The sequence below is a fragment of the Anopheles arabiensis genome, chromosome 2 (assembly GCF_016920715.1).
Source record: "Anopheles arabiensis isolate DONGOLA chromosome 2, AaraD3, whole genome shotgun sequence".
NCBI lineage: Eukaryota > Metazoa > Arthropoda > Insecta > Diptera > Culicidae > Anopheles > Anopheles arabiensis.
In genome coordinates this window covers 38,194,448-38,323,068 of record NC_053517.1, presented here as the reverse complement: position 1 = coordinate 38,323,068, position 128,621 = coordinate 38,194,448, and the positions used below count along the sequence as shown (strand labels likewise).

At 45.4% G+C, this 128,621-nt stretch overlaps 11 protein-coding genes across 14 annotated transcripts; 7 read left to right on the top strand and 4 right to left on the bottom strand.

Moving 5' to 3' along the window:
• The first annotated feature begins 54,976 nt into the window (after positions 1-54,976).
• LOC120896766 (protein tramtrack, beta isoform) lies at positions 54,977-74,347 on the top strand. The gene is made up of 4 exons (XM_040301188.1): positions 54,977-57,144; positions 65,512-65,927; positions 66,075-67,224; positions 69,527-74,347. The coding sequence occupies exons 2-4, from the start codon at positions 65,790-65,792 to the stop codon at positions 70,894-70,896; spliced, it is 2,658 nt and encodes an 885-aa protein (XP_040157122.1). The 5' UTR covers positions 54,977-57,144; positions 65,512-65,789; the 3' UTR covers positions 70,897-74,347.
• Positions 74,348-74,775: 428 nt separating this feature from the next.
• On the top strand, positions 74,776-77,414 carry LOC120896768 (protein tramtrack, alpha isoform-like). Its single transcript, XM_040301190.1, has one exon. It carries the CDS (start codon positions 74,797-74,799, stop codon positions 76,117-76,119), a length of 1,323 nt encoding a protein of 440 aa, XP_040157124.1. The 5' UTR covers positions 74,776-74,796; the 3' UTR covers positions 76,120-77,414.
• A 3,220-nt stretch (positions 77,415-80,634) lies between these two features.
• LOC120896769 (S-adenosylmethionine mitochondrial carrier protein homolog) lies at positions 80,635-82,208 on the top strand. The gene is given in 3 exon segments (XM_040301191.1): positions 80,635-81,159; positions 81,234-81,842; positions 81,844-82,208. Coding segments are annotated over 3 exon segments (873 nt in total). The 5' UTR covers positions 80,635-81,084; the 3' UTR covers positions 82,033-82,208.
• On the bottom strand, positions 82,141-83,402 carry LOC120896771. Of its 2 annotated transcripts, XM_040301194.1 has the most exons (3): positions 83,170-83,402; positions 82,814-83,010; positions 82,141-82,753 (listed from the first exon to the last, which is right to left on the bottom strand). In XM_040301194.1, the coding sequence occupies exons 2-3, from the start codon at positions 82,982-82,984 to the stop codon at positions 82,526-82,528; spliced, it is 399 nt and encodes a 132-aa protein (XP_040157128.1). In that variant the 5' UTR covers positions 82,985-83,010; positions 83,170-83,402; the 3' UTR covers positions 82,141-82,525. The 2 variants fall into 2 exon arrangements, with proteins under 2 accessions (XP_040157128.1, XP_040157127.1); XM_040301193.1 differs by having other exon boundaries at positions 82,814-83,399.
• A 155-nt stretch (positions 83,403-83,557) lies between these two features.
• On the bottom strand, positions 83,558-84,456 carry LOC120896774 (single-pass membrane and coiled-coil domain-containing protein 4 homolog). The gene is made up of 2 exons (XM_040301196.1): positions 84,251-84,456; positions 83,558-84,021 (listed from the first exon to the last, which is right to left on the bottom strand). Exon 2 carries the CDS (start codon positions 83,976-83,978, stop codon positions 83,796-83,798), a length of 183 nt encoding a protein of 60 aa, XP_040157130.1. The 5' UTR covers positions 83,979-84,021; positions 84,251-84,456; the 3' UTR covers positions 83,558-83,795.
• Positions 84,457-84,707: 251 nt separating this feature from the next.
• LOC120896772 (mitochondrial import inner membrane translocase subunit TIM14) lies at positions 84,708-85,421 on the bottom strand. The gene is made up of 3 exons (XM_040301195.1): positions 85,295-85,421; positions 84,981-85,220; positions 84,708-84,909 (listed from the first exon to the last, which is right to left on the bottom strand). The coding sequence occupies exons 1-3, from the start codon at positions 85,295-85,297 to the stop codon at positions 84,796-84,798; spliced, it is 357 nt and encodes a 118-aa protein (XP_040157129.1). The 5' UTR covers positions 85,298-85,421; the 3' UTR covers positions 84,708-84,795.
• A 70-nt stretch (positions 85,422-85,491) lies between these two features.
• Positions 85,492-86,906, top strand: LOC120896770 (40S ribosomal protein S3a). Its single transcript, XM_040301192.1, has 3 exons — positions 85,492-85,868; positions 86,101-86,410; positions 86,546-86,906. Exons 1-3 carry the CDS (start codon positions 85,528-85,530, stop codon positions 86,702-86,704), a joined length of 810 nt encoding a protein of 269 aa, XP_040157126.1. The 5' UTR covers positions 85,492-85,527; the 3' UTR covers positions 86,705-86,906.
• A 3,246-nt stretch (positions 86,907-90,152) lies between these two features.
• LOC120896767 lies at positions 90,153-92,687 on the top strand. The gene is made up of 5 exons (XM_040301189.1): positions 90,153-90,573; positions 90,655-90,817; positions 90,886-91,145; positions 91,221-91,353; positions 91,435-92,687. The coding sequence occupies exons 1-5, from the start codon at positions 90,322-90,324 to the stop codon at positions 92,604-92,606; spliced, it is 1,980 nt and encodes a 659-aa protein (XP_040157123.1). The 5' UTR covers positions 90,153-90,321; the 3' UTR covers positions 92,607-92,687.
• A 2,538-nt stretch (positions 92,688-95,225) lies between these two features.
• Positions 95,226-98,583, top strand: LOC120896644. Its single transcript, XM_040300912.1, has 5 exons — positions 95,226-95,927; positions 95,999-96,119; positions 96,201-97,129; positions 97,195-98,367; positions 98,516-98,583. Exons 1-4 carry the CDS (start codon positions 95,568-95,570, stop codon positions 97,393-97,395), a joined length of 1,611 nt encoding a protein of 536 aa, XP_040156846.1. The 5' UTR covers positions 95,226-95,567; the 3' UTR covers positions 97,396-98,367; positions 98,516-98,583.
• Positions 98,584-98,592: 9 nt separating this feature from the next.
• On the top strand, positions 98,593-99,466 carry LOC120896645 (general odorant-binding protein 72-like). The gene is made up of 4 exons (XM_040300913.1): positions 98,593-98,870; positions 98,963-99,015; positions 99,094-99,129; positions 99,204-99,466. The coding sequence occupies exons 1-4, from the start codon at positions 98,687-98,689 to the stop codon at positions 99,396-99,398; spliced, it is 468 nt and encodes a 155-aa protein (XP_040156847.1). The 5' UTR covers positions 98,593-98,686; the 3' UTR covers positions 99,399-99,466.
• Positions 99,467-102,883: 3,417 nt separating this feature from the next.
• On the bottom strand, positions 102,884-123,790 carry LOC120897235 (putative mediator of RNA polymerase II transcription subunit 12). Of its 3 annotated transcripts, none has more exons than XM_040301932.1 (3): positions 123,274-123,790; positions 113,822-113,892; positions 102,884-105,688 (listed from the first exon to the last, which is right to left on the bottom strand). In XM_040301932.1, exon 3 carries the CDS (start codon positions 105,043-105,045, stop codon positions 104,104-104,106), a length of 942 nt encoding a protein of 313 aa, XP_040157866.1. In that variant the 5' UTR covers positions 105,046-105,688; positions 113,822-113,892; positions 123,274-123,790; the 3' UTR covers positions 102,884-104,103. The 3 variants fall into 3 exon arrangements, with proteins under 3 accessions (XP_040157866.1, XP_040157865.1, XP_040157867.1); XM_040301931.1 differs by lacking the exon at positions 123,274-123,790 and adding an exon at positions 118,479-119,201; XM_040301933.1 differs by lacking the exons at positions 113,822-113,892; positions 123,274-123,790 and adding an exon at positions 105,799-105,902.
• Between the last annotated feature and the right edge of the window lie 4,831 nt (positions 123,791-128,621).

Genomic DNA, 128,621 nt, shown 5'->3' with positions numbered 1-128,621 from the left:
GCGGATGGTCCGAGCGTCTAACGGAATGCACAATAAGGAGCACAGGTGGACACACACTGGCCAGTCCGGGCAGGACCGGGTGCCATATGTGAAAGCACCCTAACCAGTTTCACCTGTCCAGCCCGGTCCGGCAGGGGTGCGGAAATCGCGCGCGCCGGTTTGTCCGAGTGGGCCGACAACAATCGCCACGTTTGGGACGGTTCGTTTTCCGGTCGACGGCTGAAAACGGTGCCACTCTGCGGTCTAGCCTTCGCCCGTCTCCGGCCTAACTGCATCCGTAATTGCACCGCGCGTGGCTGCAATCGTGCCTGCAAATGCAAAGGGTATCCTCGTTCTCTTTCTCTCTTTCTCTTCTTCTCTCTATGTATCTCGACGTAACGGCTCAGGTAGCTGACACACAAAGTTATTACCATCAACACGCACACTCCCACATACCTACATCGGTGGGCTGCTGGGTGGTACCGTTGCTGGCGAGAACAATAGACAGAACAGTGTCTAGCGATCACCAATCACCGGGCAAAGACGACGTTGGGCCAAGGTCTTGCGTTTGCCTACCGCCGTAGCATATTAATCAGTAGCGAGATGTAAGCCACCATTATGTAAGGCTTATCGGTAGCCGATGGAACGTTCAGGCGATAGAACGGTCGATAACGAAGAACGCGAACAGATTCCTCATGGCGATGAGAGTGAAAGTAGGCCAATGTGTAAGCATCGTGAGGGAGTGTAAATAGCACTAATGGGTAGGAATTAGCTTATTAACAGGGTTTGAAGTACTGTAATATTAAAATCCAAAAAAAAAAACGATTTAACGATCATGCATAGCAAACTTTGAGCAAGACTCAATTCGAATGTGTCTAAATATTGTCTTAAATCAGGAGATTTATAACAATATCCAATCGAAAATAATTTTAATAAAGAATATTTCCTTTAATCATATCCTCGAGTGTAAAATTATATTTTTAGACTGTAGCCTAAATTTAATTAAGCTTCAAAATTGCATTCAAGAAGATCAGCTACTGCATCCCTACCAACGATAGACGAAAAAAGGAACTCCTACAACGAACCATGGGAAAACCGTGAAAATTGAATCCTGTTCCCAGGACCTGAACCTGGACCCGATGGGAACAAGTGCCTTCCTTATGCAGGTGCAAAATTCTTCGAGCGCATAATGTATTCATTTTCAATTCGTATCCCGGAAATCGGAACGCGATTGTTACGACCCCATGTACGGAAGGATCGCCCTCAAAACGTACTGCGTTTGTTATCCCCGGGTCATCCAACCGGCAAAAACCTCGCAAGGTCCTGGGAAATTTTCCCCAGCCATTCCTTAAAATGAACCTGTTCACTCGGGTGCAACCTCGATTCTCACATACATTTGCATTCATTTGTCGACGTTCACTACACTTCTTGTGAGGCGGATTAAAACATCCTCTGTTACGGTAGAAAGATCTTACAAGGACCTCACCAGAGAATGACCGGAGCTTGAAAACCCCCCTCCTCTGCTCGCCAGGAAGGAAACACAAAGGACGATGGCTGCGACGACTTTCTGACGCTTAATGGTCAATTAACTTTTGACTACCTTTCGTTAAAACGCACACTCACGTGTAATCATCAAACTTCCCCTGTTTTTTCAATGAACTTTACTTCCCCCTGTGAGTATCCTTTCGCACTTGCACCGCTCCTTTCCGGACAGACAGGATGAAAAAAGAACAACATCAATAAAACAATCAAAAAGCCAAAAAAACAGCAACCTGTTGTTATTGTGATTGTAGTGATCGTGGCTGTCCGTTCCGGTGGCTTCCTTCCTGCGAAGGCATCCAATGCTAACCCCTCAATTAAAAGGCTTGCCGGGATTTGATATTCCCCCTTTTATTTTAGATTTCCTTTTTTTGTTCGGTTGAGTTTAACCAACTCCATTCTAGGATCTTGATGATAGGGTGCGCAAGAGAATGGAACCACAAAAGGAATAACACACACACACTCATATCAAAGGACAGACAGCATTGAGGGCGAGGATCCTTTTTTTCTTCACATCCAAACAGGAAGGATGACTTTCCTTCACTCTCTCTCTCTCTCTGTCCCCTCTGTGTGTGTCGACGCTTTCCGGTTGGAAAACGCTCACACCCAAAAACAACATTATGCCCATGGTTCGACGATCACGCTGCCTAGCCAAGCGTCAAATTAATTCCATTTTCAGATACAAATGAAATCTACGCTCTACCACAACCACACCCGTTCTTCATCATTTTGTCCCTTTATTTTCCCTTCCACACCCAGCAAGTGGATGTATGTATGTGTGTGTCACAATAAGGATGTAATAATTGGAAAACGAATTAACACACTTCCCTTCGCGATCGATCGTGCTCGATTGTCCTTTTCCGTGGTTCGTCAAGACGTCATTCGCGTCACACATCCTTTGTACATCCTTTGGCTGTGAGCAAAGCAACAACTTACACACAATATTGTGCACACAGGTACCATTCGAAGGGACGCAAATTCTTCCCTCTCTGAAACGTTTCGTGTTGATACATAATTTATGAATCATGTTCCCTTCACCTACAAAGCACTAACCGGCAAGCGATTTTGTGCGTTTTTTGTGTGTGTCTGCCAGATCACTGTAGGGTTGGGTTGGACTATGGGAAACAGAACCGTAGCTCGCAGCTTTTATGAACAATCTTTTATTTTCATCCCCCCATTGCCCGTTGTTTGTTGGCAGAAGGGTGAAAAAAAGGCAAACCATCGAAATGGTAATTCACCTGCCGCGCCACACACAGCAAAAAGCGACAATCTGCTACGGGGCCGAAGCGCTGCAAGTGCATGGGAAAAGGCTACATTGCATGCAGCGTGCCGCGTCACGGTGTGAGCATTCCGCTATGGGTATGGGAATTGGATGGTAATGTGGTGGTATTGTTCGCACGAATTACTAAAGAGTAGATAGCGCTGAAACCGGGTGAAGGAATTTTCTCGATTACACACACTACCCGAGCGCTCTCTTTGGTAGAGGCTAGGTTTTGAGGAGCAAAATGCGCTGAACTGTACAAATAATTTTACACCGATGCACGCTTATGTACAATAGTGGATGTACAAATAGAAAATATAATTGAAATAAATTTGGAAAATTATTAAGACTCTAAATATATGCTCAGGATCGGATAACTAGCATTACGAAATGCCTTACGAAGAAGAATGCACGTATTGGATATTACAAATGAAATTTAAAATCATGTCGAATGGTAAGTAAACAGCTAAAACTAAAGGAACTTTAAATAGTGTCAAAAATACGAAAACAACATCTTTCAATTGGGCTAGCGATCGGCAAACTTATCGAGCGAAAGAGCCAACTCTTATAAAATGTTTGTAGAGTTACAGGTGAAGAGCCAACTAGATAAACCAAAATAGAAAATGTATGAATGGTATAGAGCCGCCACCTAGACAGCGAACCGTACTTTACCTACTGGCAAACCAATTACAAACATCAGGTTCATGATAGTTTTATTAAAATTCATTAAAAAATTAATCAAAATAACATATTAAAAATCAAGCAATGTTCATTTAATGTTCTTCAAATCAGTAAATGATGCATTCAAACGATTCCTTATATTCAACGTCCCACCGTACAGTACCATTATCGTGTTGGCAAATAACTAGCCATATGACACCAAAGTACGACATGGCAGTTGCGGGGACCCATTGCGCGAATAATCATTTTTTTATAGCGACAACAGAAAAATCAAAGCTCATTCTAACGTTCATACTGCCCTGCTGTGCATGCAAAAGCAACATTTAAGCGGAACGAATAACTCCACCTGCCCCGGAACCATTCGCCCCTACCAGCACCCACTCAGGTGCATCGACCCAGTGGCCTATTGTTGCAGCGCTACCACCGTCCCGGCCCGTGCCGTATCGTCCGAAGGCCTTCCGGATGTGGCCGATGGCGATCAGACGCAACGGACGCCGGTCGGTACCTGGTGGTCGGGAAACGCGAGGCAGGGGTAAAAAACGGCAAAAATCTTCCTTGGACCACCCTCCCCTCCCCCCTTCCATCTCCACACATCAACCCTTTCCTTCACTTGTTTGCTTGTTGGTGGTGGGATGAAAAATCGTAAATTTTCCGCTGTCACGCTTGACGGACAAATTCCCTCAGTCCGCGCTTCAGCTCGCAGGCCAGCGTAACAAAAAATCCAGCCAGTTCGAAGGAGGCAGGGAGAGGCCGTTAGGGGATGATGATAATTTTGATTGAGTCAAACCCATACGTCCACCCAGCTCTAAGCTATCCACCCACTTCCTGTCGAACGGCCTGTGCTGCCCTGTCCAACGATCTACCCCCCCACTTTTCCCGCCACTTCCCACGCTCTCTATTTTGCGATAGTTAGATGCGGCCGAAACGATTCCAGCCAAGAGGAGAGCCCTTCATTAAATGGGCATGACAATGGTGATTACGTGAGTGGATTTTTTGTTCCTATACGTGTCTGTGTTTGTTGTTTTATACTCGATCGTGGTAGTATTTGAGCCCTGGTGGACTGATCGTTTGCATCGTAACAATGTGTTGATTTTTGGTTTTGTTTTATAAACAAAGCAAGAAAGTAATTTAAGCGTGCACAAGGGGAAAATTCATTTGAAAAAGGATCATGATTTTACAAAAACAGGTCATTTCAATTTTACTGACTCATTTTTTGAATAATAAGAATTTTGAAAAATAAGCTCATTTTTCATTTCTTAATCTACTCTGAAGTACGGAGAACTTCTACAGGATCTACATTCATCAACAGCTGTATCTTAGAGCTTTAACTAATTATTAAATACTTTTTATTATTCTACAAAGCCTCGTAAAACACTAAACCCTACAAAGGTTCATTTTATAACCACTCAAAACGTCACACCATACTTTTTAACGACCCTCAGCCCCACTCCAATGCAGTAAGGAATAACGATACATTCCCATCACGTCATCAGCTCAGGGGGACACCATCATGATGGACGTTTCCTTCGATTTCCTTACGAGCTGAAGCTTCCGAGTGGGTTTACGGCGTACCGCACCGAGTGCTGCATCATGTTGGGTCCCACCCACGCGAAACACACACACACACACACGGGCGCGGTATGTCGGCACTTTGACGGAAGCATATCTCGGTCATAAAATCAGTGTCATTGCGTAACGGCCCCCGTTAGCAGCTGACGACGACACAGATGAGCGGGTTAGATTTGTGTGGAGTGCAATCGCCACAGCAAAAATCACACACACACACACACACACACACAGGGATGGCAAGCAAAAAGTAGCTAGAGAAACGTCCGATCTGCAAACAGTTCGCATACGGGGCAATACATGATGCATGGTGAGTGAGTTGCTGTATGACAATGCTTGCTAATCGTTGTCCATGCCCGGGTCGATCGGGCTGCCTAATGCCGGGCTTCTCTAATGTTTTCCGTATCAGATGCCGTTTTGGTAGTGGTAGTGTGTACGATTCGGTGTAAGAGACACACAGAAGCACCATTAGAACACCCGTTAGTGCATACATGACAAATCGAGGACAGCCCGACATGGGTCAGCTGATGTGTTTGTAAGTGGGAGGATGCATGTTACGTGGCCAGAGGGCGTACAAGCGTGATGATTAGTCATTACAAAGACAACATCGCGCTTAAGCCCGTAGAAAATTATAGAACCTTACTGCAAAATATATGCCAAAGAAAGAAAACTCCATCGGAATATGTTCATTTTGCTCACTTAATAGTTTATTAGAGCATTTAAACAGTTTACTTCACTAACTGCAATTCTTACTATTCCCGAAAGTCATCCTGCAACTGCCATGATCAAACCAGCATAACGAACAAGAAATATCGCTTATCATGGAACCACCAAATAAACATAGAGAAAACAGTGGCTACTCCAGCATAAAGCCGTAGTAGTGCAAAGCAATACATCCTCTGTACGACCCTTCTTTACGACGAAAGTCCAACGGAAATATTCACTGGGACCCTCCGCTCCGGAAAGGACCTACGTAGATATTTCCTGCATGAGATGCTCCCCGATAATAGTGTTTACTTTTGAGGTAACGTCACACAGCGTCACCTTCCGGTGATCGCGTCCCTAATTACAGACGCCCAGCGACGTGCAAGATGCGCACTTCCGGCGTCTAAAAGGACGAGCACGGCACCTATCGGAGAAATAGCCAGGTCCTCGCGTAAGGTGATGATATTCTAGCACTCCCCCTTGCACCCTTACGTAGCCAGCCTTGAAAGTGTGTAACGTTTACTTCCACCTTCAACTGTGTCTGCATGAAAGTTGTATCCGCTTCGAAGAGTTCCTTCCATACCTTTTTCGCAGGAAAGTAAAATATATCCTTGATAACCGAGGGCCAAACCCCTCGTGCAAGAAAACAGAGCTTCCGTCTACCGTTAGGGAAAGATTCCGGAACACTTTCCTGTTCGTTGCCCTTTCCCTTCATCGTTGCAAGCGTTCCAGACGGGTTCGTCTGTCGAAGCATCTTCCTTAGCAACGGCCAACGCATACTACCCCACGGAGAGTGGGTACAGTAAACCAAGGTGATAATAATTTATTCCTTGAAGCGGAAACGTATCCCTACGTCCCTACGGTTGGAAGCATCATGCAACGAACCCTTCTTCCTTTCGAGGAAGAGTAAGTTTCCGTTCCCGATCGTTCCGCAGTCTGGCGTAACGTGGTGCACAGACAACACGCAGTGACTGTGGGCAGTAAAGTACCATAACGTTTCTTCCTCAAGGAGGATATCCATCCTTCTGAGGGCGTTTGCTTTTTTTATAAGAAGATCACTACATTAACATTCCAATTATTCACCCCTCGCTAAAGATTGCTGTCTGGAAACGACACACACAAAAAAAACAACCAAACTACTCGATCAAGAGTTTCAGCGGCATGCTTGTGCTCTTTACTTCTCGCAGTGTGGCATGATCTTGAGGCAAAATTATCATACTGATCCACCGTTGAGTGTCTGTGCAACCTGCGCACGGAACCGAATCCGGACTGAGGAGGATTCACGTTCCGCTACGGTGCATTTCGTTTCAGGTTGGTTTCAGGTGTGTGCCGTGGTCGGATGTTTGCGTGATTTTTGTGGGGAAAAAGGATAGCCAGCGTACGCTCGAGCAATCCTCGTCACGGTTGCACAATCTGCGAGGGTAGTCATCGAGGAGGTTTTAAATTTTAAAAGGCTTCAAGAAGCGCAGGTAAGGCATCTTTTTGCCATCCTATTTATTATTATGACTTTCATCTATCCAAGTTTGACTTTAAAATATGATTTAAACGCTTTCTTATTCGCCAATTTGAACAAAGTTATTTATTATAACAGACATTTTTTTTTTAAATACATTCGGTAAGGGAAATAGCATGAAACACATAGTTTCACCATCATCACAAATAATACGAAATCAACAAATAGAGCGCGAAACCGTAGAACAAGGAGCAAGAACCTCATAAACTAATCATATGCCTTTCTTTACCCTGTTCAGCAACACATAACTGTACGCGTATTAGTCTCAAATGTTTCACATTAACGCTTCTTTCCTTTCCTTACTTTTCTCGCTTCTCGGTTTCACATAACGCAAGCACGTAGTACGTCTGCGTCTTATCACGTACCCAACATCGCGGGTTGGGCACGTCGCTGCGACTATCAGGTTCATGTGCATGTGTGAGTGTGAGTGTGTGTGTGGGCATGTGTATGCGCGCAATGTTAAGTAAACAAGCGTGTGGAAATAACGTCGTACCACTTCCAATCCTGACGAGGTCCCGAGACGATCGGGAACCAAAGCAACGCTCGTTTCATATTGTACCACATTTACTTCCATCCCAAGCTTATCGCCATGTCCAATGGATGTCGGAGTCGTTGGCCCTTTTGATATACCAGGAATAGCGTCCTGCTCCTGTTGATTTTTAAACCGATGCAAACGAATTTCACACAAACAGTGGAGGCCTTTCATGCAATTTCCCTTCCCAAACAAATCGCCCGAGCTAAGAACGCGGCTGGACTTTTTTTTATAGTTGCTTTTCGCCCTCCACTGCAGCTTTGTGCTCTAATTCTGGGACCCTCTTAAGGCACTCATGGGCGTTTCGGAAACAAAGAACGTCTTTGTTGTACGACACTTAACATAGCAACATAGCAATGTTTTCACAGCTCTGCAGAACAGGACTTGCCGTTGAATTGTGTGATCATAAAATTGTTGTTCAAGTGCTAGAATTTATTGCAAGTGCGGATAACAATTGCTAAGAAAGTAAGAGATTTTCTTTAATAAAGATGGTTCAATTTGTTTAGACCACTTAAGTGTCTAACCATTGAGTATTTTGAGCGAGCAGGCTTCGTATTTTCTATTTATTGTATTTATCTGGCGTATATTTATCTGACTTTGAACGTTTCAAGCATGTCTATTAATCTTATCATATAGTCAACCTTTTATGCTCCCGAACCGAATCGCCTCCGTGCAGTGTAAGGATGTTCCTACCGATTACTCAAATAATTTTGCTCGTTATCATCCAAGCGGAAGTTCAGACCCTTCTATCAGACCAAAATGAGAATTTGAACATTACTCCCCTCTTTTTCATGTTTGGTTCGCATCCTGTGCTACATGAACCTTAACCAACGTACCACAACCAACCAACGGCAAACATCATCCTCGATCCTCGCACACAAGCAATGCTTTGGCGTAGGGAACTACCCAACACCATTCGGGCGGTTGGTTCTGATCTGATGACGTTTGGCCTCTTTTTGTGTATTCCTCTTCCGTGACCTCCCGTGAACTCCTTACCCTAGAGTCGGGCATATTTAACTTCCTGTGCATTTACAGCAGCAAAACCATTGGGGGTAACGTATGGGTTTTGCTAGCATCGAAATTTAAGTGTTGCGGCTGAAAGACTCGCCCAAAATCACGCACTGTTGCACATCCTGCCTTTTCAAAGAGCGTTGGGCAAGTGGAATAAGCTTTACATATGAGTATGTCATTTTTGGGAGTCTTGTATACAGCAATACTTCAATTAAACATGGCATCAACATTTTATTATCAAACACAATAGAATGTTGATGCTCTAAGCTTTATTTCTTCAGGGGTCTCAAATGAATTAGCAACCGTATTACAGATGAAAAAAGTGATTTGCGATTTTCAGGAATAGCATATAACTTATTCATACAAGAAATTACCGTTAACGATAGATCGGTCATAATTGATGATGATCTACCAAAGCCGATTAGAAGCGTTGGTCGCGATCGTCTGAAACGGTGAACAGTTGTGTAGAAGCGGAGCTCACAAAAAAACCAACTATCGTCAATGCCTAGAGATTGCTACTTTCAGTAGAGTTTGATGAACGATGCTTGAGTAAACGATAGAGCACAAATTTATTATTTTCTTCAAATGCACCCGAGAAGTCTGAGTACAATTTGGGACATCTCGGCAAACGGTAAACGAAGCTAAGCGGAACGCTACAAAGAACAGAGCGAAAAGAGCAACAACAAAAATGCGACCCAATCACCTGACGTGTATCGAGAATCAACATAAAACTAGTGCCAATCAAGTGCTGTTTGTTGAGATTTAGAGAGTGAAAAAGCGTGTGGAAAATGATCCACTTCACTACATCGCTAATTTCGTACAGTTCAACAACACCGGCGGGTAGCAAGGAGATTCTCCACAAACGTAGAGAAAAAAGTTCCTCCGATTTTCATCTTGATCTTTGTCTGTTTTCAGATTGGAACAAAATCCCATCCCCCAACCACCAAATCCACCCAGCGAGCGGAAGTAAAATCGGAAGCAATGGGAATGGAAAGCGAAAAGCGATAGAAACCAGAGAGAATGGAAAATAAGAATGAACGTAACTTCGGAAGAGAGGCTGAGACGGCGATTGAAAGCAAAAAAGTAGAAAAAAGGCAGAGATACATCCTCCAGGGCACCGTGACGCCCTCGGAACGAATCGGATCGGCACGCGGAAGATGAATTAAATTAGAGACGATTTGATTCCCCCCTCCGTTTGCCTGCCTGGTAAGCCTTCAGTTCGTTTCGTTCCAGTGTTCCCCAGTCATGGCTTGGGGTCCATTTTTCACCGTTGTTCCAGTTTTCCGAGCAAAATTTTGTCCCGAAAAAGAAGTAACTTTTTTCCCACTTCAAGCAATTCTTTTACCTTTACTTCTGTGCACGCGAACGTTTCGTGGACGTTGGGGAGCTTCAAAACAGCACGCACCAGTAATGCGGCCAACAAGAAGAATCTAATGAATTTAATTCTTGGGTAGGGAATTTCATCATCGCAGCAGACTCCCAAGATGTCCCCAGGAAAAAGGGCATCTTCGCGTTATGAGGACGGGCGGGTGATCATGGACAAGGCGGACATTTTTGATCTAGTTTCATTCGTAGATCCAATCGTCATCCATCTGTTTGGAACACTTTCCTATGTCCCATCATGGCCTGGTCGCGTTAGTTTTTAGCTCTCACTGCATTTACCGTTAATTGTAGCGCGGAGTGTGGGGTGCAACCAGATAAACCCTTCCCAGGAGTCCGAACGTATGGGAAAGGGGGAATCGAAGCCGCATGAGACGAGTATCTTAACATGGAACAACCACTTGTCGACTTGGGTGTTACACAAGTCCGATTTTTTGCCCTTTCAGTGTGTGTTGTAGCTAAGACGCAAGGAACGGTGTAGGAAACAATGGGGTGCCGTGTCATAAAAAGGGCAAAACCCTAGAACGATGACGATCGCCTCCGGAGAGGGCCCGATCGCACGCGGATCGCAGGAAGTTAACCTCAATTAACGGCCTGTACCATACGATCTTTATTCCCTTTGCCTACTGGGGATACATTCTCACCGACACAGCGAGCGGCAAGGCAATGGTAGTGTGCGACTTGTGAAGGCATCTCTCATAATCAGAGGTTTGCTTAGGGGATGCTACGAGGAAATAAATAGTTCAAGAATAGTGACATACAGTATGGAAGAGAGGGATTTTGAGAACTGAATTATTTTTTTACATAAAGGTATTGAACTCGAAAGATATTTAGCACCATTTACATGGACTTTCATGTTAACTGTGATTTATGTATTATAATTTGATCAAGATGTTAACCTCCATTCCTTCGAATTAAAGATCATTCAGAACCATTTTCCTTCGCCGCACGATTTCAAAAGAGCTCAAAAACAGTCCCTGCACGCACTGCAAAGCGCAATGCTCATGCGCGAGGAGATATACGCTTCCTACGAAACCAGAAAAGAATTCTCCTTTTCATTAAGATGGTTCATTCACCTCGTCCGTCGGGATTTTCTTTGACCTTCATTTAAGAAAGTATCTATTCATTCCTCCTTCTGTCGGGGTGAGGGATGTTCTCGTTGAATCGTTTTCATTTTTCCACGACTTAACTTCCCTTTCTAGCTCTTCCTCGCGGGGCTTTGGAGAGTTAGGGAATCGAAATATTTTTCTATGTTTTGTTAGGGAAAGAGCAGACACCTCTTTCCGTCATTCAAGGTGCTGATGGAAATAATGTAAGCAGGAGTATGTGCTGCTGCATATTAAATAAATCATGTCCTTTCAGAAAGACAGCTAAGAGACAGTCTTAATAATACAGTACTGTATAAAAGATCTTAAATAGGAAAGAAAAATAAAGATGAAGTTTTAAAACAGAATAATAGCTTGACGACGCTAAACCAATGACGATGTAGATAAAAGAATGGATCTTTGTCCCTGCAACAGACAAAACGAATCTTCGCATCTCTAACGAAGGAAACGACAGCTATGACGACAAAAACAAATCAAAATCCTTGTCAATTTATGAAACTACCGAAAAACCATTGAACAGTCGGATAAGGGCTTCAGCATTGAAATATTCAAAGCTATACTTTCAACAGCATTTAAAACAGCTAAATGCAATAGGTTCATGGTACTGTGTAGCTCTACCTCAAACATAAGTGGAAAACACTTCAAACTGAATGATTTGAAGAAACAACCCTAAAACCATCCACGCTCAATTTTTTATCCTTTCTCAAGCCGTGCTTCGATCAAATCAAAGAAAGATGCATTCAATACCCACTTGCATCCCCCCTCTTTACACCTTGCATCCATTGTCTTTAAGCTCAACAATTAATGATGCTTTTTGACTGCCCCCTTTCGTCCTGATCGAAAGCAGAAGCATAAAAAAGTAACGATCCCGAAAGGAGAAAACGTTTCGAGTAATTAAAAATCATGTCAAGTCATCCCTGCCGCGGACCAAACGACAGGTTCAGGATTGGACTTTAGTATCGAAACGTTCCTCTCCTTTTGGGAGTGATTCTTCATCATATTATTTCACTTCTTTTCGTGAACGGATGTTCGAAGGAACCTGAGCGCATTCCCACCTCAAGTGTGTACGCAAACCATCCCCAGAAACTAGAAATCCCGACCTGTCCGGTAGAGTCCACTTGTTATTGCCGGACTTGGTTTTCTCGCCTGAGCTAGTGTAGAGGTCATTGGCACGAAGCTATTCGGTAAGAAAAGGGTTTGAAAGGAAAAGGGTTACGAGTTACGGGATGCCTTTCTTTGGGATTTAGGGCTTGGTCCAGCAACGTTTAAGTTAGATCACCCTACGATAGGGCGTAGAGAGAAATAGACACAGAGAGTGAGTGTGTGTGTGAGAGAGAGAAAGAGAGAGAGAGAGAGAGAAAGAGAGGCAGGGAAAGGGAGGAGAAAAAATAACTAAAATAACCAAAGGATCGTAAATCGCTTCCACGGGGGAACAGGATTTCCGAGCCCCTTTTAACTTGTACAAAGTGGAAAGTGGTTATTGGGTTGAAAATAAAAGGGATCGTGACATGCATATTTTGAGTCCTTTCGAAATCGTGGGAAGGCTCCAGCAATCCCGCATGATTTCAATCTAGGTCCTGACCAAGCATCCGTCTTCACTTTCTCCCCAAACACACGGCTCTGGGCATATATTTATATGCTAATTTGCGTATCCTTTCAAATGCTCTAATGTTCCATTGAACCAATGGAGGTTTTTACCTGCATTCAGCTGCGAGCGCAAACGATCATTTTTCGAATGCGTGCAACTTCAATATTTTAAGGATCTTTATTTTCATTCTTCAGAAGTCTTTACCCCCTGAAACTATCTTCAAAATAAGAAGGTATTGTATTTTTAGCTCATAAGATGCCTCCCCCAATGAACCTAGCCTTGGATCGAACCATCTTCCACGAAAAGAGAGAGTGAGCAAAAACATTCTATTTTACTCGCAATGCTCCGAGGTCCTTGACATGGGCCATGCAGTCAAACCAATCACCCAAGGAAGTTCCAGCTCCGTAAGTGTGCATTGGGAAAGCGACGGGAGGAAGCAAAAGGCTGACGAGCAGCGCTGGAGGTTCAGAAACCGATCATAGTCGTAGCGGTCGTCGAAAAAAGGAAGAAGTTAAGAAGGAACAAAAATCAAAACACGCATCTAAACACCAACACATTAACACACACACACGCCCTCGGTGCTAGTGCGCGGGGACGTGCGTCCGCGCTCATACGCAACACGCAAGTTGAATGACCCCGCGCGACCGCGATCGTTGCTCAAAGTGTTTTCGACTTTAGCCTTTCCTGCTTGCGCCTGCCTGTGCTGCCCGTGTGTCCTGCCGTGTGCTGTCGGCCAAGATTTGGAGTTTCTTTTCTATCCATTCCACCTCTCTCTCGCTCCCTCTCTCTCTCTTTCTTTCACTCCGTCCCACCCAACAAACCCCACACTGTCCCTTTTTTGCTTCTAGCGTGTATCGTTTTTGTATCGCGCTTCTTTCTTCGCCTGCGTCGTCGTCGTCGGCGGTAAAGGAAGAGATTAGATTGGATGCCTCAGCGCACGCATCCCGCCACTCCGCGTTTATAGCATTAGCTTCTTTTGTGGTCTTTTTCGTAGAGCGCGTCTTCACCCGTACGATTCGTTTCTATTTGACTCTCGCTCTTCCCAAACCTTCCCCCAGACCCCGGAGTCAACGTGTTCCATTCCCGGTTCCCGGTTTTATGTGTTTCCTTTTGTGCTGTGCTCGGTGTAACGCTGTTTCTTCCGCTGCTACACGCCGCGGACGATCGTTAGCGCATCCTTCACCATTCCTGCGCGGTGGATTCAGCTCTATTCCTGCGTACCGGTACGTACAGTTCGGTTTTCTATTCCCACTACCTTTGCCTTGTGCTCCAATGCACGTTACCGTGGAGAATTCCAATCCCACACGGAGTTGAAAATAGATTTCTCCCAGGATAGCTCGGTACCCCTTTTAGGACACGGGCACGGGTGTTTGGTTGCGATTAGTATGAACAGCTAAGCGAGTGACGAGTGTTTTGTTACGATCCTCTCACAGTTGACCTTTTTTGAATGTTGATTTTTGACGCCGTGTGAAGAGGGTGAACAGTTGACTTATATTGTTTTAAATACTACACTGTTTTTTCTTGATATTAAACCAACACATTACAGATTTACCTACGAATACATCACACAAATCGATCACGAGGAATCTAGATTTATTTTTCAACTTTTAAATGTTCATGAACACAATGTATTTTTTTTATTGTTTATCAATGTTCAAAATAGGTCAAACATTAAACACCAGCGAAAGATAAGTTAAGAAAGCGATAAAAATGTCTTTTCTTGTCTAAGCTCGATTTGAAATTTGATCCCTGTTTCTTCGGGAACGTCTACGGTACCAAAGACCACAAGCAAAAACAAAAAAAAACAACAAGAAACATGAACATTCGCAAATTCGCGTGATCGCGAAGGATGAAACCCCAAAACGAAGATTGAAGATCGCTACCGTAAAAACACCTTCAAGCATTAAACTAACCCTCCCTTCCTTCCCTCAAAAAAGGGGATCGCTCTGTTCGTTGCAAAAGTCCGGTACGGATGTTGCCTTTTTTTCGTCGAATCCCCACTAACAGAAAACACGATGAGATAATCCTTTCAGTTTTGTATGATTTGTTGCTACGATTTGGTTTTCCTTCACCCTACTGTCACCACCAGTAGCTGCTAATGATTGCTTGTTGCGTCGGTTTTTGCGAAACCGGATTGGGACCGTTGAGTAGCGGGGGAGGGGGAGGGGGGTGACTTCCGGGGCCTTATTATTTGCCATTCGCGTACCTTCCGGTAATGGATCGCATGTAGAACCACCTTCCGTGTGCTTAAATATCGTTACATTCACGCTAGAGAATGATTCCCCTACGTTCCAGCTTCATGGCTCATTCACGCGAACGAGAGGGAGGCTAGCTGCGGCGGTGGGGATCATGAATGAAAAGCGTTTCAGAGCGGTCAGAAGGAACTCCAACATGAACCACCGTCGACATAAACGTCTGCCGTGCGAGGACGGAGCAGCAGATGGATGCGGATGAAGGATTTAAAAAATTGATTTCTGCAATTAGCCTCAGGAAACCGAACACGATTTCGATGGAAATGTGATACAGCGGCCGGATGGGGATCGTTTTTTTTGTGGGGGTTTTGTTAATACTATTCGCACAACCACATCAATTAACACCGTCATTGAGAAGCCTTTTTTGTTGCTTCAAGCTATGATACGTTTTGTATCATTCGGATGTCTTCGACTCCGAATGTGTTACTCTAAAACGATAACTTATATGAACATTTATCCTTCTACGAGAGAAATAAGCTATAAAAAAGAAACAAATCAATGAAAACGTGTAGATCGATCTGTAGGAATCTTTTTGTTTCCTTTTCCAACACACACTGCTTGATCCGGCTCATCTTGAATCAGCATCACATAACGGTGGCGGAAACGTGGCCATGCAATAAGTTCCGTTCCTAATTTCCTTCGGTACACCTTTTCACTCCCAAACTAACCCATTTCGTTTCACCGTTCCTTTTACACTATACTGCTAAAGAAGCTTCAGCGACTGTACTTAAGCTTTCCCTCTGATTTGTCTGGAGATTTGTTCATTTGGTGTGGAAACTGTGGAAACATTTTCAAAAAAAAAACGGTATGACTTATGACAAAAATCGCCCCTTGACTCGTCCGTTCAGTTCAATAAATTTGTTTGAATATTTTTAATTCAAAAACACAACAATGACAAATAAAATGTCTGTCTATGTTTGGATTTAGCTTCTTATATAGATTGTTCTCTTTTTCATCATTTCCTAATGTGTTTTAAATACTTCCTAAAAACTATAATTATTTTAATTGTCAGATTTTACAGTAATTGTACAAGAACAAGACAAGAAATGATAAAACCTTCAAAATATATTAAAATATTTTAAATCAAAATTAGAATTATCTCTCAAGTCAAGGATTTCTTTCTTTCCAGGGGTTTCCAAGTCACTTTCGAATGTAAACATTGTTATTCATCGCATGCAAAATGTTGTTCCACATCGATCTGACATTTCATTTCCATCATGATAATTTTTAAAATCTACAGCATGATTTTCAGCATGTCTCAAGCTGGATTGAGTTTGTCAGTTCTTTGTTATGTATTGAAAATCATGTGTTGAAACTGAAATTTCATTTTGATACACATAAACCCTTTGACAGCTGTTGAAAAACATTTTGAATACGGTGAATAACAATGTTTACATTCGAAACTGACTTGGAAAACCCTGTATTGCTTCAACTATGTAGAAAATAATTTTAAAAATAATTTTAAATCTAAAACACTAACTAATCAATACAACGGAGATAATCTCCTTGCATTGATATAACTATTTTTTCTTTTAGTTGATTTGGCTCTGTGCTCTCTTTTTATCTCCTGTGTCTCTTAAACACTTGCCCTCAGTCCTCCAGCTCGTCCAGTACCAAGTCTCCAAAAGTCTCATTCATCACACACAAACACACAAAAAAATAAACCTCACCATAGCTAAACACTCACCGATGGATGGGATTTACATTTTACAGTTACGCAAAATGCGAGGAAAAAAGTAAGGAAACCCCAAAACGAAAACGGAACAACCTCGACGAAATGTCCCGCGCCTGCTTTGGCGGTACCCGTGGAAAGGAAAAACTGCGCCACTGGTTAATACACGCGCCAAGGAATGGACGGTAGGGAAAGGAAACGCACGAAACGATGGCAACGTGCAACGCAAACCAGCAAACCCGCAGCAACAAATGAACATAATTCCCATCGGTATCAGTTCAGCGGTGGATTTTTTGGAGGGGTGGAGATGCCTTTCCCACTCTTTTCGGCAACGGTTTCGTTTTGCTAGTTTCTCTAGCCCGTTCGCTCATGACTTGCATGCCGCCATGGCCGTGGCCATTTTCATAGACAGGAAGTGTCGGTTCCGTTTCTTTCCTTTCGCTCGATTGAACCTTTTCATTTTTTTTTTTTGTTGGCGTCCGTTTCTTCCGGAGTAGACATCCGATTCTTAGCTTCGTTGGGCGTATTTGCTATCACCCACATATTTGTTTGTAAAGTTGAATTGATGAGCAACATCCGTGAGTTTGGTACAGTAAGAGGTAAAGACATAGATTATGAAAAAAAAAATAGTCAAGCGTATTCCTGTAGATATATTGTATTTTTACCCTGAATCCTATTCTCTAGAATAACTATCGTAACATATACAGAAAACTTTCATAGAAAGACGCATTTATCAGCAAATAAATCCCCCTCGCCATCAGAAGCCAGAACCAGATCTTCCACTAATTTCACTCAACTCATCTAGCAGATAACGACCCTTGAATAAACGGTACGCTCTCAACGCTCGCAAATGATGCCGCGCTGGTTTCCAAATATATCTCCCTCCTTACGATCAGGGCATTACCCTTCGTGCCACCAGGATCACCTCATTAATGGAAAGGACATTCTCTCAGGCTGCGTCGTCGCGTCACAAATCCAGCCAAGTCAATGTTTAAATACCCATGCATGACGCACGGCGGGCCAAATACCGTGCCAGCAGATGGAAGCTAAATTTAAATGCCCTCATCGTCTGCCAGACCTCGCAAGGAACATCCCACAACACAGGGGTGCACATTTCGGTGAGAAACCAGACCAAAGCAAACACACACGCGCATGCTACTCGTGCAGCGGTTTGCTCTTTAAACATCGATTTGTTCGGTTAGGTTCTGAGTGTGTGTGTGTTTTTTTTTATCGCTGCAGTTGCGATGGCTGCATTTGCGCACCCTCCCCGGTATCCTGTTGCTGAGCAGAGTCCTGGTCGACCCGCAGGGAGCCAGAAAACCCTCGTCTAATTGCCCTTTAAATTGAGCGAACGCATGCCTCGTCCCATCCATGCAGGCGGTGCGAAAGCGTATCCTTAGCAGGAGTTATGCTGCGTGCGTGTCGACACACTCGACAAACATGCTGCATCTGCTGGTACCTGCGCTTTAACTTTTCTAGCGTGGTTAAAATAACTTCCTCGCCGTGAAGGGTCGGAAGTGAAAGCATTTTTTTAAACACAAATCTCATATGACTGCAGAGAGAGAGAGCGGGAGTGGCTCACACTACGAGTGCAATTAAATCAATCTTCATTTAGTGTAGCACATGAGAGGGTGTTTTTCTGCTTTTAAATCACAATACTATACTGGTCATACACATTCAAGAAATACTCCCAACAAGAATGATACTTCCTTTTGCCATCATTTCATTTGAAATCTTCGTTCCAAGGAAAACGAAAAAAAAACGGCATCCAAACATTCTCACGAAATCATATTTCTGTACGAGTAAGAGAAAAAAGCAATAACAATCCTTCCTCAAATAATAAAAATCTGGCAAGTCTCATGTTCGACGAGGTTCGCATCAGCAACGAACAATATTACACGCCAAGCCACATGTGACCGGGACCGGTTCCCAACTCTTGCCCACTTTCCCACTCAAGCCGGATGGCTGGGATTTGACGATCGTTTCCCGTCGCTTTCCCAGAGCCATTTCCCATCCGATGCAAATAGAGCACTTCTCGCCAGCAACCTGCAACCGCTGCCAAATGTGGATTTTCCTTTCCCGCTAGCTCCACAGTGAACCATGCGCTCGGCGTTCGTTTAAGTGGAAAAACAGATGGGGTTCCGCGTTCGATCGCTGGTCTGCCGAAGGAAGCAAAGGAAACTAATTTCACTGCTGTTGTTGTTTTTTCTCTCCCTTTCAATGAACAAAAAAAATGGTGACAAAATCCGAAACGAACGAAATCACTTGCCGGGACCGTACGTTATGGAGTTTGGGCGCTGAGTGATGTCTTTTTCCTCTGTGCAGCAAGCAGCATTGGAGGATTGGGAAAAGTCCCCAACACATTTCCCATCAACAGGGCAAGGAAATTGTTTGTCATGTCACGACAATTACTAAGCACTGCAACTAATTGGTTGGGGTTTAGCGATAAATTCTAATTTGAATTTCCTGCCCTTTTTTCTACACCGCATGCAACAATAATAAGTTGAAGTTTAGATAGGATAGGGTAAATATCATCCGCCTGAATACGCTATACAATATGTTGCTGACCCGAAACCATGTTAAAGATCACGATCTTTCGATCAACCAACATCAAACGTATCACCACCACGCTGCGGAATAGGTGTAGGTAACCATCGGGAATAGGGAATACGTAACCATCGGAATAGGTAACGGCACGCGTAAGGATCTGAATCTCACGAAATCCCTAAATTAATGGTCACAAGATGCTGGAACATTTGGGTAAAAAAATTGAGCCAAAGAAGAACACAAGGTGGAAGGCCAATACGCCGCGGCAGAGTGTCCTCACGATCGAAACACCAGCGCTCTAAAATCCCGATACTTTCCGCTCTTTCTAACCAACAGCAATGTTGGTGCTCCACTCCAAACCACCCCAATGCCCTACCACCCGTTCCTTCTAACGGTATCCCACGGGGAGCAAGTGAACGAACGTGGATCGAGCGAAGCTTGGCTTGGACCTCCATGAAGGAAGCGTGTTTTCTATTTCTATTCCGTCATCTACCACCATTCAGCACCCTACTTCACCCTGCCTGAAACAACCGCTCGCCCGAGGATCGTAAAGAAATTGTTGACCCCAACACAAACCGTACAGCCTGGGTCGACTCACCTCACGTCCCACAGTGCAGAATGGAACCGCTCGGGAACGAATATCCTCTTCTTAACTGCGGGCCCGCGGTCAATTCTCTTCCGTGCTCACTGAACCGGAGGATGCGAACGATCGTCCGAGGCGTGATTTTGTTGGCGAGCGCGCTCTCTCTCTCTCTCCCTATCTTTTGCTTTCTCTCACGAACTTTGCTGTCTTGGCGTAAAGGAGTTGAATCTTTTTAGAGCGTAAAGTATTTTAAAACTGAGACACCCCGTTTTAGACCACCCCGTTCCTATCTCATGAAAGATTGGAATATCTTTGCTAATAATCTGGATTAAATATACATTGTTAATAAGTTCTCCTCTGAAACACGAACACTTTTTTCCTTCAAAGTAACTTTGAATCCATCATGTTTGTAGCGTAAACAAGTGAATTGAGCGTAATTTTGCATATTGACGTAGCATGACAAACAGCGCCGTGGCAGTGGCAATATTTCAGCTCATTTTATCCCCATTCTCTAGTTCATAAACATCTCACACCTCACACAAACCAAGTCGCGAACCGGTTAAAATGAACCGTTCCTTTTTCCATGAGTGGATGATGAAAATCAATATTTAATCCTCGTCGGAATTTCATCTTCAAACTCTCTCAGATTCTTCATTGTGTACATCGAGGAGCGCAAAGCACCATGCTCATCTCAATGACAAGGGGCCCATAAGACACCTATCATTTTCTTCTCAGATGCCTTCCAGCTTCGGTAACTAACTCATTAAACTTAAATATTTTTTATAAAACTTGTTTGATCGATTCAGTATAATGTTTTCATCTGATATCACTTCATGCTCATCTTCTTAAATACGTTCAAATTGTGTCCCAATTAGCGAATGTGTTTTAGGCTTTTAGCTCGTTGACAACACCATTAGAACATTTCGGTTGGTTATAGAATGCCTGTGAGATCGTAAAACATGTTTCCAATTATTCAATTACTATTCTAACCCACCTGTGCTCGGCGACTGATGGCAATTCTAGTTGGCAAATGACGCTCTGCATAAATTGTAAAACACACGCCATCAAAAGCCTTTAGCCCTTCATTCTAACACTGAAGGATAATTATAACTAGAACCCTTTGCTAGGATCAATCCCTTGCAAAGTCCCCCAGCAGGTATCTAGCCCAATCGAAAGTTCTTTGACCTTCTACATATTTTACCATCCTAAAGGATGGTTCTGAAATGCTGAAATGGCTAAAGCCTGCGATAATTCTTTGCTCAATTATTGTAAACGATCAAACCCTCAAACCAACTATTTCGATATTTGTGCGCTCTGATGAATGATAAGTTACGCTTCCTCAAAACACCTGAACTAGAATTCTAGGTTTCCTGAAATAAAAAAAGGATCGATTTGAGCAAAATCTGCTGATCTACCTAAAAGATAGCAATCCTTTTCCAGGAGGCACCGACAGGTTTTGTTTCACATACAAAAAAAAACACAAAACATTCCCCAACACCTGCCTAGAACAAAGTAGAAAAGGCTCCACCTGAATGTGGTTTGAGTGGTGTCCTATAGACGGATGTTCCTTGTCACCTGAAATGCTAGGATACAGCAGACCGATAATTAAACAAGTTACAGGGCTAGAGAAAAGGGTCAACTTATGGATATAATTTGATAGAGCAACAAAGTGATATGCCGCTTGAGAAAACTAGGTCCGTAATATTCAGGACTCTAGCGAAGCTAGTTTGCCTTCCACCTTATCTTGATCCGGACCACAACCATAGGCTGCAAACTCATCCATCATCAGGTAGTCTCATCTTGGGGAGGGAAAAACACCGCGTGCTGCGTAAAATTAATGACCAGCAACGGGTATTCGCGAACCCAGCGTACGATTTACAGGTGCGCATAGATGAGAGAGCATTTAGAAGGGATCTCTTTCGGCGAACGTTTCATGCCAGTCCGAGTTTTTTTACGTCATTTCAAACCATCCAGTGTGCGCTTTATGGTTATTTGATGGGCAGCGGTCTGTATAAGCCGGACAGGAGAACAAACAGGAAACCAAAACAAACGCTAACAACTGATCGGGAGCAATTCGATTTCTTCCAGGTTTTTTTAATATCCACAGAAAGGTTCTCCAGATAGTGTAGAATACACTATCCAGGGATTACATTCTTTAAATAATTGTATTATTTCTACCAGCGTATTGTTTATTTGTTTTAACATAACAATATACCGGCAGTTACTGAAAGCTACTGCATATTTCTTCCTTGCGATAAAAAACTCTAATTGCGATTTAGGATTCAGTTGAAAGTTGTATCCGATCGCAATCGCCGTCTTTCGTAACATCTCAAATTGATCGCAGGATTGATATTTTTTTCTCTCTCCCTTTCTCTCTCTCTCTCTCTCTCTCTCTCTCTCTCTCTCCATCTTTATACAGGTGGCTCTGTTGGCACAGGTGCCATACACCTAACGCGCCTGCAACAAACAGAGTGAATGAATGATCGCGAAGAAGAGTGAAGCGTTGACCGCGAAGCGATTGAAAAGGAGAGCAAAACAACGACAACGGGCCACTGCTGAACAACAACAAAAAAAGAGAGCCAAACCGAAAAGGCATTAACCATAAGCGATATGAATTTCTTCACACATTTTAGGTGGAAAAAAAGAAGGTGGCAAGCGAATGTAAACAGAAGCCCAACGTTTGATGTTTTTCTGCTCCACCTTTTTCGCTTCCTTTCCTCTCGTTCCGCACCTTCTTTCGTTGCTTACGTGTATACGATGCTTTGTTGTTTTTTTTAGCGTCAGTCAACATTAAACCGCGTGTCGATATTAATGCGTTATAGGGAACCGAACGGATGCTGTTGGTGTGTTGCGGTCCAAACGGCAAGCGTCATGTTTTGTCTGTATTTTGAAACATCGACCCATACCTGAAGGATGTCAGATCGAATTTTATATTACAAATATTTTTATTACCATCTGTTGAAACTTGCAGTTTCTGACATCATATTCAAACAACAAACAAACGTAACAATAAACATGTTTGAACAAATAAAGCAATTTTGTCTATAAAATCTATAGCGCAGCGCTGTGTCTTAAATTCACCCAAACAAGCCTCTCGTTACTCATTTGTCCATCCGTCCACAAACCCCGTGGCGGAAACGCCTTTCTACGCACAGCATCTGAGGACCGCGGAACCCCACCCCAACTCCCCACGTGGAACAAATCGTGGAACCAGCAAGTGGGAAATTAAAAAAGGTAGCAGAAAAAAAAGTTTTCTCATCAAAGCACCGACCGAACAAGTGGCGGAAAAATGCAAAAGCAAAATAGAGCAATGGTGGTGTGTGAAAAAGAGTGAAAATAGGCAGCGAAACAGACGAACAGCGCGCGGCCCACCACCAACACCACCAACAGCGCCAGCAAGCGGACGGAGGGATACTCTCCCGAGGATTGTTTGGTGGACACCCGTGAGCACAGTGGCAAACGGCAGAACAACAGCAAAAAGTGCAACCAACTCACACCAACTCCACACCAGCAGCAGCAACAGCGGCGCATCGCCATTGTGACCCTATTAAAGTTCATGTACCCGTTTGTTGTTTTTTTGTTGTTCCACTCCAAGCGCCACACGGGTGTTTCCCAGCATAGGCCCCCCTATTATGCTTGGTTGGCATGCTCTCCTCGCGGGATGCCGGCCACCAACACCAACAGCCAGCATTGCATTAGAAAGGCTATAGGGGTAGTGCTTTCGGTGCCGTTCTTTTTTTTGCGGGCCTTGCTCTCTCGTCATACTCCGGGGGCTGGTGAGAATTGTTTTGTGAAGTTTGTCGCTGTGCGCCTATGGTCGCTACGGAAGAGGAGGAACCGTTCCGATCCGGGTTTTCGGGACGGAGGGGTTCGTCGCCACCCGAGCGCCCCGCGTTTGGCTGTGTGGGAATCCAGCGACTCTCGTGGCAATCGCTAGCGCTGTGTGTGCATTAGTCGTGGTGTGTCTCGTGTCTATTGCGTCTATTGCAGGCCGCCGGGATGAGAGCTATGGGAGTGTTGGGTGTGGAACAAAACCGAAAAAAAATAGGAAAGGAAATCGAATGGAGCGCCCCTAACGACGGGCGGAGTATAACGATCTTCACCATGGCGTAACAGCTTCATCAGAAGTGGAGCATCACCTATCGCGCGCAGGAAGCTTGGGAGAGGAAATGAATGGTACCCTAGCCTCCCCGAAAAATCATTTCCTAGCTTATTTGTGTAGTCTTTTCTGGGGTGGGATGGGGGATCATTTTCGCGCTCCAGCTCGATTGAAGCACAAATTTTCTCAGCCCCTGGTGTCGTGGAGTGTTTCGAGCACAAGTACAAACTACAACATTCCTTATTGCTCCGCAACTACCGATCGTGACCAATTTTGAAACCATTGCGCTCGCCCGGTAGCCCCGGCAGGAACTGATCCCATGTGGACCGGCGGATAGGATACACCACTGCCAGAGCAGGATGACATATTCATCAAGGGAAGCGATCGTACCAAACGGATACTTGTGCTGCCAACGGGGCCCATGACTCGGCACGCTGCTCGCACGTCAAATTCAGTAGAAAGAAGGGAAGCATTTTTCATCATACTTGCAACTCGTTTTCCAACCGATTTCTCCTCCCCAACAAAGGGGTGGCCAAGGAAACTCTTCCGGAGCAGGCAATGAGCGAGCGCTGGCTCCAAATCGTTTCGTGAGAACAGGAAGAGACGAGACCATGGTTGGTACAGTGGTGGGAAAGGAGTGTTGTGAAGGGGAAGATGGAGGGCAATAAAAACGATCAAGATGCGCTTGAATCTTGGAGAGAGGGAAACGCAGATGAAGCACGGGTGAATAGACAAAACCGAAACAAAATAGCAACAACAACAAAAAAGGGCAGCCGTGAATACATAGATAAAGCGGAACGAGAAGCACAGACTCCCAACCGAACAACCGAACCGGCGAAGAGACGTTTTGCCTGATTTGGGATGGGTGTTTGGGTGTTGGGGGCCGAAGCGCTCTGCACAAGCTCCAAACGATTCCTCGGCCCTAATGATAAAGTAGGTTGATCATATTCCTGCTTGCCCTCGAAAGCTCTTCCCAACCGACCAGCCACGGTCGTAAGGAGCATCGAGAGGTATGCTTGCGAGTCGCACAAGCACAAGGAGCACTACAGACACCTCGAAAGCAGCCGTTACAGTAATAAATGCAGGAGTAAATTTGCCCCCGCTCCACCCCTACAGCGCTACAGCGCCCCGGGAGGGAAAGCGGACACGAAAAAGGAAGCTTGGAAAGACAACAAGTACATCTAAGCGTACATCCATCCGGGGAGGTTGGATGGGGAAGCCAAACACCGTGGAACCTGGTCTATTCGTTTCAGTTGAATCTTGTTCCTTTTTTCTATCGCTCTTGCTTTTCTCATCCATCGTCACTGCTTCGAAGCTCCTGAAGCAGTGAATAGGCCGAGAGAGAGAGAGAGAAAAGAGATAGAAAGGGAAAGAAAATGATGTACAGAGAGATTTCAAGCATGAACGCCAAGGAGCTGACCCCAAATCGAGTTTCTTACTGCTGGCCAGCTCCTTGATTGTTCCTACTACTAACACCACCATCTAGCCAGCAAGCCTTTTTACCCCCATTCCGTGTGCTAGCTATATTGCTAGCGAGCGTCTGCAACTTGCTCTTGGGGATGTTGTTTCTTTTATTTTTTGTTGTATCGCTTCTTTCTTCATCAAAAGGAATAGTGGGAAACAGTGCAACAAACAAGAAAATGTGAGAAATGGGAAAGGCTTATGCTAGGCAGGAATGAAACAGAAAAGGCACGAAGCAATTGAAAACGCAACGCCGTTCATGCGTTGAGCACAATCACTCTGGGTAATATCCTATGGAATACTTTTCCTCGTTCGCGATCGAGCTATAGGCACGATTGTAGAGAATTGTTTAGAAGTAGCAAATCAACAGCCTAACATGTTATTGCAAACATTACTAGAAGGAGCTGATGTTTCTTTTTGAGATCCAAGTGATTGCCATCACGTTCGATGCCGAAAGCCGTCTAAAAATTGAACTTCCAATAAGTATATATCCAAACACGTCACTTCAACCGAGCCACATTTGATCGTAGGAACTTCACAGCCTTGAAATAACTTCTAATCATGTGTTTAGGTATCATTCCTTTCAGATTCCTTCAACCTTTTAACTTTCAGTTTCTCCTCTCTAAACACATACACTCACTCAGGAGTACAGTTTCGTAATCAAACCTCGATACGTAACGTGAGACGTCTTTCGTCCGACCTTCGGCAGCGACCCCGAGCAGCGAAGTGCTCCTTGGAACTGCCCGAGCAAACAAACTCATGCACAACAAGTGCGGACTGCTTAAACACACGGTCAAAGATTCAAATTTCATCACACTTGTTACCGGCGTGTGGAACACAAAATTCCTCGAACGAAGAATTGATCCTCCGAGATCGTATGAACTAAGACAAAACCATTGACAGCATGCCCAACATCTCTCGCTCCACTCGCTTTACGGAGGTGTCACGAGCCAACTGGGTACACCCCGTTCCGCCATTGCTCTGTTTGCTTCAAGTCCTGCTCCTGCGCTGACGATGGACCTTCCTCAGCGTGTGGTCTGTTGTCCTAGGTCCTAAAGTCCTCGTACGCATCACCCTGCTGCACCTGAACCGTAAGGCTTCGTGTGCCCTTTTCCTTGCTTTAGTTTTTCGGTTTCGATTTTCCCGCACCCGCGTGCAAGTTCGTTCACCTTTCGAATGGTTACGCTCTGTCAAAAAAACGACGGGATTTTGAAACAGAAGGAACTCAACTCCGCGAAGAAGCGAAGAATACATTCCTTCCCCAAACCGGGCGCATCCTACGCGCAGGGACCAGAGCTTACCCGTAGACCATCCCAACACACACAAAGGAATCACTGGCCGCGTTGGTGAATAGAATAAACCCCATGGGGAGGCAGAAAATCTGTTTCTCTCCCTCCCTTTTGCTAGTAAAAGACCACCAATTGCTTTCCCATGGTTGGTGCGTCGTCTTGCTGCACGCTTTGCCGCAGCAGCGAAGCGCAAGGAATGGATGATGATCATCACAGTTGCTTTCAAGTTTCTGTACCGCGCTCGGTTCGGAAACTCGTAACACGACTGGGATGGCGACGTCGAGAGGGTCGAAGAACCCATCGGGATTTTTGGGGTGAATTTTTCTATGCGCTCCTCGCCGTTGCTCTGCCCTGTTTTTTTTTCATTGTTGTACCCTGCCACAACCACCGCGCTACGGAGCAGCGTTCAGGTGATTCAGGTGCGTTTCCACCTGAACGAACAAAACCAACTGGCTTGGGCGGAGGTGTAAGGATCGTGACCGTGGAACGGGGTAGCGAAGATTCATCGTTGCGCCTTGAGAGCGGAAAGAAAAACAAATAATAACAATTATGACGTTAGCTTTTCTTCGCTTTTCCTCTTTTCTTTTTCATCCTTTTTTTTAAGCGATCGCACTTGCCGTGATCGTACGATGATGAACGATTTCTCGCCGGCTTGGAAGTGATGGCCACAGGAATAAATGTATCATAATGAACTAATTCGTGCTCGTGCATAGGTGATTTCGACTGTCGGCACATATGAAAAGGTTTATGAACTGCCGATTGTAGGTTTTCGTTTGAAGCGCCTTTGTATTATGCGTTTTTATTGCTCAAATATGATGAATTTTACTCAACAGTGCTTCATAAATTATACCACTGTGTACGCTTTATTTTTTATGTAAGCTTTTTCAGTAAGATTTCAGGTTTTACTGTCATCAAATCAAATGTCAAATGGCCATCACAATATAATATTCAAATTCTTAGTTTCGTTCAAATCGCATCATGAATTTCATTCCCGCGACGATCGATAGGAGGTCTGGCTCAAAACTCAACTCCAAACAACTGATGCCCATCAAACAACTGGAACTCCTTAGCTTCTTGCTGAAAGGATCTTCCCAGCGTCACAAAATACCCCCAACCCCAGAGCACAAACATAAACTACCAGATTTCACTCTCCCTCGCGCGTAAGTAAATCTCGGCTTGTGAGCCACGACATTGAAAAAGTCGCATCGTAAAATCTTTCCAAACGCGCCGAGATTCCTTTCAACGGCACGAGCGCGCCCGTCCCAAAGGGAAGCACAAGCAAATCTCGGCAAACGGGTACGGGAAAAGACCGGTTTTTGAGTCGTTGGTCCTCCCGTGGTGGAGCGCACACCAAACAACCGATCCTCACTAGTCGTCGTCCGCGTCAACGCCGTACGAACTTTTGTTGTGGCGTACATGGCTGGCAAAGGAAAGGAACGAGGAGGAAGATGGAAAGTGAAAAGAGAGGACAAAAAAACATAAAAACCCATTCCAAAGGATCTTCCAAACCAGCAGCCCGACGAAACAGGGAATCATAAAAACGCCCTTTGCATCGAGGCATCAAGTTTCTGCCGGGGCAGAGGAAATGTTCAAGGATAAGGTCACTGACATCGTGACTTCTCGCGCTGATTGTTGCCCGCTTGCCTTTTCTGCTGCTGACAGTATCACGCTTCGTGAGCGCGCGCCCCGGAGGACTCGCGGCGCGTAGGACGTGCTGGCCAAGGATGCCGTTCGCGCAGCGCATTGCATTGTTCCCTTCGCCGGTACGCGCGTACATGAGCTCTTTTGTAAGCGCTGTACCCGCTGCGGTTATGATGAGCTCCGCTGGCAGTGAGATGAATCCACCCAAGCGAGCAGACAATAAACAATGCAAGCAGGAACGGAAAGGAAAAACTTCTCCGATCGGATGCGAACACACCCTTGCCCGGAGGTTGGCCGCCCGGGTGGAGATGGACCGCCAGGAACCTGTTCGAATGGAGAAGAAGTGAAAAGAAAAGAAACATACCGCGATTTTTACAGGGCGGGGGGGGGCGGGTGGAAAAGTAAGACCAAAAAAGGGATATGCAGGGCGGATTTGGGTCGCCGGTAGGAGGAAGAAAAAAAAGGACGATCGCGTCTCGGGGGATGAGGCATGGCGGGGTGGCGGTTAAAACAGGATTTTAAATTGATGCTCTTTTCGGAACGGGTATCTCGTAGAGGACATCGATGAGCCAGCAATTTTTACTGTTTCTGCTCCTTCCAGCACATCCTTATATTACAATCAGTTGAAATAAGAACTATAGAGGGATGGGTGCAGCACATTAGCCTCCCAGTTTCCTCTTGATTCATTCACATGACATAATTGCCAAATTTTTGGACCATTTAAAGATATTTTGTTAACCCCAACTATTTCAATTTCAATATTTTTGGGCAAAATCTTATAAAATTGTTACTTATTATGTGTTTCAACTATTAAGGCATGATGGAAACTCGAAAATAAGAATCAGTAAAAATAATCATGCATTAAACAAATTTATTAAAAGAAATATGTTTTTTAGTGTTTATCAAAAACTGCATATTAAACACTCATAGAAAAATGCTTTTGATTTTGATTTGTTTTAAATTTTTGTTTTTGTCTAATAAAAACAGTCCTAAAATTTTTGGTTCGTTTGTTTAAAAAAATCCTTACTGATCGACCAGTCAACCAACTCACACAAATAAAAAGAATAAAACAACTCAAACATCGAACCGGTTTTGGGGATCAAACCCAAGATAGCCTCGCGAGCAAACCTGTTTCTAGGAATGGGGTGAAGAGAGCTTTTAAATCAGAAGAAGTCCTTCGCCTGACGCCACCCTGCTTGAGATTGAAGCTCGATAGCAGAGCACAATTACAGGACATGATTAAACCCGTTTGCTTGGTTCTGTCTTGTTCATTACACCACGAATGTTTTGTTCATACACCTATGAGCAAAACGGGTTAAAACAGGGGCTTTGTAAAATTTGTGAAGCTTGTTGCTTTAAAGCATGTTTCACTAGCGTTGCTTCTAAGAAATGCCACATACGCTATCCTTTTCAGAACTTCATCAATCATTCGACCCTTTTACGCTAGCTGGGGGCTGACATTACATAGTGCAAGCAAGAACCGTCCATTTCAATATTACTTCTATTCGAATCCTTCAACACCATCACGAAACTTTCAAATCCTTGACGACACACGAAAAGATTTCGTGGTGGATCCAGTTTATCAATTTAGCTTCCAACTCAACCAAAAAGAGAGGACGCGTATAAAGAAGAACACTAACTAACCGCGCGGTTTGGGAATGGAGCATTGGAAATGGGAAAAAAGGAAGCCTTTCGTAACGAACTTTTGACTTCTTCTTGTCGGTGTCCGCTTCGTGCGGTTTCGATCCCTGTGCGCGCGGTGGTGACTGTCTTCAACCCAAACCTGATCTGTGTGCCTGAAGTCCTCGAGCGCGCGATCGAACGCGATCGTTATGTTGGTTGCCGGATCCTTCCGCCCGGGAGAACGAGTGGATGAAAGGATTGAGGTTGCTTGTGGCGTGTGTGCGTGTGTGTCTGTTTTATATTGCTTCGTTTAATCTGTTTGCAGGATAAAGATGCGTGGAATGTAAAGGAAACCGAGCTCAAAGCGAGCGAGATTTCAAGGTTAGGAAAAGAAAAAATGTTGAAGAGTTATTCCATGTGTTTGCTTATCCTTGTGCAGGAAATTTGAGAAAAGCAGCACTGACAGGAACTGAGCAATTTGGGTGCCCGTTGAAAGGATAATTTCCCAGTATGTACGTCAGGCTACATTGCCTGAAAGATATTTTGTGTAGATGGATAATTTGAAAAGAAGTTTATTTGAATTTATTCCTCATTCGAATTAAACAATTAAAAATATCCTCAAACTTATCGAAATTATAAGTAAACTTACAAAAATCTGAAACAATCGTATTCCTGCTCATGTTGACAACTCCAAACGACCTTAGGACGTACGGTCCCATTAAAATAACATCGCAGGTTTATGGGTGATGCCCATGAAGGATGCAAATAAGCGAAGCGGAACGATAGAAGAAGCTCGCACCGGCTAGATCTCAACCACCCAACCAAAACAACAATGCCTAAAGCACCTCGCTCACACCGGTACCGAGAGCATAGGGGTGCGATATGTGTGCCGTGTATGTACGGAAGGCATCATCATCGTCATCGCCAGCGCAGCACCAACAACATCAAGAACAACGGCAAACATGATGGAGATGCGGCGCCTTCTTCACAGCCTACTCCGTTTGAGATTGCGCCCCATCGCACACACACACACATACACAGACTCGCAAGAACCTCCTGCGCATAGCAGCGCGATCGGCCGGGTCGCGTAGAACCGTGCGGTGTTGCGTAACGCGTAGAGAAAAGAGGCGTTATGAAGAAGCAGTAAGGTAGGGGTAGGTTTGCAGAAGGCGAAAGGGAAGCTCCCAGCGGGCTAAGAACGCGTGAGTGAGAACGCGATGCCTACACGCGTTCTCCGACCGTACCGCGTGCTCGCGTGGGTGTGTAGGTGCGGCGGCCCCAAGTGAAGCTCTGTGAGGGTTGCGTACGCGCGCCTCTGTGTGAGTGTGTGTGTGGAGAGCAACAAGTGGAGTCTTGTCGATTGCATAATCCCTGGCACCGCGCGGCTATACTTCACGTCACGGCCCGTAATCATTACAGCAGACGCTGGAGCTAGCGCAGGGGCTCCATATCTAGTCCCCGCTTAGCTTACGCTCTCGCCTCTCGTTCTTTTCGATTCTCCCATTCTCATTCTGTCACACTTGCGGAAACGGGTTCCATCCGTCATCCATCTCCCTCTCCCTATTCGATTCACGAGCACACTCTCTCACTCTCTCTCTCGCTTTCTGTCTCTTTTTCTGAGCGGATGATACGATCGTGAGGGTTGTAGCGAGAGGGCAAAAAGCTGACGAACGGCCCGCATGGAAGTAATTAAATAAAAACACCCCATCATAACACCACCTACCCCCGGCACGACAAAGACCACCTCTTCGCAAGACGAAACTCGGCCCGAATTGGCAGTCCGAACAGGTTGCGAACAATTAGCCACACATCCCCCATCGTGTTCGAGGCTTGTTCTTTCCGGAGAGAGCTACCGCTTACGTCTTTGCATTCAGCATAAACACTCTGGCTTGTCCAAGGATCGAACTGGAGACGGCATCGCTTTTGCGACAATTCGACCACATCTAGACCAGCAAATAGTCAGCCCGGCAGAAGCGGAGGAAGCAAGTGCGGTGACGGTACTTTCCCTCCCGGGGAACCTGTATGCATGTATTAGTCGACGTTGCTCCTTTAGTGCACCAGGAAACGGATGGGAGAAGCATGGAGTAAAAGGGGTGGAAAAGGGGACCATTTCGTTCCACATTTGCCGCACACAACGCTTCTAACAATGTTCTCACTCACTGCCTCTCGATCACTTCACAGCGATGTGCCGCACAGAGCGAGTGTGAGAGAAAGAGAGAGAGCAAATGAAAGAGAGCCAACGCTACCGCATTTGTTTCACTCGTTTATTCCATGTTTGCTCCCCTTCTCACTATCTATATGTTCCCTCGCCAGCTCCAGTGCGACAAAGTGAACCAGATGAGGATGGCACTGCCACCCCACGGTTTGTCCCGTAGCGGGGGATTGGGGGATGGGATGGGATGGGTAGTACTCCCCTAGGTTAAACATACGAGCAAGTGACGGCATTGTTGAGGACGAACACTTTTACGCCCAGAAGGAATCCGCAGCTCCCGATGCCGGCACAAGTGGAAACAAACCCGGGCACGGCCGCAGCCCGTCCAAACGCCATTAGTGTCACCACCATAATAAACAGTCGGGCGCAAGTGTGTTCGTGTGCGCACGCTATTGTACGCCTGTAAGGGTTGTTTTGTACATGAGTGGTGGATGGAGCTGTGGAAGGAATGGGAAGGGTGGTTAGCAACGTTCCGGAGCCGGACGGAACTAACGCTGTACGCCGCGCGCTTCCTTTATTTGGATAACTGCGGGCAGCATAACCTCAATTTCGGTTACTTTTTTCCAACGCTGCTTTCTTATTTCCCCTCTCATTTGCTCATTTGCCTGCCCGCCACTTTCCCCACCTCCCCGTCTGTGGCCTCTGCCTAGGCATAATCAAGTGGCACACCATGCTCCTTCGCGTACGGCTAGTGGCAACACTGCCACGGCGTGAAGGAGCCGAAGAATTGGGACGGGTTTCTTGTGACAGCACCGATGGCCTTACGCGACGTGTTTGGCTTTTCCTTGGCTAGTTGCGCTGTAGTTTGGGTGTGCGTGTTTCGATGAATCTTCTTTGTTTAACCTGTTCATTCCTCTAACTCTAAGCTGACCTAGGGGCCTAGGTCTAGCCTATCAAGGGTGCAGAAAACATACTGACAGTCGCGAAAACGATACCGAACTGTGTAACAAGTCAATTTTGAGTATAACAGTCTTTTCAAAATCAATGAAATAGTTATGAGTAGTTGTACAACTTAGAACAGATCCCAAAACAAAAGTATCCTTCCCAACAAATATAAACACAGAAAGCAAACACGCCATGTACCACAAACTCTTTAATTGTTTCTTTAACTTAATCTTTTGTTGTTAATACTGGACCAAACTAATAGTAATATTAAATGAGACATCCCATATTTAAAATAGATACAAATAATATATACCACCAAAAGTAAAATGAACTGGTACATACTATGTTGAACAACTTACTCAATATTTTCTTGTTCCCAAAAGTTGCTCTAGAGCATAAGGATAAGGAGAAGGCACCACACTGGAACTGGAAGTGGGATGGGCAGGAATGTCATCATCGCCATCGTGAGTGCACCGTTATCTTATCTGAAAGCAGCTCACTTGTAGTTCCTATCAACTCGTGCCAGTGTCCACGGCACGACACAAAACAGGATCTCTCAGATAACAGTGCAACAGGCCGACGTAGCTGGACGAATGTTGAACCATAGCATGGCCGTACATTTCTATCGCCACATCGTGTGCCAGATAGAGGATTTTGACGAATAAAAGCACAATTCTAATGATGGGACGTTTGAGTGCAAGTGTGAGTGTAATTATCACACATCGTAAGAGCCTGGAATAATAGCAATAGCGATTGTAGCTCGAATGTACGAAACATATCCCTTGACGCAATGTTAGCAGTTCGGGCCACACACGCTATACCGCACCCTATCCTTCTTTAACGAAGAAGTGAGCAAGTCTGCTGTTGTCTTGCCTTTCCAATCATTGATCCTGTCACGCCTTATCTATTGATTAGAGGCAACGTGAGTTTCGTAGCGTGAGAACAACTCTAGCACCCGCTCCTGCCGTGACTGCCACTCGAGCCGACCGACCGATAACGCACCCCAAGGAACGCCGTACCCTGTCGGTAGGAACTCGGCCATATCGGCGACACAACCTGTTCAAACGACCAAGGTTCAACGTACCGGCGATTCGTCATCCCGCACGCCCATCTACATACGCATATATGGGAGCAGTAAAAAATCACTCTACACATACACACACACACACTCACACACAGGCACACATACGCCAAACGTCCCTGTATAGTTTCCATATCTTTCGCGCCTTTCTGTGCGATTGTGGGTCTGGTGTTGTCGCGGCCCCGCCGTATGTAGTGCTGTGCGCGATTGCTCAACCACGCCGCGGTGTGAAAGAGGTGATAAGAGGACAAACACGTTTACTTTAATTTTCAAGTCGCTCTGCTACCCGCCGTGCTGCCGAGGGGTCCACACCCGCCGCTCCCTGCGCCCTGGGCGCTATAAAAACACACAATCTACACTTGTTCGGTGTGGAGCAACAGTCCTTCCTAGACCAATCCCTTCCTCGCGCTCACGTGGTGGTGGCACATTTTTTTGTTGTTCAAACCTGCGGTTCATCTGTTCACAGCCGCGCGAGGAATAACACAACGGTTGGAGAGTGGGTGAGTCCGCATTCATCGGTCCATAGGTCCTCTGTACCGGTACCGCTGTTCACTTGTTTCAATATTTTCCTAGCCGATAGAAATGGTCCCCCGGCTTTACATTTGCCGCTCGAGTAAGGTGCAGTAGCAACGCTCCTGCGAGAATGCCCCGGAAAGGGTATGTGGTATGGTGATGCTATCGCTAGCAGGAGTTGGTACCTTCTTCGATCGGGAGACTGTTGCCTTATCGTTCCCCTCGCAAACAGTCTTTAGTGTTGGTTTGAAGCACAAATTTGTACATCGCATCGAATGAGCACTGAGACAACGCCATTCGTAGGAGGATCGCAAAAAATGTAAACAGCATAGATATACTGTAATTGAACAGAGTTTTACACTACGTTTAATATCACAACACAAAAACGTATCAATTGCTCGCTTAAGAAGCAGTACAACAAAGAGTGCATGGATTATATTGTACATCACTCACAACCATCGATTAAACCCAAATTAATGTACCACGCCAGAATGCCTTTTCCAAATTCGCTCCCAAACTACATTCGAAAGCAATTCCCAACAAGTACAAAGTACCCTCTCCTTTTGCACTGTAAATGAAAAATCACATCCCCCCGGGGAGTAGAAGCCTACGACAGAGTTTCGGATGTCAACTCAATTTGTCCACATCATACCAAACCACAGGACCATACCGTCACGGATACGAATACGCTTGTAACAATTTTCCCAGAAACACATACTGCCCGTGTCTTGGCCGACAAGTTGGAGGGCAATCTCCGAAAGATGACCCAGAAGAAGGGGTACTGTACCACCACCACCACCATCGCCACCAGATGACCCATTGGAAGGGCTATTAATATACCCCAGCTGGACTTGGTGGATCCATCCCATCGTCCTGCCATTACTCATTCGATAAAAAGGAACTCCGAACTGGAGCGCTGTGCGGAAAGGCTCGTGCACTGTTTAAATGTGAAATCATGTCTTGTTCATCGTCCACTCCAGTTCCTCGGCTTCGCAGCAACTCGTCTCGTACATGGCGTCATATTTCTTTGCCTCTCAAGCACCAGAGACACACACACACACTGCGACGAGGCCAATTTCTTGCGCGCGGCATTCGGGACACTGCAAAACATCCCCTGGCAGTGAGTGTCCGTGACGAGGGGACTACTTGGAGCTTGGACAGTTAAAACCGAAAACACTGTCGTTGCCCCATCGGTAACAGCGACATGCAAAAAAAAGCTGAAGCTTAACGGCTTAACCGTCTACTTCACCCCGCATACTGCCGCACCGAGACGGTTTACACCGAGAACGGCCCAGCAGTGTTGTATGGATGTGTGTGCGCTATGGGGAAGTTAGCGAGAACCTGGCAAAAAGCCACGCCGACCCCGGGAGCCGTATGCGTAAAGTTGCTTAATTTGCATTCCATTCCCTTGCTTACCCGTCCCACTCGGCACGTTGTGCACAAAACCAACTCATCCAACCAAGTGTGGGCCAGTGGGAAGTGTGCGTACGTTTCAGCGGCTCTCCCGAGTGCGGTTTACAGCTACAGCTAAGCGCCGCTTATTCAAGTTCGCTCTTTCTGTTCAAATTTTCTTCGAAAAAAAAAGTCCCCCGACTTTGCGACTTTACACCAAAGGACGAAGATTTGCATAATGTAAAACTAAAATTGCCTAGACATGTCAACGACACACACAGACGCGCTTTTGGCGAGCTTTAACATCACATAAAAATCGTATTTGCTTTTAAATCATTTCAGAGCCAGCTCCACCTTGCCCTTAGTTCCTGGTACGCTAGAAACGAAGGAAAATTTACACAACCTTCAAACACGCCCAGAAGCAGTGAAACCTACAGCACATAATTCGATGGAAACCATGATGAGTTCCGGAGGAACACCAACACGTAACTACGTGACGCTCGGTACGCCAGGTCGAATGCGCTAGCTCACCCACCCCGGGCACAAAGACTGACATGAAAATGACCTCGTTTATGGGCCAAGTCAGTGATACGTGGTACTGGGGCGTACCACGAATCACCCAGCCGTTCCCGGTCGGTGTATACAAAACACAATCCCGATGGTTACGATTCCTTTAGAAGGTGCTTCGTTACGGAGCTGCGGTGGGCCAAAGGCCAATACGACCAAGTCCGGCGTACTCTTGGCTCTTGGGGTAGCTGATATAGCTTGCACAAAACAAAACACAGTGAGCAACAAGAGACATGGCGAGGTCAAACTGGTAAAACTCTAACCACGGGTGCTGGGGTTCATAAACTGGCGACAGTTGTGGTTCGCTGTCCTTCTAAATATTTTTGCTGAATTTCTTGCAAAACCTCTCGTGACAGGCATTCTTCTCTGGGAATTGCTGCAGGATTCTGGTTCTCTTTTTACATACCTGCCCCCCTACCACTGCTGTGGAAACAAACAAATCCCATCCCCAGTGTGAACGACCGTTTCGTCGTCCACTTCCATTTATCATCCATTAGAATCTTCCCAAAACGAACGGCGTGACGATGTGTCGCTCATTCGTACCCATGTGCATGAGTGCGTGCTTACTATACACCGAACTAGGGGAAACGCTTCTCGATTTAATTAGCTCCTCACCTCTATTGCCAATCACTATCCTGAGATGATCTTTGCTGATCTTCTTGCTCTGCGATGTGTTTGGTGCTTCTCCTTCAGTAAGCACTTCCATCGTTCGGCAGGCTCCCGTCAAAAATCAACAAAGACTCCACACCCTGACCGCACCTGTCCCGAAGGAATAGGCGAGCTGACAACATGTTTGTCCAATTTCATCATCGTAGCACTTCGCCCACCCACGTCGCCGTTTTGTTTCCTTGACACGCACCAAGCGCCCAAGAGGAGCTCATAGGTTTGGCATTTATAGTGCCGAGAGGTGCGTACGGAATAGACGTAAGATAGTCACATCACTGACCACCGTAAAGCCTCTGCCATCGTCTAAAGGTAGAGGAGGATGTAAATGAGCAAACAAAGCTACGGACTAGAAGCTGGATGGAACGTAACAACCTAGAAATATATGTGTTTAGTTTACAAGGCCCTAAATTTGTTTTTTCATTGATTTAGATTTCGCTCTTGATTGAGTAATATTACAGTATCCAGAGATAGCATGGTTTGGTGGAATAGGAATAATAAAGAAATAAACAATAAACAAGAATTAAACAGAAATTATATACAAATCCTTCCTCATGGCCAATCTTGCCGCCTAACACGATCATCCTCTATATTGACCAAGGTTTCGGGGTTAAACTGAGTCTCAATTAATATCTGGGTAGGGTTCATAAGGAAAAGAGACTACGCTCATGTTAAAGTTTAAATTACTTTTGAAATAACGAAAATGTAACTCATTTATTGACGTTGTATATTTAATGTGTATAACACTTTTCCAGGATCTCAACCAATTGACAATTGTGGCACCAAGGAACACATGCGGGCTCTGCCTAGAAAGCACCCCGAACCGGGTAATCATCCTTTCAATATGCTGATAGTGTGCGTATGGAAATACATCCTCCCCTTTCGGCTAGCTTCCCACTGCCTGCCGATCCTGTCAATTTCCTCTAGAAATGCAATTTCCATCGGGGCGTTTGACGGCACCATTTCGGTCGGATAAGAGTAAACTCCTCCTCTACCTACTCTACTGCCACAGCAAAGGGCTTACACGCTGATAAGCAAGGAGTGGGTAGAAGGCAACAACTGCACAAAAGTACAAAAATAAAACACACTCGCACATGGGATGTATCCATTGCAACGGGACCGATAACGGGAATAAGGCGGGTTGTGGTTGCACTGTACTGGTGCTGGTAGCCCCCCCGGGCATGTGTTATCTTCCTACTTTTACCATGGTAGCGGTCCATCCATCGTTTTCCATCGTCCCAGATGGTTTGGTTTCCTGTGAAATGCACACACACATGCGCCGTTATGCGTGTTGTGTGCGGCGTTATCGGTTGTATAATAAAATGTGTGACCAGCATTTCGCACACTTATGGAACATTTTGTATTGAGCGCCATTCAAAGGAAGCGGCTGCCGAATAGCATTTGCTTTCAAATGCATAAACTGCTGGCGCATTACTGCTAAGTTTATAACGAGTTTATCTAATACTTATAAAACACAAAAAACCCTACATTTGTACGAAATTTAACTAATATTTTGTATTTTGGCCATTTCATAAAGCATGTTCGTGAAAGGGCATTTCATCTTTCAAAGGCAATAGCCATAGAATTTCTTAAGCCAACAGATAAACAGGATCATACCCACTCATGTTCACTGTATCGATCAATTATCTATATCCAAAGTGGTAACAACCATTCACTTCGGCCTCTGCAGAAATACCCTGCAACCGCCGGCATTTGCCAGCCTGACGCTCCTAAAATTTCCATCCTTTCTCAGTCCTTCTTCGTTCCCCTCCACCTCTACCTCCCAAACAAACACGCGCGACGAGCATTTCCCGCAGCCGTCGTGTTGAGAGAGGCTGTTGATTTTGATTAAAATTAATTAATTCGAATTCGAAAAAATAAAACTGGAACGAACAGCAGTTGGAAATGGTGCTGCCCCGCCCCGCGGGTACGGGGTTTTAGTTTTTCTTGCTCTCCCCCTACACCCCATCACAACACACACGTGCTCTAGGCCCACATTTTCGCTATATAGCGACCGCGTGGCGTATCAAAGCGTGCGTAGCCCAGCTGCCAGCATGAATCTGCTGACAGCTTTTATACATTTATTTATAGCTTGCCTTTACGTTTAGCCGCTACTTTACGACTTCTTTTTCGCTGTGCAGGGTCCTGCTTTGATCTCGTGACGCTCCTCGTAGCCCGGCCGCGTGACAAAGATTTGCTGAGGACAATGGAGGACATGAATTGCTGGTCCTTTTAGTAGATTGCTTCTAATTGGTGGTAGGTACCAATTTAGGGCCCAGATATCCTTAAACACACGTATCCCGCATGTGCAGTAACAGATTTGAGTGAAAAATGGATAGAAGTATAATAAGACCATACACCATATTTCATTGTGAAAAATAAGCTTCTAATAAAATAAGTACTATTTTAACAAAGTGTGTAAATTCTCATTTAAATTCAAATTCAGAGAATAATATATCTTTTGATAATGCCATAGTATTTAACAAAAAAACGCTTCCTTTTGCGGTATTTTGTAGGAGCAAAAAAAAGACAGCTAAACACACTGCAAGGCGCAAGCGCGGGACTAACAACAAGCCAGAGGGATCGAAAAAAAGGGGTGTCTATTATTAGACCAATAATCTTTGCGCCATCCTTCGTCGTCATCCGGTGCGGTAGAAGGGTACAATGACTAAAACCAGGATCGGTCGAGGGAGCTTCGTGTTGCTGGTGGTTGGTGCATGCGCCCTTCATTATCTCCTATCCGAATTGAAACTCATTCCTCCGTTGGCTAAGGGCAGAAGACGCCGATGGTGCTGTTATCAAACACTGCCTCTAGCTGCTGGTATAGCTACCACCATCATTGTTCACCACCAACGTCCAAATCAACTCCGGATGGGGTCAGAATCGGTCGGTGATGCTCACTAAAGAGTGGCGGTACAAGAAATCAAAGCAATAGATGCAGGAACGACCAAGCCGAAAGGACAAGGCGGCTCTGTACAGAAACTCCCGCATCGATTGACACACACACAAAAAACCATCCACCCATAGACCGCATGGGAACTGTGTTTTTTTTCCTTTCCGCGCTCTCCTGCCGAGGTCGTTGACAGCTCCTGCTGCGCGTAAGGCAGCGCGCTCTTTGCGAACAGACCCGGACGATCGACATTCCTTCGCCCCGCCGAAAGAGGCAGGGTGGTGCTGAAGTAGTAAAGATTCAATATAAAAATGACATCATGACCACAAAAGCAATAGCAACCACTCCACTCCAACAGGATGTCACCGAGACTGGAAGCAAAACACAAGAGTTCTTTCGGTGATCGGTTCTATTTTTGCCGATGCCGGGGAAAATAACATACGACCGGATACGGCTTCCCGTGTGTTTCCTTCGCGCAGGAAAAACACGGACGGAACGTGCTATAGGTGTGTGGGTATGTTGTGTGTATTTGTTTTTTTGGTCTTTTCCCACTCTACCAGCCATTCCCGTGGCCCTGTCGTTTCCGTAGATTGTAGATATGTTGCGCATCCTCGAGTGGGAGTTTTAAATATAGAACACCTGCACACATTTCCCCCAGTCTGTTGGCGAGGGGTGATGATGTTGTTTTTTTCTACTTCGTGAAAATGTGTGCCTTCAACCGGCAGCCGGTACCAGGAATAGAAAAGCCAAATCGATCATGTGGGAAGTGGGGCTTGTAGGTTTTGCTGTGTGCTGTTTCGTTGCAGCAAGGACATTGACACGATGACGATAACAAGGAGAGGCGCATAGGATTCAAGTTACAAAACGTTACAAAACGTTACAAAAACATTGCTTTTAAGGATGACATATTTTCATTACAAAATAGTAAAATTAACATTACATCAAACGAGTTTTTTAATCAGCTCAACAACAACCTCTACAAGTTTCGTTTGCAATACAATAAAATATTTGGAATACAATAAAATCCCGTTTGAACATTGTCAAATATTTATCAAATGTAATCCAAGAATGAGTTTGCAATATTGGCAATCTATTTCAAAAATCATATGTAAAAAAGTCTTACCAATAATATACGTAATTTAAGTAAAGATAAACTACGATCTGTATGTCTTTATCTGATTTGAATAAATATTAAGCTGTTGTGTTTGTGTATAAAAAAATGATTATTTTCTATGACACATATTTTTCCGAAATGAACAAATGTTTTATCAATTTTTTATCACTTTTCCAATCATCTCGCATGCGCATTGTTCAATATGCTGTGGTTGTTGCAAACCCTCCAACACAACAACTCCAATCATAAACCTTTCCACGGTGACGCCATTAAGAGTCGTTTGATGTGACGCCCACATGTATCCCGAAGGAAATTGGTCTGCCATTCCTCGCACATGCGCAGTATGAGAGCATATTTTGAGGGCACTAAAATCCCATCACATATAGCCACCCAGGCTGCTAAGGATCGCCGAGACAGAGAAAGAAGCAAATCAGATTAGAATGTTCGACATCTTGCTACACCAGTGACAATAATTCTGCTGTGGGGTCTCAAAATCCTTTTCTCTGCTGTAAGATGCATAACAGACCGAAAAAGAAACACATATTCTTTTGGCTGCTTTCTGTCCCACGAGCGTCCCCACAGCGCACACGCAGAGTTCAAGGACTGTAAATTAGACAGAAGTTGAAACCGACCGAAAGCTGTCCCCTCCACCCGCGATTCGTCAGGAATGACCGCAAACTTGAGCCGCAAAGTGGCAGTGGACGGTACACAGCGACACGAGGAGGCGGCCCAGGAGCGTGAAGCACATTTTGGCGGAAATGGAATATGCGTTGGCGGCAGGAACGAGCGAACGAAAATGAACGAAATGAATGAACAAACGCGCGCGCGCGTTTGCAAGGAGAAGCTGACGGTGACGGTTTTGTTTTATTATTTGCTTCCCTATTCCAGCCCAATATGGCGAGTGAATCGTTTTCAACATTTGAAGGTGCCCGCTCGGTGGACGATGGCCCTCTTTCCGCCCCGTGTGGAAGTGCGCTCCGATCCTCGCGGGCCAGGAGTGGGATTTGTGCGGAGTCGCCGGCGCGATGATGGGTTTTGATTGGGGACTTTTGCGTTAGCTCGTCGCGACAAAACGCGAGGGGTAGAGGATGGCGATAAAACGTTAGCAAAGCAAAGGCATAAAACGCCAACCACTGGTTGTGGCGCACAGCTCCCAAAAAAGGCAGCAGGACTGGCCGCGGGATGAATATTGAAATGCCAAGCGTACTGTCCCGCCACGCACCGCAAAAGGATATGTTATCGGCTTTCGGGCCTGGTCGGCCGAGCGTGAATGTGCGGGGAATAACGAATTCTAACAAACACTCTCTAACCTCAGTGGTAACACACCTTGGGGCCATCCCCCAAAAAAAAACACTACGCCAAAGTCAACGAAAGACACGGCTGGCGGGGAACCCGAAATCGGATCACCGGAACGGAGTCCCCCGTTGGATGTGTTGGGCGTGGGAGGCCAAAACGACCGAAGATGCAAAGTGAGTAAGCAAATGACAAACAAACGAACGAACGAACGAAAAAAAAGCCACGCACACACTCGAAAAAATAAACGCACCGGCAGGAAATGGTGCCCGAAACAAAGCGCAAAACCCACACGCACACGGGGCGTAGGGAGTCAAAACGACACAAAAGAAGAGGCAGAAGAAAAAGAGCAAAACAGCGTAAGAACCTCCTCCACAACGTACGATGGGGCTCGATCCTTGCGCCGAAAAGGCAATCCCTACTCGCTGGGTTGGGGAGTTCTGCTTGACATTAATTTATTCAAATCTTCAATCCTTTTGCGGAGCATCCGGCAGGCAGCAGCACCGCAAGGAAGGAATTATTCATTCGCTGCACAGCCGTTTTTGGACGTCCACAGGTCATCTTGCTGCTCTCGGGTGTCTAGCGATATCTGGCAGTGCTTTTGGTTCGCAATAAATCACGTGCTCAATGCTGGACGGACAAGGATATTTTAGTCATTTCCGTTGAGGCGTCAGCATTATTGCTTATTTTTAGTATTTTACCACACCCCCAAAAACCCAGATTATTCTGCCAGCATTCCTAGAAATGTGGTTCATCGCAATTTGCATCAAGCAGAAGCAACGGAATTCACAATAAAAACAACACGCCCTCATCGGGAGGACTGCAACGGACAAGAAGATGGGAGTTTCTCCGTAGCACTCGCAAGTGCAACTCATCATCTTCTGGATTTTTTTAACCTTCGCTTGACATTGTCCCTACCCCATGCGCAGTGTTCGAAGTATCCTCCTGCATGTCGGGACGGAACGGAGTGGAACGAACACTCACACACAACGACCCGGTCGGTCACAGTGAAGTTGCCATTTTTGCGTCATCGCTCCTTACTTTTCTGAGTAGAATGTACTACCCCCATGGAACCCAAAACGCATGCAAGCTTCCTTCCACCAGCGTGACCTTTCCAACCGAGGGACGACAGTGGAGATCACGTGCGCACACCATGGTAACGTTCGTTGAGCTGAGATTACCAACACATCGACATACACGCCCAGCCCAGCAAGGCAACAAGAAAGGAGGAGGAAGAATGCGTTCCACTCGACGGATCCACTCCATTCCAACGCATCAAGGGGTTGTTGGATACACACTTCTCTCTCTCTTTCCTTTTCTCGTTCCTCCCTGTCCATTCTCTCTCTCTCACACACACACATACACTTGTACGCCCTTCCTTTCGAGCTGTGTAGCGCATGCTCGAAACAACGGCAACGGGGTATCATTTTACCCCCCACTGGTATACCAACTTGGCCGAAGAGGATCGAGAGGATGCCAGGGCACACTGTTCGAAGGGGGGGGGGGGTTTAGTCGACCGATTTTTCTCATCACCAATCTCTGCTGGTATGTGTGTCCGCCGTCTGTTTGTTTGCGGTTGCAATTTGGCAGTGGGAGGGATGAGGATAAAGATTGCGTGTGATCATACACACGCGCGCTCGCAGGAAGCAAAGGAATCATCAGTAACGCTGGCAAATAATACTCCGGACGTTTCCCTTGTCCTTCCCGTCCATCCTCTTGGGATGGACAAGTGTGCCACAGAGCGTTTGCGATGGAGCACGGCTTGTGAATCGAATTTTCGCATTCGTCACGGTCTGGCCGGTTCCTTTTTTGCTCTAATTTTCTCGTTTTGCGCACCGATGATTCCTCAATTTGTCCTGCTGTCCCGCTGGCTGGAGAGAGCAAGAGCAACTCAGAAACAAAATCTTTACTTGGTTTCAACATTTAATCTATTGTTATCTGGCTTACTTCTTGTAAGGCTCAACTCATTCCTTTCTTATATTAATGTTTTATAGTCTTCATTCGGATCTTACGTCTCACGTCATCCCTTTCATAGCACAATACAGTATCATCTTTTTTGCATGCCTTACTCTCTCTCTCCCTTCCTCTCTCTCTATAATGTTTCATCTCGATCCTTTAAAGGTACGGTTAGCATCATCCATCTTGTGTTCATCCTCTTTTTGCTGTAAACAAAAAAAAACAGAAAAGACAAACCATCTCGAGCCAAACTGAAACAACGTTCAACCATAATAATAATTCTCCTTTCCGCCGCGCACACACTAGCAACCGCGCACACACACATACAAGATGAAATCCTTCAAAACGACGCCAAAAGACACGCGAGCGCGACCGTTGCGATTGCGCCGTGGTGGTGCTGCTTGGGGCGCGCACCGTTTGCATTGGCTGTGTTTTGCTTACTCATCCGTTTCGTGGTCGTTGGTTGCCTTTTTCGAGATTGCCCTCCTGTTCACTCTACTGGGTACCGATTTGCCGCAGTTTGCCATTTCGGTTGGTTGGCCAAACCGTTTCCCCGACACCCCGCACTTCCGTCCTGCCATGGGGAGGATGATGGGGGAGGGGGAGGGGGGGATTGCTTTTCAGGAGTCATATTCATCGCGTTTTGCAATGCTGGCGTTTTTTGTTGTTGTTGTTTTGCTCTCCCTGTTGCTCTTCGGATGTATTTTGGTTTTTGCTCTGTTTTATTTGCTCTCTGTTGGAGCTACTTTTTTTATTCGTTCTCTTTCCTGATCGACTCTGCGCCGTGCCTGTTTTCGCTACATTCTCACTGGTTCCTTTTTTCATCCTTTCTGCGTTATTTTATATATTTTTATAACCTCCTCAGCGTTCTTCATTTTTGTCCCATGGCTTGGTGGTGTGTTCTTCTATCTTCCTCCATACTGAGGATATGTTTTTTTTTTCGCTTCTTGCACAGATCGCGCACACTTTTATTACTTTGTTGGTACTTTTTCTGTTAGCTGTACTGTGAGGAATTGCTATCCAAAGTGATCATATCCAGTGTTTTGAACATTTTACGATCAATGAAGTTTTTATCACTTAAGCTCTCCAATAAAAGCCGAGCAGCGTTTGAATTATTGTATCAATTATATCATACATTAATGCAACAACTTATGAGGTTTAAAAACATTTTTTCTTGTATTTAAAAAACAACACTGTTGGTGCAAAAGGTTGTGCTAATTTTCGGATCATCCGTTTGTCGCATTAAAGTTCATTAGTATCGCCCTGTTTCTCGACCGCTTGATCTTTCGCACCACGAAACACGATGATGTACCCGCGTGAGATTTGGAATGAAAACATTCATTTGTTCTCCCCACGGATGGGGAGAGAGTATCATTTTTCATCATCAGCAATGAGCAACGGTGAAAATATAAAGGCAACGCACCAGGGTATGATTTTCGTTTCGTTTTCGTACAAGCAAAACAATGCATTCGACCGCCGAAGAAATGGAGTCTCTTGCGGTGTGTGTGTGTGTGTGTTGCCCTTTGTTTGCGAATCCTTCCAAAAATAACTTTTGCCTTTTTCGGTACCACCGATGACGCCAGCACCACACACTGCCACTGGGATCGGGTGAAAATTTGAGGGGAAAAGAAATGAGAAGGAAAATCGCCAGCAGAAACCTTCCCAGAGCCGACACAATTCAAAAGCAAGTCTTGTCGGTGCTCCTTTTTTTATTCAATCTTCTTCTGTTATTTAATTTTGTTTTCGCTCGTTCCAACTCAACCTTCAGCCGTTCGGCATCCCCCACTCGGCATCGTCAAGGATGGCAGAGAGGCTCCTTTCTGTTGTTCGCCATTACTGGCAACGCTTGCTCTGGCCCGTACCTCTTCTCCCGGCAACCCCCAAGGACTTGACTGAATCGTACCGGGCGGGGCAGGACGGGATCGTGCAGACTCCTTTTGCTGGTGGTGGAGCCATCGGCTTTTGTCCTTTTGGAAAGCGGAACGGATCCCTTTTGGAAAGCAAAACGGGTATTTCGTGCATGCTGTCCCACGCTGCGACAGGCCCTTGTTGCGATGCCGATCATTCGCTTTGCTGTGGGTCCTTTTGTGTTGGTCTTTTATTATTATTTTTTATTTGTCGAACATTCGCAGCAGGAACCGGCGTTGATAAAAATAACCCAAAACGTTCAATCATGTGGCCAGTGTCTTGGTGTAGTCGGTATGCGAACAGTTTGAGAAAGGTGCAATGGGTTCCGATCGATATTGTTTTGGGGAGACATTTTCGTTTTAAAAAATGTGCCAATTTTTAGATAAACGAATGTTTAGTACATAGTTAATAGAGTATAAAAAAATTTCAATAATAACTCCTTTGTATTTACCTACTATTTAAACCCTAAAAGGTGTAGTTAAGATAACGTGAATAGATTAAATATTTTTAAAAATATATAACATTGGTCACGTCCTGGATGACAACTGTCTGGAAGACAAAAACACTTTAAATCAACGGAGATGCGCGTCTCATTGTCGTCTCGAATGCTTCCCTATGATAATTTAAATTTAAAACTCCAATCCCCGCTCCCGTCCCACCGCTCCCCACAGACCGTAGCTCTAACAGGACATGCACACATGCGCAAAGAACTCGCGCTTGAGAAGCGAAAAAAAACCCAGACCACCAACCCTTGTGCGTCCGTATGTGTGTGTGTGTGAGCACACTCTCGTGCACTCCGATAGCAATATTGGTACGAAGATGATTGGGTAGGATTCATGCCTTCTACAAACCGCCAGCGCGCCCGAACTAGATTGCTTATCAGGAATGTGCGCAAGCGCAGACTATTACAAACACGGCACGACCATCACACAAAGGCAAGACGAAGAGCGGAGAGCACACGACGATCGTTTAAACAGATGCCGAGATGGATGCTGAGCAAAAGGCGCGATGACGAAGACGGTGGGGGGGGGGGGGGGGTGAGGGGCATTGTAAATAAGCGGCCACGCTTTCCTTTCCTTCGAATCGCACGGACGGGACACGGGACGGGCAGCGCTGTGCGTACGAAATCTTGCGCGTGAAACGACAGGAAGCCGGGATCGTCGCTCGGAGCGAACCGTGAGATGAAGACGACTACGACGACGACGACGACGACGGGACGATCAAATTAAACACAAACCACTACGAAAAACGTTCGCGTCTCTCGCTTCCCGCGATAAGCCGCCTAGTTCCGGGGTGGCAGGGAAGATGCTGCGGTCGGCCCCACGGCAGGAGATTCGTTGTACGTGAGACTGTTCGTAGTACCGATAGCACTACTACTACCACCACAGGACAAAACGACCCTCCGGACCGTGGATACGTACGGGTGTATGTTTATTTTATTCTTGCTGTCCTGTGTCCCACGGAGATGCTTCACGAGGAACACTGTTGCCGGGTGGCCGAGAATGTTTATCTGTGTCCTTCAAGGACAAGGGAGGGGGCATTGATATAATGGAGGCGAATAAGGGCTAAGAATTGCAACATAAAAAGAGTCCAGTCGATTTTGGAAAGATCATTGCCTCTTCAAATGACGAACGCGTTGGCAATCCTCTTTGTGGGTACTAGTAGCAGGAGGTTCCATTTCAGTGTTCGAAACCAATTCCGAAGTCTATTGCGGAATCGGTTCCGGAGTTAGAATCGCCTACAGAATCGGAATTGACCCCGAAATCGCAATCACCTCAATCAGAATATCAGATCAATCAGATAGCTCCGCAATCAGAGTCAGTTATATGATTAAAATCAGCTGTTTTAGAAACAAAATCAGTCGGAATGTCCATTGAGAATGGATCGTTTACAAGTAAACTTGGGCTCTTGACGGCTATTGATACAATCGTAGCTGCATAGGACCCAAACGCCTATTGTCATGGAGATATTTAAATCGAATTTGATTCCAGAGCCGATTCTGATTGCGGAGCCGATTCCAGAAGCGGTTCCTGAGCCGATGCCGATTCCCGAGTCGATTCCGATTTCGGAGCCGATTTCGATTTCGGAGCCGATTCCGGAAACGGATTCCAGATTTACTATCCGGAATCGAATCCACAAAAATTCTGAGCTAGTCGGAATCGACTCCGACCAAAACTTCATTTTTCCTGGCGTGTTAATGCACATTTTGACGAATTCAATTTTCCCAGAAGGATTGCGATGCGATTCGTCAGTTTAAGCAGTCACTATTTTTATACCACCCTCGTATCTCGTTTTATCGTGTCCGGTCTAATACGAAGTTCACCAAACGAAAGGATGAGTCACTTACATATGTCCTCCCGCCACATCCAATCCCAAAGCAAGCGTCATGCTGTATGGCATTTGGACGATGGATTTATACGCTTTCGTCTGTGTGTGCAAAGATGATGAAATCATGCCCAAATTAGTGCGCAAATACGGACGCACGACCGAGAACGTGCTAAGGAACGATTCCCCCTGATAAACGGTTGAACGCACTGATGTGTTTATCCCCGTGCACCGCAAACATTTGCATTCGCCAGCCTTTAAAATCACATTAGTCATGCGCCCATCCCGTGTAGACGTTTGCAATATCGTTAGCTTTGCCTTGGGATGGACATGATACGGACGAAGCAATGGTTCCGGTTCAGCCAAGGGCAGTTGCAAACAGCAGAAAAGGATATTAATCGTTTCATTGGCGCTGTGTTACGACGACCTCCAACGGGCAGGTAATGAGGGCAATTAGGAAGCCTATGTCGGCCACCGGGTAGCCGTAATGAGGATGACGTTTGTTTGCAGAACTTGTTACGAGCGAGGAAAGCATAGCTTGTTGGAGGTAATTTATTTTTAAATGAATTTTCACACATTCGTAGGGTAGTCTAGGACACAGATCCTAAGATTCAGTCGATAAGTTATCAATCAATCAAGGGCTCCAAGGGCGCCTAATATCCAAGCATATACTGACATCAGTTTTATTCTCCAATAAACACATTTTTAATACAAGAAGTACCAAGCTAAACATGAAGCATTAAGCATTAATTGTTGTTCCATTTGGCACCAATTTGTGTGTTCCAAACGGCTGAACTTTACCGGATTTTCAAGCGTCAGAGCGTCCCATCAACAAAACCCGACCACACAATCGATCCCATTCATGGCCGCTTCCAATCACTCCAGCACGATGGCGGAACGGGACCGCGAAGGAAAAACATCCTTCCTCCCTATTCCCCCGCCCTTCTCCTGCCATCCGCTCCGTGCAGTACGGCCGAACACTTGGCACATTCCGAAGCAACCCCTCCCAAGCCTCCTTCCCGGCAACACAAACACACACACACACATGCACACATCTGGAAATCGTTCCGACAATGCGGCTGTGGCAAATCGTTCGTTTTCCTTGCACCACCACAGCCCACACCCACCACAGAAAGAGGAGCAACAGAAAAACAGCAGCCGACCCCCCCCCCCCTTCCCCGCCGTGCGATCTTCATTTCCTGGGGCTTCCTGCCAGCGTGGTGAGGCGAACGGCCATGCGGGACATGCGAAGCAGTGAAAGCGAGCTAGCGATAAATAGAAAATCAATCTGCTGCCATCCCGCCAACCGTCCCCTTTGGGCCCTGTGCTTCTGTGCACGTCCGTCCGTTCCCCATTCCGCTTGCGTTCATCTTAATGCCCCCTGTTACACACACACACACAGACATAAAAAGGCGATCATCCAAAGGGAGCTGGAAAAGTGGTAGAAAAAATGTGAGAAAACCACTCAGCCTGCTCTGCTCCCCCCTCTCCCCGGGCCCAACAACACCCAACGCGCTGTTTTCAGCCCTCAAACGCTTTCCAGGGAGTGTGAGGGGGGCGATTGGGGAGGGTGAAACAGTTTGGAGGAAGTGGAGTTGCGATCGAGGATTTCTAATTCCCCTCGGCCCTCGGCACGGAAGATCAGTTCATTTATGTGTGTGTGTGAATGCGCGTTGCTCGGTGTGTTTCTCCCCCCTAGTCCATTTTTCCTATTCCGTGCGTGCCGTTTCCCAACAGCGCGAGAAACAGCATCGGACATGTGCGAGAGAGAGGGAGCGAGAAAGTGCGCGTGTGAGTGCGACGCACGAGCGGCTACAAATGGGGAGCAGCACGGTTCGAAACGCGCAAGACAGAGCGAGAGAGAGAGAGAGAGCGCGCGTGCAACGAAAACAGCAGCAGCACAGCTCCCACGGCCCTTCCAGCGGTCTAGCGATTCGCTTCGCGCAAGCATTTTCTAGCTCCAACGCCGCGCGCTTCTTCTATTAGCTCGATCGTGGCGCTCTCCGAACGCTCTCCAACACATGCTCACGTACCGTTGACACTGGGATACCGTCGTCGTCTCTCTCTCTCTCCCTCACACAACTCGCACCCGTTTCAACCCCGTTCTCTAATGCGCCACGGGTGTGCTGGCTCATGACCACTCCAACTCCACCGTACACTGCATTCTCTATGGAAAATGAATCAAGCCCACACACACACACACTCATACAAACGAGCGCAGCCCGAGAAGTTTGCCCGCGATGACGCCCAGGGGGGAGGTAAATTTCATCCGTCTCCTAGAACTCACCCCCATTTCCGAAACCTCAACACAATCACAGCAACGCTCCATCCTGTTCCTATCAAATTGTCTCCCTCTCTCTCTCTCTTGTTCTCCCTCTCGCTCGTTCTGCCACGAATGGAACGGAGCAAGGGGGGATGGAAAAAGCATCCCCAACCTCCCCACCGAGGAAGGGCTGTGGGTATACACATGGAAGTACGCTGACGCATACACTCACCCAAAACACCCAATTCAACCTCGCTCGATCTATTCCAACACCATCAAAGGATGCTCTCTCTCTGTGAGGAGGAAGCGCGTTGTTTACCGTTTTGTTTCTTTTTTTATTCTCGTTTTGTTGCTTTCCTTCCATTTTTTGCTGTTGCTGTTGTTGTTGCTGCTGCTGGCCGTTGACTGTTGCCCGTCGTAGTTGCCTCTCCTTTTGCTCCCTTTATGCGTCGTTAGACACAAACAATAAGCGGTGCTGTGTGTCCACTTTCCGGTCTCGGGCTGGATTTGTGGGTGGTGGAGGAAGGGAGAGTGAGGGGGGGGGAGAGCGCGTTCGAGTGTTGGTGGGAATGGGAGGTCGGACAAGTCACTGCCGCGATTCGAGTGGAGCTTCTAGCTGGCTGGCTGGCTGGCGCAACCCCTAGCCAGCCAGCTAGTATGTGTGTGTGTCTGTGTCCCAGTCGGCGGTTTCTCTCTCTCGCTCTCTCTCTGTGTAGTACGCAGTGGCAGTGTGTGCGCGAGCGTTTGCGCTTACGTGGGCAAAACAATTTATTCTCGTCCCATGCCTGCGCTGCTGCCCCTCCGCTACTAGCGAGAGATCCCATCTTGGTGCGGGAAATAGGACATGAGGGAAAGGAACTGCGGCGTAATAACGGCAGCAGGAAGCGAGGAAGAGCGAGGAACGAGGGGCAGGGTCGGTGTCTCCACGGTTCTGGTACGTGGCGCGCTCGCGGAAGGTTTCGTTCGGGTGCCCCCAGGAACGGGCCAACACCCGCCACCCCGTGCCTATACATCGCGATCGCCTTTTTGGCTGGTGGTGGTGGGACGAGGAAAAATATCACAAACGCACTATATAGTGCCCTTTTGAGGAGGGAGCATGCACGGCCTCGCATAGCCAGTGTTGTATGTGTATGCGTGGGAAATGACGATGCAGCCTACGATAGACGGACGTGCGCTAGTGTGTTCCTCAATAGGAACACACACACACACTTGCTGCTAGTAGTAGAGTGGAGGGCAAGAAGCTGAGAATGGGGTTGATGGGGAGCTCCCAGTCCGCGCTCCCGGTGGATCCTAGTGTGGCAACAATGCACCACTGTGCAAGCGGGTTGGTGTTGTACCCAAGGCTCCTACACCCCTGCTCCTAGACCTGTCGCGCTGAACCGTGAAACAATTGGATGCGGAGTTAGCAGTTAAGATGCAAATTGCCGTGCTCTGGAGTAGGATGTGAACCAGCGAGACCCAGAGAATGCGGAGAAACTCAAACAAGAAGAACCGGAGCAAAAGACATCCGAGACCGAACGAGGACTCCATTGTGTCCCCCCAAGGAAAGAGGTTACATTCCCAACAGGAAGAATGTTTTCGCAAACGATCGTTGGCAGTGTAAACGTGGCAAGCACACACTCTTCCTGCGCGGCGACTTGCCACGGCGTCATTCTCCAGCGGCAAAGCTAGGCGCTAGAACTGCGTCGTCTAGCGACGCTGGGGCCGCAATTAGTGAACTTCCCCCCAGTGTGTATACATTGCGGAGGGGAAGAGGGGGAAGGGACGATGGTGGAGAGAGCGTTACGATCACACGGTCATCACAGATGAGCTAGACGCGTCAGAGCAGGATAAAATTCTGCAAAAAAAAAGCACGAGAGCACAATTTGATGATTTTATCGCACGTACACATCCTCCCGGCTCAGTTCATCAGTCCAGTGTGCCGCCGACGTGGAAAAGGCCAATTCTCCACCCTGCTGGGAGCAAAATGGGCGCTTCTGTAGCTGTGGGAGGGGGGAGGTGGTGAGCATGGGGAGTTGGGAAAACTCTAGCGAGAAAAGTCATAAAAGCCATGGCGTGTAGCGCACGAGTTTCTACACCACCGGGTGTGGCCGCGCGATGGAAGGGACGGGAGAGGAAAGGGCACCCTGGGTGGGGGTTCATGAGAAGCGGGTCGTAAGCCACCGAATTCCCTCGTTCGCTTGCTCTCTTGCCGCGCTCGAGACCGCAGTTTGTGCTGCCGAACGCCTTTGGGGACGCTTGCAAAGAGCATGCGGGAGAGAGAGAGAGAGAGAGCAAGCTAATCCGAATGCGACGACGACGATTCATTTGCCACGGCATGGGGCTGCCTTTGGAGGGTTGGGAGGGGGTGCGTTTTTCTGAGTCTGTAGGGTGGTGGTGGTGGTGACGGGAGCCCTACGCGGATAGGAAACACAATCAACAGCGCACACACAACGCTGTTGTACACGTCCCATCCACATACACTAACCCAAAAACACACACACATTCACACGTACACGTTAAAAACGCATCGTCACAATGGGGATCGAGAACTCTGTCCTCGGATGCGGATTGTGTCGAAAGAAGCGCGGCCACGCTGCTGTGTATATATCCCCTGAGTGTGCAAACGATGCGCACTGACGAAGCTCCCCTCGAAGGTGGTTCAGTATGTGCGCGAACGTATTTGTGTGTGTGTGTGTGCGTTGGCGATTAAGTGGATAGCTTCACAGGGCGTTGCGTTGCATGAATGGGCGGAATGAGGGGGCAGTAAATAGTACAGGCGAAATAAAAACAGTACTGCCGGACGGATGAAGGAAATGTACTGAAAATCCTCAGAATGATTTGTTTCTTGAACTTGGTTACCTACGCAAAGAGTACTCGCCTTAAACGGATCAGGATGATGACTTATTAGAAATGAAATGAATAGAGTTAGTAGGAATTCCCCCAACCGAGTCCCAGAACAAAAAAACCATCGGTTTTTCCATCGGTTCTGCTTTGCGCCACGTTGGTCGTCCGAAGTCCTCTTTCCGACATCGTCAAATCTCAGAAAACCACACACTCCTGTTGCGTGCTCCCCTTTTCATCCCCACCACCGCCGCTGACAAAACACAAAACCCACCCTGCCTCCCTGCCTGCCTGCCACACTACTCTACTACTCCTTACCCACACACAGCCGCAATCTACCCCTTGCACGTACAAAACGATGATTTCAAGCGCAGGGACTATTCGTGTCGCGACAAGTCAAAACTGTTGTGTACGGAAGCTTCAAGGAATTCTCCCCACCGCTTACTCCCTTGCTGGAGTGAGCGGGAGAGCACTAGCCGTTCCGCGCGCGCCCTCAAACCGTGCGCTAGCGCGAGAGCGAGAGCACACGTATCCGTGCAGCGAACACAAACACACACGCGCGCAAGGAATGAGCGAGAAGCCGATGTGATGGTATGCAGCGCTCACTCGCTCGCACAGCGCTGTATCGCAATGTGCGTGGTCGGCTCAAGTCCGTCCAACAAAAAGGAGCGCGCGCTCGGATACTGTTGCGCGCTGTAGTGTGTGCGTTTGGGTGTGGGCGCGCTTGTGTGCGTGCGTGTCGCGATACGAATCGAAGCCGGCGCAGCCAGTCGCGGTGCTGTGTTGGTGCATGCGGGCTCTCTCTCTCACTCGCTCGCTCGCTCGCTCTCGCTGTGTGTTGATTGCGGCCGCTACAGGAGAGGGGGCTGCACACACCCAGAAGATCCCTGCGCCTGTGGTCGGTGCTGGTGGGAAAGGAGAGCGCGGACGGTGCGGCGGGCGGAGCGAGGGCTACAGGGTGTGTAGGGGTGAGCAAAGGAGCCGAGCCGAATTGAGCGGAGCGCGCGCGTGGAGAGCAGTGCCGGGGATAGCTAAAATTAACACACACCCCTATTCATTCGAACTTGCGTCGCGGACTCGACAACACGTTCGCAGCGACACAGCACCGTGCAAGGCAGACAGTCCGTGTGTGCCTCTCTCTCGCGACTGTGGAGAGGCTCAGGAAAAAGGGAAAGAAAATCAAACAAATTCCGGACAGACCGAGAGCGCCCGTACAGCGAATAGATACATACCGTCGTTGTCGTCGTCGTCACCAGGACATACAGTGTGTGGGTTGGGACCGTGTCATAATCATCATCGCGGCCAGTACCGTACACTCCTGCAAGTGGAGATAACCGTTCTTCTGTCCTCTGCGTTGGCCACTCTGTGGCCAAAGTGTGTGCTAGTGTACGGGATTGAAGGAAAAAAAGGGTTCACTTTTTTACTATTCCTGCGACATCGCAGTGTGTGTTTTAGTTTCGTGTTGAATTGTCAGCCATCGATATCGCACACGGCCGTGTGTGCTGTGTGTGTTGTTCCTCCGTGTGGCCAACCAGTTGCTATCGTGGGAGCGACCGGTGTGATAATAGTGCGGTGTGTGTGGAAACACATACATATAGTGCGGCGATAAGGCACAACCCCCTTTGGCCAGTGCGTAGCTAAAAGTGCTTTGCCTGAAGTTCACCCAATGTGGTGAATAAAATCCTGAAGCAAAAGCTTCGTGTGCTTGTGTGTCTCCTGCGCTAAGTGACAAAAAGTGAAGCAACAAATAGAACGTACATTCCTTAGAATCGTGGAAAAAAGAGCGATCCTCCGACTCCCATCCACCACCTCCCTGCTGCCCATCATTGCTCGAGGGTGTGTTGGGTGCGGTTTTGCCGTTCTCGATCGAGACTGTGTGTGCGTGTTTGTGTGAGATAGTGCGTGATTTTTCTGTTCCGTGTCTCCTCCGCGCTGCGTGGTGGGGTAAGCGGCAGACTCGTGGCAGTTTCTGTGCGTTATTTACTGGATTTTTCAGTAGTAGTCGGGTCGAAAATTTCCCGTTTCTCCATTTTCCACACCCTCCCCGCGTCGTGACGTGAGATTGATCGATCGGTCCATTAAACCATGATAATGGATATGACATAAAGTGACGTCATACTGTCAAATAGCAACAACAGCAACAAAACCCACCCGTGTGTGTCGTGTCCTGTGTGCTGGATGTCAGAATCGTTCTTCCAACCACACAAACACGCTTCATTCATGCACAATTAGCACACAGTCATCACTACTGATCTCTGCTGATGGGGCCCACCACGATGATGCTGCCGTTCGCTCCTCCGTGTCGCAGTGGTGAGTGTTGCGTCGCCGTCGCTGTGTGTGCTACCGCTTAGTGTTGCGTTTCCACTGTGGAAAAAAACGCAAAGCGCCACTGATTGTGCGGTGCTAGTAGAAGTAAAAAGAAACGGAAGGTCCAGTGTGTTGCGGCTGCTGCAATATTTATACATTTTTTGCGTGAATTGCCTCATAAAAAGAGGGCCAGTGCGTGCTGCGAAAGTGTGCGCTTTAGTAGTGTGCTGTTGTATACCCACACACACACTAAAAACCGCGAATGTGACGAGTGTGTGCTTGCGACGAAAGGCAACATTCTTTCACACACCACACCGCCGATTCTAGACGTGAGGATCATCCCTTGAGTGCGTTGTGTGTGCGTGTGTGTGTATCTCTGCTGTGCTGTGAAAGAAAGAGCATCCGTTGTCTCTTCCCTCCCCCTCCCAGCACAAGAGAAAAGTGTGTCGCGCCAGGCCCCTCACTCACAAGAAGCAAAAGAGGAAGAAAGGGTGTTCAAATTTTTGGCGCGCTGATTACTGCGATTGATTGTGAGAGGAAAGAAGATTTTTGATCGTGTGTGTGTGTCTGTTACTACGAGCACTACTAGTGTGTGTGTGTGTGTGTGTGTAGCGTGGTGGGAAAAGGAAAAACGAAACGTATCGTAGTGTGGCGGGTTTTATGTGTCAAAAGGGTGGAAGTGAAGTGAAGGAAAAGCACAATTTATTGGTGGGTGTGTTGTACTTGTCGGCGGTCGGCAGCTTAGAGAAGTTTCGCCGAAAGACGTGTTCAAAAAAAGAGCAAAGTGCGTGACACAAAGAAAAGCGCGTGTTTCGGGAAGCATCTCGTCAGCAGCAGTATCTCGAAGGAATCACCGAACGAGGAACACCAAACCGTCATCTCAGCCCCCCAATCTCCTGTCGTCGCCGGTGTTAGAAAGTATAGGTACGTGGCAGTCTTCTTTTTGCTGGCCGGGGAGATTCACTTTCGTTACGCGACTTTCGCGCGAACGCGCTTCACTGCCAAGGATGAACAGTGTAATTTTTCTTAAGATTCAAGGAAATTCTTTTGCTACAAATGCGCAACATAAAGAGAGGAGAGAGGGGCGGTTGTAATGATAATTTTAGCTCGTGCGCTTGTCATATACTTTTCAGTGGGTGAAACTGCTGGGAAATGACAGGCGGTGGCGATCCTTTTCGATCCATTTGCATCTGCATTTCATTTAAATGGAAAGAAAACGGTCACAGCGTGCATTTCCACGTGGCTGTAATATCGACAACCCTCGCTCGCCCTTCCTCCAACAGCCATTCCTTTTCTGATGAGACAGTATGCGAATGTTTTCGGGAAACTGTACCTCCCCCCCCATAGCTTGCCCTCCCCATTTGCTTTACATGGTCGGTCCGGTTCGAGATTTCTTTATAACTTTCTTTTTCTTCAGCGCTCACACAGACACACACACACAAACAGGCCGTCCTCGTCGCACTCGGGGGGGTTGGTAACCTCTTTCGCTGGAAAACGGCCGCTAGCTCGTACGAAAAACCAAAAACATCGTGCGGTTGTTGATTTTCTATGCAGCGCCATTACCCTTCCGTCTCTCTTTCGGTTTTTGTTTTTGTTATGCCAAATGGTGGGAAGGAATCTTTTGCCACGTCGTAGTGTGTTTGTTTGTTTGGTGATTTTCATTATTTTTATGTATAACTAATAGGTAAAATAGCTAAGATTTGCTGTTGTGGCACTGTTAGAAACGGAGAAAATATTTTAAAGAGCTTCCCTTTCTCGTCTTCGAGAACGTTCCTTCACTTTCTAAGCAAACTTTTCAATGTTTGTGTTGTTGTTTTTTCCCTCTGTTTCATGGAAAAGTAATTGCCAGTGCTCCAAACGTCACACCTTGTCCGCAATCCCTCTCTACCTCTGATAGTGTTTCCTGTGTCAAGGATATTAATTTTCCTACTGCACATACACAAACACACTCCCAAACACTCTGTGTGTTGTATAAGAGAGCCCCCACATGAGTCCAAATAGGATTTGTTAGAAGCCATACCAAAACGGGATGGCACAGGATGATGATGGTTGGACAGCAGGACGGCAGGATGGACGACAACCGTGCGCAAAGGATGCGTGTGACGCAAAGACGTGAGGTGGAGTGGTGGATGCCCGAGCGGAAAAGGATAACTATCGAATGACATTTGGCTGCTTCTGTGTGGGAAACTCCGGTGACGGCTGTGTCTGGAAGCCTTTCAAGGACTCGTCCATTGCCTTGCTTCCCAGCACGGCGGAGACGGGACAGGTACACGTAGTACGTTGGCTTCGGTAATCAACCAGCGTCTGGACACGTGCGCGCAGGTAGTGGGGAGACGGATGGAAAACGAATCCACCCAACTGTCCAGTGTTTCGTCCTATTGCTACAGTGCGGCAAGGATATATCCAATTAGGCCTCTCCCTCGCCCGTTTGCTGTGACAGGATAAGAGCTGTATCCAGTTGAACATGCCAACACGTGAATGATTGTCCACAAGAAGGAGGGGAGGAGGACGTGGCAGACGAGCATTGTGGAGATGTGTTGTTTTCATTTGTTTCAAATTGGGTTAAATAACGAGGGAACAACAAACACACAAGAAGCTAATATGTTCTCCATTGGGGATGAGGGAGGTTTAACAAAAGATACTCCTCATCCAAGGTACAGGGACAGCGTGCGTGAGTCATAGACTTCTCACAAACACAATCACAAAGCTTCAACCGGCACGTCACATCACAACAATAGCTGGTAGAGTTGGGTGGATTCGAGCCGTATGTAGATGTACGTCGTTACATGCCTTTCAACATACGCTGCCACAGTCGTCGTCTCCCTTGTAATAACCCCAAGGACATGCTGCGGTTTTGGCTTGTTTACGGCCGGTGTGCACTCTCCCAAGACGTGGAGTGAATGAAGCAAGATCTTGTCCTGCATTTAAAAATAAACCATCCGTGGAATGGGCGAAGCACAGATTGGTTCCCACCGTCATCAACTTGGAACCCAGAGAGAGAGAGAGAGAGACGGTGTGTGTGTGTGTGTGTGTGCTTGTTGGCGAAGACACTTATTTGATGTATTAATTTAGCATTTTACTTGCTGGTGGTGGCCAATGGAAGCTTTCAAGAATTCAAAAGAAAACCAAGATCGGAAAACTGCGCCTGAACACAGCGCTGTGAAATGGAATGTGTGCGGCAGAGAAAGGAATAGAGTGAGAAACGATCGTGACTGCGATCCTTGAGCCCTCTCCCCACGAACACGGGCTGCAGAGAAAACATGGGAAGTGTTTCACAAACTGTGAAGAGTGTAGAGCGAAAGAGAGAAGAAGAGATGTACTGACCGAGAGACAAAAAACGTTCTCTCTGCAGTAGGCAATCAAAATGCAGCGCACAAGTGTGTGGTTGAGAAAATCTCTCCCATTCCCCCCCACGAAAGAGTCTCCACAAGGCAAAAGTGTTGGGGGATGGATGGGGGATGAAAAGTAGGCGATGGGAAACTCTGGGAGCCAGCAATAGGCATTCAGAGAAACCAACACAAACGCTAGAAAACGTAGCAGTCGCAGCAGCAGCGTCAGCCGGCAGCTTCATCTTCGCGCGAGTGTTTCTGGCCCCAAGTGTTCCTTACCAGTGACGAATGGTTGAATGTTTGGGGTGGTATGAAGATGTAGCTTTTGAGGGGGGATGGGGGTAGTTTAAGTAGGTGTAATAGGTCTGCACTGTGTGCTGAGGCCAAGCGTTTACTACTACCAACAACCGGATGGAGCATACATACACACGCGGGAGAGCCGTACTAATTGTACGTGACTAGTGTGACATTTGGCTGATGAATGATGCACACAATTGTCCTCATCAAGAGGTTCCATGGCCCATCTTAAACTTTAATTACAAAACTTGAATGTTGTGGGGATTGACTCGTGGATGATCTGATAAAAGATTACATTCTGTATTCAAAAACGGCAGCAAATAATCTGATAAAAAGAAATGGATGTACTAAATCCAATCGACATCATCTCACCACCATTTTGTCTACCATTTGTCCCATTTGTCTACAAATCCAGGAGGCTGCAAATGCTTTTGTACTACGTTTGTCGCACGATGGTGGTAGTTTGCCAACCCTGGCCACCACTGTTATTTTCCCCACCGAACGAGCGAGATATAATGTACGTAAAATGCAAGGGGGGGAAGGAAAGTGAGCTATGGAAAACGCACGGCACGCAGTTGTTTGCGCTTGTATTGGTGTGCATATCTCCTCCTTTTCAACGAATACGGAGCGAATACGTGCGCTGAATTTAGGGGAGAAAAATGAATCTAACAAAAAAACTAGGAAGGGGAGAGTGTATTCGCTCAAATCGCTCTCCTTTACTCTGCTCGCGCGCTCACTTGCTCTATCTCTCGTTCTCTCCCTCTTCAGCTTCCTTTTTGCTAGGAGGAAAAATCATGCATGCGGAAAATACAAAATGGCGTCTTTTTGTTCAGACACATCCCTCTTACATTATACACCGTGGGCAAAGGTTTAGGCAGCTTGTAGTGATGTAAACTCGTTGTAACTTTTCGGTTTGAGGTTTAAAAGCACACAAAAGCACATCCCACGTAAAAAAACACAATTTTGTATCGCTCCTCTCTCAGAACGGAGTTGAATATGTTAAGACATAAAGCTCAAAACGTCGGCATGTCCTCCCCCAACTTGCCACAGTTGTGTAGGTTGCGTTGAAGGTCTGTTTTACAACCGTAATCTTTCCGTTTAGCAGACATGCTAGGAGGAAATTGCTTCGCGCAATGTTCACTACACTCGTTGTGGTTGTAAAAAAAACCCCATCCCCCCTACCCCTTCCCTTCTTTTCCCCTCTTCCATATCACACAAGCGATCCTACTCATATGACGTTGTTGGGATGCACTTTTCCGCTTGTGCAATTGACGTACACTGTCTGTTCTCTCATTCCAATCTCGTGTACATTAACTGCAATAGTAATTATTTCTAACCATGTGAGTGTCGAATGGACAAGCAGCAATTGCTGCAGCTATAGAAGATTTTAGTTCGTTTAATTATTTAGTGCACGATGTTTTCATTTACTCATTTTTTTCCTCATTTAACTGCAAAGCTTTTGCTGAAATGGAATGAAACCTGCAAACGAGATCTCTCCATCAGGGGGTGCATATGTATATATATATATCGAAACGAAGTTGATAATGTGGGCAAAAATCCTGATTCTCTAGCTGGTTCTTGTTGCTATAGGCGTGAAATCTCGTTTTCCTTTCCTACGCGCGCTGCAAACGAAGGACAGAGGAGGAGAAGGAGAAGGTCCACCGGCGGGAATGTGGACGCCACGGAATCAATAAATCGATCGATTAGAGCAGTTAGGCGAGCCATGTGCGCATATTTGTTTGTGACTGTGTACTGCACGATTCCCAACTTCCAAGAAAATATCGTTTATCAGCAAATTAGTTTTTGTTTGCAGTTTGCATAGAGTTTGTAGTTTTATCAAACTGTTCCATCTCCCGGCGCTTTCGCACACACATTCGTTTAGTGGAGAGGAAAAATAAAATGTCGATGAGTAATCGTTCAACAACCCCAAAATAAACTAACTATGAACAACACAGATGCGTCTTGTTGTGTGCTTTTCTTATAAGAATCTAATAGGAAAAGGTTGTGCATAGTAGTGGCAATCGAATCCTCGCTGAACTACCAACAAACTAACTATAGCCGCACACCACCCCCCAAAACACACACACACACACACACACACACACACACACACACACACACACACACACACACACACACACACACACACACACACACACACACACACAAACACACCAGTTAACTCCTCTTGAAATCGTGTGTAGGAAGAACCGCAGCGCCATGGCAAGTCCGATGATTGTGTGTGCCGCGCAACGCCTTATGAAGGTGTGGGTGGAACGGGTTCGTCTCTAACGCCCGTCACAAAGCAGGGAATGAATGGTGTGCTAAGGGGGTGTTGTGTAGCAGCAGCAGCAGCAGCATCTAGCACACGAAACGTAGTCTAGACCAACACAACCGCACACAGCCCCGCAGAGCGGCGGCACCACGGTAACATAAACTGAAACTTTGCCGTGCTCATTTTTTCTCTTTTTCTTTCTACCATTTGCTCGCGGGGGTGGCTGTCAGTTTGCTTCGGTTCTCATAGAGAAAAAAAACACACAACCACGCGATCATCGTGTATGATAAACGCCAATGGGGGTGGTGGGATAGATAGGCTGCAGTGTGAGTGTGTTTGTGTGTTAGTACCGGCTCCACGGCCATGGATCCATGGCTTCCAGTGATCGCGCTTGTTAAACCTCCTCCTCGTCCGCGTCCCACGATCATCCCTCCCTCCACCCACTGAGTGTGCAATGGTATTTGTTGGAGGAATTAGATGGTTCATTTAGTTTCCCAAAAGGCAATCGTGTGCTGCAAGGGGGGGAGGACGTAGTTCCATCATGGCGAATGTGATGCGCTGCTACGTCATCTTCAGTTGCGTGTTGTGTTGTTCTTCACTTCCTTACACTATATTATCCTTTTGATGGTGTGATTTTGATGAATATATCACAACGACATCACACAGTACGTTTTGCTGTGGTGTGTGTGTGAGTGTGTGGTGTGATGGGGTGATTCAGTTGGCGGCGGCGGCCAGTTTTATGAATCGCGTACAGAAACGCAGAACGTGAATATATCTCTGCATTAAAATAAATATGCATAACCCATTTGGGAAATCCTGTTTGCTTGCGTCTCTTACTCCGTGCCTCTCTTAAAGGGCTCCTTGGTGGATTGTCATCTGTTGTTTCGCCCTTTAGGCGGGGAGCGTGTACGAATGTTAATCTACTTCACGGTTTTCCAGAATAATACAGGAAAATACAGTTCGGTGCTAGGTGGGGCGTGGGATGATAAAACTATTCTCTAAGCTGACATGATTTTGGGTTGAATATTCTTTAGGTCTTAAAAACAAAAATGATCTCCTTTGCAAAGATCCGATAAAAAATCATGTAAATTAGAGTGTTGCTCTATTTCCAACTCAATCTTTTATAGATTTCAATAACAAACGCATAAATTACATAAAACACAGACCCCAAATTGCGGTCCGATTTGTTATGATTACTAGATAGCCACCCAGCCATTCGGAGGTGTCACAAATACGTCAATGATCATTAACTTTGCATAATAGTATGCAAATCATTTTAATTCTTTTTCTTTTGTTATAACGAGCGAATTATGTTTTATTTTTAGAGAAATTTCTTTTTGGCACACAAATTTGCATACATCATGTTTGCAGAACTGCTGCTGCAGCAAAAACCGGTGCACAATCCCCTGAGCCTTTCATTCGAAATGTTTGCTCTCTGATGAAGCTCTATCCAATCCCACCCTTACTTTATCGACCCAATCGTCATTTGTGGCAGTGGTGTGATCCAAAACGCGTGTGTTTGCTGCGGTTCACGCTTGTGTGCGGAGTAAGTTTGCGGTAGTTTTTGTTGTCATCCGTGTCGTCGTTTCGTGTACGTGTGTGTATGTGTGTATGTTACGCCATCCTACATTCGATGGGGCCACGCATTAAACTAACCTGTGCCGAGTGCCGAACAAGCGAGCGAAAGAGAGAAACAGACACAAACGACGGGGAGATGTGACGATGCGGTAATAAATATGCAATCGGTTTGACAGGTTGACAGGTTTGTGAAGGTCATGATCATAGGCGTCGTCGGCGCGATCCGTGGAGGATGAATGGGACGGCAATCGGAGGGGAGTAGGAAAAGAAGGGATAAATTTGCTGCCTTGTGTTTCCGTCCCATCTTTAAGGAAAGTTTTCCTACCCTTTTCCCTTCTTGCCGACCCTTTCCACTCGCGGGGAACACTCGCACAACTCAACAGAACGCGCAACTTTGCACATTAAGAGGGCAACTGTTTAAATTTCGGAGAAGTGTTTACACAAGCAAAGGCATCTCCAATAACAGCGATCGCTAAAGGATCCGTTCGTGCTTGAGTAAACAAGCGTTCAGAGGGCTTAACTACACACAAATACCTGCTAAAATTGACAATTCCAGTTCCAACCTAAACCGGCTCACTTTATAAAAATACTTTTTAACTTTGTTGTTCAATCGGCAACTTAATCGCACGTAGAAGAAGAATACATTAGATCCAGTAAAATAGGGTCTAGCTGAGCCCGGTGGTAGTGGTAGTGTATCCTCGTCGTTCTCTGCTGTTCCTTCCACTCAACCTTCTTGCCATCCCCACGCTAGCTGCCTAAGGGCCTCCACAAACCCCCCACACTCAGTTGAATATTCATTTTTGTGGTGGTAATGGTACAAAAACCCCATCCTAATCGCCGCCACAGACCGATAGCAGCTTTGTGACCAGTTGTTAAATGGCACTGAAGGACATTTCAACAACTAACCTCCTCCAACCAGCCCTCACTCCTCCTGCGACTTCTGCTCAAAGTTTACGGAATGGAGTCGCAGTTCTGTCGCGCGAGGAAGGGATGATGTAATTTTATGGGAATAACGATAGGAAGAAACCCCCAGTCGTAAATCTTTACCGGATAAATGAGTACGTCTCCTGAGTGGTTAAGAAGATGCTGATGCTTCAGGGTATTATCTAAGCATTTTAAGCTGCTAAATAGTGCCACATATTCTCCTGTTTAAAGGAACGATTGTATTGAATGTTGCATGATCTTTTTCTGGCTCTAGAAATGCTAAGTTTAATAAAATCGCTGAAGTTAAAAATGTAAAAAGGGTTCTTTTTCTATTGCCGATACTTTTAGTGTTTTTGCTGTACTTAAAGTGAGCCTGGGCTGGAGATGTGCGTGCTGTGAAAGCACATTTGAATTTCGAAGGGCACAATGCGTTGTAGCGTCATTGGTCGTGTACACTGGGCAGAAGATCCCGCCGCTCCGTTCGTAAATGACGTTTTATCTGCGTTAGGACTGAGGGTGCGTTTTGTCACGTTGTAATCTTCGTTGGAGCTTCTTCCCTTAACGCTTCGAGTTATTTGGCTTGGGTGCGTCTGCTTTTTATCTCGCTGTCTGACGTCAACAAACCCGGGTCGGCCTTACAATCGTTCGCAGTAAAGTACGGAAGTAAAGCGCAAGTCGGTTTAAAGTGAAGAACATTTCATACTATTACTTGTGACAGAATATTACAAAAACAAATAGTAGTTATTTAACAATGTTTTGCCACATTGATTTTCCGTTCTAAAACGAGTGGGGATATAGCTTCTTTGTTAACGACATTCTGTTGTATTTACTACTACTAAGAACAATGTATTAATAATGTTTTTTTTGTCTGTTTCTCTCTACCTACAGCCACCAAACCTACAACCGAACTGGAAAGACTGAATCACCCTAAGTTCAAGCAGTAAAGCGATAGTAACTTTTATCTTGCCTTCTAAAACGTCTAAACGAGGAAAGATAACGAAGGACGACGACTAGCAGAAGCATCAACAACAACAGCGCCGGTATCGGAGTACCCCGATAAGAGCAACGGCTATTTACGTCTCTGTTCCCAAGGGACCCCGAGATAGAGAGGACACAGGATTCCTTGCTTGACGGAATACAAAACAAACAAAAAAATCACAGTAAAAATGACATCCCAAAGATTCTGCCTCCGGTGGAACAACCACCAAACCAACCTGCTCGCCGTGTTCGACCAGCTTTTGCACGATGAAACTTTCATCGATGTAACGCTGGCCGTTGAAGGTCAGCACCTGAAAGCACACAAGGTAAGAAAACTGCGCCGCGTTTAGGGCCGCCGTCTCTCTCTCTTAATGGACAAATGGCGCTGTTCCCTCTTTGTCTAGTCTTTTTTTCTAGTCAATACAAAAACCAACCAACCAACTAACGGTGACGGGTTTCGTTTTTCTCGCCAGATGGTGCTGTCCGCCTGCAGTCCTTACTTCCAGCAGCTTTTCGTCAGCCATCCCGAGAAGCACCCGATCGTAATCTTGCGCGATGTACCGTTCAAAGACATGAAGTGTCTGCTGGACTTTATGTACCGCGGCGAGGTGTCGGTCGACCAGGATCGGCTGGCCGCCTTTCTGCGCGTCGCGGAAAGCCTCCGGATAAAGGGGCTCACCGAGGTGAACGACGACAAACCGAATGCGCCCTCTGGCTCGGCGTCCGCAACAACAACCACCTCGGCCGGCTCGGCTGCCTCAAGCGGTGCGCAAGCGACGGGTGCCACCACCACTACCAACACAGTTCCAAGCGCGACAGTACAAAAGAACAGCAGCGGAAGCAGCGGCATGGTGGCGCAAGTCGACGATGACGAGGACGATCGCTGCTCGCCCGTACCCAACAGTATTGCGGTGGCGCAAAACGCAGCCAGCTCCGGCCAGGCGCAGGGCGGCCATCTAAAGCCGCTACCCCCACTGCTCTCCTCCACCGGCATCGTTACCCGCAGCCACAGCAACAGCTTGCTGCAGCAAGGTGGCAGTAACGCCGCCAGTGGCAGTGCGATGGTGCAAACGAATCCGCTGCTCGGTACTGCCCTCTCGCAACAGAAGCGCAAGCGCGGTCGTCCGCGAAAGCTGTCCGGAAGCGATGCAGGCGAGGGTGAAACGGAGGGAAATTTCGTCGGCGGCGGCGGTGCGCCCGGTGAAGAGTACGACAGCAGCTCGATGGATATTATGGATGTGAAAATTGCCAGCAGTGGCGCGTCCAACTCGGGCGACGACGACCAGCAGCTAAGAATTGTGAGCAGCCGCACGGACGACGACGATACCCTGATGCACGAAAAGGCCGAACAGCTGGACGACGAGGACGACGAGGTAATGGACGATGAGGCGGACGAGCTGGTTGACGATGTCGATTTGGAGGCGGGCGACGAACCGCGGGGTACCTCGCCGTCACTGGACGAATCGATGGAAGATACCACCGGCAACATGGACGGCACGACCAACAACAATGGCAACACGAATCGATCCGGCAGGCAGCATCAGAAGCAGGGCACCGCGGCAGCCAAGCCATCGCGAGCGTCCAAGCGCAGCCGAACGCGGAACAACGAAAACAGCTTATCCGGTGAGTACGGCGAACGCCTTTTGCGGCCATTTGCGGCCATTTGCGGGACGAAAAACGCACATCGCACATACATGCATTGCACACACTACTGCATATTAGAAGAAGAATAAATCGCACAATTATTTGGTTTGGTTTTGAACACATTATTTTCTTCATACTCTAGTACTGGGGACACACATTGACTGCTTTATATGTATATGTGGCTCTCGTCTGCCATTTTTTAATCACTCGCATTAATAATCACTCTTTTCAGTGGGTTTTGAACCAGAGTAGACTCACTCTTTTCAGATTCATAATAACAATTCACACCACACAAGATGACGTAGCTACATACCATTATTTCGCGATTCTACTCAACCTGACGTGTTCCGGGTCGACTAGCTGCTTACTCTAGATAAGTTGTTAGTCGGCAAGGAAAATGAGTGCGTGGAATCGTAGAAAAACACTTTAAACACTTTGAGCAGGGTTTAGTTCATGCCTTAACTTTTAATTTAAAATCCCATCTATACTTCTTCATAGACAATTTACATATTGAGTAACTTGGAATTAGTACGAGATATGGTACATATTATAGACAGTACACACTCTCCGTTATATAAAAAACACGCACAGAACACTTATAAAACGTTATTCTGCTGTGTTAGATGATTTTCGGTAGTAAATTTTTAAAATAAAATTCTTTCCCCATGGTCCCATTTCTTATATTTTGTCGTAAAATTTACTAACCATGTATATATACACATATATTTGCATATAAACACGTATTTGTTGTCTTAATCGGGTTCGTAAAGAATGATTGGTGTTTAGTTTTAGACGAACAAATTCATTTACAATTAAATGGTGCCATTTTACTGCTTCCAACGCTTATGTTTCTACATCTATTCAGTATCTGTTCGGAAAAGCTAAAAGGGATGTTTGTAGTCCGCCGTCACTCATCGCTTTAGGGATCGGTTATAGCGCGATCATTCGCTACCTCTGTCATAATGCTTTAAAGTGTAGCTCACACTACCACCACCCAGAAGAACGAACTAAAAACCAATCAAAATAATACAATGTGTTGTCTGTGTGCGTGTGTAGCAAAAACGAACAAATTGAATTTTTATTTAAAATAATGTACCGTGCACATAGAGGAACACATTGCTTTATTCGTATTGGTAATTGTTTCGCTCAACAAACCTGTCAATAATTTTAAATGTGCGGCGTTGGGATAAAACACACAACATAATGCACATTTCCTCTATCTGCCGTAATGTTTCGGATAGTGTTAGTGGTCGTAGTTTGCGTTAAAAACAGGCTTAAACCCATAACAAGCACACTTAGGTTGAATGAATAGCGCAATCCAATATTACAAGCCGAAAACGCGGACAAGTATATAAAAAAGGTGAGTTTCCGCCTTCCCATGCCGCTGAAGCTTTACGAATCGAATGATTTAATGAAAGAGACTCTGAAAATTGAAAACGTATGAACATACGTTTTCGTGAAATGAAGCATATTTGAGTTCCATTGTAACAAACAAGATGTCAGCAAATCGGAGTTCAGTTGGCGATGAAAATACGTACCAATATGGCCCAAAGTTGGCAAGAACATAGGCCAGTTACCACCAAGTCTTAAAGGTCCCTCATAGCTTTCCGATCGTGATATTGATATGGTTTTCTTGGAGTAATTATTAGCACTAAAATTATTTAGAAACTAAAGTAGTAGAAAAAAAGTATTTGTTTGTTATGATTGGGTAGTGCTTTTGATCGTTTCATAGCATAAACGCGCACGCTCTCTCTCTCTCATTCTTTTTTCGAAATTGATTATCCTGTTGTGCTAATCTATCGCTTGCTTTATTCTCTCCTTTCTTCCATCCCTGATGTGTTCTGGTATCGACAAAGCGAGATATGATTTGACAAAAAAAATGTAATACACTAATGACCAAATATTGCACATTCTAATGTAGGAAATCACATTTTAATCGCGCCAGCGAATGAAAACATGAGCACAAATCCCATTCCATTAAATCATCATCACTAGAGCTGAAGCGGCTTGGGAAATTGGATATTTTTCGTTTCAATGCTTTTACCTGTAATAACATCTGTACACACATCATGATTCATTTCTAACCCTATGTATCCTTTAGTAGCGTATTAGTTTCGCTTTTGCGCCCTGTCACAGTAGAACACATTTTCATTGATCCATCTCGTCCCTTCCGTCTGCTTTGTTGTGCTACTTCTAACTAACCCAAAACCTTCCACACTAGTCACAGAATTGAACTTTAGCTAACGTACGGTCCTTCGACACTTTCTCTCAATATTTGTAGATTCGAAAGATTCATTTGCTGAGGATGATAAATGCAACAAACTGGACGGCACGGGTGCCGGCGAAGAGGAGGACGACATTGAGGATGATCAGTATGATGGACGCGAACTCAATTCGAGCCTAATGGAGCCGCAGCTGCTGCTGGACGAGTATGACGAACCGGTCGAGTTTAAGTTCGATCCACGCACCGACAGCGGAGCCGTCGATTCAACCTCCAACAGCAACTATCTACCGCCCTTGCAGCCGAAACCGGGTCTAAAGATTGCTAGTACCAGCGGCGGAGCGCGTATGCCTCAAATCTCGGTCGTACCAACGACGGCACTCCAAATACCGAAGCTGGCACCCCTCACGGCATCCGGCGGCGGTACCAGCAGTTTCCTTGGCGGTGGATCAAACAACAAATCCTCGGTAAAGCTGCACAAACGCGCCCGGCTAATGACACCAAAGAAACCGAACGGCATGACCACCACGCAAACGATACTGAACAATCTGAACAACAACCTGAACGAAAGCTTGATCTCAACCTCGAACACCGCCAGCGGCGGTTCGTCATTGTGCATCACGGGCATCGGCTCCGAGATGTACGACATGTTTTCCGGCAGCGTGCTCCGATCGTCGAGCCCGCGCTCGAACTCGAACTCACCCTCGGTGAAGGGCGGCAGCGGCAACGACAGTGGCTCACGCACGCACAAGTACGCCGTGATTGACGATACCGAGGGCAGCGTGCGCGATTTCTGTACCAAAGAGGGTGACCACGTGTACCGGTGCAAAGTGTGCGCCCGCGTGTACACACACATCAGCAACTTCTGCCGGCATTATGTGACCTCGCACAAGCGCAACGTGAAGGTCTATCCCTGCCCGTTCTGTCTGAAAGAGTTCACGCGCAAGGACAACATGACGGCGCACGTGAAGATCATCCACAAGCAGGAGTACGCGCAGCAGCAAACGACAGGAGTCGGGCCGGGCGGCACTTCGCCCGCCAGCGGCGGTGGAAGCAACTCCCGGGGCGAGGAATCGTTCAGTGCCACCCTAGTGGGTGGGCGGAACGATTCGACCAACGGTGGCAGCTCCCTCACGACGGCCTCGATCATTAACGCGGTCGGACTGCAGCCGAAGCTCGGCACGAACAGCGGCGGTACGGGCGCTATACGGATCATGTATCCCTTTCCCGGGAGTGGCCAAGCCTCGCCGGCGGCTGCAGCCACAACAGCAGGATCAGCCGGCAGTGGCACGGTCGGGACGATTACCATCAAGAAAGAATTTCAAGAGAAGTCATCGTCCTCATCAGGTGCCAATTCTCCGACCGGTTCGGTTTCGTCCAGCTCCAGCGGTCTCGCTGCGCAACCGGCCACCGCAACCGTCAGCCAGTAGTAGGAAACACCGGAAAGGTTAAGCAATTCCACCACACACCGTTCAACTGTTGTCCCCCTTCCCCGGTTTCCACAGCGCGACAAAAAGGACCAACCACAGATGATAGAGGCTAGTAATTGGTAGGGAAAATGAAGCAAACTGCTGCAGGCTTTTGGTTTGCCCGTCATATATGGGACTGTCCCTCCTTTTTGCGACAAAATGCAGAGAACTGCATGATCGGTAGGCTAGCCCATACAAGAGCTAGAAAAATCATTCCTTCAAAAGGGTATTTTGTAGTTTTATAATATCGTGGAACTCTCCCCCTAAAACCTGAACAAGACAACAACAAACATGTTGGGGTGCGAGTTCTTCCTTTTTTTAACAAGCAGGTCTTTGTACTGGTTTTTTTTAAATAGTTGTTTTAAGCTTGAGTGTGACGCTGTTGCTCTAAGTGTCTAATCAAAAATCGCACACTAATTGCTGCGTTAAGTGAGTAACCGTCAAAAATGATGGTGTTACTAAGGTGTGCTGTGTGTGGTTCGGTGTATGCGCGTCCAAAATCGACAGCCCACTTCTTTCCCCACTCTACATATAAAATCGACCAAAAGTTTGGCCCCTAGCAACGGGCTGGCCCAATACACACACCCCCTTCGATGGATTCTCCGTTAGTTTGTCTACTACTTTATATATGTATTGTATGCGCGTATTTAGTGTTGTAATGTATTTTTAAATTAATGTTTGTAAAATTTTTGTTTGCAAAGATAATTGTGTACCCGTTTGTTTTATTAAACCTCCCTCCCGGTGCGCTTGGTTCCGAGGCATCTCCTACTCCTCCCGTCGGGGAGGGGGTCATATACAACGGCACAAAACAACAATTGCTTCACTAATGTCTTCCCCAAAAACAACAAATGCAATCGAAACGACGAAATGCTGTGCTTCAGCTGGTTGGAGACGATCAATCGATCGTACCAGTCATTGATGCGCAGCCGTTTTTGAATTGTAGCAAAGTACCATCTAAATAATAGTACTACGATCATGAGCTGTGTTGCCGCAAAGCGCATGTGGTGCAAAGAGAAAGCAACATACACTAATTCGCATTTCCTTTCGGTGTCTCGTGTCGTGTGTTTGTGTGCATTCGGCACTCCGCTTGGAAACACGAAACACATATTGTATAACTCATATTTAGGAAAAACAAACCATGAAAATGTAGGGAATGCGGAAACAGCATGCATCCACTGTACATTATTATTTAATAGCAGGATTGTTATTTGTTTTGTGTTCTTCTTTTAAACACAGAATCAGCCCAAAGAATGATTCGATTTGTTTCCTTTTTTTTTTGTTAATTATTTTTATAGCAATTTTTTATTTTTCTAAATTTATACATACATATTGGTGGGTGTGTAGGTACGACATAGCGGCAATGGCATTGCGGTTTGGTTTTGAATCATTTCAAATATTTCATAACAAGCTGTAGCTGTTATTGTCCGTCAAATGGTTTTAAAACAACAACCAAGTTATGAGGTTTTTGTTTGATGTGTTACCTTAACAAATTTTATGTTTAAAATTACAATCTGTCTTTGTTATTGCATTGGTCTCAGCTTGGTTTGTATTATTTTTATGTTATTTAAACTTAAAGGGCGCGTGAGAAAGCACACCATCGTATTGATTCAGAACAACATATGTATGAAGGGCATTAATGTATGCAGAATTGTATTTAAGAAAATGTATGGGACAATGAATTCACTTCTCTTACTACTATAGACCGCTGTCTTTTTTACCATCCAACTGAGATGTGTGCATCAAAATATTGGAAATGAAACAAATTTTAAGCTGAATTGTTTTAGAGGTGGTTTAGAAGAGAACAATCAATAACCAAACTAAACCAACATTGACCGTTAAATGTTGCATTCGTCCCACATATGTTTAATAGATGTATAAAACGAAAAAGGCTGAGATAGTAATTGTAGTTCGTAATCTTAAGCAGCGTCGTAACGCACTTGCGCGTGGTTATGTTGTCCCAGAGCTGGGTGGAACATTTTAATTTGCGCTCCTGCGCTTCTTCAACCAGAATCATCATTGTGCGCTTAGTGCGCCTTCACCAGCCACCACACACAGACACACCGATTCACACAAACTAGCCTGCTGCAGGTTGAATAAATGTAACCCTTTTGGCTATTGCACGATAATGCCGCGAAGAAGAGTGTAATATTAACACGTAAATAAAAAGAGACTAATTTGTTTGTTATGTAAGCATCAATATAGAAGGACAGCAGGGACGAAGGTTGGGTGATCTTAAGGGGGAAGGTCGATAATGTTAGCTTTGTAATTAGTGTGAGTAGTATTTATGCAAAAAGATAATCATATCCTTAGCTACTATTATCAACAGCACCGTAGTTTTTTGTTTTAAATATTTGTTTCTGACGAAATGGTTCCATTTTTCCAAAACCTGCTCGAGCCGAATAACTGTCCAAGGAGAAGTAAATTGCATGTTCGATGAAACTTGCCACCGGGGCATAAACATTTATCTCATGAGGCGAGCGATGCTAAAAGAACAGAAGACGAAGAGGAACAATCGATGAAGAGAGGGACGCGCGTGCATTTTATGATAGTGAATAATATAGTTTGTTTTGTTTGTTTTTCATTTTGTGTATCAAGCATTTTGCCACCCATAAGGCACACTTGGGTTTTGATGGGTGTTGCAGTAGGAAAATTATGAACCACGAGCAAACGATCGAGCTGTAGCAACACACTGCAATACATGTTCTAGTTTTATGAGTTACTTACGCTCGCACTATTGTACTAAAAGTAAAGCATAATAATTTGCAAATTAATCTCTATTTAGCGACGCATTGCCTACGGTAATGCGGTTCACAAACGAACGCACCTGGAACAGTAGCTAGGTAAAGATTGAACTCTGCAATAAACACTTGTTTAATCTTACTATCTTTCCGTGCACAGATATTCCCTTCGCAAATCCAATAGTTAGTGCAATTTTAACGTATTAAGTACTTCGTTATATTACTCTGAGAATCTGGCACATCCCCAAATGAAAGCATTGTGGAACAGAAGCTATCCGATATTCCGTTCGTTACTTGCCGCGAGTAGATGTACATACAGAAAGGGAGTTTGAACAGAGAAAACTAAATTCAAAAACGTATCTGTAAACAATGGACAGAAAGATGAACTTTTTTTGGTGCAGCGAGGAGAGCAGAACGAAGCAAACCAAGTTTACCAACTTTTTGTCCTAAAAAATAATAAATCCGCATTTACACTAAATTCTAGTTTACTTTTCTCGACGTTATATTAAACATGCATTGAAAAAGGCATACAAATATCACGGAAAACGGGCATAAAAAGGCAAAAAGAACGCATAGGGTCGTTAGTTTTAGTAAAACTAATAGTTATATCTAAGAACAGAATCACCAAATAAGATAAATAAATGATAATAAACGCACACACGTATTAAAAGTAATCTTCAACCATGTTTTCTGTTTTGCTTTGTCCTCTGTGAACTTGCAATCGATTTGACCAGATGAGGATGTTCTTTGAAAGAACAATGCAATGCAATGCAACGATGCATCATGCGTGCAGTTGGGTTGATTTTGGCGGCAAATAGGCACGCGTTTGGCGGTAAAATAAGCTTAATTTTAATCCAATTTTGTGAACATGTTTTATCCTTAAAGCAGCACAATCAACACACATTGAATTGAATGTATATTTAAACAAATGCTATTTGATAGAAACACGCAAACCACATAATAAACAATGATATGAAATTGAAAACCTTTGTTATTTTTATTTTACTTTTTAACATTTATACTTAACATTTGTTAACATCCGTCTACCAATTTTCATGTTGTTTTGTTGGAATAGAATCATAAGTTATTCTAATATGTGTTTTATTGTCTATCCCTTTAAGGTATGGCAATGATTCCCTGTCAAGGGTCGGAACTATCCATATTCCCCATCAATCTGGAGAAAAAGGATCGCAGCACCAATCCAGTAGCAACAAATCCGATCAATGGGGCAGAAGAGGAGGAAGAGAGTGATGAGGAAATTGAGTTTATTCTTCCTAAGGCGTACTGTGCGAAATTCTCAGACGAGGCTGCTTCAAACCCGTCGGAGTCACGCGATGGTGATACATTACCGCCACTGCTGCAAGAGTTGAAACGGAATGGGCATCTGCAGGATGTCACGATAATCGAACGGCGTAGATCGTTTGACGTACCCTTGGTACACCAGACTGCAAACGGGACTGAGGATTCATCGAAGGAAGCTAAAGCACCGAAACTCGACGAAACAGACAACGACGAACCTAGTGATCTTCGTGTGCGTGCCACTGCTCAGGACACGCCAACACCAGACGCGGAAGCGATAACCGAGCTGGAAAACCGTACGGACCACATAAATATGCTGAGCGGTGCATTTTCCGCTAAACCAATGAGAATACCTGCTACGGCAGTTACGAAACGTCGAACACGCCACACCATATCGCCGAACGATCCGGCCAAAGCACTCACAGAGATGTCCGTTCGCGGGCTTGATTTGTTCCAGTACGCCACAATCAACGGTGGAATGTACCAGTGCATGGAGTGCGCTAAGGATGGCTTTGAAAAAACGTTCAAAAACAAATACAGCTTCCAGCGGCACGCTTTCCTATACCACGAGGGCAAACAGCGCAAGGTGTTTCCGTGCACAGTGTGCGACAAGCAATTTTCACGTCCGGACAAAATGAAGAACCACTTGCGTTTGGCGCACGAAACGGCGCACGAAACAACGCACGAAACGGCGCACGAAACGGGACACGAAGCAAATAGAGAAAGCTCATTGGGGGTGGTCAATACAGGGCTGAGTTTGCAGTTGTCTTTATCTCAGGATGTACGTCAGGAGCAGCAGTATCACTACCAGAAGCTGTTGGAGCATCATCACGCCCGCCAACAGCACGAGTTGTCGTCGATAAAACTACTGCACGAAGAGCAAAGGCGTCGGCAGCATGAGCAAGACGTGATGAGGATTAGAAGTGTGGTCAATGCACTCAATCTGCGTCAACTGCAACAAATGCAGCAGCAGAATTCACAGGAGCTGGACCTACGCATGGCACCTTCAACGGGACAGCAGCCCGATGTACCGAATCATCCCGTACAATTGACTACGGAACAACCTTCTCTCCCGGAAAAGGGCAACAAATCCTCGGTCCCGATAGCACAGTTGATAGTTTTGAACGGCAGTATCGGTAGTCAATGAAAGCGAGATGGCAAAAGATTTGCAAAATAAGTCATTGAAGTCATGACAATGAAAAATATTACTTTAATTTCCGAGATACGAAAGGAAGACTTAAAGCGCTACCAGAAAAGACATTTTAAATGTGCTGAACAACTATGTCTATGGACGCGAACACCTCAGCACAAGTATAACACCAAATTTACTAATATTGGATATACAATTATTACTTTGCCATTTAATACCTTGCACACAATGCATATTCGCAGGGCGAATTGATTGGAAATTATCGTAGAAAGAGAGACGGTGCAACAACGATGCTCAATTTATAAAACGTGCCATTGAAAGATATTATACCATTGAATGAATGAAATCACATACTAGAAGAACAACGCCGTTTACAACGTTGATAGATTTAGGATACGCAACTGTTGTATCACACGCTCATCTGAATATTACTAAGACTGAGTAGTATGGCTACGTCGCTTGTAAAACGTAAAAAAAACACACCCATACGTAAACTGAACTTTCGATCTCTCTGTCTCTCTTGAAGAACAATTTTCATTAAGAGTTTTGTAGTTAGTAGTTGTGATATATCATTTGCATCACTCAAATTCGAATTGAAATCTTATGAATTATTTGGTAGTTATAACACTGTTTTTTTGTTTTATATTATTTTTAAATAATCAGCACCAGCTAAAGTTGGATTTTTAATATAAATTTTCACACAAATATTGTGTACGCATTGTATCACACATGAACCAATGGAACTTCAGGGTACTCATGAGAGAAAAGTTATGTATAACACTTACACGATATACGAAGCATACACACCCAGTTGAATTGAAACCAGTTGAAATAGTTATTACAAAAAACGATATAAACGCATTAAAGTTTTGAAGAAGTATGAATTGAAAAGAAATGATAAGGAATCACAATTGAAACGGAAGTCAGAAGCAGAAGTTCTTTTATGAAATAACTTGTTCAGACACATTGAAAAGGAAAAGAAGAAACATTCAACATACCCGTTCATTTTTCGACATTTGAATATTGCCAGTGAAATCTCAAGTCCGGTCGAAAACGGCCACGATCCTTTATTTGTATTTATCTTTTATACGAAACATCGTTAGTAGTGAGCCTATGAATGTGAAAAATTAGCTGTTGAAGTAAATCAAAGAACTGCATAGAACCTACGAAAGAATTACAAAAATTCACAGGACTTGAATTACATAGCTCTAAGAAAATATTATTCCTTGAAATATTATAATACTCGAAACGAATTTGTATGAAAATGAAATAAACAAGCAACAAGAAAATGATGTATATGTGGCTTCATTTTACTTCCAGTTACGTACATTTAATTTATATTCTCTGAGTAAATTTCCTTGAATGACGATTTACTGAAAATGAAACGTTTGAACGTAAAATAAAACGTTTTCCAAAATAACTAAAATCCATTCTCAATAAAATAGGGATTTTCAACTCTAATATGAAGCAGAAGTATTGTAATAAAAATTATTGTCCTTCATGAAACAAAAGAAACCACTCCTCTTCCAATGAAGGTGTAAAGCCTAGCCTAATAAATGCATTTTCTAGAACAGCAAGAAACGTACTACCACACACACGTAATAGCGGCCGTCGTATTACTCACCCCACCACTGGACAGGCTAGAAGATGCGATCCGTTTCGCTGCCCTACCAGCCAGAAGAAAACCGTTTTGAGATATAAGCGACGGTTTTTGGGCTCCAAAATGATGGGAAATTCCCATCATTTGGCTAGGAATTTGTTTGCCCGTGCCCGTGAAAAGCAATCCGAACCAGGCCCAAGTGCACTACTCAAGAGCCGATCCAGTAGCGAAGGATTGCCGTTGGACCAGGCAACAAAACAACATATTGCTGGTCCTGTTGATGGTGCTACACTCTCGAGGACATTATAAATAAATGTACGGTTAGTAAAGGAAGGGATCCGTAAATTATCAATCGATTGGGATTTGATCGACAGGACAGTTTCTTTGTAATGGGTACGGCACAACGGCAACAACAATAGGGTAACGATACTTGGCTGGGGTATGAGTTTCAGTACCTTGACTTTGGCGGACCCGAGATGATCAGGTGGTGTTTGGTGCCTGGTTTTTTAACATTTTTTATTGCACCTCAACATCGATTTGGTAATTATTTTATTAGTCCATAACAGCAAGGAGGAGACTTTTCACTGCTCGAAAATTTGGTGAAATGTTTAACTTGGTCGTTATTGTTCCGGTGATATTGAATGGTGTTTAACGCAAGTTAAGCCCATTTGCGAATTACTCATCGCTATGAAGCAGATTTATCGAAGGATTGAGTGAAGATGCAGTAAGATTTCAATTGTTTAACGCTTTTTAGTTAAACGTCCGGTAGCTGAGCTGACAAGTTCAATTAAACAGCACGCATTTGTATGGAAATTTCGGAACATTCTTCAAAATATCATGGCCTATTAAGGTATTTTTTATATGAAAAAAACGAGTGGATTAGAAGGCACAAATTTAAAAGCTAGCATGCAATCAAAGAGCGACCAATGGGAACCGACTGTGTGCAGGAAAATGCAGACAATGAAAATGAAAATACAGTGCAAAATGAAAGTCAAACAATTGGTATTGTTTCAAGGATCAAATCCAACGACCTAATTACAGTCCAGATCCGAAGATGACTCCAATTAAAGTTTTCAGACGTGTTAAACAGATAAAAATGTGATTATACATGTCTGCCACGGGTCTAGCCGGTGGGCCAGAACGCGTCGGATCAAATATACCTGTATATAGGTCCGATGCCGTAGGAATAATTCAAACAAACATCGCCCGCTACCTATCACACTCCCGTGCACAGAGCATCCCATCACACGCGGTGGGTGTAAACCAAGGGATCAAAATAAAACAAGAAAAAGGTAGTCTAGACATTGGCACACACTAATACATTTCGCCGATCTTTCGCACCGAATGTCGTGTGTGGGTCCCGTAACTCCCAGGAAAATCTTTGAATGGAACTGATCATAGATGGTGGCTAGTGCGAACGGTGCGAAACGTATGCTGCGTCTATGATGCCACGTTGGTTCATGTTCGATCCTGCACAGTGCTGTTGATTAACTATGCACCTCTCAGCCCAACGGGTACAACAACCCCAGTCCGTGTATTGAAGGTAGAAGGATGAAGTCAAAACAAAAGCAAAATAGGCACCTCTCGTAGGCTGTATTTGTTTTGCCTCGGTCTAGAATTGTTGCAGTCTCACTTTCTCTCGATTGGAATACGAACAAACATACCTGTGCCAGATTTGGTTTAAAACTGCTCGCAGATCGTTGCAGCATCAGCAGTCGTCGTACAGCAGCCGAGTACCGTGCACAGTATTGCGCTGAGATCGTTGAATTTTCCTACAAAAATCAAACAAAGTTTTCAAACTTTCATCCTATTCAACGCTATCGAAAAATAAACCAACAAACAAAATGGCTGACCTGTCCCATTTTCAACGTTCCTCACCGCTCCGGACTCCGATTCGTGGTGCCAAGCTGAAGAAGCAACCCAAACTGATGAAGCAACACACGACCGACGTTCCACCACTGGCGAGGCACCTACTGCGATCGCTTAACAACGACCGGCGAAACTCGCTGTCGAGGGCAACGCGGCTCAGCATCGGCCACACGGTACGGCGAGATTCCTGTCTACTAGATCAATCCTGCATGAATCAGTTCGACGATAGTTTCGCGCTCAATGCGGACTGCGCACAGCCACTTACGCCACGCAAATCGCCCCAACTGTTGCGCCGTGGATCGCTGACGCGACTGGGCAAGAAGAGCAGTCGCCAAACCGCCGGCCAGGTAACAATGACAGGACTGTCTAGTGTAATCTCCGGCGGCATTGCATCTTCGCGCAAAAAGTTTCTCGGCGTGCGCAAGCGAGTGATGAAGCTTTTGCCACGCCGCCCAACTTCGGGCTACAGTAAGCTGGGAGTGGTGTGAGTTGTGTGGCCCCGGCTGGAGGCGCTGCAGTAGGATTTTATAGCCTCGTAGAAGAGACTAGCCCTTGTGAAGCTATGCTAGGCAGTAGGTTCTAGGTGATAGATTAAGTATTTATTTTAAAACTGCAATCGATTGATTGTAAAAGACTGTAAGCACACAGGAGAAAGCTAAGACTGATAAAAAGAGTACATTAAAAAAACTTCAATGTTTAAATGTATGCAATACGTAGCATAAAGACAGGAATGTTAAATATAAAAAAAATGTTAATAATAAAGCCTTGAACTTTGAATTGAACTGTAATTGAACGATGCAATTTATGCGAAGGTTTTTTTTTTCACATGAGATGGAGATGCAAAATGATAATAATCTTTTTTATTTCTACGTTAGGTCGCGTGATGAATGTTAAGTTAAAAAATGTAATTCCCATTCTCAAGCACAAAACTATAGAGGCCATGTGGAATGTAACTATTTCATCCGTGGAAGGGTGATTCTCATGATATAAAAGATGGATCAGCTTGCATTCCTCGGTGCATTCCTACATTGTTTTTCGGTCAAGTGAGATACGTATTAAACATCTGGAATTGTTTCCACCCTTGATTGTTTTAATAACAAATTTGGATGTATTCTATAAAAAAAATCCACTTCGAATAAAATCCATCCGGTTCGTATGAAAAATTACACAACACATTTTTCAGTTAAATTTAAATCTCTGCGAGTTTGCAATACCCACTACTAGAGGGCGTGAGTTCGTTTATGTTGTCCGACGGTCATTCGATTCACTGGGTGTTCATCCGTTGACAGTTCTCTGTGTAAACAAATTCCACATTCCCGGTAAAAGCTGGCGAGAAACTGAATGGCAAAGGAACCGGTGTGAAAATCTGCGTCTTCCGGCAGTGATGCAATAATAACATCTTTCAACCACCTTAAAACAACCTCATCGACGGGTTGCAAACACGCAACGACAAGGCGTAATTATCGTCCCAAAGCATCACAACGTGCCTCGCAATGGAGCTGGAAGACAACACACTCGCTACGGCAACGTTGGGCGGTGCGAAAAGCATTTACTGGTCTTCACTGATAGTAAGACACACGAGTGGTCGCACTTGAGCGTTTTTAATTAATCGCTTCCCTTTCTCTTCCCCAACCGAACACAGGCGGGTGGAGTGGCTGGGCTGGTAGTGGATGTGGCACTGTTTCCCATCGATACGGTGAAAACGCGCCTGCAGAGTGAGCGTGGTTTTATCGCCTCGGGTGGATTTCGCGGCGTGTACAAAGGGCTCGCAGCCACAGCAGCCGGCAGTGCGCCAACGTCGGCCCTATTCTTCTGCACGTACGAAACCATGAAATCACACCTTCGCCAGTACGCCAGCCATGATCAGCTACCGTACGTGCACATGGTGTCGGCAGCGGCCGCGGAAGTGGTGGCCTGTCTGATACGGGTCCCGATCGAAATCGCCAAACAACGGCGACAGGCGCTACTGCACAAGGGTAACGCATCGTCGCTGTCCATACTGTACGAGGCACTCAGGAAGGAGGGCATCCGGAAGGGTTTGTACCGCGGGTTCGGTACGACCGTGATGCGCGATGTGCCCTTTTCGCTGATACAGTTTCCACTGTGGGAGTACTTCAAGCTGCACTGGACGGATGTGACCGGCACGGCGCTAACGCCCCTGTCCGTCGCGATATGTGGCGCAATCTCCGGTGGCATTGCGGCCGGGCTGACGACGCCACTGGATGTGGCGAAAACTCGCATCATGCTGGCCGGAACAGCTCGAAAGCAGCCGGATGGGAGGGATGGGCCGTATACTGCGCAACATCTACCGGGAGCGTGGTATACGCGGCGTGTTTGCCGGGTTCGTTCCACGGGTCACGTGGATCACGCTCGGTGGTGCCATATTTTTCGGTATGTATGACCTTACGCTACGCTATTTGAATGAAAATGAGGATCGGTGAAATCGCTCGCCGCCTATCGGGTAGGTGATTAGTTGCGAGCGTTGTTAAAGAAAGGACAGCAGAGTGATTAGTTAGTTCAATGATGCTAATGCTAGATGTAACCAAACCTTGTAGAAGAACAAAATAATGTGTATTGAAGTTCAGTTTTTTTAAGTACACAAAACTGTTATCCCTCATCCCAACGTTTCCGTCGTTTACGTACATTTGTTTTCCCTGCTACAACCATATCACAATCCAGATACAGTGTAATAAGAGCGGTTCCTACGCCTGGCCTGCCTGGCAGTACTGTTGTAGTTAAGTAAGTGCCTAATCGCAATACTTTTTTTCCAATCGAAACCGATCCAATGGACGGTTCCATTGTATTTTCTTTGGTGTGTAACTGGCCGACGACTGCTCTATCGATTTAAGTGTATCACAAACCGTTAGGGTAATTCTATTCTAACCTACCAAGAAGCTAACAGTGTGGAAAAGTGGGACACATTGCTTAATTGTATTAGGCGAACAGCTCGTGGCTGCCCCCGTACCGTTGCCCGGCAAACGGATTCCCGCCGGATGCTTCCTCGAACGGCGGCTCTTCCAGGCGCAGCTTCCCGCCCTTCAGCAGATGATCGGTTTCGCGTTCCTCCCGCTCCTCGTCCAGATCGGACGATTCGAAGCTAAAGCTGGGAACGTAGCTGTACTTGGAGCGAATCTTATGGCGTCTCCTAGCCATCAAGTACACCTAGGGACGCAGACCATTACTCATTAACTGCCACACTGGTCCAATCAACACAAAACTTACCACAACGGACAGCAGCATCACCGTAACCAGTACCGCCAAAGGGATGAACAGGAAGTACAAATTATCCGACCGGTCCGGATATCGTTTCGCGATGTTGATACCACCCTCTGTGACCGGTGCAGCTGATTCCAGTGTGACGCTGGGAACGGATTGATTACGCACAGTATCCATCCTCTGGCTTTCGCTTTGTTTGCCTACTGGATTGACCGAAGCACAGTAAGCCCACGACTGACCAACTCCTCTCACCTGCACTTCCGCGTGTGTTTGCGTTGTTTCTCTCGTGGCTGGGTGGGAACCGCCTGTCCCGGTTTTCTAAACAAAGTGTGCTGTGTTTGTTTTTGTGTGACTATAGATACCTTTAATTCAATTAAGCACGGCAAGGGTCTCGCGTGGCGTTACTGCTGTTGCTTGTGTTGGAGAAAGGAGTGCACTTTGTGCGCGCCGTTCTGTTGGGCTTTTGCTCCTCTTCTTCCACTGTTTGCTTAATTGCATCTTATCGCATTGTGAGGAAAAGTGACATTTCTCTCTATCTCTCACATTGCTGCAGTCCCGCGATAAGAGGGAAGTGACACCTTCCCGGTGCGTGTGTATGTAAATTCTCGGGATAAAATGTCTTTCCCTTTCTTGGAGCAGGCTGCTCTGTTTATTTAAGTGAGAGTAGTAAAAGGGATGAAACAAATTGTGCTAATCTAATAGACTTGGCAGTTTCGGATCGAGCGCACCAATTTAATGACAAAATCTGTGTAATAGTGTAAATATAATCTGTAGATATATTCTCGATACACTGTACAAATAACCGATTTGTGCATGTGATTAAAACGTTGCTATATCAGTCGCAAAAAATACAGTATCAATCTAACTGGAAACCATCTCACGCACACTGCATCACTTGCACGATAGAGTCCCGGCAGTGCAAAAAGGTACAAACAAATAATCAAACAAACAAAAAAAACTTAAAAAGGGCCCATTAAGGCTAGCGAGACTAGAGTTCTTCATATCGTGGGCGAGTTTTCAGAAACACGTACACCACTATGCACAGGAAAATCACTCCAATCGTGGGTAATACTATCGTTTTCATCTGTTGCTGGATTTTTAAATTTTCCTCCTTCCGCTCCTGGCGCTGTTTGCGCGTTTCTTTCGTCTGTCCACCGCGTAGCTTGCGCATTTTCCGTTTCTAGTCGGTGCTGTGCCGAATCGTCCGAACGAGTCTGAAAAAAAAACGCCATCGAGAAGAAAATTGAATTCCATTATCAACACCGCGATAGATAATCAACTGCCCCATTGGGGTATTGTTCCACTGTGATGAAAGGGCTAAGCTTCTAGAAAAGACAGCCAAGATATGCCACGCTGGAATGTTTCGAATACCGGCGTACGGGTCGATGTTTTTGGCATGTACCCTGGCCAGCGATTTAATATACAGTACGCACTAACACTCACTTTAATGGAGGGAAGTATTTAATTCTAATACACACGCTGGAAAGCAACAATTGTATCACAACTGATAGTTTAGCTCAGCAGTCCTTTGAAACTGGCTCGCTGATGATGCCTCAGTCCGGGTCCCGTTGGCTAGCGGTACTTGTGATGTGTTGTACAGTCCATCGCTCAGGTGCGTAAACAAACTAAAGGAAGCTGTCAGCGTACATTATTAGTACAACTAAAATTGTTCTAAATTCAAAAACATCGTGATAGCGTATGCTTCTGGTGAAATTATTATTTTTTGGTAATTTCTTTTTTTTAACACAAGCATTGTCAAAAATCCTTGGAATGAACTTCAATTTATCTGTACGAATTAATTACCGCTTCAGCCTGATAGTCATCAAAATGATAGAGCTAATTCGAGAGGATTGTCTATTGTGATACCATCTCCTGCAAAATATGATAAACCCCTCAGAAGTTTTTCACCTATTAACCAACTACTCTCGTTATTTTATCGAATAATTTGATACTTTGTACAATTCTCGTTATTGCGAATAGCTAATGCTTTACTTAGTATTGTCCATAAAGTCCTTTGCCTCGTTGATCTTGGCGGCCAAGTACGGGGAGCCTCCACGGTCGGGATGATTCAACAGCATAATCTTTTTGTGTGCATCCTTGACCTAAAATAAAAGGCAAAAACTGTATAAATACATTCTGCACATTTCGTAAACGAGTTTGCTATCCGGCACACCTTTGCCTTGGATGCGGATGGGCTTACGCCCAGAATGAGGGAAGCTTCACGTTTGTTCATTTTAGCATCGAATCCCCCACGGTAGTACTTCGAGCTGGCCATCATTTCAGCATCAAACTTGGGCATATTTTTCAGGGCTTCCTGCATTTTGGTCGCAGCATTGGGCATTTGACGCATTAGCGCTCTTCCTCCATACCCAACCACGGCTAGGCCCAGCCCAGCCAGAATGATCGAGGATGTCTGTTGGGAAATAGCACACAACGTTAATATAATCCAATTAAGCACATATAATTAAACTAGTTTCTTTGTATTACCATGATTTAGTCGATTTCACAATCAGCCAAAGATTACGTACTTTCTGGAAAAGATTGTAAACAATAATATCGTGCGACAAGACGGAAATGACAGCACCCGCTGTCATGTCGCAAACCAGCCAAATCGCGCTGTCAAAATTGACAGTACTAAAACGGATCGTTCAGTGGCCGACGGTTGTCACGAGCTGTCACAGCGCAACCACTTCCGTTCTTTTTGATCGTGAAGTGTAACCATGGCGGTCGGCAAAAATAAGGGTGTCTCGAAAGGAGGCAAGAAAGGTTCGAAAAAGAAGGTCGTGGATCCGTTCACGCGCAAGGATTGGTACGATGTGAAGGCCCCGAACATGTTCAAGAACCGCCAGGTCGGCAAAACCTTGGTTAACCGTACCCAGGGCACGAAAATCGCCTCGGACGGTCTGAAGGGCCGCGTGTTTGAGGTGTCGTTGGCCGACCTGCAGAACGAGCCCGATGCGGAGAGATCTTTCCGCAAGTTCAAGCTGGTGGCGGAGAGCGTGAACGGCCGTGATGTCCTTACCAACTTCCACGGTATGGCTTTGACGACCGACAAGCTGCGGTAAGTACTTTTCCCTTCGAGTGAATCGCACTTTCCCGGAATCCGGCCGTATGAGAGTGCAGGTGTGTGTGTGTGTATGTGTGTGTGCCGCGTCATATGTCATAGACAACAAATGCGGCTTGCGCCTAACCTTAGCGGCACTGGTGTCTCCCGGTGCATGGGAAGCAGGAGGCGAAACACGTGAAAAATTGTAATGAACTGTAATCGATTGGTTTCCTTTCTTCCCGCACAGATCCATGGTCAAGAAATGGCAAACCCTGATCGAGTGCTCGGTCGACGTCAAGACCACCGATGGCTTCATGCTGCGCGTGTTCTGCATCGGCTTCACCATCAAGGACTCGATGTCGCAGCGCAAGACCTGCTACGCCCAGCACTCGCAGATCAAGAACATTCGCGCGAAGATGACGGCCATCATCAAGCGTGAAATCACCAGCACGGATCTGAAGGGTGTGGTGGAGAAGCTGCTGCCCGACTCGATCGCCAAGGATATCGAGAAGGCGTGCCAGGTCGTGTACCCGCTGCACGATGTCTACATCCGCAAGGTAAGCATTGCCCTTTCGAACAACCCCCACAGCAGCATAGCATGCTGAGAGTTTGTGTGTGATAAACGTTCCTGATACAAATTTCGTCCTTCCCCTCGGGCGTTTGTGCGTGCGTGTGTGTGTGTCATTTTGCAGGTGAAGGTGCTGAAGAAGCCGCGATTCGATCTGTCCAGTCTGATGGAATTGCACGGTGATGGCGGCGGCAAGGCTGCTGAAGTGTCGACCGGTGCCGCTTCCGGTGTCGTCGTCGACCGTCCGGAAGGCTACGAACCGCCAGTACAGGCGTCCGTTTAAATATCTGCGCCGATGCTTGTCCGGTGTTGAGGGGGTGGTCGTGAAAAATGTCAGCCCACCAACCATGTGCTGGATGGTGCGGTGTGGTTTGACTACAATCTAATTTTCCAACAAGTATAGGAGTGTGTTTGAAGCAGCGAGGAACGCGAAGAGAGAAAGAGAAAAGAAATACAACCTTCGACAGCGTTGTGTACACAGGAAATTTGTGTCTTTATTTCGATTTAACATTTTCATTTCTAGCCAGAAAGAAACCCATGAAACTGTTCAGCTTTGGACAATTTATCTTCAAAGCAAACCCCGCTGTAAGTATCGCTCGTATCCGTTGAATGATGTATTAAAAAGAAATCAATTTTCGTTACAGCAATTCCATGATCGACTTCATCGCAGAAGAAACAGCCGGCTAGCAACAATTGAGAAGGTGAGTTGAATTAAATGTGTTTCAAACTCTGTCCTTTCCCTCTCCGTTGCCTTCAAATGATGAAGCAAATCTGTAAATGTTATTTCTCGTCGCTGAATTCACGTAATCATGAACCGAGGAAAAGAATGTGTCTGATTTTTCTTTGATCGACTGAAACATTCTTCGCTTTTCCTACCTTATTAAGTTCATAATTTAATAAAACGTTTTTGGTTTCCTTACAGAACCTTCGATATTACATTGCAGCGAGCGATCATCGTTAAGATTATACTGTCCACCGAGTTACATCGTCATCGAAACAGGTAAATAAATGTAATAAAAATCTTTGGTGTACTTTAGCACAGCGGTCACTTCAATCAGAATTGAATTAAATGATGAAGCAAATCTTTAAAAGTTATTTCTCGTCGCTGAACTAGTTATGAACGACAATAAGAATGAGTCTGATTTCTAGAATCGATTCCAATTTACAAATTAGTCTGCTTTTTAAGGTCATATAGTAATGAAACGGTTTCGATTTTCTTCCAGATCCTTCTACTAAACGGCCAAAAAGTGGACGATCGTCGATAGGATTGTTCATACATTCCACCCTCGTTCCAGTACCAACGTCATATAAAGAGGTAAATAAATATTATGCTTATCATACCCGTCAGCGTTAAAGCACAACTTTCTATTAATGATGATTTCACCCAGCTCTCTCTCATACACACATGCAGAAAACTGGTTCCATAATAACCTACGCTATTGATAATTATTCTACTGATTTCAACACCAATAAGAAGTTGTTATTGGGTTTGATAAATCGAACAGCAAAGAGTATAAATGTGTCATTTTTGTTTCATTTTGCAGATTCTACTCTTGGTGTGCTACACTGCTGGCTGGATAAACACTGGAACAAAGCAAAGGTACGTAGTGATTTGAGCGATTAACTTAAAATACATTTGGTTCTATTTCAAATGATGATTTCACCCAGCTCTCTCTCATACACACATGCAGAAAACTGGTTCCATAATAACCTACGCTATTGATAATTATTCTACTGATTTCAACACCAATAAGACGTTATTGGATTTAATAAATCCGACAGCAAAGAGTATAAATAATTTCATGTGCCGATTTTGTTTCATTTTGCAGAATCTACTCTTGGTCTGCTACTCTGCTGGCTGGATAAACACTGCAACAAAGGTACGTAGTGATTGGAGCGATAAATTTAAAATACATTTAGTTCTATTTCAAATGATGATTTCACCCAGCTCTCTCTCATACAAACATGCAGAAAACTGGTTCCATAATAACCTACGCTATTGATAATTATTTTACTGAGTCTTTGTTGAACCGTAAAGCAAAGCGTTGCTAATTTGAAAAAGCTAATTCTAATTTATATTTATATTCATTTGTTTTACAGATTTCCTATTCCAATGATGTGCAAACAATGATGAATGCATGCAGATAAAATTCGCAAAAAAAGAATGGATTACGATGATAGCATACTTGAGAGGTAAGAAAACTAGTATTTCCACAAATAATACTCAAAATGTTAATGTGTGCCCTCTTTTATGATGATATCACTCAGCTCTCTCGATACAAATCTGAAGAAAGCTAGTTCCATAATTTCCTACGCAAAAAATACAAAAATTATCAACTGATTTGCTGCGAATTGAATAGAGGAAAGGCCCGTGGCATTTGCGTGAATATGCTACTTATTCATGATTGTTTTCTTTTTCGTTTCAGATGAATAACTCAAACTACCTTAATTGGGAATTGATCATGATTGATGACATCAAGGTAAGAAAATGTTTCAGTATTAAGCATTAAGAAATAATATTACGAACTTGTTCACTTGTATGATGATTTCACCCAGCTCTCTCTCATACACACATGCAGAAAACTGGTTCCATATTTCCTACGCAATAATATTGTACTGAAACGAAGAATCAAGTTCAAAATGAAATCACTCGATTGAAGCATGATTTTACTAAGCGATCTTCATTCGTTTTTTTTCCTTTTCTCAGATCAAATTCATCCTCTAACAAAATGGCAAGATGAAATCGTTCTACATTTTTCGATGTTCATAATTTCCAAAGGTAAGTTTAGGGATGGGAGGATATGATTAACTTTATCAAAAGAAAATGTTTAATTTAAATGATGAAACTGATGACGAGACTGATAGTACAGTTTCGCCACAACGTCAGCCATATTGTAGCGTTCTGCAGCAATTTGACGTTAAGAATCTTTACTATAAGATGTTAAAATGGCCCTGATACAAGAAAACGCAACCGCTCTTTACGATTTTCTTTTTCCAATTTATTAATTATGATTTCTATTTTCTTCTATTTTCCATAGAACTCATTTTACATCACACTCGCTCTGCGGGCTGGTACGGTGTGTCATCCTTCGAATGGGCTTATATGTATTTGAGATACCAGTTTTCCTTAAGGTAAGCATGCACGAAGCAGTCAAAATGAACACCCCCCCCCCCCCTTATTTAGAGCACCTCTTGGATCCGAATGTTTTAATGATGAAACTGATGACGAGACCGATAGTTAAATTTCACTACAACGTTAGCCATTCTGTTGCGTTTTGCAATAGTTTAATGTTACAGAAATTCTACTAAAAGATGTCAACAAGGCCCTGAAACATTACGCTGGATCGATCCGCTGTATCGTGCAGCAAACGCAAAGTTATCGTACAACATCAATAACTAATAATGTTCCCTTGTTGTACCTTTCTTTACAGACAACATTTAATGTACACCCATCATATTCAAACGATGTTCGCGCTGCTAGTTGGTACGGTATCTCGGTCAGGTAAGTCTTGGGTATGTATGGGGCGATAGCAGCCGCAGCAGCAGCAGCAAAAGTAAACAGAACTCTATTCAAAATAAACAAACGAGTGCAAAGACAATAAACGGATATGGTTGTATGGTTGCATTTTTAAAAAGCATATCACAGAAATGTTAAGCCTAACAATGAGTGGCTAAAGCGCAATAATCAATATTGAGAAATCGCTTTACTAATGTGCTTTTGCGTTCGGAAGCTAATCGTTGAGCTGGCAAAGAGACTAAAGAAGGAGGTGAATGTGTGTGGGGAGAGTTAGTTAAACCTACATTTAAATTATTAAATAGATTTGCTTGTGCTGGTATATAAAGACGACTTCATTCCCCCGTGATCACAAAGTGCCAAGTGATATTGTGCAAGCGTTTTCAATGGAAAATCAAAATCCTACTCACTCACTACTTAACCAAAGCATCATCGCTTCGGATGATATTGTGGGGCTTAATTCGCTGGTCAATTATCTTGTGTTGACGTATTTTGCTCATTTTTTCGGAATTTGTTTAATAATAGCACGGAACGATAGTTTTTATCATACTGCTCCGCTCCCAACGATCGTGCTAGTGATTCAGAATAACGATGACTTCGAAAAGGCTCTCGGTGTTGCGGTTGATATGGGATGTCAGGTGGGAATAGAAATTGTAAAACAATACCTGGCACATCAGAGAGTGTAGGACTAACTTATTTGTGCGTTGTACCGTTGCCAGTCATTTATTGTAACAGAACGCGCGGCAGGCGCTTTTTTCGATGCCTTCCTTCCGGTGCACGAAGCAGCACTGCAGCGCTCCATGGAAAAAAGAGTTCTCATGCTGCTTGAAAGCAGTGACTCTCCGTTTCTCTCTACCATAAGCCAGCTGCTTGTCGTGGAGGGTAAAATTGAACCACGCGTTAGCGTTTTTAATCGTAAATCGTTAACTAAAATCAATACTTTCCTCCAGAAATTCCAGAAATTTTAATTGTATTGCCTAAACCTACCGTCCAAGCAACCGGTGCTGTCCAGCTGTACACGCTGGACATTTCCGATGGCAATCCTGTAACTATCAGTCCACGGGTGATCGATGTGATCGACACTCGAAATGACTCGTTTCCTAACACCAAGAGCGTCAATCACTTCCCGGACAAGTTTGCGAACATGAACAAGCGGCGCCTAAGGCTTGGAACAGTACCGTACCTACCGAACGCCTTCATAGAGGACAAAGTAAGTACGATGGTGGTGCCCGTGATGAGCTCCCTGATCTGATCTTTCCTTGGCGTACTTTCCACCCTTATACAGCCCCTTGGAGAGGGAAATGCACGATACATCTTGCCGCCGAAACCGAACGTATCGGCAATGATCAGCGGCACGGAGCTGTGGTTGGTGGTGCTGTTCTGTGAAATAGCCAACTGTACGACGGAAATCATGATCGGTAAGTGTAAGAGAAGCAACGTGTGCTGCATCACTTTCTGTATTTTTGACCATTCTGTGGTTGCCATCCTCCCCTGCACAGCTTCGGAGTGGGGCAACGTGCTAGACAACGGTACCAAGTTTGGGCTGCTTGGTGCGCCGGCCAAACGGGAGGTGGACATAACTCTCGCCGGACTGTACACGTGGTACTCCAGCTTCCAGCATCTTGCCTTCAGTGCTGTCCATTCGCGCTCCGGCTGCACCTGTATCGTGGCAAAGCCACGCATCATTGCGAACTGGCGCACACCGTTCCTGTCCTTTACCGGTTCGCTGTGGGGTGCGGTCCTGGCCGCCTTCGTTGCCGGTGCGTTCGCCGTGCTGGTCATGTCGCGCAGCCGGCAGCGCATCCTGCAGCTGGGCGAAGCCACGCGATACACCTTCAGCGATTCGGTGCTGATCATGATCGGGTTCTTCATGGAGCAGGGCGTACCGATGCCGAACGAGCTGATAGCGTCCTGTCTGCTCTTTGCCACGCTCATGTTCGCCGGGTTCATGATCGGCAGCAGCTACAATGGTGGTCTGGCCAGCACCATGATCGTGCCGCAGTACGAGAAAAGCATCAACACGGTTTACGATCTGGCGGAGACGCGCACGACCTGGGTCGGTGTGACCGTCAACTGGCTGTTCTCCATCCAGCTGGCCTACCAGCCGGACATGCTGACGCTGCTGACAACGTTTCGCGAGTGGGAGGAGGGAGAGATTTCGCGCCGCGCGCACGAACGCACGGTGGCGATCATCGTCGAGCGGATGGAGTACGGCCACGTGGCCCACCCGCAGATGGAGCTGGACGCGATGAAGGGCCGCAAAATGATGGCGGAAGACATCTACTGGGAGTCGGTGGTTGGGATGTGCTCGAAAACGTGGCCGGCGCGGGCCCGGTTCGATCGGCTGGTGCTGGATCTGAAGGCGTTCGGCATACTGGCCCACTGGGAGCTGATCGGGGTGGCCAGGTATTTGAGCTTCAAGTCGCAACAAATCTTACGCTACTCGCGCGAAACCGGCGGCGACGAGTTTACGCCGCTGCGTATGGCCAACATTACGGGCGCGCTGCTCATCCTGCTCGCCGGGCTATCGCTGTCGCTGGTTGTGTTTGTGGCGGAACTCGCCTGGTACTGGTGCGGGCCAAGAATCAAGCGATGCGTGGCCGACTATCTAATTAAGTGTAGCGTGCGTTTTGCCAGAAACAGGGCCAGACCAACGGGCAGAGAAGTGTGAAATGGGATGGTACATTCAAATTGTAAGCTACAGCACTTGAAAGCAGACAAACCAAGACAAATTAAATTATTTCAAGCTTTACTCTCTCGCACTCATTGTAGTCGTGGTAGAAGCACAAAATAATTGATTCTTTGGATGAAATAATGCCACTTATCATTACATCCCCGTAGTATTCCCAACGTATGATATACGCAGTGAGAAAAGGAAAATGATTGGAGTAATTTAGGCCATAATTCGACCACACAAAGAAGTTATTGTTGCCGTCCGTCTTGCGTAACGCCTCCAAGGATAGCGCTTTATCCGTATTGCGATTTGATACTTGCGTCAGTCGCACAGCACAGCCATAGGAAACAGTTAAAGAGCAAGGAAGCGCAAACACAATTTAATTCTAATTTGCGTGCTCATAAGCCAATGGTCCAGGGCAGAGATGTCAAACTGATGGTCTCTGATGTCTTTTGGTTTGGCCCGCGACCGCTTGAGCCAAAATTTCTTTGTAGAAGCATTTCTGCTTCTATAGTACATGTCAGTCAATTCCGGACTCCTGAAATATGAAATATGAAATATGAACTTCGCATGTTTCTCTACTCATTGTCAGACAATGCATCATCATAAAACCATGTCGTTTTTTCCCCTACTTTCTATCTATGCATGTATGCATAAAAAAGATAAGATTTCCAATAACTGTTAAAGTCATAGCAGGAAAATCAAATATGGTTATTTTGATGAAACTAAACTTTCAATTCCGCACAATTTTAATGAAATGGATAAAAATCAATGAAAATTATGTTACACCCTTTCCCGATGATTAAATTTGTTTAGCATGTTTATTTGATGTACAATTTATTTGATGTACAATTGTTAAAACAAACAACGCACGGTTGTTCAATACAAAATCGTGAATGTCTTACTCATGTGTATGAAGTTTGGGAACATCACTTTTTATTTATTGTTAAGCCATCAATCAAGGCACTTGGCCACCAATTAAGCAATTTCTATAAGAAAAAGACTTGTAAAAATTAACAAAATCACTTGAAATTGAAAGCGCCAAGCTTTCACACTTTTTGGCATAACTTTTTTGGTACGTGTTACTTTTGATATAGGATGATACAAACGATCTCAAGATTTCCATCAGGCATCCTACCAAGACCAATGTGATTAGATTAACTACACGTAGACTTATGGCTCTGATTTTGGTCGCGATAATGAATGAACATTTCTCTGGAGTTTGGCAGGAAAGGAATAACGGATACTAAGGACTTGTATGATACCTTGTACTACTCGGTAAAATGAAGATCCGAACTGGACTGAACGGCCTGTTTGTAAATTTACTTTAAACAGCATCAAAAGTAAAATTCACTATTACAATTCTAGCTCAAAAATATTGATAATCAAAATGACACCGATATCAACTTCACTTTACAAAATTTACGGCTCTGCATTGGAACCAACGCGTTAGTCAAGGGCAGATTTTGCACATTGTTTTGCGTACCCTGAATCTTGTTAGCTGGCATAAAATCATGCAATTACCTATGTTCCTAACCTAGCAAAAATTAACACAAATTAACAAAAAATATGGCAGCTCGGGATTATGGTGGGTTCTGATGCGGGATAGGAAAGAGGATAAGGGAAGGTTGACATCAAACATAGAATATACACAGTTAAATCGACGAATTGCATGAAGGAGGGGGTCATTACGGCCCATTGCAGTTCGGCGGGATGGGATCAGTAAGGAAGGACGGTTACGAAGGACACGGTTAGAGGGTGTAGAAAGGGATAGAAGAAATGAGGGATGGAGAATCAATACTACCAAGGAGTAATGCGGCAATAAAGGCGGATTGGGCATGGGAACGGCGGTTTTCCAATAGTTCCTGGCCAAGCTGCTGACACCTGTTCTCGCAAGGAGGCATGGGAAGGACAATCCACCCAGGATTTTGCATATAAACCTGGTGAACGATCGCAGCATCCGCTCGATACGTTCCAGTCCGAGTTGAGTCCGAGCTGTACGGGACCCGACTACTGAGCAGTACTCCAAAATCGATTTGACCAGAGAGCAGAGTCTTCATATAGGGCATATAAGGTCGGAGAAATCGCTAGCAATTTTCTTTAGGAGACCCAATGTTTGGATGGAAATATCAGAGGCCTATGATCAATTGAAAATAATTTGCTACAACTATTTTTTTTTACATCAAAGTTTTAACTTTTGCAACATATCTTTCATCCCAAAATGAAGTGAAAAGAATTGCCAACATTTGGATGTTTGTATCATGTAATATCATGTAAAAACTATGCTGTTGTGGCCCGTGCTACTATTTTCAGTGTCATTTTGGCCACCGGAGTAAAAAAGAGTTTGACATCGCTGGTCCCAGGGCCATGTTGAGTGAACTGCTCTCATGCTCTCTGGCACAAGGGATGGAAAATAATTGTAATGCGTTGTCCCTTCATGTATTATATATTCGCAATGCTCGCGTAACATGTCCTTCGCAATAGAAAGATCCTTATAAAAAGGATCCACCGCAACGAAAGTAGCATTCACACGATTGACCATATTTTCCCCTTCTGGATGGATACAAACAAGATGGTTAACTTACTACCACCGAACATCTTCAACACAAGCCTGCAGTTTTTGCTCACCCCCATCTGTTGCGGCTATACTACAGTCAACACTATACCGTGTGCTTCATACGTTCGCTCCACGACAACATCCCCTTTACCACCGGGGAACCACCATTACCGCTGGTACATATTGTGCTAGAAGATGAAGATCTTACTGCTGATGCACCGCCCAATGGAACAGTATGGGCCATCAAGAAGGAAGAATTCTGCCAAAAGCTACTCCAAGCCGTGGACACCAACTGTGGCGGATTTGTCGTTACCGAATCGACCCTATTCCCATTTCTGGAACACTTCTACGAGGTGCACAAAAGGGCAAAGCTACGCCCGTCGCCGAAACACCTGATCGCCATGACGACATCTGCAACGTTCGATCGCAGCAGGCTGTTGCAATACAACCAGACACTCGAAGCGTTGGTCAACTTGCTGCTAATCGTGCGTTCATCATCGGACAAAAGAAACCATCACCGGAAGGACGTGTTCGAACTACACACAACGCAGCTGCTCCCGAATTACCCGCTCGGTGTAAGGATCGAGTTGGTGCAAATTGGTAAAATTGTAGTGAAGCAGGACGCGAATGGAGTGGTCGAGTTTGAGCCAAAGCACGGTACCAAAATCGACTTCTTTCCCGATAAAGTGCGTGATATGAAAGGAAGAAGGGTGCGCGTTAGCACGTTAGAGTATGTGCCCTGTTCCGTCTACAAGAAAGTGGTACGTTGGGAGGATGGGAAGTTTACCATCATTACACAGTGCCTGCATGTGTGTATTTTCGTTTCTTGCAGCCCATCGGACAAGGAAATGCAAAGTGTGCTGATGATGCGGCGCATGAGTTTTGGCTGGATGGGTTCGAACTGATACTGACCATGGAGTTTTGCCGCCGTCACAACTGTACCGTGGAGCTAAGTATGAGTTTGCGCCCCTGAAAATCACAATCTTTCGAACAGACTTTTGCAACTTTTGTTCGCCTGTGCCCCCTCGTTTTAGTTAACCAAACGGATTGGGGCGAAGTGTTCGAGAATGGAACCACCACAGCTATACTGAACGATCTTGTGGAACAGCGGGCGGATGTCGGTTTGGGGGCCCTACTGGCATGGCACGCCTGGTTCCAGCTGACAACCATCACCCAAATGATCGGCATATCGATGATCTCGGCCCTGGTACCGAAGCCCCGCCTGCTGCCATTCTGGCAAACGCCATTTCTGTCCTTTCCTCCCTCCCTGTGGCTTGTCGTAGGTATCACCTTCACTGCCGGCACGCTGACCGTTTTCATGGTCAGTGTTACCCGGCTGCGAATCGTACCGCCCAATGGTAACCATCGTCAGAAGCAATCTCGCTTCCAGCACCTGCTGGACGCACTGTTCTTCATGGTCAGCCTGTACGTGGAGCAATCGGCACGGCTGCGCAAAGATCTGCTAGCCGCGGCCATTCTGCTGGCCGCCCTGCTGTTCGGTGGGTTCATGATCGGCAACAGCTATGCCGGCGCACTCGCCAGCACTCTGACGCTGCCACGGTTCGAAGCGTCGATCGACACGGTTGACGATTTTCTGGCACGGGACATGCGCTGGACGGGCGGTAGCGCCGTGTGGATCTACACGCTCTACCTGGCGACAACGCCTGCCATGATACGCATGCGGGAAAGCTTCGTCGTCATACCGGACAGTGCGGAGCGCGAAAGGCTGCCCTTTACCGATCGGCGCATGGGCTACGTCATCGAGGGTATGATGCACGGTAGCTACGGGCTGGGGACACCGCTCGCCCTCAATGCGTCCCTGCTGCTGCAACCGCTCAAGCAACCGATCTACTTGGATCACACGAACGGGTTCTGCAGCAAGGTTTGGCCTCTCCGGGACGCTTACAATGCGTTCATACTGGAGGTGCACCAGTGCGGTGTGCTGCACTATCTGGAGCTTACGGTAAGCCGAATGTTCTACTGACAACTTTTGAGTTCGCTGATCTACTTATTTACTATCCCCTGCAGTCCCTCATACGACACTATGGACTGACGGTGCAGCGCAACATTGTAACGGCACGCTCGCAGGACAACGGTCACGAACCTGTTGCGCTTTCGATCGATCACTTTTTGGGTGTATTTTTCATCTACTTCTTTGGCATTAGTTTGGCCTGTATCGTGTTCGTAGTGGAGCTGGTACTTCACCGATGGAATGCAAGATTTCAGTAATCATGAAATAGGAGAGAGGGCAATTATGTTACCAATAGTTCGTCCGATACATGGTTTTCCAGGGGTTCTCAAAGTTGTGGGAAACTTCCTTGACTCTTTCCTATGGGAAGTGAATTTTATATGATGGAAATTGGACTTTATGACACCCTTTTGGACAGGGTCATTGGAAATTCGTATTAGATTTGCCAACAAGGGTGCAGTAGTTCAATTCCTATTAGATTAAGTTCATTTATCATAAGAAGGAGTCAACAATGTGTCCCACAGCTATGAGAACACCTGGAAAACTCTGTAAAAGAACTTATTTTCGCAATCACAGATTCAATTCTGTATTCACCACCTTACATCATACTTTCAGTTGCATTGCATACTTTCAGGGGTATATCGCTAACTCTTGTATATCGAATTGCCCCTGCAAGTATGCAAACGGTGTGACATCATTGCTTGTTTAGCTGAGAGACATGCAGCCGCAGACTACAACGCACGATAATTAAGAAAACAGTTACATCAAATTATGATAAGATTCGTACACACAACAACTAGCACCATTAGTAAGGAGAACAACACCCCTCAACTGAACTACGGCTAAATCATTACTTATCAACTCTGAACCATGAGTGTGGCATCACATTTAGCTTTATACTACACACTTCTACACTTCAATACACGCGAAATGAATGATCCCTTGCTTCGTAAATATCCACTAATTAACTGGAATGATAAAATGATGACACTTGTTTCAACAAACCTTCACGTGCGGTGGGGTTCTCTTTCACCAAACCATCCTGGAGAATTTCAATTTCTCGATCAATAATTCGAACACTGAGCGGGAACACCAGCAATTCATTCTCTTAATGGGTCCATTTATTTCGATTTGAAAATAGTGATGTTTCATTCATTCTCAGTGGTCGTGCTCTATTGATCAATACAGCGGCGGCAACAATCGCCATATATCGTGTGTTGATTTGGAAGAAGGTAAGCATAATAAATAGTGAGAAACTATGATTTGCAAAAAAACAAGCGATCTCACCCACTCGTCCTATCCCCTTTACGAATGTAATTGTACGTTCCGGTTTAGTAGTTAATCGCCACTTATCACACATTAAATTAACCTAAGCATCAGAACTCTCTTCCGGCTGAGCAGTGGAGACGAACTCTCCCGTGTATGTGCAACCACCACACCACCACGTGCAGGAGGGTTGCAGCAGGGGAGCCGCGCTAGTACGCCTTTTATACATTTTATCGCAAAATATCGGACGATTCTGACCAGTCGATACGTAACGATCACAGTGAAATGACTTCAAACGCGTTCTATTCGTCGAATACCGTCACGTGGGTGGTGGCCGCGATTGGTGTCTACTGCCTCGTGTTTCGATCAGCGCTGGTGAATGCACAACAATCGCTCACACAAGCCGATATGGACGAGATTGCCAAAGGAATGAGAAAGGTGTGTATGTCGAGACACAAAATTTCCGAAGGTATGTAATAATATTTATAAAAAACACAATTTTGTAGAATTCCAGTCAGTTGAATTAAATTTATTTGTCCGTTGTCTGGGGCATCGTTCTAGAAATAGCCAACTATCCCAGCCAGGGCATTTTTCCCGACGATAAAGAGTTTAAGGTGAGAGGAGTTCAAGCAGTTTCATCGTTTATTTCATTCAACAGCCAAGTAACATTACAATTCTCCCTTCATTTCAAGTGTTACGTCGCATGCTTAATGGATCTAACACAAACAGTAAGTATTATTGAGCAGTTAGTTGTACAACCCTTCTCTTCCTTAACGTTATGTTGCCCTGTTTTGTATTTTAGTCGAAAAAAGGAAAGCTCAACTACGATGCAGCAGTGAAGCAGATCGAGATCCTTCCGGAAACGTACCGGCAACCGTTCCGACTGGGGCTTGACTCCTGCCGCACAGCAGCCGACGATGCCGCGGATCGCTGTGAAGTCGCGTACATACTGCTGAAATGTTTCTTCAAAGCGAGCCCCAAATTCTTCTTTCCTTAAACTTATAAAAAAAAACAACGCCTAGTTTTATTCATAAAGGGACCATAACAAAAGCAGTTTTGCTCCAACTTGTTTGATTGTTTGATGATTTGGGGCGGTAAGCTGCAGGCCGGGACAAGTGCAATTTGACATTGAAAATCAGCAAATAATGCACCTGTCACGTCCTACATCCGGAGCCCTAAGATTTCTCTGTTCTCTTTAAGGTTTTTGAATCGAATTTGCCTAAAAAAAAGACTAATCTATTTGTATTTGCACGTTAATTCAGGAGTTATTTTTGATTATTAATTTTGGGTTAAGTAGCTTTGTTAAAAACACATGCGAATAACTTAAGCTATTGAACTCAACACTATCGTAATGTTCTAATAGCGCTGCTCATCGAACTAATCTCAGACAAACTAATAGATCCATCTCTGCTATTGTTTATACATTACACACACAAACAGAACGAAACGAAAAGAAGCGAAGTAGAAAAAGTCACCGAAAAACACATACGATTTCAATAGAACGGGCATTGATGTAGCCGTTGAGCTTTGAAAGCCGGTCGAGGCTTGAGCACGTGATAAAGATCGTTCGTGTATGGTCACATTTCACAATCACTGACACTACTACTATTAATATTTAAAGAAAAGGGTGTAAAACAACGCTCATGGCACATTTTTTCTCTGGTTGTAACAAGAAAAAAACCCCAACATATATCTGGAGACAAATCGGCATGACGAATGGACACATCGCACCCATCCCATGCTCTTCCAACTCCAACTTCCAAGAAAAGAAAACCCAATTCTCACACGAAACTAGCAGCAAAACTAGTTATACAGAGAAATGACCATTTAATTTCGCCATCTCACACCCTCGTTCTCGAGAACTTGGCACTCTTGGATAGAATAAAAAAGGATGGAGGACAGACCCCTCTTGTGTCTAAAATAGAGAGCCCAATAAGTGAGAATAGAAACACACTGTTACGAGACACACGGGTTAATGGTTTCATCCGGTTCGATTCCACTGAAACAACTTCTTCACGATCGTGTCCGTGCTGTTTTTTTTTCTTCTAATTTGATAGGTTTCTTCCATCAAGCTTCATTTCGTTTCGTTACGTTTCGTTTTGTTTGAGGAAAGAACAGAAAGAGAGATGAACTAAACACTTTACCGTCAGTCATGCATGTATATAGAATTTACAAAATAATTGATATTTTCTGCGTAAATTGGATTAAATTAATAAGCCAAAGCCTGCAACATGCATCGGGAAATTGTTATTAGAACAGAACAGTAGTATAATAATTCAAGTATAGTATTTTTAAAGACAACATTTTCTTCTGTTCAATAAAGGTTAAAACCATATTAAACTCATTCTTAAAAAAAATAATACAGCAGAGTTACACTCATTATGTACATTTACAAGATTTACAAGCTAATAGACGTTTTTTTTCATGGAATCCGGAAAATATGTCATATTCTAACCAAATAATTATTCGCATTAAACTGGGCTCCGAATGCGTTTAATTCCTTCGATTCTTCCCTGAACTTTCATCTCTTCCTTGCTGATTACTTAATTTCCCTTCGTGTGTTTTTCCCCGTCCACTAATGGGAGATCAAAGACACAAATTTAATAATTAAGGAACTTGATTTCACTACACTCAACACCGCACCACCTTCTTGAACTTCACGGGGGGAGGGGGAAGGTACCATTTTTCGCATCGCGCTCTTCAAATTAGGCTCTAATTTTGGGACAATTTAAAACACTTCAAGCGTACCCGTAAGATTTCACAACATTTTCCCTCCAGAATGAGGAGCCTTCACACATCGTAATAGCATCATCGCCAGTGGGAGACGAGATTACTCTATTGCTTTCCATTTTTTCTTAACTGGGCGCATATTTGATGGAACACGACCCTTTATTCTGAATCAAATTCAACGCCTAAAAACAAAACAATAGTATTAAAACCACCCTAAAACAGTATTTACCTTTAATTCACTATCCCCCCCCCTCTCAGGGTGTCCTCCTAGTTTCTTCTGAGAATGGTTGAAAATTACCCACCAGAGCAAACCTGTAACTAACATGCAACAACTTCGTAGAATTCGCTTCTTTCTCCTCCCCCTTGAAGGTTAGGGACGAATCTCTCCGGTATCTCCCCTTTTCGTCCTCTCCCCTCCTAAGCTTGCGGAGATAAAAACCAACGGCAATCACAGTCACTCCCCGGTGTCTTCAACCCTAAAACTACTCCCGAGCATCCCTCCCCCCCGCTCTGTTGTCCAATCTGCCATCTCTTCTGCTCGTTCTGCTTCATCTCTTCCTGGTCTGCCGCCCTGGTTCCACCCGCAGAAAGTATTTCCTTTTATTTCATTAACGGTGCTTTTTTCCCTATGGTGATCGCTGTACACGCTCGTCGAGGAGTCGCGCGATCGGGAATAAAAAGAGATCTCCACTACCCTCAGCACCGCTTCTTCTCCACCCAGCACCACAGGGCTTACGCGGAAGGCTCTCAAACACGGATGATGATGATGGTTAGAGGCTCGGAGGAATTGGGTGGTTAGAGATGGTTAGTGTTGTTATGCGAGCGGACCCCGCCGATGGCAGTGGTGGTGGTGGTGGTGTGTTGCCTTTCGGGTCAATCCACGCTGCCCTTTTACATTCATCTTTCAAACTCCCCACATTCCCGCTATTCGCGCGTTCGTTAGTGGATTACCACCGCAGCGCACGAAAACGATTGGTAGAGAGAAACGTTCAATAGTAGTAATGATGCAATAGGAAATGAAAGGATGCCCTCTCTTCTCCTCCCTGGCGAGAAGAAATGGGACGAGAAGAAGGTGAAGAGACTAGTCATGGCCTAGAGGGGACAGCCTTCCACAATTCCTTCCCAAACCCCGGACTCGGCACAAGCGCCAGCATCCAACCGACTCTACCAAAACCTTATGAACTTGAAGAAGTGCAATACACACGGCACACGAATCTAGAACGGGGAAGGGAAGGAAAACGAAAGACTTGTGCGGGCGCGCGGAGCCACAATAAACCTCCTCCTAACTGAGTGTGTGTGCCTGCCTTTGAAGAGATACTTTTACGATCACCACGCACTTTGCGTGCCGCAACCCTTGATGATGTCTTGAAACGATATTCCTTGATGCTGCTGAGTGGGGTGCCAGATTCGCTATTGGAAGAATATATAAACTACGCCATTATTGAGTGGTGCTGGTTGCGTGCGCGCTGTTTTCAAACGAATGCATGCAGAGAGAGAATGAAGCACCATCTCTCATCGCGAACAGGTACTGTGTGCACAAGGAGCAACTCACATCTCCCCAACAAATAAGCTTATTTATCCACCACCTTCATGAGGACACTTAAACGGCACACGCACAATTATGGGTTTTGAGCTTTTCGATAGGCCACGACGCAATGCCGCAATAAATGCAACAAAACACTCAATGCTTTGCTATGCGCGCGTGCGCCGCTCTCTTATGCTAAGTCCAAAAATTCACCTGGAATACAACAAATAAAGGAAAAAGTAAGATAGAGGGAGTTTGCAGGAGACTCTCCCCCCACGATGTAGATACAGGCGCAGAAAAAAGGAGCGCATGAATTGCCCTCTTGTCCACCCTCCTACCGGTGGGGAGAGGTTGTGGCAGTGCCAGTTCCATAATGATATTACCGTTATGGAAGCACGTTAGAGGAGTATAGACTGGCAAGATTCTTCCCTGGAGGCATTTTCCTGTAACTGTAAATGCGTACACACACGTAAAAGGCGTCAAAAAGCATCGTGTTCTTCTCTGGATTCGTGCATTCGTGCAAACGATTCCAAGCAAAGCGCCAAGAAAAATGATCATTTCAAAAAAGAAAGAACAGCGATCGCACCCAACTTGAACGATTAAGAACATAACTATTGAAGAGAACGAATTCTTTTAAAAATACAAACGATTTGCATAGAACTCCTCATACCATAATTGAATATAGTAGTGTGAAGAGCAAAGCTACACATCAAACAAGAGTCGTTTTCTGTCCCCGGTACAATTCCATTACCTGAAGTAGCTGAAGTAATTAGTACCAATGCGTTAATCTTGATTGAGTTATAAAATAAACGAAAATGCTACTAGGCTTTTAAAAACACTGAAGAAACGAGATCATGCAAAGAAGAATCTTATGCATCTTCATGTAATCCATATTTCATTCTAAAATCATGCATGTTGTTACTGAAAAGATCAAATGAATTTGTTATTTACCTACTTTAGATATCAAAATTGGGTTGAGTGTGAACACATCCTTCTCTACGGCACAGAGACACACACGTCGTTGTCGTCGTCGTCGCATGAAAAGAGGATACACTTCCTAGATCTACAGCGTTTCGTGCATTCAGGCATAAGGCAGAACCACCCATCATCGATCGATCCAGCAGCGGGAAGTAATGTGAGAACACATCTAAGAGACAACTCTGAAAAGAAACTTGTGCTCCCAAGGAAATAACCGCACCACCACCACACACAAGCAACTACAACACCACATCGTCTCTCTTCCCAAGCTTCCGCAGCGACATCCAACGTGATCTTCCAAAGTGAATATGTTGTTCTGGGCGGAAGCATTTCGATGTCGAGTGGCAAACTTCGAGAGAGATTTCATCATATTTGTTCGCTTGTCGGGATCGGACACAACAATGACGACACACCACTGTGTATCCTCTTTCACATTTCACCCGCACATACCCATGCACAACGGAGCACACTAGGGCAAGCTTTGGTTTAAACAACGCGGCCTTTCTCTCTCTCGAAGGACTCGCGTGTTGCGCTTGAGAGTGCTCTGTTCACCATGCACAGTGTAGGTGTACATGCTACTCGAGATACGGAGGGGAAGGAGTGTGCTGCCATCGTGTTCGTCAACCCTTGTCGAACATGTTTGCTGACTGTTGAGAATCGCCAACAACAATACCACACACATACCGTTTCCGTTGGGATCGTTCATGGAGGAAGCGTGCGACATGGAAGACGGTGGACCTTGCTGCATTTGTGATGCACTTGAAGAGGCTACAACTCCCATCTGTTGCTCCATTTGCTGCTGTTGTTGCTGTTGCTGCTGCTGTTGTTGCTGCTGCTGCTGTTGATGAGCTTGTTGTTGCTGCTGCTGTAATGATGATGCATGGTGCAAGTGTTGCCCTCCGCCAATGATTAGCCCACCGAGCGGGCCCGAACCGGGTGGTGGAGGAGCCAGTGACGTTACGATCGTCGAACCGTGGGACGGTGATAGTCCTTGCTGTTGCTGCTGCTGCTGTTGATGGTGTGGTTGCTGCTGCTGCTGCAAAGAGCCGGGAGTGCCGGGTGGCGGTGGACCCAGATTGGAGACGTGATGCAGCGCCGAATGGTGATGCGCCTCGAGCGGCACCGGCTGTAGCGTGATGAGCGATGCTGGTGGCAGCTGATGCGCGACATGTGCTGCCGGTTTGCCGTACGATGGGTGCATGATCAGATTGTTGTTCTCGGTTAGATGGTGCCCGGTCACCACCGGATAGCTCATGGTGTAACCACCGCTCGACGATACCGCCGTGGTGTAGGACGAGGCCGCCACATTCAACAGGTGTTGCGTTTGAGCGTCCTGCTGCAGCTGCTGCTGAGCGACCACGTCCGAGGATTGGTGCGGCTGTTGCTGCTGATGTTGACTCGTTGGAAGCATTTTGAGTGTTGCGATGTGCGTGTGCGTTGCTGCTTTTTGTTTTCAGAATCAATTCCCTGAACACTTGTCTCTCCTCTCTCTGTTTTCTAACCAATAAACGTCACAAGCGTACCTGACGTTAGTAGAACTTATTTAAATGAGTACCTTTTTCTGTGCTTTTACTGCACTTTCTACCCTTAAGCGAAGTGTGATAATATGAAAATCTATCAAACTAATATTTGGTGAAATGAATGAATTGATATCAAATCGGTTGAATATAATAAAAACTGCACTGAACCCTTCGTTTCGTAACGATAAAAATGCAACTGTCTAAGTCTATTTTTGGTTTGCGATTGGGAGATAATTAGACTGTCGGTGTACTTGGGGACAAGATACTGAATCAGTTAATTTGTGTATTATTGCATGTATTTTACGTGTCGATTTCTACACCATAGATTTGCTCAAAAATTGCTACTGAATATTAAAACTAAATTAAGTGGATGGAATTACGCCGATCTCAGTTTAAATGTAATATAAATAATTGGATAAATAAGCTTAATCGTTAATCTTGCGTGTCGTGTTATTGCTTTCTGAAGGAGTATCGTTCAATTCGAGAAGTATTGTTAAGGCTAGAGCTGCTAATCTTAATGTAAACTGCGTTGATCTGAAATGAGAAACAAAGAAAATACGACTGATTAGTTAAAAACAATAAAGCTCAACAGGTCAAATAATGTGAAAAGTCACTTCTAACGAGTTGTTTCCAAAGATCCATACGCATAAAAACTTCAAATATCTCCCAAGAATTGGATTGATTGCAACGCTTTGAAGACCTTGCCGAGAATGTACGCAAGTAGCAACAGAATTAGAAAGAAATAAGTACTGTTCCTTCCCTTAGATCATATATTGAACGTTCCAGTTAAACCACCCTTCAAGCAGTGGCTTACTTGGATTAATAACAAAAAGACAAAAGAGATGAGATTGGTGTGAATGAACGAAAGAATTCAGCGCGCATGCTGCGATCTATGCACGGTGGCAATGGCACAGCAGTAGCAGCTTCGTGCTGATTACAGTGCTTGCTAACCACACCACACCAGTGAACCGATATTTGTACTACTTTCTCTAATAACATCCCATCGAACACAGAGATCCCGGCGCCATTACGCAATTTCCTTTGCCTTGCCCGCCCCCTTTCAGTTCCGCGTTTTAAGCGATCAATCTCACGGGTGGATGAAAAAAGATCTATAAATAATAAACAGGATCATGAAAAGGCTAGGAGAAATGATGCAATGCTGCTCTGTTAACCGGAATGTGGAGTAGTGAGAGGACGGTCAGTGACGCGTCTACGTCTAGTTGAGTATTAGATAATTTTCGCGTTCGCTTTGGGCTCTTGTTTGCAAAAACCGGTTGGCATAGTCTGGAGAGCGAGCTGAACAACTAAAACCAACTTATTAAGGACAATTTTCCTTCCTTCTCGACTTGCTGCTCCCGACAGATGTGTGAAGTAACAATTTCGTATTGCTTACTGTACACCCTCTAGAGGTTAATGACCCCATCCATGCCCACACACCACACAGCAGCAGCAGCAGCAGCAAAAAGGATCTGAGTATTAAGGGAACAAAAGAGTCGAGAGAAGATATGAAGTTCGTGTACTCTCAAAACGAAACACACGTCCGCCTCTTATTCAAGGGCAAAAGGAGGAAACGCGCACAACACATTGTGAATTACAACATACAGTGTTGTGTGTGTGTTACTGGTTCCCTGCTCACATTCAAAAAATGAGAAAAAGAAGGAGAATCCAATCATACCACTCCCTCTCCTCACCATGTGTGCATTATTGCCTTCCTTATGTAAGAGTATTTTACTGCAAATGAATGTGGCACTAAGAGGAACAGCGTGCAAACATGGAGGGTTACAGAGAGGGCGCGCTCGCGAATTCAGTAAATTCTTTTACACCGCACCACCAGAGAGCAAGTACCAACCATCCACCAACAACCAGACCCAGTGTTGGAGCACGTTTTTTTGTCAAGAATATGAAGCCCACAACATACCCCCACAGCGCGTTCAGGCGTCGAGGAAAGTTCATTCATTCTCTGTTCAAGAAAACGGTACATCCACCCTTGGGCCCTTGGGGCCGACGACAACTCGCCTTCAGACGAAAGAAACGTTCCACACAGCACCACAGCAAGCAGCAGCAGCAGCCGGTAATGCAACGAGCGCAAAAACGGACGAACAAACAGCGTAGCCTGCCGCGGAGCGTTAGACTTCTCCTTGCGCAGTGATCAGACGGAGGAGAGCACACCAAAAGACTGCGCCGGCGGGGCAGCACACAGTATCTTCAGGGATCATGCATGGGAAAGAGAGGAACGCTGATCGGACAGGAGAGGGTAGTGAAGCATCTTGGACGACGCTCCAATGCAGATGCATTTGTTGCAACACACTACACTTTTCTCACCAATAATGCGATGCTTGCGGCTATCACTGTCTTACTTGCCACAAACAGAAACTATGTGCCATAATAATGAAGGAGGTCGCGTTTCACAGAAACAGGTTTCAGGAACGATCGTGTGTGTGTGTGTGTGTGTGTGCGCCTCCGAAAGTACCAGTAAAACAACGATATGCCCATTCGATTTTCTTTCTCGGGATTTGTAAAATATGATTGAATAAGCTGCAATTCGGATAGAACTTGCAAGTAAGAGACTCAATAACATCTTAAATCTCAATACGAATTACCCTGTTGCTCTATATTTTCTCGTTTTTATTTTTCAGTACATCCACAAACTAATGAAACGATCTTGAACTTGTTCTCCCCGTCCGAAGGGTGTCATTGACCGAGTCTCTAGTAGCCTTTACTCGTAGACTTTGCCCGCGAACTCGCGACAGAATAGTTACATTCACCTCGAACTTCTCATTCCCATTCCAACTCCACCACCCACATATCTCATAAATATACCACCTGAAGAACTTCATCGACTGGATTTCGTGGTTCGTGTGTCTCAAGGTTGCTCTTTTCGCGAGGAATTCTGCGGTTTATTCTATGTATACGACACCCCTGAATGTTGTGAAAGCAATTTTGGAAAACAAAGAATACACGTTGGTGTGTAAAGGGGAATAATTGAAAAAAATCATCACAAAAGAGTGCTAATGTTTTGCAAACAAAAAAGAGCTTATGAAGATACAAACCAGTATTCCTCACATTGGTGAAGCACAAACTTCTACCTATCCTTGTATTATTCCATTCCAACCCAAACGCGAAGACTTCCCCCACAGAGTGTGGAAGTGTGCTTCGTTCTGGTTTATTTTATCTTAGTTCCCTGCAAAGACCGCGAGTTTCTGCTCCAGTGAGCATAGCCATAGACACACTTTACCGGACATTGTTCCGAACTGCGAGCGCGCAACAGAGCGGCGACAGTCAGCCAGCAGCAGTAGAAGAATGAATATGGTTCACCACACCACTACGGTGTGTCTATGAGGATATTTGTTCTGCCTCTCTTTCTCGCACATAGCTGTTGATCTTTGCTGTTGCGAGGGGAGAAAAGGGGAACACTATTCTCCAATCCACCGCCTTAAAGCATAACAACGCCGATCCCAACGTCATAAATAATTCCACAGTCATGAAATCGGTATTACACACACCACACCACCACCCCTTTATCCGTAACACACAGAAACTTCCCACCGAACTAGAATGTCTTCGCAGTGAGTCTCCCCTCCCTCTGTTATGTTTTAAAATGCAACATTTTAGTCAAACTAACACTGCGTTCTGGACTTGTTGGGAATAGTTTAATGCTCGTTTCGTCTCTTACACCCCAAGTGGTTCTTGATTTGGAAGTAAACCATTTTATCTCAACTTGATAGCAAAACAAAAAAAAGCTGGAGTTTCTTCTACTTAGAAGATCAATCATGAGAATAAGAGAATCATCATCATCTTCGATTTAAGAGAAAGATGTATGAAATCAACACAGAGTAAAAAAGGCAGTAAATCACAGAACACAAGCTCTGTTCAAATGTCATCAATTGCTCTTCAATGTAGGCGCAACACCACACCACACACACGACCGATCTTTCGAAACCCGCCGTACCGATCAACACTTCCGACTCAAATTATACTTTTTTTTTGTTTACTCCTAACGGGAATGCTCCATACAACATACGACAAAGTCGTGTATTTTTCCTTCCATAAGCCTGAAACAGTATTGCTGATTCCACACATTTTTAAGCTGGCCTGCACACGACGTAAACAAACAACTGCCACCATTCAGAAAACCCTTCATGAGGGGTTACCACGTTGATGCTGTTTTGGTTGGTGCAGCACAGAAACTGTCGCCGTCGTAAGATCGTTTGAAACTTCCCTTCGAGGACGTTTTTGCAGATTCAAGCTAATCTCCTCTCTTCATTTTGATTATATACAGAACCAACATAAACGAGAATATGTGAGATACTTTTCTCGCCACACACATATGAGGAACACGTTGAGATGAAGCTGGGGGGGTAGAGGGTGGTGGCTCACCATTTCTTCGAGATCAACGAATTTGCTTACTCAACGGAAATGTGTCGAGGAGGTAGTAGTAGTAAGTAACGGAAGCAAGCAACCAGATGATTTCTGAGCTCGGCAGAAACGTGACTCGGTCAGCATTTTTTCGTTCAAATGCCTCACACTACTACTACACCTAAAGATCGTCTTCTTCGTCGAGATGCATTGGAGCTTGGACCTCATTTTTTCCCCCAGAAGGAATGGTTGAAGTTGAAGCGGCGGTTCAGGCTTTAAAACCCCGACTTCGAGAAGAAAGGAGGCTCCACCAAAGAGTGTAACACCCGCGTCGTGTGTCTCCTCGCCGCCCTCGAAGTTGTTGCGCGAAGTGGTTCTGAGATATTTCAGTTGGTTTTAAAAACCGGATTTAACGGCATCGCTCAGCTCTCGCTCTCTCCCTTCCTTTCCTTCCATCCAGGGATTGTGGAACCACCACACACGATTTCTTGCACCCTTTAACACCAATCCTCAAGAACCAACCTCCTCTGGACACGCTGGCGGGGCATTTTTCGTTAAATTACAACAGCCACAAGTAGACACGACCGACTGGCTAAATTGAAGGAGAAAAACAAACCGTTACACAAATAGCGATCAGGAAGAAACTTTGCTCCCCCGTGAGCATGATCATCTTTCTCTGCAGAACACCTCTTCCCGAGCTATATCTGGCAGAAAATGTGTTACAAGCGCAAGAACACAGACTTATTCTTCTGCTGGAAAAATGCATACAAAACGAAAAAGAACCACCACTGTTATATACCTTTTTAGTCCACTGGAATCAGCTGCTGGTAATGCTGAAATAATACACGCTCCGGGCGGAGGAGATGCATTCATATTCCCATGCACCACCAACCACACACCATACAAAATCGTACCATGATTGTGGGGGGAGAAGGATTCCAAGAATGGACAAGATATGGTACACCCCCCAGATGTGTCATTTTGTGGGCAAGTTTATAAACATCGGAAAAACAAGCACACGGGAGCCTTATACTTTTCTTCGAAAGAAAGCTGATGCTGAAAGAATGTTGTCATCAGCGAAGAACGGCACTGTGTTGGACTAAGAATTATGTGAAAGGACGACCGCAGCAGACAAAAAGTTCCATATTTCCATGAATTTCTTCACATGAAACAATGAAACTGGCACAAAAGTTAATGTTTTCATGGAGGGGAATAGTTCATTCCACCAACACAGCCTTAAATGCTGCTTTTCGAAGGTAACAACACACACTAAATGTTCGAAAATTTGACTTTTTTGTCTTAAAAAGTCGACAAATGGAAAGATCCCCCAAACGCACAACTATCTTACACCCCGTTACTTACTACTTCCACCCTTTCCTAGAGGGAGCGTCGTGATGTAGTTAGTAGAAGAAAGGTCAACGTCTCAAAGCACCCAGAAACCTTGACAATGAAGAAGCCCACCACCACCCGCCACGGCCGACAATAAAATGCACGAGAAGCGAAGAACACACACCAACAACACCCACAATGCACGCAGAGAGAGAGAGAGGTAAAGGAGAGAGGGGGTTGTGGGTTTGTTTGGTAGAAGTAGAAACCAGACTAGACACAAGTATCGCGCATACCACCACCCTCTCTTCTTCTGCTTCATAGCCCTGTCGTCCACTCTGTGTGTTTTGCTTTGAGAATGTGTGTGCATATGATGACGATTTGCTGTGCGCATGTGTGTGCGCGCGCGCGTTCATCACCGCGATCGTTAGTAAATGTTTCCTTCTTCCTGCATTGTTCGGCCGCGTTTGCGATCAACGATCCAGCGAGAATCCATTGTGTACCGGGGGGCCGGTGTGTTAGGGACTGAGAGAATGGACAAAAACGCGATACACACACACACAACCTCTTAGTCAAGTTTAAGGCCACAACATCACGCACTTTTGACAAGGAGACCAAATAGTAAGAGGAGTAGGAGGAGACTAGACATTCTAAAATGTTGGTGCCATTTCGAGAATTTTAGTTAAAAATTTAGAGGCAAGTTGGACCATTATGTACATTTCAACGCAATTATAACATTCAAATTTGAATGCAAACGTAGCAGGAAAAGCTAAACAAAAGCTAAACGAACATTCACACCTGTCAAACGGTCAATGAACTGTTGGTTATTTGCAATCAAGACGAAGAACACACCGTGGTAAGAGAGAGGAGTAAGTGGAGCAATAGTGAAGAGCGTATTTAAAATCCTCCACAACAGCACACAGCCCCGCCGCAACCGACCGTTTATCCATCCACACACAACACAACAAGAAGTTGTAGAAAATACTATTCATCATCGTCACACACCGGACGAACCACCCCACTACCGTAGTGGTGTTCTTTTGATCTTTCTTCATAGGAATCGTTAGCAATTGAGCCAACTATGCCGGCACGACCAGTGGATGGGCCAAAGCGACAAAGCAAAAGCAACAGAATGACGTGAGCAAATCATCATCGTCACACGTCACTGTTGACAAACCTTGGTGAAGGTGCGGAGGGTTTGAAAGAAATGTGATGTGGTGTAGAAAAAAGTGCATCTGAACCAACACACAACCAGCAACAGTGTTCTGAAGATGACCCAAGAATTCCTTCATCATCCCTCGCTGCGCGTGTGTGTGTGTATTTGTTAATCGAGATATCAGAAAGAAAAAATAGATAAATCGACGGATAGAGGTTGTGTGTGCAGAGAAGAACTGATTCCAGAACAAAAACAACTTACCTTCAGTACACACCACACTAGAGCGAATAGAAGAATCGAACATTAATCAGCAATTGTTAATTTGATCAAGATTTACCATCACATCACATCCCACCATCGTCCAACAACAAACGGACAATATACTGACGGATATTATTCCCTCTTTCGCTGCAAATGCTTTTGATACAGAGAGGATGAATCCGAGTAATTGCAAAAAAAGACAGAATAGCACATGACCTTAAGATCTTTCAAACCATTCCAATTTTCCATATCATGAAAGCAATAGAACCCCCTTCTCATGCAAGGCACAGCAATCGCAATCGTTAACACGAGAGCGTCTATGATTTATTCAAAGAGGCATCCACGATGAGCTAAGATGATGAAGATCATCTTCTTTTCCTGTGCGTTTGTTCTGTATTCTCTCTCTCGATTGCGCAAGCCCAAAGAAAGCAAGCGAGAAACGGGCGAACTGAATTCCAAAGCCTACTAAAAGCGTTCCGTTAGAGGTTAATCATTTTTCTCCTGGGGGCCCAAAGGAGTGCCTAGCGACAGAAAGCGGCACACACCAGGGGAGAGGATAGATCTAACGTGAAGAATTGATGATCAATGCCGCGCGCTCTGAAGAGACGAGAGACGAGAAGTGAAAAGAAACTGGTCATCGCAAACACAGTACCGTACACATATTGTTAAATCCATTAAAACAAGTCCGTTTGTTTATTGCAATTATCCATTAGAAGAAATCGCAAAACATGATGAGATGTATTCGAGTGCCAGGTGCTTAAGATGAGATATACCACACACCATGGGAATAGCAGCTAAAGAAAACATAACTAAAGCATTTAAAGCCTCGCGCTCATGATGCTGCTGCGTTCTATTCTACTTTCACTGATTTCCAGAGTAAAACGATGTACAGCTTCTGGGAAGAAAGTTTCAGCACGAAAGTTAGTCCATTGTTTAAACGACTTTCTCTCAAGAAAGAGAACAGAAGTTTCACATGATTTTTCACAACAGAACTACTACTACTACTACTGGGCATTGTCTACCACTTTCGAACACATCAAAACATACTGAAACACGCGCACTAGTAGAAAGCAAAAGTCTGGCAAAGATGGTCAAGTTCTAAAGCAAAACACACTATTTTAACAAAAGCAAGAGTGTGCATTGGTGAAGCTCATGAAAGGGCATTAGACGCTCTAAAACGTCGCAGACACAGAAGATGAGAAGACCAGAAATGAATTATATTATGTTATATTCACACGCTTCGAAACAATGGTTTACCAGGAAATGGGGGAGCCACAGTGGCAACAAACGAAAAAGAATCTGACGTTCGCTTTTGTTTCTTGGATTACGATCATGGCTGAGATTGCAGTAAGAAACTCTCGCTCAAACCAAGAGCTCGCGCTCTGCTGTTGTTCTTTTTAAATGATGGGAATTCTTGGGTAGAATTATTGTGCCAAACAAAGAAACCGTGTCTTGCTGTAGCGCTTACAAAATCATTTCAATGTTACACTTTCATCGAATCGAAAACGAAATTGACGGTAATGGTACAGGAGGGAGCGACATTACAAAAATATGTGAGGAGAACATACCTTTCAAAATGCCAATGGTTCCAAGTAAGGATTCGTCGATTGCGATGAATAGATGCTTTGAGCAATGTAATCTGTAACAGAGAAGAAAGCAAATTAGTCATCATTCGGTAGGATCATAACGAACTGTTAAAACAAACATTTTAAGCTAAAAGTACACTAAAATTAAAACTGCATGCTAAAAACGCGAACGAAGTGAGCAACTTCATTACATTCACGGTGGATCCTCCTACAACATTTACTTCCACACACTGATGCTTTTCAGGCCTTACCACACATAGGCCGGGACAAGTGCAATATTAGTATGAAACACAATTTTGCTCTTGAGCCGGCCGACGCGTAGTCCTGATTATTTTATACTATTTTTATCCTGCAAAACAAATCCTCAAAGAAATTCCAACATCTTAACATAAAGAAACGAAGAACTCAGCGGACCAAACGTAACACAGTAAATTATCTAAAATCAACAAAGAAAACTCACAAGACCGGCATGACACACAAGACAACAATATAGCTCTACCTCAGCATTAATCATTAAAACGATAGTCCAAGGTCCGAAAGGAGAAGCTTTTATATGCGAGAAATTCAACACTCCTATGAAATCACTATACCGATCTGTTATTTGAGAGTTAGTAGGTGAAGGTTAATGAAAACCCATAGGAAGCTGGCGCGAGCTTATTTCTGGAAATGTTTCTTGAAATGAGTAACATCTCTCTTTTGCTCATTCATTGAAAGTGAACAGAAATTAGTACTTTTATTGAAATTGTCAAAATATATCTGAGCTTTGAACTGTCATGATGATTTCACGAGCTGAATTCGCTTCATTCAATCTGAAAGAATGCATATGCCTGTGCTGATCAGCGCGCGTAACGGTGATATCGAAAACATCACTCCAAATCACGACGGAATCCCTCCGAATTGCCATCACTTCTCCCTACCCCAAAGAACGCATCCACATATCTGAGGGTTAACCAAAAATTCAAACCAGAGGATTCAAACCTCCTCAAACAAAGAAAAATAAAGAATTACGCGATCTTTGCTGAGTGGAACCCCGAACGAACGTGTTACACGCGTTTTATAACGGGGCTCAGGTCACCCACCACCTCCACCGCCACATACCTCCTCTTCCTTTTCCCTTACACACCTTTGCTCCACACACCCGCCCCGCCCAACGACCCTCTTCTTCTCAGGGGGATTCCTTCCGCCCCAAATCAATCGACGCGGAACACACTTTTTGGTCGTGATGGTGTTGGCATACTACACTGGGGATAGAGAGAAAGAGAAGAGCTAAGGTGTGAAGTGGGAAGAAGCAGCAAAGAACGGAAGGTTCAGAGATAGGTTCGATGACAAACGATTTGGGCGCGCGCGAGCGCAAGTCTCCGTCGAAAGTTGGCGCTCCAGCGGATGGATGGGGAGGGCGGAGCCGTAAGCACGGTGGGAGTGGATGGATGATGGTCATACGGAATTGGGTAGAGGGACAAACGACGCGACAGGCAGGCTACACACACGTTCGCGTACGAGAGCACATTTTGCCGTTATGGCTAACAGTACCTGCACCATTCTCTCCGAAACCCCCCCACAGGAGTGTCGTCGTATTTGGTAATCGCGAACACATCCCAACAACGCTAGTACCGTTTTGGGTCCAAGTAGTGATCTGATCATACCATGCAGATGAGTCTTTTTGCCGTGGATAGGTGCACCTGAGTGTCGCCGGAATAAAAACGGAGTTTTATGGAATTGTTTGAATTTGAACGAGAAAAAATGAAAACTTAGAAATAGTCAAACGAGCAAAAATCCCTCCCAAACCTCACAGTAATTGCTGAAGTGTTTTTCACTGTTCACGGTAAGATGCAGGATGTATTTCAACCCTAATTGGTATCATAAAGTTCACAGGTCGATATTTCTCTCGATTTGACGTAGATATGCGATTCCGTAAGCATTCGTTTATGCACCTTGATGAAGAAGAAAGCAAGACACGCCAGACGACACAGCCTACGACGACGATCGCTACTGCTCCCAGTACGCACTCCGTCTCTTCCCCCACCCCCTTGGTATCCACCACCTCTCCTCTTCCGCATACACCGAAACACAGCATCCATCCTCCCAAGAGCACAACGGAAGCGAAATGTCCCGTTGACCGTAGGAGGAGGAAGTCGATGAAGTCAGACGAAAAACACGGCGGCTCGGCGGACACACCGTGAAGATCATTCGGTGTGTTACTTAAATGCTGCTGAATCGATTCTACAATGATGTGGGGAGTTGGGGGGGTCTCTTCTCTCTCTCTCTCTCTACACACAGCTGAAACTTGCGCGGACGACCCTTACACAACACAACGCACTGAGGAAACGGGAGTGTTGGGCTAATATAGAAGGAGGCGGCTCCCTTGTGCTTCGACGAGATGCCTCAACTTCAGCCTTTCGCTCAGTGTTCAATACACTAGAGAAGCGTTTGTTGTGCGCTCTCCTCCAATATGCACGCTCTCTCGTCGCGCGGGTTCGATGATCTTCGACAGAGAGATGAAAAACGGGACAAATCTTTCACGGCCTCCTGCGCTTCCCGCTTCTTATTCTCTCCCCCTCTTGGATCGGATATCTCGTGCGTTCGTCGTAAAAGCACGTTGTCATCCCTCAGTCTCCCCCTACCTTCTTCACGACTTGTCAGAACAGGTCGTTCGATTTACATATTTACAGTTAATCGAAGACTGCCAGCAACTGTACCTTTGTGTATTTATGTACCCCCGTGCACAGAAACCAATGTTCGGAGAAGCGGAACACAAACTGGTACTCGGAACGCTGAGAAGTAATGCACAGGTTGAGGATAATTTAGTGAAAATGTTATTCGAAATTGAAAAACAAGTTGCATTTTTGTGTGTTACGAATAATCGATCGGCGATGAACACCGTTAACATACCCCACACCACAGGACGACAGCTGCTGGACACATTCATGATAAGTAGGACGCAAAGCAAGATATGCATCAACTACAAGACCAGCTCGTGCTGGAGGAGCTAGCCAGCTGCTAAAAATTCCTTCGATTCGCTGATAGCAGCAGGAGCAGCTGATTACACACACGAGGGACGTTAAAGTGACTGGTGGAATATCATGAACACCAGATACCATTGATTGTTCATATCTATTTAAAATTAGAATTTCCGTACTGAAGGAATTAGGGGTACAGTTGGTAAATGTCTAGTCATCTTCAAAAGCTTGAAAAAAATCTGGAGTTACGAACTATATCAAGATCGACATTAGAATTTTCATAATAGCAAACATTTTACTCTAGGCGCGTCTATTATTAAACACATATCTAGGCGATCAAATAGCTTTGAACTGGTCCAGAAAGAACATTACAATACAATTATTAGCATTCGTCATTGACTAGATAGAAAATTATTTACTATTAAAATCGAAATTGATTTAATATTTTAATGAAAAATGCCTGGAACTATGGAAAAATTGTGCTACATATTAGTTAATAAAACAACACGATTTTCTGTTAGATGTCGGTTAAACAAAGGTTACCGAAAGTCCGCCCAACTTGACTCTCGTGAACGAAAGAAAACCTTGGCAACTGAAACCCTATCCGTAAGCGTTCAGTTCACACACCGCTCGCGCTTCAAACATTCAAGCAACAGGTAGGCAGGCAAATAGGAGACAGAGCCGGACCCTGAACCACGAAGACCCAATTCCGTTGGTCAAGTTACCCTTTTTATAAGGCTGCTGCTTCAACAGGTATGAGCGATTCAGAACGAAAGAATACAAGCTGACTTCGGAAGGCACGAAGTAACATTCTGGTTTCACTGTAGATCGATCGTTAGTTTAAATGTAATGGACATGCCCAACTTCTAATCAACTCGTTGTGTAGAAACTCTAATCCGAAGTTGAAATGAACTTCGTAAAAAAAAAGAATTAAACCATGCTCGGGGTAGTAGAGTTCCATGTGTTATATGCCCAACACCATCACCATCGCCATGCCTGCAAGAACAGCCTCCTTATGGGGTATATGTCGTCTTCACGCGAAAACTTGGGTTCTTCGACACCACCAAAGGAACGAAAAGAAGAGGCAAAATAAAATGAGTTCGTTAATGCTGCTGAGGGGGGAAACAACGCTCGAAACTGCGTGTATTTCTAGCGTCCTCAACTTGTTGAAATGCGAACCCCCTGAGTGTGCGTGCGTGTGTGTGTGTGTGTATGGTTGGGTACACACAAGCGAGGAGGGATCCAAAAGCCGTAATTCAAAATATAAAAAGAATGATTCAAACCCGTCCGGCAGCGTTCCGTTCCGGTTCGACAATTTTTCACTTAACTACACACTCACACACCATCGCATTATATCCCCCGGAACGCTATTTCCACACATTACAACGAACTGCGAACGCTGCTCGGAGCTGGGGCTGTGTGTGGCTTCAAGCGCGCTGCTTCCGCCAGAGAACAGTGGAATTACTACAGCCAGCGCACGCCGCTAACATCGATGGCACGAAAAACTAAATCCCTGCTAGCACCACACTGAACTGAACATTACTTACAATAAGCCGTAATTAGTTTGTGAATGTAATTAGAACATGTATCCTGGTATCAATTCCAAGAAGCACCAATCCTCCTCACATGAAATTCGAAGAGAGAACAGAACAACTCTACAAAATGTACATCTGAAAACTTACCAATTTTCACACAGCAGTAGTCACCAACGTCCAGAGTCGATGAGGACCGTTTGTAGGGCTGAGAGTTTCACCTTTTCGATCGTGTTTTGGTTGGTTAATTGTTAATTAATCAGAGCTTGATTGACAACACATCACGCACAATCACAAAACACACCAAAAGGAAACCGTTGAAATCGATCCCTTCGACACAATCCAGCAGAAGTACTTAGCACACGCTTCCAAATTCCAGAAAAACCACATCCGTATGTCAATTCCACACAGCATCACCACACACGCGATTCATTCGGTTTGGGGATATTCTGGTCTCAAGCACTGTGCGCTTGGTGACTCACTAAAAATTCCAACCAACCAATCAGTCACGGAATCATAATCGTGCACAACAATGTCAAACTTCTCGAGCCGAGCATCTGGTTACCGTCGTGTTTCGCCGAGCAGTAGAACCAGACCAGCGATTTCTGGGACATTCAATGCCAGAGCCACTACACACTGCTTCTTGATGTTGCGATCACACACCGGTTGTTAACTAACTCTTCACAGGCATCTGATTTTCCGCACAGCTAACACCGCATCACTTCTTTTCTCCACCGCTGTCAGACGCACACCTCTCTTCTTCTGCTGACTGCTACTTGGGCCAATCACACTAGAACACCGCGGTTAGCCAACCAACTCCAACGACTGCTCGGATGGAAATGAACACTGCTGCACGCCAAATCCTACGATCGACTCGCGACAAACGGACTTCTTGGTAGGCACACCACAAGCACAGCAAAGCACACACGATCACACCACTACCAACGCATCCGGTCTTGCTGTCACGCTCGCGCTATCCTGTTCGCACGCATTCGATACAGTCTCGCTCGATACCGACGCACACATCCAACCGTACGCGCGCACACACACGCACACTACTGCGCTGCGCTCTTCTAAATTGCCCAGAACAATTCTCGTTGCCCGTCTCTTTCGCACTTTGGTTTCTCGTTGTGGGCTTCCACACAGCGGTTGCCGAAAACCAGGAGTACCGCATACCACCATGCGCGTACACCAATGCAAACGTTGCAGGGTTCGTAGCACATGTTTTCAAATAGCACACAAGTCGTACGGATTTATTAAACAATTTATTTTTCAAGAAGCGTGTTGGATTAGATACTTCCAAATTATATGAAATTGTTATACTTTTTTATGTTTTTATAAAAATAATAATGAAACGTTAGGCTTTTTTTAATTCCCCATCATGGCAAAAGTCGTTTACGATATTTGTAATTTCAGAAGAGCATTTTAAATGCTTTAAAATAATCGCCAACCCTCTAATCGCCCCTCTATAGCATTGGTTCATACATACGCACACACGTGCACGGCCAACTTCCAGCACCGCTCTTTACTTCCTCCGATACAAAGCGCGTGTTTGTTCTGTCTCTCGACGACGGTTTCCTTTCCTGCGTACCCGGAAAGTTTCTTTTGTTTCCACCCTTCCGACTAAGAAGAGCTCCGCGAGCTCGTTTTGGTCCACGAAGGAAAGAAGCAGAGAAGAAGAGAAGGGGAAAACGCTAACAAAAAGAAGCGTTCTCCCTTTGCACGCTTTTTCCCGCTTCTCGGCACCCTGGTGGCATTTTTCTTTTGTTTCATCCATGTCGAAACATGTTCTACTGCGCAAGCAGCAAGCGGGATAGGTTTTTTTCCTTCTTCTTTCGTCTCTCCCGTGCGTACTCTGTTGCTGGCACGACGCGGAACATAGGAAAAGAAGACGGCAGCGCCTACTGGGGCAGGGAAGATTCGCGTGCAAAATGTATAATTCGTTGGAAAATTCCTCTGCAAGCAACTTTGGGGATGGTTCATTTCGGTGTGGGCCGCACTCTAGCAATCCCGCGTGTGTGAGCTGCAAACGTTTCAACAAAACTGCCCGATTTGTCCATGCTATTCAAACCGATCCCCAAAGAAAACGTTTGGCTAGCACACCAACCATTATTATATCGAACTATACAATATTCTTTGCTCGCATACAAACTAAAGGGCTCCATTGCTTTGAATGGTGACGACGATTATTAGTGTGTTATGCGATCGGTTCTCGGTCGGGTTTATTTCGGCATACGCAGTGTTCATTTCATTCCCGCACTAATTCTTCTGCCGTTGCCAGCGGTGCTGCTGCTCCGGGGGACACATGTTTTCAAGCCTGTTTGGAAACCTTTTCGCAATCGACAATACAAACACGCACACACACACGCATGTAGATTGTGGTAGAAAGAAATGCCGAAATTTCGCAGCAAGGTGATCCTTCCCTCTGATCAACGTGCGATCTGATTTCAGGCTATTCTCTCAGAGAGCGAGAAAAACATGTTTCGAAGGTTGCGCATGGTAGCATAAAAAATCATGCATTCCGCACCTCATCACGGTGATATGTTGCTGAAATATGCTTGCCTTTTATTCGCTTTGTACCGCTAGTTTTGAGGAAGGTTTCGGCATTGTTTTCTTATCCGGCGTGTTAAAGATGGTAAGATTTCACTTCTACTTCTGTCCCAAAAAGATAATTTTAAAATATTATCTTAGACGTACTTATGATTTGTTTGAATGACCACCATTTAGGTATTGAATTATCTATTGAAATTATACTTTTTTTTAAATTAAAAACACAACAAAAACTACAACAAAAGAAGTGCAGAAAAAATGAAACCGGAAACATACGTTACACATATAGCTACCCCGCTTCTATGCTGCTGGTGGCATGTTTTATGCTACCATAAATAAATAAGGAACATAAATCCAACAGAGGGGTGGGACGGGATGTACATTTTTTTTCTCAACTCCAGCCACAGATCTATTGAAAGTGTAGAATAACAGGGACTTTCGAAAGGAACCCTTTGGAAAAGAATTTGTGCGCAACGAACACGTGGTTCTAAGCACGAACAAGAGCAATAACAACAACAAAAACAGTCCACCCTGCTTCTTATTTTGAGGAATTTCTACTCCCAGTGTTCTGCTTCCGTCGGTTGTCGGTTGGCTCATAACGCAGCAACCATCGCCACACCACATGCGCACTACGCACAATCAAAACAACATTGTGCTGTCTCCTATCGACGCGCAACCGTTCCCGCCCTGCCAGAGTCTGCCCTTTGCTGCTGGTTGGTACTGTATCGCGCCGGAACCTTGACCTTGAGAGTAAGCAAGACCAGCAAAACGGTCGAGGGTGAGACCAAACGAATCAAACACCGGCACCAGATGGAAAATAGGGGCTCCGATGTCTTTGCACAACATCCTGCCAGCAAACCTCAACAAAAACGGGTTCAAAAGCGTTGTTTTATTGCAAAAGGATTGCAAATGGAATGGATACTTTTAACACCACTAGGTGCTATCTTCTCACAGCACAAAGAACTTCAATGCGATACAGGAAAGGTCCTTCAAAACCATGCTGCCAAGGGACACGAACGATGAGCGCAACATAAATCTGCATAGTTGCATCACAGAAACTTGTTCCTTGATTTTCAGTTGCAAACACCAACATTGCAAACAATCCTAGATCCCGTAACTAGCCGGTTTTTTGCCCTACAACACCGAATGACTCATCGGATTCGCATCTTGCCATTTTCTCCGCGCCCAACAGGGACGAATGCCGTAAACTTCATTAGTATTAACTCGGCACACCAATACACGTGCATGCTAATTTCTTACACTTACAGCTCGAACGCACACCAACACAGCCACCGGTGTAGTCTCTCGTACGCACGACGCACGTACACCTCAAAAAGCGGCTCCTGGAGCGGCAGGAAATAACCGCCCGTTTAAGGGCAGCGAGGAGAGGAAAGAAGAAGCATAAAAACACAAGGTAAGGGAAAGCGAGAAAATCGTTGGCACACGAGAAGAATAAAAAGAAGTGCAGGGGACAGAGGCTTACCTCGGAATTGCGGCAGATGTTCATCGGGGCCTTGTTGAATGCTCCTGCAAACGGCGGTGCGCAAAGAAAAGCGAAAGGAAACGATAACAATGCAGTAGGCTCTGAGCCGTGGGCACACTATTACAACAGCCCTTGCATTTGGCTGTGGCTAAAAGGTTTGTATGTTCTGCTCGCCGGATTCGTACCATGCGTTTTGGCTAATTTTGTTCCAACTGCACTGATGACGATAGGTGACCACATATTCAAATTACAAATGTTCTACAAAAAATTAAACTACAAACTGCACTTTTGGTTAGATTTCGCTTGGACTAATTTTCAAGCAGGCTAACATTCTAGCACATTCTACATTGTTCCAAGCGAATTTCTTATTTTTTCCACTAAACGGATTGTGTTTTCTGCACCACGGTTGCACCCGAATCTTCTCCTCGACATCCAACGACCATTTGAGTGTCGTTCTATTGTCCCCAAACTGATAAACAAACGATCGAATAAGCAATCGCGGACCACCAGCACTATACAAAGAGCTGTTTTTGTCACAAAACAAAACAAAAACACACAACAAAAGGCCACAATCCTGCACACGTTACTTTGATGGGTGTCACCAATTTTACCCCAAGAGACAACAGAAGCACACCAACGAACAAAGCAGGCGTCATCGTCCGCCATGCACGTGTGTGTGTCTTTTGTGAGACGATCGAACCAGTTTTACGCGAAAATACAGCTATTGATCAAGGAAGAGTCACACCATTTCTGTCCCCACCCTCCCTGGTGTTCCGTAAAATTGCACAGAAATTATTTTGTCGTTTGAAAGGCACAAACCATCGGACGCGTGGCTCTATACAAGTAATGATTAGACGACCGAAAGAAGAAAACCATGGTGAAGAAGCACAACCAACTCATGGGGAAACTTACCTACATCCTTTTGTTGAAGCAAACTCCCGGCGACAGAAAAGGAGTCCATCTTCCTCCAAGCAGGGAGCAGCAGCAGTAGCAGCTGCACCAACTGGACCGAGTGAAAAGGGCGCGCACGCGCATGCGCACACGAGGTAAACCCGGGCCATCTTTTGTGTGTCACTCCCGTGTGTGTGTGTGCGGTGCGGATCGTTTCCCTAGTCTTGTTTTTGTTTTCGTGTTTTTTTCTTTCTTTCGATGGGGAATTTTCCTGCCGGCCAAAGTGTCTGATCTACGCGGCGATTATCATCCTTCGAGAAAATGCTGTGGCATCGAACAGACGAGAGGGGAAAGGTTTTTGGGAAAGGATATGTTCACTCAAGCAAACAACGACCATCTGTTGCTTATCTCGACCGGTGAGTATAGACGTGCCAGGGACGGGAAGGAACATGTTTAGACAGGAAAGTGTCCAACCAAAGGTTGCTTTGATTTGATGGTGTAAATTCAATTACGCATCCAGAGGTGATCGGGAATGGAATGGAAGCATCTTACCAGGATGTAAACCCGATTTATCCTTTTATTTTGCGTTAGTTTTTATGCAACTTCATAATGCTAATGTATGGTACACACAGCACTACACATAATTATGCCATTCCAGAAATTTAATCATTCTGTTTCTTCTTTCTAAAATCTCTCGTACAAGAGAACGCATCACAATTTGGGCTTCACTTCTAACTAGTGATGGATAAAGTTGGCTAAAATCCGGAGTCCGATCCGACACCGATAATATCGGAACCGACTCCAGAAGGTAGGTCCCTCCAGCATTATCCAGGAGTCGTTCTGAATCGTCTGGAAACGCCTGGAGTCTTCCGGAGTCGCCCAGAGTCGTCTGGAGTCGTTCGTAGTCGTCTGGAGTCGGTCAGAGTCGTTGGAAGTCGGAGTCATCCGAAATCGTCCGGTTCGGAATCGTTCGGAGTCGTCGAAGTCGTGCGGAGTAGTCCGAAATCGGTTGGAGTCGGAGTCGTCCAGAGTCGGTCGGAATCGGCCATCGAAACAAAGGTCTGTATACGAAGTGCATGTGCAAAGAAAGAAAAAAACACATCGATTTGTAATGCCTGATCACAAGCACATTGCATCGGATGGCTCCTGTCTGACGACCAAATCCGAATCCGGTCCACTACGATCGACTCTGGACGACTCCGAATGACTACGAATCTCAACGACTCCGAACGACTCCGGACGGCTGCGTCTCTGGGCGGAACTAGTGGTTCGGATTTTGCCGGAGTCGGAATCGGACTACCAATAGTCGGAATCGGATCGGAGTCGAACTGCGCTCCAAAGAGCACATCACAACTGCTAACTCCCTCCATCATTGCATTTACACCGGAGGAGTGCTTGCCCTCTGCGCGTCCAATTCGCCCGTTCGGGGAGGAACTCCCCAATGGGTTTAAGAGGGCAGAATAAGCATAAGCTTAAGCATTGGCAAATAGAACGCGATAACCCGGCAGACGAGCCAGAGCCCCATTTGGAAGCCCTAAAGCGGCCCCCTCGTTGCAGCGGTTTGGCGTCAAGTCGCCGTCAGGGCCGTTCTTGATATGGGGCTCCGAAATTGCCCTGTGCGCAATAATTACTATGCTAAGTGTTTTGTGGGAGCCCGCGGGCCTGCCTAATCAACCTAAATGGACGCCGAACGCATCGCTGTTTCGGGCAAATTATCATGTTTTTGAAAAATGGTTGAGACAGTTGAATTTGAGGTAGTTGGGCTAGAGATTCACGGTATCTTACTTCTTTACCATGGCTTTACCACACTGGTATGATTTGTTGGTAAATATCTGCTAAACTTAATACATGTTTAAGCAGAAAGTATTTTATAGAGATTTTTAAAAACAATATAACAGCACTCACTACACATACAACAACGTTTCGAAAGTTCTCATTATTGCGAGTACAGTGCCACGTCAACTGTCGCTTGCTAGGCCGTGTAATGAGCACGGCATTTCAGAACGGCGAGAAAAGAAGACAAACAATCAATGATTGCGCGTCCAACGAGATATATTGAGCAAAAGTCGATTGCGATCATTCGTTGCGGTTGAATAGTTCCGCTTGCAGTCACGATGGGTTGAGGACGAACGGATCGCGCAGAAGAAGAGGGGTACTGGCTCCCTCCCCCATAAAGGGTAAAATAAGGGGAAGAACGGACTGTGTTTATCTCACACCCTTCAGCAAGAAGAGAAATAGTTCATTTGTACACTTTTCAATTCAACAACACACAGGGTTCGGTATCACCTGTAAAGATTGTTAGTTGTTAGTTGCGCTTACAGCTTTATTATGTGTAAGAAATTCGCAATATTTCTGCAAGGAAAATTATTGTCTCACATTTTGTAGCAAACAATCGCCCAGCGTTGTAACTTTTGTCGCTTTATTTATTTGTTTTCCTGTGAAGCCGTTCGTTACATGCAAATGCAAATATATCATGTTTTTTACGCATACATTACTGCTCCACGAACGGAAGTCGTAATGCATCCTAATAAATTGTGTACAGTCCATCTAGTGCCAGCAGACTAAACCCATCGACTGATCGGGGTCTCCCTTTGCAGCGAGATTCCGCCGGAAAGCGGATGCACCTGACGCACTGTAAGGAAAGCGACGATCATTTGAGAAAAAGGGACGATTAATCCACCTTGCCCCTTATTTTTGGGACTTAAAGCGTACATACAGCGTACACACTACAGCTAAAATTCAGCAAATATTAAAATTAAAAAATGATTACATTAAGTTGATCATTGCAAACATGTAACGATCAATTGTAATTTGAATGCTTGGGAAAAGAAAGGATTCTTTTATGTTGTACTTCGAATAATACTTTGAGGATATTTCAGTACGAATAGCAAGATCAACCAAGCGATGGAAGGTAAATCAACCGAAGAGTTATGGTACCCCATCATCCCCAATCGAGGAAATTTCCCCCTTTCGAGCGTGTGGCGATCTGTCCCTGAGGGTATGTGTGTCCAGGGGATCAACCAAAGGCAGCAGCAGCAGTCAGTCCCCGGTGCGGTCAGTCGATGCAACCGAAAATTCATGCTTCTGCAGTTCTGCACCAAATTACTCCCATCCTTTGGACACCGGTTCTTCGTCTCTTGTTGCCAAATTCTCGACGAAGAAGGTCTTCCGATTTTCTTTCCGAGATTGTTTTCTGTGCTCGCTTTTCTTCTTCCGCAATTTGCCGTCCTAAGGGAGTTTGCTCCGGTACAAACGCAGAAGTGTTTCGTCGTCAATCCACCTTGAAACGATGATGGACCATGTTCGGTCGGATCTTGGGTAAAGGTGCATACGATTTGTCGTTTTGGGTGGGTACAACAGTTGCTGGTGAGGGAAAAAGGTTACAAAAAGGGAAATCAGACAAGCTATTTAGATCACATTTTTTGGCTCGATAAGAATTGTCATACACGCTTCGAAATAAATTATAATAGGGACACAACAGCTAGACCAGCAGCTTGTTTCTAACGTGACCTAGGAGAGGGTATGTTTAAAATTTCATTATTCATCTAATTTACACCGACCCTGTTTAGCACGCGGAGAGGCGTTTTTTAACCCGACCCAACTGATCAAACCCTTGCTTGAGGGAGGTTTTAGTCGCTTTTGTATTTTTTTATGTTTTTGGGGTAGAGGATATTATTTCGGCACTCCTTGCAGGTTTGAAGGCTGGCTGGACGACCGCAACCAGAAAAGGTTCGGTCGGGAAGGAATCTTTCTCCAAGGTCCAAATCGAAAGACCCATCATTCCCCCAAGAAACCCTCTGCTCGGCACTTACACACACTGGTCAGGTTTCCAAATGTTCCAAAGTTGCCGTTTTGTTTTTATGTTTCGTCCATGGTTTTGTTCGTCCGTTTTCCGCTTCCATTAGGTTCATTGTGTGTGTGTGTTGTTTATTGAGGCAGATGTTTAGCGTTACCGCATTATTATCCTGCATTCTTCCTGTGTGGGGGCTGTGTGGCCCAAAACGATCGCGGTATGGAAACGTAACGCAGGGAGAGGGGGCTGCAGCTATTTGCAGCGATCGGCAAGTTGGAGCCGTCCAACCTCCTCGAAAGCAAGGGTTTATCTTGATCCACATATCCTTCAACATAACCGGCAAGGGTGATATCCGAGACGAGACGTTCTGCGGACGTTTTGGCGATGTCCATCCATGCTGTGCTGCGTAGAAATCGACGATCCGGATGGATGGACGATCGTGAGGTTTAAGCGTTAAGAGCACTCGCGCACGTTGGAGAATGCTAGTGACGATGGGTTTTTATTATTTGCTTACAAACATTATTATTAATCCCTTCTAATCAGCACTAAAACTTACGCGGATGAACAACATTCAATCAATTTTCTAGCTTTACGCCAACAAGCTGTGTTCTCTCTTGAAACCATCTAATCTGCCCAGCTGGTTGCTTGTACAGCTCGAATGAAATCCAAATTGCATCCTTCCTACAGTCCCCCATCCCTCTCAGAGTGGCACGATCTAACAACCCTGTAAGCGGCTGCTGATTATGATTGTGTTTTCCAGCCAAAGCTCAGTAGGTAACAATGCACCACGATGTAAGACTTAAGTAAGTCAGCTGGCAGTGAGTGCTCTGCTGGGTGGCTGGTGTTTTCCTCTTGCTTTCCTCGGCCACGCTGAAGACAATTTCTTTACACTTCCTTTCTTTTCTTTATTCTGTTTGTTTGCAGCATTTGTTGCAATTGCAACAAATTGCCTGTTGGTACAGACGATGAGGAGGCTGCGCTGCACGCTGGCCAATGAACCCGTTCGCCGAGTTGCGATAATGATGCGCACACAAACACACCGTTTCGCTGATGCTGCTGCTGCTGTTGATGATGATGATGATGCTGGCAATGTTGCAGATATCCCGTCGTATTGCGAGACCGGAAAGGGAAGCGCGGGAAAGGATTGATGCAGTATAGTGAGACGCAAACCGAAGATCGAAGGAAATTATCAGATCAGAAAGATTTACCGCAGCAGTGTAGGCGCTTTCGGAAACTGCTTTGCAGCGAGCCTTCAGGGAGATGTAACGCAGCGCAGCTGCTGCTGTGGTACTACATCTACCCATCCACCCAGGCGCAGAGGGAGGAGGCGGGAGCCTTTTCCCAACGGCATCAAAGATCGGGCAGATCAATCTGTAGTCCCGTTATTTAGGGCGAACCACCAATTCGCCGTGGTGGTGGACGACGCTGTGACGTGCTGAGATAACATTGGCCGGAGATGAGCGGAGTTCTATGGGATGCATCTTCTGCAATTTGTACGTATTGCTGCTAGTTGAAGGTTTAGTGCCGTTTGTTCTATTGTACAAGGTTAAGGCTTATAATTGATTCTGACACTTTC

Bases quoted from the DNA above. Each gene is read 5' to 3' on its own strand.
- LOC120896766 (XM_040301188.1), top strand. From the start codon at position 65,790: ATGACATCCCAAAGATTCTGCCTCCGGTGGAACAACCACCAAACCAAC. The intron at 65,928-66,074 runs GTAAGAAAACTG...TTTTCTCGCCAG, and splicing joins AGCACCTGAAAGCACACAAG to ATGGTGCTGTCCGCCTGCAG. The intron at 67,225-69,526 runs GTGAGTACGGCG...CAATATTTGTAG, and splicing joins CAACGAAAACAGCTTATCCG to ATTCGAAAGATTCATTTGCT.
- LOC120896768 (XM_040301190.1), top strand. From the start codon at position 74,797: ATGGCAATGATTCCCTGTCAAGGGTCGGAACTATCCATATTCCCCATC.
- LOC120896771 (XM_040301194.1), bottom strand. From the start codon at position 82,984: ATGGATACTGTGCGTAATCAATCCGTTCCCAGCGTCACACTGGAATCA. The intron at 82,754-82,813 runs GTAAGTTTTGTG...CTGCGTCCCTAG, and splicing joins TGATGCTGCTGTCCGTTGTG to GTGTACTTGATGGCTAGGAG.
- LOC120896774 (XM_040301196.1), bottom strand. From the start codon at position 83,978: ATGCGCAAGCTACGCGGTGGACAGACGAAAGAAACGCGCAAACAGCGC.
- LOC120896772 (XM_040301195.1), bottom strand. The intron at 84,910-84,980 runs GTGTGCCGGATA...CTTTTATTTTAG, and splicing joins CATCCGCATCCAAGGCAAAG to GTCAAGGATGCACACAAAAA.
- LOC120896770 (XM_040301192.1), top strand. From the start codon at position 85,528: ATGGCGGTCGGCAAAAATAAGGGTGTCTCGAAAGGAGGCAAGAAAGGT. The intron at 85,869-86,100 runs GTAAGTACTTTT...CTTCCCGCACAG, and splicing joins TTGACGACCGACAAGCTGCG to ATCCATGGTCAAGAAATGGC. The intron at 86,411-86,545 runs GTAAGCATTGCC...GTCATTTTGCAG, and splicing joins ACGATGTCTACATCCGCAAG to GTGAAGGTGCTGAAGAAGCC.
- LOC120896767 (XM_040301189.1), top strand. From the start codon at position 90,322: ATGGAAAATCAAAATCCTACTCACTCACTACTTAACCAAAGCATCATC. The intron at 90,818-90,885 runs GTAAAATTGAAC...ACTTTCCTCCAG, and splicing joins CCAGCTGCTTGTCGTGGAGG to AAATTCCAGAAATTTTAATT. The intron at 91,354-91,434 runs GTAAGTGTAAGA...TCCCCTGCACAG, and splicing joins TACGACGGAAATCATGATCG to CTTCGGAGTGGGGCAACGTG.
- LOC120896644 (XM_040300912.1), top strand. From the start codon at position 95,568: ATGACGACATCTGCAACGTTCGATCGCAGCAGGCTGTTGCAATACAAC. The intron at 95,928-95,998 runs GTACGTTGGGAG...CGTTTCTTGCAG, and splicing joins GTTCCGTCTACAAGAAAGTG to CCCATCGGACAAGGAAATGC. The intron at 96,120-96,200 runs GTATGAGTTTGC...CCCTCGTTTTAG, and splicing joins CAACTGTACCGTGGAGCTAA to TTAACCAAACGGATTGGGGC.
- LOC120896645 (XM_040300913.1), top strand. From the start codon at position 98,687: ATGACTTCAAACGCGTTCTATTCGTCGAATACCGTCACGTGGGTGGTG. The intron at 98,871-98,962 runs GTATGTAATAAT...GCATCGTTCTAG, and splicing joins GAGACACAAAATTTCCGAAG to AAATAGCCAACTATCCCAGC. The intron at 99,130-99,203 runs GTAAGTATTATT...TTTGTATTTTAG, and splicing joins TAATGGATCTAACACAAACA to TCGAAAAAAGGAAAGCTCAA.
- LOC120897235 (XM_040301932.1), bottom strand. From the start codon at position 105,045: ATGCTTCCAACGAGTCAACATCAGCAGCAACAGCCGCACCAATCCTCG.